We start from the raw sequence: 126,744 nt of genomic DNA on the forward strand, positions 1-126,744 counted from the left end.
TTTGGAAACCCGCCTCGGCCAACTGGTGGGCCCTGCTATTTGGCTGATCCTCCGATCCGGACCACCTCGCCCACACCGTCGGGCCATCAAGTAAGGAGCTAGTCATCTCGGACCCGGAGTCAGAAACGGGCAGACTGAGGTCCAGGTTCGCACTCGGATGCTTCACCGTAGGCGAGGCAGCTTCGAAGGAAGACCATGGAGAACTATACTTTTCACGATGTAGAGTGTGTTTAGATTTTGAATTGAATTGAGATAATAAAATATTATTAAAATATTATTTTTTAATATTATTATTATTTTAAAATTTAAAAAAATTAAATTATTTATTATATTTTATATTTTATATAAAAAATTTATAATAATAAATTGAGATGAATTGAGATAAGTTTAGAAATCAAACGAACCGTAATGTACTATTCGTCGATCGTGTCTCGGCTCGCCTCCAATATATCGGATTGGTCCGAGAAGTAGGTCTCGCTGGAGATCCAGTAAGTTCCCTCCCAGTGCTCCCACCTACGGTTCGGGTCAAGATCCAGGTTAAATGGGCTTGCAATGTGTCGAAATGAAAAGTTGAAAAAGAGAGAAAAAAAAGCTACCTTTTTTTTTTTTTCCATTAATTTTCCGTTTGATATTATTAACGTTTGTATCATGCGTGTTGTGAGGTCATGGACAATCCGAATCTATACGTAGTTTGCGAATTGCGTGTATTTTTTTCTATAAAAGTTTCGGACAACATTGGATCGTTAGTTGGTGGTTTTTTTTTTTTTGGTACGTTTGCTCTAGGGAAATTGTGGTTAAAGAAATTCAGGAGAAAAAATAATGTTTTGAATACTGTATTGGAAGTCGTACCGGTCAAGGTACTGGAACGAAATATTTCGATACTAATATCGTTTCGTGTACCGTTTTGGGATAGTCGATATATGAATAAATTATATATATAAATATATATATATAAATTAAATTTTAAAATAATAGTCTATATATGAATAAATTATATATAAATACATATATATATATAAATTATAAATAGTTTAATCTGAATTGTGGGTCAAAAAATAAGATTGTAGTTTGAAAAAATGAAAAAAAATAAATAAAAATTGAAGGCCGAAATATCGGCCAATACCGGTCGAAATATAGGCTGATACAGGCCGGAATTGAGGCCGAAACGACCGATATTTAGGCCGGTACAAAACATATAGGGTATCTGTACTGGTCCAGGGGCCGGTACGGAAAATTTCAGCCGTACCGGCCAGGACAATACGAAATTCAAAACACTGAGAAAAAGACTATAATTCTTTTCAAAGGTTAATTATGGAGACGAAACTGTCGAAACATATTTAAATGTGATATTTAGGCCTCGTTTGAATTCAAAATTTACCTCAACTCATCTCATCTTATTATTATAATTTTTTTAATTTTTCACATAAAATATAATAAACAATTCAATTTTTTCAAATATCAAAACAATTTTCTCAACTTTTCACATAAAATATAATAAATAACTAAATTTTTATTTTACTATTTACAAACCATCTCATCTCATTTCTGAATCTAAACCACTCCTTAATTGAAAGTGAATTTTTATTTGAAAGTTGGTTAGTTTAATTTCTGCTAATAAATATGGGCAGTTGAATAAAGAGATAAAAAAAACTGGCTATAAAGAGGGATATGCGAACCAGGAGAAAGAAGGTATCTCTTACCGGTTGGTTTGGATAATGATATAAGATGTGATGATTTTAAATGAATTAAATAAAATATTATTAAAATATTATTTTTTAATATTATTATTTTGATATTTGAAAAAGTTGAATTGTTTATTATATTTTATGTGAAAATTTGATAAAGTTGTAATGATAAAATGAAATGAGTTAAAAGTATTTTTATATCCCAATAAAGTTTAAATGTTTTATTATTATTATTTTTTTATTTTTACGAAATTCTATTTTTATGGCAAAGAGATATAAAGTCTTTACAAAGAGATAAGGTCTTTTATATGATTAATGTAGTACTAATTAGGAGTAATTGGATAAAAGGGATAGACTTGGTTTGTTAATTTCCTTGCTTGCGTTGAGATATATTTTTATGAGTAATGTTACGTGTAGTTGTGGAGTGCACAAGTGTCGTATAACTACTTTGAAAAAAAAAAAATAAATACGAAATTCACTTGAAAAAAATAATTTTTTAATAGTAAATCTCACTATTTTTTAAAATGATTGTACGGCGTTTATGCACTCCACAACTACATGTGACATTACTCATATTTCTAGTACCTATTGATCTTGGTGCTACCTTGACTTGCTCTAAAAATAATAAAATATGGTTCCTTTTTCAGATGGTTGTATGGCATGCTTAACCATTGCCAATCCGTTTTGTATTATGAATATACTTTCGGTTTTATTGTAAGACATTAAAAATCAGTGATTATAAAAATAATTTTAATGCCATAATATAAAAATAATCTTTCAATTGAAGTGTCCGGAATTTACACACCTGTCAATAAACATAAAAATATAGTAGAGGTTCATTATTTTACATGGAAAGAGACCTTATAACGTGACTATTCTATTTACTATTGATCTTATGTAATCCGCATTACTTGAGGGCCTTGTTTGGATAGAGAGATATATCTATTTTATCTCATTTTATCTAATCTTGATATCTAAATATTACAAACAAAAACACTTTTTAATTTTTAATTTTTAACTTTTTTATATAATCATTATCTAATTATTACAACTTTTTAAAAATTTCAAATAAAATACAAAAAGTAATTCAATTTAACGTTTTCTCTCACAATTTTTAAAACCCCATAAAACATTTAACTTAAATCATTTATAACTTATTTCATTTCAATTTAACTCAAATATTTACTAAAAAGTAACTCAACCCCTATCGTATCAACTCATCAAATCAGACGCAACTCTATATGCGCATTGACAGGTGGTGGGTCAATTCCGACCAATCGGGATCGGCTCCTCAGGACGCCGTCGTTTCTAAGACCAAATTACCTTTCGAGTTTCGGCCACACACAGCGAGCCTAACGTCTCCCACTTTTAAACTGACTACGTGGCGCGAGTCATACACACTACTTTCCTTGGCTTCCAAGCCAACTCTATCCTACGCCGTTTGCGCACAGTGCACTTTGGCCTTCCCTTCAATAAGTATCGCCGGACTATCCTCAATCCTCTCCCTCCCTATCTAACCCCACGGCGCACGTTAGACATTGTCTCCTTCAATTTCCAACTCGCCCATTCAAAGGCGCGAACCAATTAAACCGCTCAAGCTCACTCCATAAACTTGGGGTTTTGCCTCCCTCTCTCGCTCTGTCTGTCTGTCTGTCTGAGAATTGAACCTGTTAATGGCTTCAGGGTCGGGCTCACTCATGTGGTTTCGGAAGGGTCTTAGGATCCACGACAATCCGGCGCTCCAGTACGCCGCCGAGGGCACCAAATTTCTCTACCCTGTGTTCGTGATCGATCCGCATTACATGGAGCCCGATAAGAACGCTTTCTCTCTCGGGTCGGCGCGGGCAGGCCTTAACCGGATTAACTTCCTGCTCGAGAGCCTTGCGGATCTTGACTCGAGCCTGAAGAAGCTCGGGTCAAGGTTGTTGGTGTTGAAGGGCGAGCCGAGCGAGGTTTTGATTCGTTGCTTGAAGGAGGTATCTCTGTCTGTATCTCTGTCTGTCTGTCTGTCTCTCTTTCTAAAAAAAAAAAGAGAAAAAAGTATGTTTCATGAAGCAGTTCCGGTTAGTCGCTTAAGCTCATCTTAACGGTTACATAGTTTTTATTTAATTTTTTACCCACTTAAGAGGAACAAGTGGATGTTGCAAAAATCACAAAGATTTCGTACTCTCATATAATCTTTGCACATGGTTTGGTTAATTTATGTATCTTCTCGTTTTTGTTATTTGCAGTGGGAAGTAGAGAAGCTCTGCTTTGAATATGACACAGAGCCTTATTATCAAGCTTTAGATTTTAAAGTTAAGGTGAGTATTAATTCTTCTTTACTTGTTCAGAAAGGTTAAAGTAGGCATTTTTTTTATTTGCCAGTTTTGATTCCCAGATATAATGGTCGGTGGCATTTTCGGTGCAATTCTGCTTGATGTATTTCAGTTCCTTAGCTAGTATTATAGTTGTGTTCCCCGTTGCTTAATTATGGTAAAATGGAGAGTTAATTTGTATGCTCTGACAGAATTACGCATCAACTGCTGGAATTGAGGTTTTCTCTCCTGTGAGTCATACGCTCTTCAATCCCACTGATATCATACAAAAGGTATGTCCAAAATTTGTAATTCGTTTTCAATTGAGTTTGGGCTCTTCAGTACTTTAGATCGTTGTTATTTCTTTTTAGGAATATCATTTCCTCTCTATTAACTGCTGGCTAATCTGATGACTCATGTCTGGAAAAGAATGGGGGAAGGCCACCTTTGAGCTATCAATCATTTGTGAAGCTTGCTGGACAACCCTCATCCCCACTCTCACATACACTTTCTTCTCTTCCACTTGTTGGGGATGTTGGAAGTTGTGTGATCTCGGAAGTCCCGACAATCAAAGAACTTGGTTATGTGGATATTGGACAGGTTTGGAAAATATCATTTTACAAGAAAAAAAAAAAAAACTTTTCTTAGAATAATTTGAAAGAAGACGTTTTATGCAGGATGAATGTTCTCCTTTTAGAGGTGGTGAATCGGAAGCATTGAAGAGGTTGAATGAAATAAAAATTGACAAGGTGTGGTGTACCGCTTGGGCACTTCTGTGAATTTTGACTTTGTCCTTGTGCATGACAATAAAAGATTCTTGCTTTCCTTCTGAAATGTAAAATCCTCTGTCAAAAGGTCCTGCTTGTTTATCTTTATCCAAGATTTGAGCTAAAGATCATTGCTTACATATGTCAAAAATTACAGTATTGTTGTATGAGCTGTATTTATTTGCGAAATAATTATGTGTTGATGCATACCATTGTAAGATAAATTTAAAGCTCCTTGTAGTGGGGCTCAATGATAAGAATTTGCAGGGTAACAGTGATGAGGAACCTTTTACTGATACAATATATCTTGTCCCTCACATCACTACTGGCTACAATTCTCTAACTCCTATTCGCTTGGCCAAGCCTTTTACCTTAGTTTACCATATTTTTCAATCAGATCCTTTGTATATGCATCTGGATTAAAGAATTACCTTTACTACAGCTGGACCATGGCTTACTTTCTGCCTCAGCCATGGTTCAGCTGAAGGAATCTTGAAGTTTGTTTGTAAACAAGAAGGTTTAACTTAGCTTGTGTATGTCCACTGTGTTCTGTGGTGATGATTTATTTAGCTCGTATGCTACCCAAGAGAAAACATAACTTAGGGCTGTTACATAGTTTTCCTTAGATATGGTTCCCTCCAATGATTTAACTGAGAATCCATTATCTGTTGCTATTAGCATTTGTCACTTTTTCTTTCTATTTGTGTTGTAGGAGTGGGTTGCAACCTTTGAGAAGCCTAAGGGTAATCCCTCTGCATTTCTAAAGCCAGCAACAACTGTTCTATCACCTTATTTGAAAGTGAGTTATGAACAGGAAGAGCTATATTGTTTATCGTTTCAATTACTGTTGCTTGAGCTTAATTTACAAAACTTTAAGAATTTGAGAGAAACTTATACTTGTGTGAGTGTGCGTGTGTGTTTTTTTTTTTTTTTTGAATATTATCAATTTCATAAGCGTAAAAGATGCAGTTTATGTACACAGGATGTGTACAAACCACCTATCTTGAACTAGAAAAAGATACAAGAAAATCATGGATAACCCATTAAAGTTTATAACAGCTGTCCAAAGGAGGAGAGTACTGAAAAATAAACTCTTAGAGCTCCATTATTGTTGATTCATGCTTGTGCCTGTGTTTCTTCAAATATTTTCATCCCATTTATAATCTCCTTTGCAGTTTGGATGTCTTTCTTGCAGGTTTTTCTACCAATGCCTTCAAGATGTATATAAAAATGTCAAAAGGCATACATCACCTCCAGTTTCTCTTCTTGGACAGGTCATTCTGCATCTGGCTGTTGTATTTTTGTTATATTCAGCAAACTGAGATTTGCTTTTGACCTGTGTAGTTATTATGGCGAGACTTTTTCTACACTGTGGCTTTTGGCACTCCTAATTTTGATCAGATGAGGGGTAATAGAATATGCAAGCAGGTAACTTGCACTGATAGGCTACTGTTAGAGTTTTTCAGACGTATTTTATTTTGCTTTCAACTTCCTTTTTCCTTTGATTAATAATATCTTAGCATACTTAGTAGAATATGCTTTTCCGTATTTTTGTGGATTTAGTTCAACTGTTTAATGTAAGTTTATACTCAAAACTATTTTGTAAAAAAAAAGCGTGCTTTGCTGAAGCACAAGTTATTTTTTGGACCAGCCTTGTGCCTCTTCCCCACCTCCCTCTTCCCATCAACATTGTGTGTGTGTGTGTGTGTGTGTGTGTGTATTTGTCTCTTCTATGCCACCGCCACCATCTCCTTTCCTCTCCTCCAATCCTCTCATCACTATCACCATGCCATTACCTACTTTCTATGGGCTTGCTTTTATTGGTTTAATTTGTTCAATCAGTTTGATAAAAATTATTTTCAATGTCTCAAACAGAAACCAACAACTCCAAAAAGCATTTCGATGAAAATGTTTCAATTAATTATATACTCGCTTGGAAATGTTTATATTGGAATAAGTGGAGCCTAATCTATGATGGTAGGCACTTTTTAATTATAACTTATAAATAACACATGCCTCCCTAATTTCTAAAAAGAGGATAGAAGGTACACATAGAAGGGTTCAAAATCTGTTTCATAAATCAGTCTGAAGGAACTTTTTCTTGATAATTAGTAGTGGTAACCTGAAGCTTGCTAACATATCGAATCCAGTGGATGAGTAGCATGAGCCAAGATATCAGCTTTTGTTATTCTTCAGTTTATAGCCAACTTTATATGTGCACGCAAATACACGTGCATGGATGTAGTGCATATATGTCATCTTTCCCTTTTTGGCTTGTGAAGTCCAAATTTCAGTTTCTTGTGTGTTCTTTTAAATCCATTCCTCAAGCCGGTTTTTTATTCTTTTTCTTTTTTGTGGAAAAGAAAGGAAATTGGCATTTCCTAAGATTAATATAGTCGACATGATGGTGCAGATACCTTGGAATGATGATGATGAACTGCTGACGGCTTGGAGGGATGCTAGGACAGGATACCCTTGGATTGATGCTATTATGGTTCAGGTCAGATCTGTTGCATCCTTCTTCCGCATATGCATATTAATACCAATCCAAAATGCTGCATTGCTGCTCCAACCAAACCATATGCTTTCTCTATATTTCCATCATCACGTCGAGGCAGTATCTTTGAAATCCATACATATTTGCTATTGTAGCTCCGCAAGTGGGGTTGGATGCATCATCTAGCACGGCATTCTGTAGCATGTTTTTTGACTCGTGGAGATCTGGTACATGATTTTGATGTTCTTAGAAAATCAATTTCCTGCATTATTTTTCGTTTTCTTTTCCCTTCCCTGACAGTAATAATTTTTCCTGATAGTTTGTTCATTGGGAAAAGGGACGCGATGTCTTTGAAAGGCTTCTGATTGATTCGGATTGGGCAATCAACAATGGAAACTGGCTATGGCTTTCCTGTTCGTCATTTTTTTACCAGGTATGGAGCATATGTCACTTCCATGATTTGCAAGCTCTCATAATGGTATCGCCTATCAGGGGGAGTTGACTAGAATCTCAGCATCAATCCATGAATAGGACCTTTAAAATCATTACTGTATGAGTGATTCATGCTAACATTGCTGGTCAACTACAAAATTGACCTATTATTATGATCCTATGAATTCCGGAAAACATAGTGATTGCTTTGGATAACTGGATCATCTTATCTAGGTCTTTCTATTGCTTCATGTGGATATTTTCCGGTGAATTATGTTATCTTCTGGAATAAATTGGTTCAAATTATATTATTCCTCAATCATTTGTAAGGCCAGTATTGTTTATGGCTCAGCTTGGTATTGCACTGCTGGAATGAATGAGTCGGTTGGAGAGATCCTGAGTGCTTGAATTTAGGAATGAATGCTTTTAACTTGTTGCTTCATAAGGAGCCTTAATTGATTGACCGCTAGCCGAAGGTTCTTTCACATATTGATATTTTCAATGGTTGCCAGTATAACCGTATCTACTCCCCAATCTCATTTGGAAAGAAGTATGACCCAAATGGTGATTATATCAGGCATTTTCTTCCCATATTGAAAGGTATGTTCAGGTTCCTCTCACTTTCACCATATTCTTTTTGGTTGCTGTATTCTCTTTTTAAAGTTTTTCAATTAAATGAAAATGACTAGATATGCCAAGGGAATACATATATGAGCCATGGACAGCTCCTCTAAGTATTCAGACTAAAGCTAAGTGCATAATTGGAAGAGATTATCCAAAGCCAGGTCAGCCCTGTGTATTTTTTTGGTTGTGTGCACTGCATTCTGTTAGTTCTCGGACTGTAATTCACATTATCACATATGTTCATCCATAATGAACCATGGAATCACTGATGAGATGACAAACACTTAAGCCTTTTGCTTAAGGGACCGGCATATACAATTACTATTCTGTTGAGCTGTTGAAAGAGTTTATAAGTTTGTGCCTATCTATCTTTAATCCATCCGAAGGATGGGGTAGGGAGTGAAAAGTTTATAGTAATGGTGACTTCAGTTTTTTGGGGAGGTGCAATTGGGAGAAACTGTTAAATATAAAAATTTTGTATATTTTGTCAGATATGAGACTAGTGATTTGGAACTTGTTGCTGTCCCATTGGATCATTGTATCGACCCTAAGAATATAGTTGCATCTTTAAGTCTGTCTTGCTTGTTGCCTGTCTGAAGAAACAGATTTGAATGGCTTGAAATTGGCTTGTTCTGGGGGCTGATAAGGTTTTGATTTTCTTTTTGCCCCCTGTTAGTGACAAGCTTCTGACTAATTTATATGCATTGATTTCTTTCATTCTGGAATCTATTTGAATCAGTGGTTAAATGTGAGACCTTTTTTAAGTTTATTTTTTACAAAAGAGGATGAGATCCCAAATTTTATTGATAACCATCTCTTACGGGGGAGGAATACTGTGTTTACGTCTAAACATCCTGGTATTATAAAGTTATCTAGGAGGTTCGTGGAATTATACGATTTCCTAATTGGTTTTGAAGCCTTTGCTATGTCCCTTGCCGTTGGATACAATTTATACTGTGATGAAGTGTTTTCTTATTTTTTAGAAGATTTGTAGAGGCCCAGTACTAAGTGTGATTTCAAGCTTGCTATCAGAAAAATTAACTCACCTTAGTTTGGTGTATGACCAGTTCCACTTATTTGTCCTGGTTGATAGTATTCCGGGGCAGCTACTTAAGCTGCTTTGCAAATTCTTGGGAACTAGAGGGGTTTGGAAGCAAATGGCTTGAAAATTCACTTAATCCTTTCTGGTATAAATTTGGAGACATGGAGATTTCAGAGCTACTCTTCTTTTAGGTGTATAGGAGGAGCTGAATGTTATGGCTGCTGGCTAATGTGCAAGTGTTGCCCCGTTTTATTCGACAAAATAATGTCCTTGGTCCAGAGCTCCATGCCTTTTCTGGGAGAATAAAATATGGTTACTTAAAGTGGTTCCCTTGTCTGAGTAGAAATTTGTGAAGCCATAGCGAGCTTGAAAAGAAGCTGAAGGACTCTTGAGAATATTTGGAGGACGAAATGAATAGTTGTTTCGCTAATTGTCTTGTACTGCTGTTTATAATGCTGAGGAGGGTTGAGCTGGTTAGACAAAGGTTGCTGATTGCAGCCTGTTTTATGCTCAAGTATTCTTCCTTGAACATGTTTATTTTTTTTGGCATCGAGCATCTTATTTGCTTACTGTAACCTTATTCTCTTTCAGTGGTTCTTCATGATACTGCAAGCAAAGAGTGCAGGAGGAAGATGGCTGAAGCATATGCATTGAACAAAGACTTGAATGGCATGGTGAGTGAAGAAGATATTAGAAACTTAAGAAGAAAATTGAAGGAAGATCCAGAACAGGAAGCTAAAAATAAAAGGATAAGATAAAAGTTAGTTAGCCGAGAGCAAAATCGTCGCTGTTTTCTTTGGCTGGGCATTGCCGGATGATGGAACGAAAGGAGTTGCTGGATTTTGACTGTCAACAAGGTGCATGCAAAATCAAGTATGATTCTTCCGGTGATAGATGACATTTTCAAAGCTTGTGCGAACATTCCTAGACATTATAAGAAATGGAAAACTTCATGAAATGACCCAGACCTATGTTTTTGGTTTGTACCACATTTTGGTTTGTGTTATCGCTTGTACACTTGTACCGTTGTACTTAGATTGGTCATGTTGCATGTACTACTCTCTCTCTCTCTCTCTCTCTATATATATATATTGTACTTGCATGTACTGCCACTTGCTATTATCTTCTTTTTTTGGCCAGTAGCAACTATCATAATAAAGAGTTTAGAGCCTTGGAAGATGATGGCCTTCCATTCAAACTCTTCATTTCGTGCAGCGTGCTTCGCTTCTGGTCCACGCTGCCCAACTCTCTTCCTTTCTTCTTCTTCCAACAGGTTTTTCCCTTTTTTTTTTTTTTTTTCCTGTTGTTTTCAGCACAGAAATGAAGTTGCTATTACTTGACGCAAGAATTGATATCTTACAGATGTAGGATCTCGATACTCTGCTGTCATTTTTTCTTCAGTTTTGAGCATGAAATCCCTAGTTCATCCCAAATGGCGCAAAAGTCGAGTTAAAATCGGCCGGTGCTGGTTTTTACGACATCGGATTCACCATTTTTACCCGGTAAACCCTTGGATGATGAACTCAACAAGATGCAGAAAACACAGTAGGCATCTTGCATTGACATTTCGAAGGAAGAACTTGCGATCAGATTTCCTATCCTTAACGACGATCTAAGAATCAGGTTATTCTAAGTCATTTTTAAAAATAATAAAATTTAAGTCGAAAAATAATATTTTTTTATATATGAAAAAAAAAATTACTTATAGAACATATGTATTGTTGCCCAGGAATCACTTCCTTCTCGGCTCTGTTTGCCACTCGGGAAATGAGTTGGAAACCCAACGCAAAGGCCCATTCCGAGTCATAAAAAAGATTCAAATGTGGGCCCCTCGCCCTTTCGCACGTGCGACTTCGCTCCACACGTGTCAAGTTCGTGCCCACCACCATCCCCGCCTCCCTCTCACCCTTTTGCCATTTTTCGTCGCTTTTAGAGAGAGAGAGAAAGGTAGAAACTAGTCTTTCGCACTGCCGAGAAGAGAGGAAATTACAACTCTGAGAGTAGGGGCTGTGACCTGAGATCTCATTCTCCCAACACTGCCTAACACCGTCTCACCAGCATGTGGCGGAGACTTTTCTCTACCCAACTCAAAACCCTAGCTGCCGCCGCCGCCACCCCTCCTCGATCCGCTTCTTTACCGACCCGATCCCTCGTTTCTCCATCCGCCTCTCACTTCTATCTCCGCTACTACAGCGTCAGCTCCGGTGTTCACTCGACCCTAATCCCCCTCCCTTGGAACCCCTCACATCCCCATCTGTTTTCATTTGTGCATATTGTTGATTTATGTGATTTGTTTTTTTTTGGTTTTGTAGCGGAGGGTGCAGTGAAGAAGCAGGTTGAAGATGTAATGCCGATAGCGACCGGGCACGAGCGTGAGGAGCTTCAAGCTGAGCTTGAGGTTTTAATTTCTTTGGTTTTATCCAATTATTCGATTAATTATTTAGTATTGGTTATATTTCTCGACTTGTTTGGTTTCTGGGAAAATCGGAAGGAAATGAATAAAAAATTTAGCTAGAGCTAACGTGTTTTTATATCAAGCTCAAGGAAGGAGTAACCTAAATGTTATTTATTACACTTTTAATATTTATACAATTTTAATTTAGGTAACCAAATGATATGTTGTGTGTATTCTTGGGGTTTGAGGGAAGATTCTTATTTCGATTGGTTTTGCTTGTGCAGGGAAGAAAAGTAGTTGATATTGATCATCCAGATGGTCCCTTCGGTACAAAGGTTAGTTTCAGTTTTTTTAACAATTTTGTTTCCTTCTTTTCCTGTGTTATGCCCCCTCCCGCTTTTGGGTAAGAACATGTGGCTCAACCACCTCATATAAATAAATCAATAATTTAGAGCTTATGGGTCGTCAATATTAGCGGTTTAAAGTGTAGATTTAATTATTATTTGAAAATATATGATGGAGACAAAAGCCTTAAAAAATTAATACTATGGCAATTGATTATGTTGTTGTGGAGCATGCAGTCTTACAGGCTTACATGCGTGTGTCACTTCGTTGAAGACTTCTTGTTTGATAATTTTTGCCTCTTTGATTTGTTTTTTGTTTATTTTAAACTTATCCAAGAATTATACTCATCAAAGAAAAATTATCGAAGAATTATACTCATCAAAGAAAAATTATCGAAGAATTACGTTGCACTGATGTATTCAATTGTACTGACGCAAATTTCAGTGTTGATGCCTCTTTTTGAGCAAGTAGATGGCTTTATTTGAAAGCGATTTGTTGGTAAAGCTCGGTGTAAATAGGATATTTTATGAAAAAACCAGTGTAATAGGGCAATTGTAGGATCACTTGTTGCCTGCTTCACTATAAAAATCTAAGCATATATAAGAGAGAGAGAGAGGGGGGGGGGTCAGAAAGAAGTTTACAAGTAAAGAGATCCTTTTCTAGAAGAAAAGTTGCTTTAAAGGAATTCCATTTTTAACCATGTGACATGCTTTATCAGATGAATAAAGTTATAAACCTTTTAGGCCTGGTTTGGTTTCACAAACTTTTGAAATCATCTCATCCTATCTCAACATCCAAACACCAATTTCAAATTTTTAAATTCTCAAATTTTTCATCTAATCATTACCTAATTTTTACAACTTTTCTAAACTTCCAAACAAAAAAAAAAAAAAAAAACTTTTTCAAATCTTAAAACAATATAAAAAATTATATTCTAACCCTCTTTTAACTTTATAATTTTTTTATTCAACTTTTTCTCTCATTTCCCAAAACCATATAAAAAACTTAACTCAAACTATTTCACTACTATTCACAAATTTGTTTTTTGATAAGTACTAGGATTCACAAATTATCTCATTACTATTCACAGATTTTTATCTCATTTCATCTGTGTAATCAAACGAGGCCTTAATTTGTTGTCATATTTTAAATTGGGAGCTGAATGAAAGCTTTGGTGGTTTGGTACCATATTGCAAATACTTGGTTGTATTGGGGGTAAAGTGTGATTTCTCGTATAAAAAATAGGGTGTCATGCTTCTTCAAGCCAGCATTTCTTAATTCTTGAACACCCTTAAGCCTCGTTTGGTTACACAGATGAGATGAGATTAAAGTTGAAAGTTGAATAAAATATTATTAGAATATAATTTTTTAATATAACTTTTGTTTTGAGATTTGAAAAAATTGAATTGCTTATTATATTTTGTGTTGGAGTTTGGAAAAATTGTAATGATTAGATGAGATGAAATGGCTTGGTCTGTGTAACCAAACCAGGCCTTAGTGTAAGAAGTCAAGGGTAAGAATATGGATGATTGTTTTGATAGGGTGTGCCATCTTTAAGTCAAATTTGAAAGCCTTCCTTGTATATATTGTACTTGAAACTTTATTTGTGGACTTTTTTAAAATGTTAGGATAATGCTTTGACTTTATAGTGAGCATGGGTATATCCTGTAAATGACATGTCTCTATGTAAAGATATGCTGTTTACTAATACTTTCTTGAAGCTGTTATCATTAAATGACATCTCTCACTATTCATTCTTTTTCTCGCGGTGCCTTTGTATAGAAAGAAATGTAAGGACATTTGGTGGCATCGAGCATTCCTTCCCTAAGTTGAAGCCTTTCTTCTTGATGTAGCTTTAATATTTGTAGACATTGACACTTGTAAAATTTAATGACTTTATGAAGTTGTTATGCCTAGGCCTTTCTTGTGAGGCGTATTTTCATTTCCTGGTTGATGTCTTTTTCTTTAGTTTATATTTGGTTTTTGCCTAAAGGGTAAAATGGTTTTTGATGCAGGACTTGTTTTTTCTTTCTTTTTCTTTTTCTTTTTTAATTTGTTTCTCTCTGTTGTATGGCCTGTAGGATTCTCCTGCAGTTATCAAGTCCTACTATGACAAGAGAATAGTTGGATGCCCTGGAGGTGAAGGCGGTGGGTGCCTCTTTATTTTCTCTATTTCTCTGTTACATTTGTGTGTGCATATACTTGTCCTTATACATGAAAGAAATAATTCGTTTAATTGATTTCCCTTGTGTGCGACTTTCTTGCTTTTGAATTGCAGAGGATGAACATGATGTTCTCTGGTTTTGGCTGGAGAAAGGCAAGCCACATGAATGCCCGGTGTGCTCACAGTATTTTGAGGTAAGTAGATTGTCAAATTTGGATTGACCACCCCATGGACCCAATTTGACTATGGTGCTGTTAGCTTCACCCTGTACATACTGAACAGATTTAGGGAATGTTCAATATAAGCTATATGATTCTATGGCCCATGTCGCTTCATGATAAACATAGGATTCATGTTTGAGATGTGATTTACATTGCTACATGGTTATAACATGATCATCACCTAACCTGTTTATATTCCATACAGATTCTATCTTGGGGTTTGAAGAAAAAAAAAACATATATTATCCTGTATAGATCAGTTTTGGATGATTATACCCCCTTTTTTTGGGGCTTCAACTTCTATGCATATAAGCTGTGTGACTTGGATGAACTCGAGGAGAATCAAATGTACAGAAAACTAGTTACTAAATTTTGGTGTATCAGTTCTAGAATGGCCCTGGGTTGAATAAACCAATTAGTTTTTCTCATGTGCTGCCTTTGTCACACTGTACAGTAAAAATACCTAGCTGGTTTCAGCGGCATTGTGGAGTGTCCCTAATTATTTCATTTAACGTTTCACAGCTGGAAGTGGTTGGACCTGGAGGACCTCCAGATGGACACGGTGACGATGATCATCATCACTAGTTGCAGTCTTCAATTTTTCCTGCTGGAATAAAATATTGGCGGGGTGAGGAGGCAATTCCCAGCGTAGACAACTTTCAGAATTCAAAAGCCTTAAAAAGAGTTTTGGTTGTTTTGATTGGTTCTTAGTTCTCGTGGTTTTCGTTCTTGCAACGTTTGAGATAGACTGTTCACTGTGGGTAAAATAGACACAGGCTGGTCTTCTGTCATGAATTGCCAAATAATCGGTGGCTACTATTTTTTTTTAGTTTCAACTCATTGTGTTTTCCCTTTTGGTCTAGCCAGCAAAAGGCATGCGTCGTCAAATAAAACTGTTGTACGATCCTGTTCTCGCTCATCAACTCCATTTAATTTTTATATTTTATCATTTATGGTTTAAAGGTCTGTAGTATTTTTTTTTTATTTTTTGAGACCGAAGGTCTGTAGTATTTAAAACACTACAAAATGCTGGATTTTGGTTTCACCTCATTATTTTTGCTCTTTCTTTATTTTCAAAGCATTTAGGAGAGCCAGCCAGTAATTATCTTCAATCTTCATGCGGTTTTAGTTGTAGTATATAAATGTATTCTGCTGCGCTTGACTCACTTTCTGTAGGCCTATGGTTCAAGCCCGTGATCTACTAAAGATAGGACCTTCGTCCATATCAAGCCTGTAACCTACTTGGTTAGGACCGATGTATTATGAAGCTCATAGCCTGTTTTGGTTACAACTTATGGTCCATATCAAGCCGAGCCCAAGGCCCACTTCAAGCTTAAGGCTTATGACTAACCAACAGCCTCACCGAACTAGCCACACATTTAGCCATTTCCTTGTTTCGTTTTAGAGCATATTTGTTGAAGAAGGAATTAATGTTTTGGACGTTGTTTTTATTTAATGTTCCGGTTTAGTATGAGAGGGTGGTGAATGATTTTTTTTTCTTATTTATTTTTTGAAATGAGAAGTTTTTTTTTTTTTTTTTCCCTATTATAATGATTTTATGGAGTTTTAATTATGATATTGTCTAATCATTTTAGTTTATATGCACAAATATAACTTGGACCTTCTTCAATCGTTACATCATTTGGATTAAATTTGTCATATTTTTTGGTTAAATTTGTCTTTTTGTCTATTATTTTTCCTGGAAGCAGAATCTGGGTTCATCGGGTTGGTCCTTCTTCAGCAAATTGACACTTGGAAAGATACCAAAAAGCGCCCAACAGTTTTTTATATCTAGATTCTCAACCCACATTCACTAACTAATTTAATCCAAATTGATGATAGATCCTGAAACAAACAGCATAAAGATATCTAGTTTTCTTGGCATGGTTCTCAAATGCTAATTAGTCAATAGATGAGCAGCAGCCTCCTGTTTTGGGGGATATAGTATAATGCTTGCGCGTTGTACGTGCATGATCTTTTAAATTAGAAACCTTGACGTCTACTCCAGATGGTATTGTTTCCTGTGCTCGCCAGCTTTGCACATTAACAATAATGATTAAAAAAAACACATGAATTGGTAAAAAAAGTTTAGACTTTTTGCACAAGTACTCAATTATTCCATAGAACATATGGAAAAATCCAGCGTTGGAAGTATTTTAGTCCTCCAATAACACCAAGTGCCAACAGCATATGTTGTCCTCTTTCTAGCAAACCCACCAACTAATATCTAACCCTATTTTGGAAGTGACATTGATTCTTTTTTAGTAGTCTGTGGGGTAAGGAAGGAGTTGACTAACAAAAAGCCACTTTCATTTCCCCCAAGTGTTTAGTCAACGGGTAATATATTTAGCTTACTTTTGCTACTTTGTATCGACTTAATTATATACACTAGTTGGGGTGTAGAACACATTATCATCCATCACCGCATGTGAAATAATCACTTGTCTCAAAAGTTTAAATTGTTGAGAAGAAGTAAATTTTATTACTTATTTTATATCTTAACACTCATCTTCACGTGTGGATCAGACTCCTCCTCAATGAGTAATCCAATAAATAAAATATTTAATTAAATTGATAGAGTGTACAATCAGGATTTGAACTCAGGACCTCTGCTTTGATACAATGTGAAATTATTACTTGTCTCAAAAGTTTAAGCTGATAGAGAGATGCAGATTTTATTACTTATTTTATATTTAACGCGGCACACCTCATAGAGCACCCAAGCATCCCTGTCCAGCATGAATGAAGATATATATATATATATATATATATATATATGGCTCCATTCATGCCATCAAATAGCAAATAAACACAAGAAGAATATTATACGGTATGAGAGCTTCTTTCTTCACAACCTAAAAGAAAATCTGGAATTTATACTTAACTGGCGGAGATTTTTTTATTTTTCTCACTAATGCCTACATGCATGAAAACTCCATAGGTCAGACCAGATGCATAAAAAGCTTATTTTTTGCCTCGTCTATGGTCTATAGTGTTTCTTATTCTTGGGTCTGCGTATCAAAATTATGCAGTTGAGGACAGTATATATGCCAATGGCACTTTGATCTAGTTTACAACTTTACATATTTTAGTGAGCAGAGTATCTCAATTTGAAATGCAGGCAAGGCTCCGAACCAGAGTATCTCAATTTGAAATGCAGACAAGGCTCCGAGCCATATGCATTTGATATTATGTTCCCAGCTGGAAAGTATTAAAAAACTCAATGATTTATTAGCTGTGTAAGAAAATTGCAGGTGTAGTGGACTCTCTGTCTGTGTGTGTCTCTCTCTCTCTCTCTCTCTCTCTCTCTCTCTCTGGCCGTTTGGAAAACTTAGCCATTGGATGTTATATATTCTAGTGATGTAATCAAGGCACACGACAAAAACTTGAAAAATTCTGCTTTGCTTTTAAGTTGAGACTATAGAGAAGTAGAACTCGTTGCATCAAGACATCTGGGGGGGAAATCCACAGATAAATGATCATTTTTTTAGTGTCTCTTCCTCTTCCTTTAAGGCTCAATCATTAAAATCCAACTATTTCACCAACTTTTCCGGTCAGATTTTAGCGAGAAGGTAAATTGTAACTTATGTTTCAAATTTCGGGCAAAGTTAACAAATTTGATGGCTTAATGGTGATCGATATTGCAAAAGGAAGTATTAGCTTAGGATAAAGTGTGAATTTTAAAAAAAAAATTAATAAAATGAATATTATAAATAAAATTATAAATACACGTAATACTACTCAATTCGAGAAAAAACTCACATACTCGTATACCCCACTTATTCTTCTCGAGTACTCATTGATTGATTATTTCCATTTTGCAGATATTTTTAAGGCGGTGTTCCTCATTAGATAAATTGGGCTCTGGCAACTCTAGGTTACTGGTAGTGGGTATCCATCAATCATCAAAAACGTCTAAAAAATGATTGTGAAAAGACGGTTTCTTTTACAAACCCGAATTATTCTTTTCTTGTTTTCAGTAATATTCTTTCAGTTCTTGATGGGATTGCTTTCCCTTTTTTTTTTTTTTCCCCCTCTTCCTGCCCACTGCCTGCAAGCATAGATTCTCTCTATGTCGCAAAACCAGAACCCTCTCTCCTAGCTGGGTGGCTTCGGAATAGACGAATGTGCTCTGCCTCTGCATGGATTCTCTGCCCGCGAAAGATTTCCTACTTTTTTGTCCTTGCCTTTTTAGCCCTCCTTTTCGCAGATGCCTCTACCTTTCTGAGTTTCACGGCTATAGGTGCAAGTGTGGCTGGAGCACACAATAGACGTACATACCGATGCGTGATTGCACGTTTTATTCCACACATTTGGTTATAAATACACATTAGCATTCTGGGTTTTCTCCATAGCAGCACATATTCTCAGTCATTGCTACAGGTGGACTGATTCGTGCAGATTACAGAACCGTGAACATGAGCTACAATACACATTCCAATATAGGCTCCAGTTTGTTTCTTTTCCTCTTCCTCATTACCAGCTTTTTCATCTCAATTTGCACGTAGTTTGGACTGCTATTAGCTCTAGGAACTCTTTTTCTCTATAAATGGATGCAGAATTTCTTGGTCCACTTTCAGAGTCTATTGTTATATTCTTTGATTTTTAAACTTGTTTTGCTCTTTGAGTGGTGACATTCTGGTTACAAAAATTCAGGTAGTCGAAGTGCAAGGACATTGGAGTTTGGAAGGACACATGTAGTGCGGCCGAAAGGAAAACACCAGGCCACCATAGTTTGGCTTCATGGACTCGGAGATAATGGCTCAAGGTGATGTTACCTTTCGTTGTCTGCCATGCTTTCTTCATTGTTGTTGTTTTATGCATTTCCCTTATGCATTATAGTGATCATCTACAAAAAATATTATTTATCGCGGATTTTTAACTCGTTTAACATGTAAGGATCATAAGAAAACTGGTGCTTGAAAGTTTTATGTATGAGGGGGAGCTTGATAATTTTGAGGGAGATTCAATACTGGGATTTCAGTATTTATACTGTCAATTGTAAGTTCATGGATCATTGCAGTTTGTAACAGGAAAAAACCAAGAACTATTTTTACCTAATTTTTATTCTATCTTTCCATCAAGGGTCGATGCTATTTCTTTCCAATATATTTAAGTGCATACCCGACAGTGGAAAGATGGACTTTTTGGTTTCAGAGACACCAAAAAAGAAGAGTTCAAGGATGTCAGCATCCTGACGTGCCCTATCATGTCAAATTCTTTGATGTGGAGTTCTTTGAGATTCCCATGAATATGTCTGATGGGAGAGAGGAGAAACACCGTGAATGAGTATAATTTGTTTATTTGTCCTTTTCATAGCTTGTCTGATTTTGTTGTAAGCTTAACTTGAGAAGCCATATTTTAGAAAAGAGTATGTGCCATATTCTTGAATGGGACCAGTACTCCTCCCTTGGTTCTTCCCCCACCTAAACAACTAGAAATGAGCTTTGACAAAGTATATTCCATACGTATGTAAGGAAATACAATCGGACAGATCTTTCGATATTGGCACTTGTTTAAATACTAAATGTGCAGTGAAGAGTAAAACTTTTTCATTGTTGAGTACTTTGCACGTGCCTACACATACACACACATACACAGAGGGTGTCCATGTTGCATGTGTGGTTTTATCAGGATGAAATATCTGTTTGTTACCCTAATGCAAAATCAAAGAATTATAAGTTGAAGAAAGACACGTTTTCTCATTCCATGCTCTATTTGGTTGCAGCTCTTCCCAGCTCTTAGAATCACTTCCTCTTCCAAATGTAAGGACATATGTCGATTTAATTATTTATGAATTTACTAAGCTTGTAGTACATACTCCTCTTTTTCATGCATGAATTACATCCTCCAATATCATAATTTGATTTTCTTATCCACAACTATCTTGGGCTTCTGCTAAAATTTTTTGACACAGGTTAAATGGATCTGCCCAACTGCACCAACACGTCCTGTTACTTTACTTGGTGGTTTTCCTTGCACTGCATGTAAGGATCGATCAACTTTATCTCTCTTTTGGGATGACAAAATGGGCATTCAGTGAATATCTTCAAGTATGAATAATACTACATATCTTATCATCATCTTTTGACCATCTGACTTGTTTATGCCATTGATCTCAGGGTTTGACGCAGGAGAGCTTTCTGAAGATGGTTCAAATGATTGGGAGTCTTTAGATGCTTCTGCAGCACATATTGCAAACTTGTTATCAACAGAGCCAGCTGACGGTACTTGAGGCCAAAGAATTTTTAGAAATAGCCACCTAACCATGATGAATAATTTCTTTATCTATCTTTGTTATAAATCTCCACAATTTCTATGTCTGGTTTATTTTGCAGGTTTAACTTTCGAAATTATGTTTATCACTCGTATTTCAAAAGAAAATTCGTTTGCAGACCATGTGTAGAATCATGTCTTGCAATAACTGATTCAATTATTGACAATTTCTTGATCACACTACTTGTTTGGCAGTTAAAGTTGGTATTGGAGGCTTTAGTATGGGTGCTGCAATGGCCCTTTACTCTGCAACTTGTTGTACTCTGGGAAGATATGGAAACGGTAACCCATATCCTGTCAATCTAAGGGCAATCGTTGGACTAAGCGGATGGCTTCCAGGGGGAAGGTACACTTCATTTCTAGGCTTCTCTCTCTTGCAAATCCAGACAGTCAACCTCTTTGATCTCTTGATATTTGTTTCTTTTTTTAGCACCCTTTTTATCTATGTTCTGAATGACTAGCACGACACTTGTGTACTAAACCATGTTCCAATTAGGGAGATTGTCTGTATGAGAAAATTACAAGACTCCAAAAGCATCTTATATTAATGTCTTTCCAGCAGTTTCTATAATCTGAATTACCATCTGAACAACAAGTTTTAACAGCTGGATGGACCTTATCTAACTAATGAGTTATGCATGGCCTTAACATTTATGCATGCTCTGAATGCATCTTAGTATAGGCATCCATTTAGCCATACGTTCTAATGATATTTCAACCATGCAGGAGCTTAAAAAGCAAAATACAAAGTTCACATGAGGCTGCAAGGCGTGCTGCTGCCTTACCCATTTTGCTTTGTCATGGAACAAGTACGAATTAATCTATATAAATCTACAGGCCAATATTGCAGTTTATGCTCCTTGATATATCAGTTTTAGAAGTCTTCTTTCTTTTGGGCTGTCATTCCAGGCAATCTGTTGTGCACACAAACACACACAACAACAACAATCTGTCATTCCAGGCCAATATTGGATTCATTCTGACTATATATATATGTCTTACTGTAGGCGATGATGTTGTCCTCTACAAATACGGGGAAAAAGCAGCCCAGTCCTTCAGTTCAGCAGGATTTCGACACCTTACATTCAAATCCTATGAAGCGTACGTAAATGTTGAATCTGTTCATAGTACTAGCGAGAAATATCTAAAAAAAGAATACAAGAAATTGAAATGAAAGATGTGTGGGCTGTGGGTTCTTTTTTTTTTTGGCAGGCTTGGTCATTACACGGTACCTGCAGAGATGGAGGAAATGTGCCATTGGCTGACTCCAAAACTGGCGCTGTAGGGTTCTCGCCCCACTCGGAACTAGTTTCTAGTTTGAGATTTGAGATGGCAGCGATCGAGTATGAGGCATTATGGAACAAACAATAATACTAATAATAATAGTAATTTTGTAAGGCGAGCAGCTATAGCTAGTACATAGAATGGTGTATGTATGGGGTATATCTTTACCTTAATATTCATATATACCTACGACAATCTTCCCTCATTCCTTATGTCTTCTCCTGTCTTAAATAAAAGCTTCTCATCTTCTTTATACTTTTGTTGTACTTTCTTAGTGCTTTCCATTTCAAGCTGCGATCTTTCTCTTATGCTTATATAAACTAGTAATCATACTCGGATAATTTTTTTTACTCGTTTTAAAATTGGGATATTTATATAAAATAATTTTAATTAAAATATAATCATATAAAATGATAATTATAAAAAGGATTGTTGTATACTATATGCATTCGATCCTTGAATTATACTATATACTAAATTATATTTTATTTTCGTTCTATTATGTTGATATGATATTACTGAAATAAGTTCAGACACTAGAATAATTTACCATAACCAATTCCGTCGGAAAAACAAATGCCAATTTTGACGGTCCTAAAAAAATGTTAAAATTTATTATCATTCATGCAGGTGAATTATATTAAAAAATTATTAAATACTTTTAAAATATAAATGATGTGATTTTTATCCTATAATAAAATTCTATATAATTGAAATTGTTTATGAAATTTTTTAGTAAAAATATTGTAGTAGAAGTGCCACGCATCTCACCTAGGGCTGAGCACCGACAATGTCGGAGTCGGTGCTCAACCCTAACTTTGACTCTGACTTTGTTAGAAGTCGAATCTGACTTCTAACTCTGATTCCGTTCGCATAGCATCCGATCTTACTCCGTCTCCGATTTGTCGGAGCGGAGTCGGATTTGGGCCTTTTATTGGGCTTTTTTTCTTAACCTATTTGAAATTTCAATTTGACAATTTTGGACTTTCACTAATCGGATTTGGGCTTTCAGATTTCATTTTTTAAAAATATTTTTTCAATTTCAATTTTATTAAAATATAACCAAATTTGAAAAAATAAATCATTGTACAAATTATTGTTATTATACCTTAGTATTATATGTTATTATATGTTAATATTTATACATTAGTATTACATGTTATTATAAATTTATATATTTGTATTTATACACAATATATTAGCATTAAATGTTTATATACATTAGTTGTTATTATAAATTAGTGTTACATGGTAGTCATATATGGTGTTTACATATACTAAACTATTATTAGTGAATTTAGTCTATTTATATTATAGTATAAGCATATTATTTTATAATAATTTGTTCATATTAGTATATTATTGAATTAATTAACTATATAAGTTATAGTTATATAAAAAATATATGATTAATATATAAAACATATATATATATTTTTATAAAATATGTATAATATTGAAATGAAGTCAGACTCTGTACATTGCCACCTCCAACCACTGTTATTAATACCGTACCGTACCGTACCGGCCAGTACAACCGGTATTTGCCGTACTGGCCACTGGGCCGGTACAGGTACTATATATATTTCGTACTGGCCGTACCGGCCAATATTTCGGCTTATGTACCGGCCAATATTTCGGTCTTAATTTTTTTTTCATTTTTTTATACTATAAGCTCATTTTTGACACCTAATTCAGATTAGACTATTTATATATATGTATTTATATATAATTTATTCATATATAGACTATTATTTTGAAATATAATTTATATACATATATTTATATATATAATTTATTCATATATTGACTATCTCGAAACGGTACACGAAACGGTACTGGTATCGAAATATTTCGTTTCAGTGCCTTGACCGGTACAGCATCCGGTACGGTATTCAAAACATTGCCTCAAAATCCAACTCTGACTTTTTTAATTAAAAAAACTCCAATTTCAACTTCAAATTATTGGAGTCAGTTGGAAACAGAATTAGATTTTTGAATTTTTGATTAGCTCTAATCCCACCGCAGATTTTTTTTCTTTTATTATTTCTATTTTCTCGTGGGCCAAAGCAACTGGCCCGTGTGCCGAACTGAATCCGATTTTATTTCTAGGTCAATCGGCCCATGATCTTCCCTGGGCAAAACCCTAGATAAACCCCGACCTCCTAACTTAGCTCTTTAATTTTCTTGGCAATCAAACGAAAGCTTTTTTTTTTTAGCGATGCTAGAATCCTCTTGTAACTCTACTGTGATAATGAAGATGGTAGAAATTGAAGATTGCGGCTGTAGTATTAATTCTATGGGGATGCTGTTGTAATGAGGAATGTAATGGAAATGGAATGTTACGGACTGATGCAATAGTGAATGTGCACACCAGGTGTTTGGATAAATGGCTAGAAGAAATATATTGCTACGGGAGTAACTTCGAGGGCTCCCAACCTCATTCAGAATTCACTTCTTATAATATTCTCTGATACTCAATTCCACTACCTTCCATGCCTTAAGACGTTGCTCTAACAGAATTTTGAATAATCTAACTTGACCTCCCAGTATGCAGAAAATAAATGACAGACCAGTGTATGAAAACAGACAATTGATAGACGAACGCAACTTTTGGAATTACTACGTTTACAGACCCCATAATAAAGACAATTGAAACGGTGCGTAGCACCCATCTACAGGCTACAGCTAATAAAAACACCCAGCAATACGGTGCGTCTTGTTCTTCAAGTCCCTGACTCCCACGACGTCGTTCCAGCCTTCTTTGAACTGCTTCAAGTCTCCCTTCTTCACTTCAACAGATCCCGCAAAGCACTTGACTTCAGTAACGCAGTTCCTGTCTTCTTCCTTAGCGCCGACGGAGCCCTAACAAGCGAGCGATGAACTACCGGTTCCAAAACCTCCTGGGAGCCCCCTACCGAGGAGGCAACGTGGCGATCACAAGCAACAACCTGCTCATCTCACCGGTGGGCAACCGAGTCACTGTCACTGACCTCGTAAAGTCCCAAACGGTAACCCTCCCCGTCCAATCTTCCTCCGACATATGCCGCCTTGCCGTCTCCCCAGACGGCGTTTTCCTCCTCACCGTTGACGGCAACAACCGCTGCCTCCTCATCAACCTCCACCGGCACGTCGTCCTCCACCGCATCTCCTTCAAGCATCCAGTGAATGCCCTCGCCTTCAGTCCCTGCGGGTCCCGCATCGCAGTCGCTACCGGTAAACTCCTCCAGATCTGGCGCTCCCCGGGCTTCAAGAAGGAGTTCTTCCCCTTCGAGCTGATCCGAACATTTGCCGATTTTGACGACAAGGTCACGGCGTTGAATTGGAGCCCCGACTCGATGTACATACTCGCCGGGTCGAAAGACTTGACGGCGAGGCTGTTTTCGGTCAACAAAATCGGTGTTCTCAAAATGAAGCCGTTTTTGTTTCTGGGTCATAGAGACACGGTAGTCGGTACATTTTTGGGAATCGATAAGAAGACCAACAGAGTTAATATGGTTTATACGATTACGAGGGATTGTTACATGTTCAGCTGGGAGTGGAGTGGCGTTGAGGGTACATTACACGAATCGGCAGGTGGGAGTTGGGAGCCGGACTCTCCGGGGACGCCGGAGAGGGAAATGGAGTGTGGGAATGTGGTGAAGACGAAGAAGAGGAAGGGTTCTGACGATGCTAAGGATGGTAATTTGGAGGAGAATGGTGGGTATTTGAGTGGAGGGAAATGGGGTTTATTGAGGAAGGATTGTTTTAACCAGGCTCCAGCGAAGTTAACAGCCTGTGATTATCACCGGGGCCTCGATATGATGGTGGTGGGTTTCTCAAATGGGGTTTTCGGGTTGTATCGGTTGCCGGATTTCGTTTGTATTCACTTGCTGTCGATATCTAGGGAGAAGATCACCACGGCAGTGTTTAACGAGGCAGGGAATTGGTTGACGTTCGGGTGTGCGAAGCTAGGGCAGTTGCTGGTGTGGGAGTGGCGGTCGGAGAGTTATGTGTTGAAGCAGCAGGGGCATTACTATGATGTGACTTGCGTGGCTTATTCTCCTGATTCCCAGCTTTTGGCTACCGGAGCGGATGATAACAAAGTCAAGGTAAATCAATACGTGAAATGTTACTTTTTTATTTTTTCAAACAAACGGTTACGTGGTTGATGTAAGGTTTTTGCTCAAATGCAGTTTGTATTCTATGATTTTGCATATTTTCTTTTAAAAACCCCAAGAGAAGATTTTGTATACTAATGGCAATTGACCCCCAAACAAAATGATTATTTGCTGAGTGTTAGTTTTTTAGTTTCCTTTTATCCTATGAAGTTTGTAGTTGAACTCATGTAAAATATTTAGTGTTTGCTTTGTACAGGTGTGGACTGTTTCATCAGGCTTTTGCTTTGTAACATTCTCAGAGCACACTAATGCTGTGACTGCTCTCCATTTTATGGCCAGTAATCATTGCCTCTTAAGTGCATCTCTGGATGGGACTGTTCGTGCATGGGATCTGTTCCGTTATCGAAATTTTAGGACATTCACTACCCCTTCATCTCGGCAATTTGTTTCTCTTGCGGCTGATCAAAGTGGTGAAGTGATTTGTGCTGGAACTCTAGATTCATTTGAGGTATTTTTCTCCCATTTCTGATGGATTGTTAACAATCAACACTCTCTTGATTTTCCACCTCATTTTTCCTGAAATTGTTTCAATGCCATGTTAGATCTTTGTTTGGTCAATGAAGACGGGTCGTTTGTTGGATATTCTTAGTGGTCATGAAGGACCTGTTCATGGACTGATGTTTTCTCCTACAAATGTGAGTTGACCTGCCTCTTGATCATTTTTCTGCACTAATGACAGGTTCCTGCTTTTCCGTTTTATCAGAAATTGATTATTGTTATTTTAAAGTTGGTTTTTACGGGAATGTTATTTACCAACAAAATTCCCCTCTCTTCTGTTCATCTTGGAGAATTTATTTTTTGATAAATAAAAATAAATTTGAATAGTTTTTGAGAATATATTTAACCAAAGTGTAGTATAACACTTTGGTTTGTTAGTTGCAGATTTTGGTTTTCGTCTGAACTCAATAGGGCACTTTATGAGGTGTTTGGTTTTCACATATAGGAAATCTTAGCTTCTTCATCATGGGACAGAACTGTTCGGTTGTGGGATGTTTTCGAAGGGAAAGGTGCTGTTGAGACATTTCCTCATACACACGATGTACTTACGTTGGTTTATCGTCCAGATGGAAGGCAATTGGCTTGCAGCACATTAGATGGACAGATTCATTTCTGGGACCCAATCGATGGCTTGTTAATGTACACCATTGAAGGCCGTAGAGATATTTCTAGTGGTCGTCTTCAGAAGGATCGTAGATCTGCAGCTAATTCAACTTCAGGAAAGTACTTCACAACCTTATGTTACTCTGCTGATGGGAGTTATATCTTTGCTGCTGGGCGTAGCAAATTCATCTGTATGTATGACATTGCCGATCAGGTTAGTTTGTATATGTTTTTTTGTACACGCATGACGAATTCTCTTTATAGTGAATCTATTCTTTTGTTTCTTAGTTTTTTTATGCATTTTGTCTGGTAATTTTTCTGGACTGTTTTCATGATTTCATTGATTTTAGGATCTGAAAATTGCCTTCTGTGCATATGATAAAGAGTTTTCACCACCTCTTATCATTTGTGGTGTGAATAGAAAACTAGACACATAGCTGTGTGCAAGAGATTTCATTTTCTAATAACTGATCAAGTTTTCAAGGGTCAAGTATATTGAAAATGACAAAAAATGGTGTGAAAGAATTATACTATATGGTCCTGATCTCACTTCTTTATAACATTCAATTCTATTTTACACATACCTTTTCTCCCTTACAAGGGCTTTTGAAGACATGCTGTTTTCCCGCCAAGTGCTTTTGAAGGCCGTGCTTAATTGCTTATAAATCATGGACTATGTTCTTAAATCTTTATTTTAGAAAAAAAACTTAAAATACATGTTCTGATACCAGTTTTTTTGGATAAGAAAACGTTATATATAGTAGAATGATAATACCAATTTGGATATTGTGCATTATTCACAATAATTTATTTCTGTGCCTCCTTATTAGGTTCGTAATCTTTTTGTTAAGTGGGCTTGACTGTCACCTATAATGTCAAACTGGATCAACATTTATAATATATTTATGCTAATGATACATTTGAAATAATTTTGGCAAAATACAGTTTTCTTGAGAAGACAGTAAAGATGAGCATTCAACGTTTTATACATAATTATAAACCTATAGTTTACTACCAAAAATAGAAACGTACGGTGGAATATATATTATAAGATATGTATGACTTTGTAATAATGTCTTGGGTATGTCAGTGTCCAAGATCTAGGTATATTGAATTGAATATTCTTACATGCTTTTGCATCTAAACTGCACAGGTGTTGCTGCGACGATTTCAAACAACCTGTAATCTCTCTCTGGATGGAGTTCTCGACCTCTTAAACTCGAAGAATATGACAGCAGATGGCCCTCTGGAACTAATTGATGATGATGTGAGTGACACAGAAGAAGGTGTTGACAAACAAATCCGAGCGAAGTTAGATTATGATTTACCTGGAACTGGGGCCAACCGTGGAAGGCCTGTTGTTCGTACAAAATGCCTGAGAATTGCACCCACTGGGCGGAGCTTTGCTGCAGCAACGGCAGAGGGTGTGTTAGTTTATTCAATTGACGAATCCTTCATCTTTGATCCTGCAGACCTTGACATAGATGTTACACCGGAGGTATCACCTTTATAAACCTGTAACTTATGCTTCTAATAAAGATATGAAGATCAATAGAAAATGAGTTCTTGATGCCATAATTTTCTCTCTGTTTTCCAAATATTCATTGAAACAGAATTTAAATCACATTAAGGCACACTAGCTATTAACATGTCTATCTCATTTGGAAGTTGCAGTATTTTTCCATCTCCTTTTAATGGCAGGGTTTTCCTTTTCTGTTTGAAGGAACTATTGCCCCATCTCTGTTTAGTAACAGTACTTTTTGTCTGCTGAGTGCTGATTTATATGCTTCTTCTTCTTCTTCTGTTTCTTCCTTTTGTGTTGTTATGTTGTTATACAGGCAGTTGATGCAGCACTAAATGAAGATAATCCAAATACAGCTTTAATTCTTAGCCTTCGTCTAAATGAGGATGCGCTAATAAAAAAGTGCATTTTTGCTGTCAGTCCAGTAGATATACCAGCTGTTGCCTCATCAATCCCTTACAGATATGTGCAGAGGCTAATAGAAGCAATTGCGGATCTAGTAGAAAGCTGCCCGCATTTGGAGTTCATACTTCGATGGTGTCAGGTACATTCCTCTTAACTTCAATATTTCAAACTTTTTCTGTTCACAGTAGATGGGTTTCTAGATCTCATTTGATGATTGTGATTGATTTGTTTGGCAGGAGCTATGCAAAGCCAATGGCAACTCTATTCAACAGAATTCTAGAAATCTGCTTCCTGCTTTAAAGTCTTTGCAGAAAGCAATCACCAGAATACATCAGGATTTGGCAGATACATGTTCTTCCAATGAATATATGCTTCGATATTTATGCTCCACAAGCACCACGAAATGAATAGGCACGTTATCATTGTGGGCACTCTTCAGCACAAACCTTCCTTGCCAGGCATGGAATTTCACGCTGCAGCCCTCAAGAAGCCGGAGTCTGCAAGCAAATCCAGTGCGTTCATTGTAAAGTCATTCAGTCAGGTACCTAAGTCTACTGTTCTTTATGGATGAATGAGTGGCGTCATCAGTTCATGTTGTCTATCTGATTGTATGGGATAGGCAACACAATATGGCATCATAGAAAAGATTTTGTTGTGGAGTAGATGGGAACTTTGATGGAATCGATTAGTTCGGGTACTTCTCTTTTTAGTCTATTATTTTTTTTTAATATATGGATAATTGTTCTTAAACCTGAGTTGGCCGCTGAGACATTCAGAATGAATGGAATTCTTTTATGGCCATTGTAGCGAATGTCAACAGCAGGACTAAATAGATAGGGTTATTACATGAACTTGGCTTGGGTTTGATGAGGGACGTGTTTTTTGTGTCTTGTTATGGGATACATGTTCTTGCCTCTCTGTCCTTTGATTGACCTGTTATGGGATGAGCTTTGCCAACATTCTGATTACATGTCAGTACAACGTTTGCAAAGAGAACAAGATGGCAGTATTTTTCTCTATAAATGAACGGAGATCAAGGGCTGCTTGTGGCGCCCCCAATCCCCCTTATATAAATACATAGGGATTGAGACACCAGGATGGTGACAACAAGGTCACACATCCCAACGAAGTGCCAGTGTGTGTACATGCAACAGTGTACAAATAAAATAACGCAGCGGATAGTCATTTAAGTACCAGAATTTATTTACAATCAAACATCAGTAAAGATTTAAATAGCAGTTATACAGTAATTCATAGAATAATTTACAATAGTTTTGAAATAAACAAACGAGTGATCCCAGATCACTCAGGCGGAGCCGTCTCCTCAGGCTCGCCTTCCTCCTCCTTCTCATCAGCATCAAAATCTGCGTTACTACAACATGGTATCGCAGGTAAGTATAACCCAAAACAACAACGTAATATAAAATGCATTAAATGCAACTAACATGCATGCACATGAAAAATATGCATTTTTCACAAACATCATTTTTCCCGAAAATGATAATTTTCCAACACACACCAAAATCTCATTTTGGCCCAAAATATCCGTAAAACATTTTCCCAAGAAATGATTTACCCAAAAATCAACTCGCACTATTTTCCCAGAAAATAGTGCATTAACTCCAAATGCACTATGCATTATTTCCATATGCACCATGGCCTCCCCTATGGACCATCCGCACGTCCTGGCTTCGCAGCGGTGCTCAGTTCCGCGCCCAGTGCGTACATGGCCAAGCACCCACACTACGCAACGAGCGATGCCCAGTTCCGCGCCCAGCGCGTACGTGGCCAGACATCCTCTAGTCCCCGCCAGCAAAAGGACCACGAAGTCGGCACGAGACCATCTCGTCCGATCCCATTGTCGCCCGGCGACAATTCAGGGGACGTTACTCAGTATATTCCGCTCCCGAGTAACCAGAGGAGCTCCACCGAGTTAATACCCCATCTCGGCTTGGGGTCGTGATACACACGCACTAAAAATATTATCACATAAAATCATAGCTTTTCAAATCACATGAACATGAATGCAATACACGAAAACCCAGTTTTCTTTTACAAACATGATCATGCATGAAATAATGAAATGCACATGTACCAACACAATGTCCAAACCAACAATTACCAATCCAATCAAATCCAACCAAACAACTCCAATCACAAATCCATCCGACCCCCGAACTCCTTGGACTCAGTCCGGCATGCCAAAAATACAGTGAAATGGATTAGTGCAAAAATACATTTAAATTACGAAAGTTCTTTGGAGAAATACTTACAGTGCAATATAATAATTTTTCGAGGATCACGAAGTTGAAAAATGCGACGTTTGAGCAACACCACAGTGTAAAATACACTGTGGCCGTGGGTCACAAATACCAACTTTTCAACGAGGACAAACGAAAACCCAAGATTGATAGGGTAGGGCCTAGAGAGGTCGGTGAAGCTAGTGGTGGTGGTGGTTTGCCGTGGGTGGCGGCGCAATGGGTGGTTTTAGGCCAAAAATGCACAAATCGGAAATGGACTTGGTGGGGCTTCACCGGTGACGGATCGGAGTTGGGGTTGGGTCCAATGGGTTGCCAAGAGGCCTGGGATGAAGTGGTAGGAAGATGGTGGCCAATGGCGGTGCGACGGCGGCGCAACGGCGGAAAGTGTGCCGCGGTTTCGTGGGTTTCGTGGGGGCTACCGGCGGCACGAACGGAGGTGATATTGGTGGGGTAGGACGGCCGGCGGCTGGGGAATCTAGTGGGCTGGGCGGTGTCGACCACCGCCGACGGACGGCGGCGCTGGGAGGGGACGTTGGAAACGGGCGGAGGAGAGGAGAGAGAGAGATCGCGCGGGAGAGGAGAAAACCGAAGGAAAATAAGGAGAAAAAGAAAAAAGGGAGGAAAAGAAAAGGAGAGGAAAGAAAAAGAGGGAAAAAGAAATGAGGTCCAATCCTCATAACTTGGGTCACAAAAATGATCCAACGGAGATGATTTTAAAACCACAAGTTAAATAAAATAATTTAAACGTAATGGTAAATTCAAATTGAAATAATTAAAATCCCACGGTAATTAATTTAAATATTAAAAGCAATTTAAATGCATAACAATAAATAAATATTAAGAAAGCACATAAAAATAATTTTCACCAAATTAAAATCATAGAAATAAACTCACTAAAAATCCAACCAATTTTAAAATAAGAGAATAAATTTTGATCACATAAAAATAATTCCTTCAGTAAAAATACACTAAAATACGGGGTGTTACATCCTCCTCCCTTAAAAAAATTTCGTCCACGAAATTGGCAAGGTCAAATATTAAACCAAGACAAGATCAAGATTCAACCAAGAGAATACTTAGAACATACCGTCAAAATCAATCAAACAAGTATGGATATTGCTCCCTCATGTCGGCCTCTCTCTCCCAAGAGAAATCTTGAGCCAACGGATCACCCCATGCCACTTTCACCATAGGTATTACCTTGGACCTTAACTCTTGCTCTTTCCAATCCACGATCTGGGTTGGGGCAACTTCATAAGTAAGGTTGGGCCGCAGTTGGATGTGTCCGGGATCCACAAAACGTGGCTCTTGTTGTCCAAAACTCTTCTTCAATGAGGACACATGAAACACATCATGAACATCTCCAAAATAATCTGGCAAGGCAACTCTATAAGCAACAAGCCCAACCTTCTCTACGATCTGAAAATGGCCAATATATCTTGGACTAAGCTTTCCTTTCTTACCAAAGCGCTTAACGCCTTTCATAGGAGAGACTTTAAGATAAACCCAATCTCCTTCTTCAAAGGATAAGTCTCTTCTTCTTGTATCTGCGTAACTTTTCTTGCGACTTTGCGCTTCAGCCATCTTCTTCCTGATAAACTGAACTTGATCCTTCATTTCTTGAATTATCTCAGGCCCAAGCAATTTGTTCTCGCCAACTTCATCCCAACATAAAGGCGATCTGCACTTCCGTCCATATAAAGCTTCATACGGGGCCATCTGAATGGAGGAATGAAAACTGTTATTATAAGATAACTCAATAAGCGGTAAGTGATTCTCCCAACTTCCTTGGAATTCCATGACACAAGACCGCAACATATCCTCCAGAGTCTGAATAGTACGCTCTGATTGGCCGTCCGTTTGGGGGTGATACGCCGAACTAAACTTCAATTTAGTGCCTAATGCTGCCTGCAAACTCTTCCAGAAATGGGACGTGAATCGCGAGTCCCGATCTGACACTATACTCTTGGGTATTCCATGCAAACGCACTATCTCCTTGACATATAACCGAGTCAACTTACCCAACGAGTCAGTATTATTAACAGGCAAGAAATGGGCACTCTTGGTCAACCGATCCACAATCACCCAAATGGAGTTCTTCCCACTAGGAGTCCTCGGCAACCCTACCACAAAATCCATAGAAATATCATCCCACTTCCACTCCGGAATAGGGAGAGGTTGGAGTCTACCAGCAGGTCTCTGATGTTCAGCCTTCACCTGTCGGCATGTGTCACATTTCTCAATAAACAGAGTGATGTCTGACTTCATTCCTTCCCACCAGAAATTCTTCTTTAAATCCCTATACATCTTCGTGCTTCCTGGATGAACCGAATAAGGAGCCGCATGAGCTTCTGCTAAAATCCGCTCTTTAAATTCAGAATCTCGGGGAATCACTCTACGATCCCGAAACCGAAGAATGCCATCCTTATCCAAGCTGTAATGCAAGGGTCCTCTAGACTTTCTGACTCTTTTCCTGATAGCCAACAATTTAGGGTCCTTTCTTTGAAGAGCCTTTAATTCTTCAAAATCCACTACTCGGACATTCAAGACTGAAGATAATAATTCTTCTTGCTGTGAACTCTCGATAAGAAGTCTCCTCATTCCACAAAGGAGAGAGTCCACATCTGATGATTTCGCTTCATCCACTTGTTGTGACTTCCTACTCAAGGCATCAGCGACTAAATTTGCCTTTCCTGGATGATACTTGATTTCACACTGATAGTCGCTAATTAGCTCTAACCACCGTCTCTGCCTCATGTTTAGATTCTTCTGAGTAAACAGATGCTTCAAGCTCTTGTGATCAGTATAAACTTCACAGGTTTCGCCATACAGATAATGCCGCCAGATCTTAAGCGCAAAAACTATTGCCGCCAACTCCAAATCATGCGTGGGATAATTCCTTTCATGAATCTTCAGCTGACGAGATGCATAAGCAACAACCCGTCCCTCTTGCATAAGAACGCATCCCAATCCGAATTTGGATGCATCACTAAAAATCACAAATGGCTTGTGTGGCTCCGGAAGTGCCAAAATAGGTGCCGTTGTCAATCTTCTATTCAACTCTTGAAAACTTCTCTCACATTTGTCAGACCATACAAACTCAGTATTCTTCCTAGTCAAGGCAGTGAGAGGTCCTGATAGTCGAGAAAAACCTTCCACAAATTTTCGATAGTAACCGGCAAGTCCCAAGAAACTTCGTATCTCACGAACTGTCGAAGGGCGAGGCCACGACAAAACAGCTTCTACTTTACTAGGATCTACAGCCACCCCTTCTTGAGAAATCACATGTCCAAGAAACTTAACTTCTTCTAACCAGAATTCACACTTGCTCAACTTAGCGTACAATTGATGTTCTCTTAATTTCCCAAGTGCCAGACGAAGGTGACAAGCATGCTCTCCCAAATCTCGAGAATAAATCAAAATGTCGTCGAGAAACACCACCACAAAAGAATCCAAGAAAGGCCGAAACACCCTATTCATTAAATCCATAAAAGCAGCAGGGGCATTAGCTAACCCAAAAGACATCACCTTAAATTCATAATGCCCATACCTCGTCCTGAAAGCAGTCTTGGGCACGTCCTTATCTCTTATTCTCAACTGATAGTACCCTGACCTCAAGTCAATCTTCGAAAAGATAGCCGCTCCCTGAAGTTGGTCAAACAAATCATCAATTCTTGGTAGAGGATACTTGTTCTTAATAGTCACTTTGTTAAGCTCCCGATAATCTATACACATTCTGAGAGTACCATCTTTCTTCTTGACAAACAACACGGGCGCTCCCCACGGTGAAGTACTAGGCTGAATAAATCCCTTGTCGACCAGTTCTTGCAATTGAGTCTTCAACTCTTTTAATTCAGCCGGTGCCATGCGATAAGGTGCTTTATGCACAGGAGCCGCACCAGGTTCCAAATCAATAACAAATTCCATATCGCGAACGGGAGGCAATCCGGGCAAATCATCTACAAACACATCAGGAAACTCGCCCACAACTGGAATATCTACTAACGACTTCTTCTTAGATGGCGTAGACTCAACTTGGACCAAAAAAGCATCTGCTCCACGAGCTATATCTCTCCTAGCTTGAATTGCTGATATAATTGTTGGTTTTGCCTTCAACTTACTTCCCGCGAATTCCACATAATCATCATCCGAGAGTTGAAAACCAATTACCCGACTTCTACAATCAATATTTGCTGAATATCGATATAGCCAGTCCATTCCCAAAATTATATCAAATCCCAACAACTTGAATACAATCAAATCTGCATCCAGTGTCCTTCCTCCAAAATCCAAAGGACAGCCTAAAGCAACTTTAGAGCACCACACCATCTCACCATTTGGAAGTGCCACTACTAGAGATTGTGATAAAGGCTCCGTGACCAGATTACACATCCGTGCAAAAGTGGCAGACACAAAAGATCGAAACGCCCCGGAATCAAACAAAATACATGCATAGAAATCATATAGGCGAACTCTACCTGAAGCAAACACATCCACCAGACAATCCCAAATAATCCAACCATAACAAATATTAAATCAAATTAAAATAATTAAATGCATACCAGTAATAACCCCAGCATCGTGGGTCTCTGGAGCTCCATAATCCACATCACCAGGGGTCACTGCATAAACCCGAGCTTGTACCAACTGTCTCTGGTTGCCCCTTCCACCTCGTCGACCTCCTCGCGCTCCTCGTGCTTCTTGCCCTCCTTGAACTTGACCAGGACACTCCCGAGCAAAGTGACCCGGCTGGCCACATCTAAAACACTGAATTCCTCTCTGGCCGCACTCACCCTCATGGGCTCTATTGCACCTGTTACAAACTGGAGCTCGACCTCCAGCACGAACACCGGTGGTCGTCTGCGGACGGGCACTAGTCCTTTGCACGAACTTATGAGGCGACCCAGAACTACTCCCTTCGCCAACGTAACTCCGCCTTTTCTGACCCGGAGGGGAACCTGCTCCAAAACTATTTTCCCGTTCTGCAATGCTGGCTAAATCCACTAACTCTTGAAAGTCCTTAATCCGAAGGCAGGCCACTTGTTTACGTACCTCATGGTGCAAACCCTCCAGGAAGCGCTCGACCCGCAACTCCTCCGTAGTAATGAGGTGAGGAGCGAACCGTCCAAGCTCCATAAATTTTCTTGCATATTGCTCCACAGTCATGCCACCTTGGACCAAATTATTGAACTCCCTGGCCTTTTGCCTTCTCACTGAAGCAGGAAAGAACCGGTCATCAAATTCTTTCTTGAAACGCTGCCAAGACACAGCAGCCAAGGAACCCAACTCCATTTCTAATAATGTCCGCTTGGTCTCCCACCAATTTGCCGCTTCACCTTGCAGCATATAACTTCCATATAATACCATCTGAGCCTCCGTGCATCCACAAACTTTAAATGTTCTTTCCAAATCTTGAATCCACCTCCTAGCTCGCATTGGGTCCTCCTCCCCAGTGAAGGCAGGGGTCCTATGCGTTAAGAAGCGCTCATAGGGACACCCCACTTGGGCTCCTCTACTTGAATCTCCCTGCGGCGGTCGGAAATTCTGTTGAAGAAATTCTGTCATTCTATTTAATGCTCTTGCCATAGCATAATTTCCATCACCTCTAGGTAACTCATCTTCAGGCACCTCAGCTTGCCTTCTTGGTCTCACCATAATCCTGTCATAGAACATTCTCCAACCCCGCTTAAATCCAGATAATTTATACTCAACCAAAAATAAACAATAATTAAAGAGATAAATAAAATAATTCAAATAACATCAATTAACATAAAATGACATAGCAACAAACTCATAATATAAAATAAATAACTTAACTTACATCTCTTAAAAAAAAAAAAAATTTTTTTATTATTTTAAAATAATAATAAAAATAATTTTCTGGTACTATCCTAAGAGACATGTGGTTTTACCCAGAGCCGAACTGCTCTGATACCACCTGTGGCACCCCCAATCCCTCTTATATAAATACACAGGGATTGAGACACCAGGATGGTGACAACACGGTCACACATCCCAACGAAGTGTCAGTGTGTGTACATGCAACAGTGTACAAATAAAATAACGCAGCGGATAGTCAACTAAGTACCCGAATTTATTTACAATCAAACATCAGTAAAGATTTAAATAGCAGTTATACAGTAATTCATAGAATAATTTACAATAGTTTTGAAATAAACAAACGAGTGATCCCAGATCACTCCTCAGGCGGAGCCGTCTCCTCAGGCTCGCCCTCCTCCTCCTCATCAGCATCAAAATCTGCGTTACCACAAAATGGTATCGCAGGTAAGTATAACCCAAAACATCAACGTAATATAAAATGCATTAAATGCAACTAACATGCATGCACATGAAAAATATTCATTTTCCACAAACATCATTTTCCCCGAAAATGATAATTTTCCAACACACACCAAAATCCCATTTTGGCCCAAAATATCCGTAAAACATTTTCCCAGAAAATGATTTACCCAAAAATCAACTCGCACTATTTTCCCAGAAAATAGTGCATTAACTCCAAATGCACCATGCATTATTTCCATATGCACCATGGCCTCCCCTATGGACCATCCGCACGTCTTGGCTTCGCAGCGGTGCTCAGTTCCGCGCCCAGCGCGTACATGGCCAAGCACCCACACTACGCAACGAGCGATGCCCAGTTCCGCGCTCAGCGCGTACGTGGCCAGACATCCTCTAGTCCCCGCCAGCAGAAGGACCACGGAGTCGGCACGAGACCATCTCGTCCGATCCCATTGTCGCCCGGCGACAATCCAGGGGACGTTACTCAGTATATTCCGCTCCCGAGTAACCAGAGGAGCTCCACCGAGTTAATACCCCATCTCGGCTTGGGGTCGTGATACACACGCACCAAAAATATTATCACATAAAATCATAGCTTTTCAAATCACATGAACATGAATGCAATACACGAAAACCCAGTTTTCTTTTACAAACATGATTATGCACGAAATAATGAAATGCACATGTACCAACACAATGTCCAAACCAACAATTACCAATCCAATCAAATCCAACCAAACAACTCCAATCACAAATCCATCCGACCCCCGAACTCCTCGGACTCAGTCCGGCATGCCAAAAATACAGTGAAATGGGTTAGTGCAAAAATACATTTAAATTACGAAAATTCTTTGGAGAAATACTTACAGTGCAATATAATAATTTTCCGAGGATCACGAAGTTGAAAAATGCGACGTTTGAGCAACACCACAGTGTAAAATACACTGTGGCCGTGGGTCACAAATACCAACTTTTCAACGAGGACAAACGAAGACCCAAGATTGATAGGGTAGGGCCTAGGGAGGTCGGTGAAGCTAGTGGTGGTGGTGGTTTGCCGTGGGTGGCGGCGCAAGGGGTGGTTTTAGGCCAAAAATGCACAAATCGGAAATGGACTTGGTGGGGCTTCACCGGTGACGGATCGGAGCTGGGGTTGGGTCCAATGGGTTGCCAAGAGGCCGGGGATGAAGTGGTAGGAAGATGGTGGCCAATGGCGGTGCGACGGCGGCGCAACGGCGGAAAGTGTGCCGCGGCTTCGTGGGTTTCGTGGGCTTCGTGGGGGCTACCGGCGGCACGAACGGAGGTGATATTGGTGGGGTAGGACGGCCGGCGGCTGGGGAATCTAGTGGGCTGGGCGGTGTCGACCACCGCCGACGGACGGCGGCGCTGGGAGGGGACGTTGGAAACGGGCGGAGGAGAGGAGAGAGAGAGATCGCGCGGGAGAGGAGAAAACCGAAGGAAAATAAGGAGAAAAAGAAAAAAGGGAGGAAAAGAAAAGGAGAGGAAAGAAAAAGAGGGAAAAAGAAATGAGGTCCAATCTTCATAACTTGGGTCACAAAAATGATCCAACGGAGATGATTTTAAAACCACAAGTTAAATAAAATAATTTAAACGTAATGGTAAATTCAAATTGAAATAATTAAAATCCCATGGTAATTAATTTAAATATTAAAAGCAATTTAAATGCATAACAATAAATAAATATTAAGAAAGCACATAAAAATAATTTTCACCAAATTAAAATCATAGAAATAAACTCACTAAAAATCCAACCAATTTTAAAATAAGAGAATAAATTTTGATCACATAAAAATAATTCCTTCAGTAAAAATACACTAAAATACGGGGTGTTGCACTGCTGCAGCCTGCTCCTCATTTATATTTGTTTCACAATCTTCTCAATAATTCAAATATATTTCACTACCACAAAACTGAAAACCTCAGTATATGAACTGAGTTTATCCATCAAACAATAAAATACAAGACATTTTAAGCGAGTTTGTGCACTGTATTAATAACTGCGGATTCATGAAAATAATTTATGTTATGTGATCATTATGTGTGGAATATTACGAGTAACAAGACTCTTAAAACAATAAAGGGTACGCCAAACGCATATGGCCTGATGACATAACACTCAAACCTCCAAAATGGAGTTGGTCTTGGGTTCAAACTTCCCTTTCCGAATCATAAAAATAATAATAATAAATAAATAAAGGGTAAAAATGTTCTTTCAAATTTATCTCTAAAGAAAGTGGGAAAACGAATCCTATTCATGATATTTGAAATAATTAAATAAGGATACTTTCTTAATTATTATTATTTTCTATTGCATTGATTGATATAACACCTTTTAAACGAATTTATAAATTAATCATTTAAATAAACATAATTGAAGATAATCAAAATCAAAATAATAACTTCTTTTTTTATAGAGAACTTGGCGGAGAAGCCCAGTAGATCATGAACAGTGATTATGGATCGTTTGTTCAGGCCCACGATTTATGGCCTCTTCTATGGGCCACAGTATTATATATACACAAGTAAAAAAAATATAAAGTCCCTCCCGAAATCTAAAGAGTTTTGTTACACAACTTTTATGGCACTTTATATTTTATATTTTTTTAAAATTTAAAATTTTTAAATTTTTTAATATTTTTTTTTTCAATTTGTTTTGAGTTTTTTTTTTTAAAATTATTTATATAATAAATATTTGATAAAAAAAATAAAAATTAAAATTAAAAAAAATGTGGATTGTAGTGTGTGAGAAGTTCGTGAATATTTATTTAAATCTAAAACCCTTCGGAGCGTCCGAATTCAAAACCCTTACAAAAGGAACGATAAAAGAAGAAGAGTGATTCCCCCGTATACAAATCCCACGCCAGCAATGAAGAAGAATAAGAGCAGTAAGAACTCGCTTTATCTCTCCGCCAAATCTACTCCATAATATATATACCTTGTAATTCATTGAAAACAATCTTTTTTTTTTCATGCGTTAACCCCAAAACCTCGTAGTTTCATTGGGATTATCTGGTTCTATGCAGTTCGTGGAGAGGCGGTGGGTGGAGTGCTTGTTGACGAGGACCCTAATGAGCCCACCATGGGTGAGAAGCTCGCGAGTTTGAATCTGATAGAGAATGATCAATCCAAGAGTGATGGTTCAGAGACCGATGATCACAAGAGCGGAGAGAAACGGTCTGAGCCCTATTCTTCTCTGCTTGCGCAGCCTCCAAGTGCAGACTCGGTTCAAGTGCTGCTTAAGCAGGCATTACGCGCCGACGACCGTGCGCTTTTGTTGGGTTGCTTGTACGACCGAGACGAGAAGGTCGGTTTTGCTATTTCTCTGCAGCTTTGTGTTTGCTCAAGTAAGCAAGAGCTCGGATTTCAAATATGTTTGGTGTTTGTGTAGGTTATTGCGAAGTCAGTTTCGTCGCTGAATCCGGCGGATGTTCTCAAGCTTTTGCAGTCTCTTGTATCGATTATTCAGTCAAGGTAACTCTTTTTATTATTATTATTTTTTTGGCATAGTTCCGGGTTCATATGTCATATGTGTTTGGCCAATTTAAGTAGATGGAATTTATTAACGAAGTCTGCCATGGGTGACACTGAATTGAATTATGGTTACCTTTTTCTTTGGTTTCGAATCTTATTGCATTGTTGAGAATGTGAGTGGATGTAGAGAGGCTAAATCTCGTCAGAATAATGTTCTCAGTGCTTTTATTTTTCAAAAGGAAAAATCTAAAGGAAGTCGATTTCGCCCACTCCCCTTGCTCACCCCATTACAGCGGGGGTGATTGGAGTGTGCACCTGTCTTCCCAAATTCGTCAAGGTACCTGTTGCAATATATAAATTGCGTAACCTTTCTATAGAACTCTAAACCCTTAATATTAATTAGTTTAAGCTTTTGGGAAAAAACTAGTACTGCCGATTAATTTATGCTCTACCGGAGGAATTCAAGAACGTGGGCACCGCTGCATCTCGGGAGGGAAAGAGGAGGACGGTGGTTTTTCAGGTATTGGCCAAAGGTGTTCCAGTCCCCGCGCTTCTGGTTTTTGTAGTGGCTGCTAGGAGTTGAAGCTGTTGAAGAAGAGCTTGCGGCAGTTAAGCTGTTATTGATTGTAATAGAATCATTGATGCTAGTGTTGTCGGAGTTGGAACTCTCCATTAATTCTGGGATTGAGTCCATGGATCTCTTTTGGGTTTTTGTTTGGTTTTTCTTGGATCTTAGAGCAACAGTAGCTTTTTTCCTAGGAAATTGTGATGATGTTGTATTTCTTTGCTTCTGCGATCTTGTACTCAAGCTTCCTGCTTCTAGTTCTAGGATTTTGCTTCTTAAAGCTAGAATAATCTGAGGACAGTGAACTGAGAGAGGGAGAGAGTTTTATTTCAGAAAAGGATGCATATATACTGGTTTCTTATAGGGGAGCAGTGGATCATGAGTTGTCTATTTTATTCAAGGGCATGAAAAGAGAATGGAAAAAAAGAAATTAAAGAAAAGAAAAGAAAGATAGGATTTGGGGGAGGGGAGACGAAGGGGAGAAGAAAATGGATCTGGGAAGTCGATGGTGTTCTTCTTCTCATCTCTTCGCGTTTTTTTTTTTAAAACTAAAAAAAGCACTGACAGCAGCAGGCCACATCAGCTTCGTACGCGGATTCGTCCGCCAAATCGTCTGTACCTAGACGAACTGTTTTCGAGATTGGTGTTCTTCTCTCTCTCTCTCACTGTTTGTTTAAGGTGTTGATGTTGTGAATGAGGAAATAATGGAGAACGGACTATTTTGATTGGTAAGTTACAAGACCCGGTTGGTTTCAAACCCAGTCGTTGTTGTTGTAAATTTCCCTATCATTTCTTATATTGGGTTTTCTGGTTTTCTCTGTTGGCCAAATGCTACACAGTGACCAAGCATTACTAATTCAGCTTTAGGCATGTAAAACCATACCCTGATTGAATTATCAACTGTCTACTTCAATTTATTTTTTCCAACTTCTTGAGTTAAACAAAAGTTCAACTAGTTCCTGTATGGGTAGTGTCGACTATGTCAGTTCCTGATTTGGCTGGAAACCAACAAGCTGCAGTTTTAGATTTGTTGTATCGTGCCAATGGGACGGTAACTTGGAATGTCACTTTTACTAGAAATGCTCAGGATTGGGAACTTGACGAGATGGCAGATTTTTAAAGCTACTTGTATTCAGCGAAGTTGGGAGGAAATGGGGGTGACCGCATGTTGTGGATTCATACCGGTAGAAAAAAGTTTACTGTTAAATCCTTTTACAAGGCTTTGACAGCCCAGCAGTCCACATTCTTTCCGTGGAGGAGTATTTGGAAGGTCTTAGTGCCTTCTAAAGTTGCGTTTTTCACCTGGACTGCTGCACTTGGGAAGATCTTGATGGTTGATAATTTAAGGAAGCGGGATATGGTGGTCATTGAGTGGTGTTATATGTGTAAAAGGAATGGAGAATCGATAGATAATTTGCTTTTACATTGTGAGGTGGCTGGGGAGTTATGGGATGGTATCCTTAATAGAGTCGGGCTGAGTTGGGTCATGCCTAAGAGCGTGGTGGAACAATTAGCGTGCTGGAACAGGAGGCATAATAGCGCTCAACTGGCAGCAATGTGGCGAATGATACCTTTGTGCTTAATGTAGTGTCTATGGTCGGAAAGGAATTATAGGTGTTTTAACAACAAGGAGCGTGCAGTGGGGGAATTCTGGAATTTTTTTTATATTCTCTCTTTTACAGTGGTTTTCTACTATTGTATTGAAGGGTGAGAATGTCCATGAGTTTCTATCTTCTTTTCAGCTTACTAGAATGTAATTAGGTATCTCACTTTGTATACTTCCTGTGTACTTGGGCTTTGCCTAGTTTCATTCTCTTCAATAAAGATACTTATTTACTTATAAAAAAAACAAAACTATGTCAGTTCTTTTGTGAGAATATGAAAGTCTAAGGTCTTACCTACATCATGAATCTAATTGATTAAAACCGTGTAGATCTCTACTTGACGTGAATCCCATTTTTATGCTCGTTTCTGCTTTTTTTTGTTGCTGGTGCTTAGGAATTCCTGTCCATGCTTGTGTTTAAATCTCTATCAGTAAGTGCGCTTAATGAATTTTTATGTTGTATTTCCACTACAGGGGTGCAATTTTGGCATGTTCACTTCCATGGCTAAAAGGTGTACTACTTCAACATGCAAGTAGTATAATGTCCGAAGAATCTTCTTTACTCGCACTGAATTCTCTGTTTCAGGTAAAAGTAAATGCTTATTTCATTATGGAAACATTTTCAGTGAACATATTACAAAATGCATACAACACCTCGATTCCATGCATGTTGCATATCTTCACATAAATTATTTCCGATGCGAGATTTCAAAAGCATATCTGTAATTGAAAATCAACATTTTTCTTAAGACTTTGGAAATGTGGCCTGTATTTCCTTGACATTTGGGATATTGATCAAATACACCTTAAATAACCCTTTTCCAGTAGTTAGAATAGGAATCTACTCCAAATTCAAAAAAACTATAAAATGGATTGTATTGTTGAATATCATAAGAAATCACTTTATTGAACAAAACAAAAAAGAAAAAAGAATATCGTAAGAAATGCTAATAGTCCCATTTGAAGTCAATGCAATGTTCTGTAGTGTTTAATTTTGATACTCTTATGTTGGCTTGTATACGTGCAGCTCATTGAGTCAAGGGTCTCGACTTTTGAATCAGCTATTCAACTACACAGTTGCTTGGATATCCTTTATACGGGGGTGAGTATCTTCCTGGTAAAAATTTGTGATATGGAGTTCTGTGTGTTTCTTGTATACACGTTATGCAAACCTCTTGAGCAGGTTGTGGATGAGGAAGTAGAGGAGAATGGCACAACAGTGCCAGTAGTTTATGAGGATGAGGATGAAAGCGATGAAGAGGAATCTGAGGAAGCCATGGAAACCGATCAAGACAGCAAAGATGAGGAAGCATCAGATGAAGCATTTGATGGTGTTAGTGACATTGAAGTAATTGATAGCATGCCTGATTGATGCAGATTTAGGCTAATTTGTTGTATTCTTGAAGTTGGGTCCACTGTGCATTCGGATTGCAATATTGTTTTAGAAATGGAAGTGATATAATTTATTAACCTCAGTATGCAGCCTTCATGCATGTTAACAGTTTGGCGAGCAAACATCCCTCTGTTATGGAAGTTGGAAGGAGACACTACTCCCGTCTGAAACCAGCCCGCAGCCCGATTTATTGGATTTGGAACCAAGACTAATATCAGTGGAGCACATGCAAGACAAAGAAACCACACAATATGGGAATTTTGAGACTACCTCGACAAGAGATCAATCAAGCTTCGTCGCGGAAGAACAGAAAGAAACAGAAAGTTCCCTAAAAGAGTTATGCAATTTAGAAATTTTGTGGATAACACAATATTTACTGTTATCCATGATAATTATAAATAAAAAGAGATCTGTCACATACACAAAGTAAACTTACAAACTGATGTGGTTTTACGAGATCCATTAAATTTACAATAAAATTAATTTTATAAATTGACGTACTACATAAAGTCATATCAGTTTGTGAATTTACTGTTGTGTAATTTTTTTGTACCTAAAGTAATTCTTTTTTAATAATGAGTTCGAATTTTTTTAAAAGTGAATGTGGGGAGTTTGTATATTTAATATTTTAATTTTTTTTTATAAATACAAGGGATCTTATAACAATAGCGTGTCTTATAACATAAGTGATAAGTGATTGCACAGAAAATTTTTATATAATAAATAGTGTGGCAAACCATCAATTTTGTTTTATTTCTCGAACTAGGAGAGGGAAGTTGTCGGAAGTCCACTGACTTTGTGTGTTTACGTGTAAAAAGTTCACACGTGTGAGAACACTTTGCGCTTATGTAGATTAGAGCACTATAAATGGATTAGTTAAAGTCAAACCTTACTTTTAGTTAATATGAGATGAATTTGACTTATGCTATTCCATTCATATCAAATTCTCATTGAATTATTTATTTTTTTATTATATAAAAATAAAATAATATTAATTTAAAAAATATTTAATTTTATTAATTATTAATTTATTTAATTTTATCATATTTTACTATTCTACCTATTATGTGTTAATTAATATTCATGTTCTAATTTATTTAATTGGTTAGTGGACATGTAATGCATAGTTCATCAAAATATAGACACTTGATGCAGGATAGCGTGCTCTGTATAAATCGAGAAAATTTTGAAAGGCAAATTCAATTAGCAGATTTACTGATTTACAATAGGTTCATTTATTTACAATAGAGCAGATAACAAGCATACGTTGCATAGATATTCGCCATATCATATAGAAGAAAAACTACTCAAAATACAAAAGTAAAAAAGGAATAAAAGCATGCACAAAAACATCGGTAAATAGAGGTCTCCCGAAGATGGAGAGTTATAAAAGAAATAATAAAATAAAGATTTAGTAGTGCTACGTTATACATCAAATTTGATTTTAGTTTTGGAAAAAGCTATTTTACCTTTCAATTTGTACCACTCAAATGTATCGGTTGATAAATTATTTATTTATTTATTTAGTAATTAAGAAAATGATTTTAAATATATTTTTAAATATTTAAATATATTAAAAAAATATGAAAAAAAAAGAGTAACTAGCAGTTATTAGGGCAGTGCTACTCACCGCTCATAACTAAAAAGTATATTTATTTTACATTTAGCTAATCTATTGAGATACTTTTGTTTGGATTTAGAGATGAGTTAAAATAATTTTAGATAAGTTAAATAAAATATTATTTTTTAATATTAATATTATTTAAAAATTTAAAAAATTAAATTATCTATCACATAAAAATTTAAAAAAATTATAATAATAAAATGAAATAAGTTGAGTTGAAGTCGGTTATAATCCAAACCGGGCGGTATCTCGGCCGAATTTACGGAGTAGATTAAAGTAGGTAACACAATAATGGTAAAGTTACTAGCCGACTGCACCAAAAATTCACGCCTTAGTGATCCTTTTGCCCCAAAGCTCCCCCACAATGGTACCATAGTACAAGTAGTAGGCGTGCCTTAGGTCTCGAAGGAAGATCCTGCGAGTCCTTCCCATCTCTTTATCTTCCTCCAAGATTTAGAGAGAGAGAGAGGAAATCATGGCTTTAACATGTGTGAAAATGTCGGAAGATGTGTGGTTAACATGTATGACGCATGCATTGTCCACAGAGACCGAAGAGATCATGGGGCTTCTTCTCGGTGATATTGAGGTTCAGTCTTTGCTTCCCATTTCCCATTTCCGAATTTTTTTTTTTCTTTTTACGTTCTTGTTTTATCTTCAGCAAGACTTAAGATTGCTTAGTGGGTTTGGTGCTTGTACTTGGTGTGGAGCTTGAATAGTTGGAATATGTCGGATTTGGGTAGTTTCTATATGGTTTTTTGTAATTCTAGTCATTCGTTATCTTCTCTCTAGGCTATCGTTGCACTGGGATTTAGATGCTTAGTACATGCTGGTTTTATGTATCTGCATGAAAAATGTGGTTTTGGAACTTTGGCCGTAATTAGAAATGATGTTCAAGATTGAGAATTTAAAGTTGGGGCTTGCATAGAGTTGATTTTACTGTTCATAAATGATCAGTGTTCTTGACTGGCAATGTGAATGACTATTTTTGTTTAAAGTTTTTGGTTGGTTGCTTTTTTACTTTGGCCAAGTTTTTTTTATGGGTAAGATATAATTTTGATAGCTAAGAACCTATAAAAAAGAAATCTTGGCGAAAGCCTTTGAAGAACGTGGATCTTTGCTCCACAAACATCCATACATTGATGTTCCTATCTACGAGAACAAGCATCGCATATAATAGAAGGTGAATAAAGTTTGCTGTCAAATTTTATCTCATGAACTTACCAAGCTATATGGTAGCTAGATGAGAGGCATATAGTAGGTCTATATGAACATCATGAGCCATTCCCTAATTAAACCAATTGTTGCTGATACTTTCTTGCTAGGCGGCTGAGTGTTTGGGTCGCTCTTCTATACTCATGAAATATATATGCATAATGTGGCTGCTCCAATTTTGAAGCACTTTGGATCTGTGATTGAATATTAGATGGGATACTGTGATTCATGTTTGGGCTAGTCAAAATTTGAGATCCTGGATCTCAATCCCAACTCTCTATTTAGATGCCAAATTCCCAGGTCTCATTGATAAAGAATCTGTTTTTGTGTTAGGACCCTAAGATTTGTGTACACTTTGCAATCCATCGTGGGGCATTGATGGTGCCTCCCTGTGCTGCCAGACTCTGCTTGCCCTGCCAGCTCAATATCAAGATTATGGATATCAAGCTCTAGCAATAACCTGCCTCACATGTTAGGAGTTTTTTCTGGAAGACTTTGTTTTTGTGGGCCATTGCTTTAGATTTGAATGGTCTCATCTTCCATGATTTCCTTGTAACTGTTTCTAGTTCTTAAATAGGTGTATTCACATGTATACTTCCTGTGTACCTGGGCTATGCCTATCTTCATATCAATGAAATAATTTATCACTTATAAAAAAAAAAAAAAAGAAAACCTGCCTCACATGTTAGATTTGCTGTTGCATGGTTTGCCCCAAGTTTGGAGAAAACTTTAGTGGAACTTCTTCAATGCTTGGGCCCGTTGACTTGGATGGATCCCCAAATATTTCTAGATCTTGAAATATGCCACAGACTCTCATAAAACAGAAAAAAAAGAACTATGCCAGATACAGGATTTTGTCTTCATTACCATTAACCAAATCTTACTCTTGAATTTTGCATCTGGCACAATGTCTATGTTAAAATATGAGAAGTGTATCTTTTGGAGAAAGTCTGACACTTGGTTGATAAATCTGGTTGTTTGGAATTCTTACTTGGAGGGAGCTGAGACTGTTATTTGTTAGAGATGTATTTCTCATACTATGGGTTTGTTAAGCTTTTTTTTTCTTTCTTTATTTTTTATATTTGTTTAGTTTTTATAGTTGTGATGATTTGAATTCTGATGTTGGGGATTTCAGTACTCTAAGGATGGGGGTGTAACTGCACTGATTTGGGGAGCATCACCTCAAACACGATCCGACCGCCGAAAGGACCGTGTGGAGACTAATCCTGAGCAGTTGGCTGCTGCATCAGCTCAGGCTGAGATATCCTTGATTCTTCTTTATAGTATTTGTTGTTTTTACTGGGGATATCGTTATCAATGAAAGTAGCTATTGCTTTTACCATGATCACAAGATTATGACATTAAATTCATGATGTACCGGTTTGAATCTGGTAGGGCCCTAATTGTCTTTAATTGTTTTACTTATATAAAAAAAAGACATTAAATTCATGATGTGCAACTTTTGGATATATATATATATATATATATATATATATATATATATATAAAACTTTTAGAAATGCTTATTCTGAAATGGAAATAACATTGTATTTCACCAACTGAGCTCAGCTTCCATTTTTCAGTAATTCTTTTGCTAAATTAAATTTTCCTGGTTAATCAAACAAATATAATTTTCTAGAATGGATTTTTTTTAGAATATTGTTTCTGTTTATGCTAAGGGAATGACGTTCATCTTTCATGTGATGTTGTGAAATTAACTTGAGAAAACAGAATGACCACGTTTACTGGAAGAATAACAAGAGTAATTGGGTGGTATCATTCTCATCCTCATATTACAGTTCTTCCTTCCCACGTTGGTATGCATTGACCAACTACTATTTTTCTTGGGTTATTTTCTGTTGTATGTTCCAATCTTGTTGTATTCGATGTGAATTTTTTACCTTTGAATCTCACTTTACAAATCGATATAGTGCTTTAGGCTTATCTGTCCTTTTAATATGTACATAAAGATGATCTTTTGGTTCCATATGCAATTATCATGAAAAGTGAAAGCGATAAAGGATGATATATATTCAAGGTTTGACTAAAAAAATGCTTTGTACCTTTTTCAGATGTGCGAACTCAGGCAATGTATCAACTTTTAGACTCTGGGTTTATCGGGCTGATATTTTCCTGTTTTAGTGAAGATGTACACAAGGTATGTGTTAAATGCAAGGGTATTCGGGAAGTAGCCTTGTAAACTTGCTCTTTTGCCATTCTCACTTGGGGTGATTTTAGGTTGGAAGAATCCAAGTAATTGCTTTCCAATCCTCAGATAGGAAGCAGAATCATGTGTCAAGACCTATATCTCTATCTGTGGTAAATAAAAGTTCAATTATAGATGTTGAATCATCTTTAAGTTCCTCAGAAGATGCATCTACAAGATCTGGCTCTGCAGTGATAGAGAGCTCTGAACAAGACTGTGGCGATTCAATAACTGCTGGAGCTAATAAGGTATACACACCTTTTAATCAAAGTGATTACATATTTCTTGATCTGGCCAGTGAAGCTTTAAACATGGCAGAAAATATGGGAAAACAATAGGCGTTACTTCATGCTTACATTGTGCTGTGTGGATGAGTATTTGGAGAAAAAAGGGGTTCTTGGTCAGAGTTTTAACCTTTATTTGTTACAGTTATATATTGTGCGGAGAATATCTAGTTTCCTCAATTTCTAAAATGTTTTTGTCTGTTAGTTTGAAGTTTAAAACTGAGTTTTATGCCCTTGTGCAGACACCTGATGACCTACTTAAACAGTAAATTCCTAATGCTCAATCTATATGTTTAACTGTTTTTTTAATCGATAAACAATAATTTTATTGCTGAAAAAGGTAGGCATAGCCCAAGTACACGGGACATATACAAGAGCAACACCTAGGCATGATTAACAGCTGTTACAAGGAAGTCGTGAATATTCAACCCATCAAAATCTATTATAATTGACCTAAGCGTGCTTAATTGATGGATGGGAGAGCTGGGTTATATTTTATTTTTCCTAAGAAGGCAAAAATGGGTTCCTAAACAAACAGGGATGCGCATATCCACTTCAGGTAAGTTCTGAATAATGGTTGAGTTATGATTTCTTTGTGTGGTTTTTGGAGTATTGATATGAATCACAGTCTATTTTATATTTCTACATTATATTGATATGAATCACAGTCTAATTTGGAATATTGATATGAATCACAGTCCATAGAAGAAAAATTTCGTCTACACTGAAAGTTACTGTTGTCTCTTATGGTGATTTGAACCTGCTTTTAATGGATGACCATCCCTGTTCCCCTTCCCTTCTATCACCTATAAACAAAATTGGAACATAAATAATCTTTAAAAAATATGTTTTTGCAAGAGATTGCTTCTCATACCAACGTTGTCCACTTGTGTGCTAGTTGACTAGTGAACAAAAGGATCCCAGCACATATTTGAGAAGTTTTAACTGCTTACCATATGAATTATTATATGGAAATAGCAAAGTTTGGAAATGTTTCCATTCCTTTCATGATCTTTGCCACCTAATTCAGTTACTGTCCTATACCATGCAGTATTATTCTCTGTAAGAATGTTTTACTGTTCTGTACGATTTGGTTACTTTTAGCTCAAAAGTGATTTTACTCCATTGAGGAAAATGAAGGAAATATATTTTAAAATACATTTTCGATTAGACTAAATTCATTTACATTGGGACTGACCGGTCTTGGTTTGTTGTACTAGGGTGAAATTCGAGTGAGTGTGTGCAGAATGTATCTAGTTTTTGTGTTTTACGTGTAAGGATAATGGTTTTTGCAATTGTCACTATATGCAAGATGCAATATATAATCATGTATGATTGGATAGATTGGTGGGCTCTTGACGGTGGGGTGTTTGTTGTATCATTGGAAGATTATGTCTTCCATGAGTAGTTTAGCCATTGAATCGAAGGTGTTTGAGTTACGGGTGGAGGGGTGTGAAGTGCTTATCACGGAAAGGGGTTGGAAAGGATCGCATACTTTGAGGTTGGGTTGGGGTACAGCTCGCTGGGTCTTAAGAGCCTTGGAGGAATGTTCTGAGCATGGAAGTAAGGTGTACTACTCTGCTTATAGGGATGGTAACAGGGGGATACATTGCGCATAAGAGTTCCAACTCCCGTGGCAGCTTCTTGGCCTTGGTGGAGTATAGTGGAGGGGGGCGCCGGAGTTTCATCTATATTCCTGGGGAAAGAGATGGAACAGGGTGGAGGAAATTTGCAGTAGTCGTGAGGGAGGTGAGTAACAAGTGTGCTCAGGGGAGAGGTTTACCACATTCGTCGACAGTAGCACCCCCATTGGCTCGGTCGTACTTGGAGGCTGTGCAGACACCTCGTGTTTGGAGAAAGTTTGCTTCGGCAGACCTGAATAGAGTAGGTGAATTTCCTGGTTTGGTAGGTACACAGAGGCGGGTGGGTGATGGCAGAGGCATGGTTGTGCAAAATGATGTAAGTTTCTTGAAGGATTTGCAGGATATGCAGGCGGCTTTGGAAGAGATGGCTATTAAAGTCAAAGGGATGATACGGTGCGTTTTGGGTAAAGATGTTATGGGTTCGGAGGCTTTGGGTGTGGGTCTGGAAAAGGGACCTAAAGGTAAGGCCCAGTCCAAACAACATTTCGGAACCGAGCCCAACCAGATGAAAGGTTTGGCGTGGAGGATGAAGACGCAGGTCGGGGCGGACTCAGAGGTGGGTGGGTCAGTGCCACTGTCGCCGACGAAGTCTCAGAAGGTGACGTCAAAGGCTCTCGACGTCAATCGCGAAGCAGCCGGCAGTAGAGTCCGTGAAGCATGAAGGGATGAACTTAGGCAGTTTTGCCGTAAGACCAGAAACAAACGTCTCGACTCCTGTACAGACTTGGTCGACGGTAGTAGATAAGGAAATCCCGACGTCAATCGCGAGGAGTATAGGTGATTTTCCCGTGAGCAAAGGCAAGACAGTTTTGGCGCAGTGCCGAGACAATGTATCGGAGCTGATATTTACACAGAGCTTCCACCAATAGCACAGAAAGAGCCGATAGGCATAATGGAAGCTTCAGAAAGGGAGGCAGGGGAAATTGTTGAGGCTGCTGAGGGACATAATGAAGTGCTGACATCTATGATCACTCACACGAGGGAGGCAGGGGAAATTGTTGAGGTTGTTGAGGGTCAAGATGAAGCAGGGGGTTATTGTTTATTGTCTCAGTTCTTAAACTTAGAAGGAAGCAGGCAGGCTGAGTTGGCACGGTCTGAAATGGAAGAACAAGATATGATGGTCTCGGATCCAGAGCTTGAAGTAGCTGTTTATGAGGAGGAGATGGATAGTTCATCTCCGTTACAGATGACTCCTCTTCGATTGTGTCGGAGGAAACCTCAGATTGGGTTTTTAAACAAGTCGAGAAAATTCAAAGCTGTGTGGGGCTATTCTATGATGGTTATGAAGAACAATTGAGGGCACTTTTAGTGGCTATTGAAGCTGGTCGATCCACGGTCGAGCAGTCATCTGTGAAAAAGAAGCGGGAGTTGAGAAGATTGCATTGTTCTATTAATTATGACAATAAGGAGGGTACTTCGGGGAGGAACAGATCTAAGGGGAGGGAAGTTATATCTATTAATGAAGCCTAAAATTATGTCTTGGAATGTAAGGGGGATTAATAATGTCAATAAACGCCTTCGTATTAGGTCCATTATTCATAGTTGGAAGATTGATGTTGTATGCCTCCAAGAAACAAAATTGGAAAGTGTTGACAGGAATGTTATTAGTAGCTTGTGGAGAGTTTCGTTTGTAGGCTAGACATATTTAGCCTCTTCCGGTGCTTCTGGTGGAGTACTAGTCTTGTGGGATAGTAGAGTTGTCGAGATGGTAGAAGAGTGCATTGGAAATTACTTGGTGGCATGTGTATTGAGGAATGTGGAAGATGAGTGGTTGTGGGCATTAGCAAGTGTCTATGGTCCTAATAGGGATCGGGATAGGAACCTGCTGTGGGATGAAGTTTCAGGTTGTATTCTATGTGGGATCTTCCTTGGTGCATATGTGGGGACTTCAACATAGTTCGATTCCCAAGTGAGCGGGTGGGTTCTTCTTCAATAACTTCAGCAATGGAGGTTTTCTCACAGCTGATTTTCGACTTAGAACTGCTGGATTTGCCATTGGTGGGGGGTGAGTATACGTGGTCCAATTCTAGAGGCAGTTCTAGATTGGACAGATTTTTAGTGTCATCGTCGTGGGAAGCCCATTATCCGAAGCTGTGCCAAAAACGTTTTCCAAGGATAGGATCGGACCATTTCCCCATTATTCTTGAGTGTGGGGGTATTCATGAGGGTAAACGGTACTTTAAGTTCGAAAATATGTGGCTAGAAGTGGAGGGCTTCGTTGATCAGGTAAAAAGTTGGTGGCTGTCATACCAGTTTGAGGGGACTCCTAGTTTCGTTTTGGCTAGGAAACTCAAAGCTTTAAAAGCTAATTTGAAGATTTGGAATAAGGAAGTTTTTGGGAATGTTGAGCAGCAGAAAAAAGCCCTTTGGGAAGAACTTCAATCCTTGGAAGCTGATGGGGACAGCGAGGAGAGCTTGTCTAGGATAAATGAAGTAAAAATAGAACTTGAGAGGGTTCTTTTGAGGGAAGAAATTTCATGGAGGCAAAAGTCCAGAGTTCTTTGGCTTAAAGAGGGTGATAAGTGTACTAGCTTTTTCCACAAAATGGCCAATTCTCATAGACGTAACAACGCCATTGAGATGTTAAGAACTGAAAATAATCCACTTACCTTGCCTGCTGAAATCCAAGAGCATGCTGTGCAGTATTATAGTTCCCTCCTTAGTGAGATGGAAGATTGGAGACCTAAGTTAGATGGATTGAACTTTGCAGCGGTAGATGCTTCTTCAACAAGTTGGCTGGAAAGGCCGTTCGAAGAACTTGAGGTGCATCGGGTGGTGTGTGGAATGAGGAGAGACAAAGCTCCCAGGCCGGATGGCTTTTCTATGGCATTTTTTCAGGATTGCTTGGAGATTGTGCGGGAGGATGTGATGATGGTTTTTCATGAATTTTATGAGTTTCAAAAGTTTGAGAAGAGTTTGAATGCCACTTTTATTGCCTTGATTCCAAAGAGAGTGGGTGCTACGGTGTTGAAGGAGTTTCGCCCAATTAGTTTGGTAAGTAGTGTCTATAAGATTATTTCAAAGGTGTTAGCAAATAGAATGAGCAAAGTGATGGGGAATATCATTTCCAAATCTCAAAACGCATTTGTTAAAGGACAGCAAATTATAGATTCGGTGTTGATTGCAAATGAATGTGTAGATAGCCGTATGAGGGAAGGCGCTCCGGGGGTCCTTTGTAAGTTGGACATGGAAAAAGCGTATGATCATGTAAACTGGATGTAGATAGCCGTATGAGGGAAGGCGCTCCGGGGGTCCTTTGTAAGTTGGATATGGAAAAAGCGTATGATCATGTAAACTGTAATTTTCTCTTGTATATGCTTAGAAGATGCGGTTTTGGTGATAAGTGGTGTGGCTGGATAAGTCACTGCATTTCCACTGCCCGCTTCTCAATGCTTGTTAATGGACAGCCTTGTGGGTATTTTCCGAGTTCTAGAGGTTTGAGGCAGGGGGATCCCTTATCTCCTTTCTTATTTGATATTGTTATGGAAGCATTAAGTCGCATGGTGGAGGCAGTGGTAGGAGCAGGTTTTATTTCGGGTTTTGCAGCGGGTACTAATTCTAGTGGCCCTTCTACTATATCACACTTGCTTTTCGCTGATGATACCCTCATTCTTTGTGAGGCTGTTGAGGAACAAATTCAAATTTTGAGGGCTGTCCTGCTTTGTTTTCAAGCCGTCTCGGGATTAAAAGTGAACTTAAGTAAATCGGAGTTGGCACCGGTGGGAGAAGTCCATAATATTCATCACTTGGCTGAATTTCTGGGGAGCAAAGTTGCATTTCTGCCCATAAAATATTTGGGACTACCACTAGGGGCATCTTTTAAGGCCAAACACATTTGGGACGGGGTGATCAAGAAGATAGAGATGAAGTTGGCAGCAATGACTTATTTATCTAAAGGGGTAGGATTACTCTTATAAAGAGCACTCTCTCTAATATTCCTACCTACTTCCCGTCTTTATTCCCTTTACCAGTTGGTGTGGCCAACCGTATTGAAAAATTGTATAGAGGTTTTTTATGGGGTGGCCTGGGAGAGGTGTCTAAAACTCCCTTAGTGAGTTGGAAAAAAATTTGTTGCCCAATTGCTGATGGAGGACTGGGTATTCATAGGCTATGTAGTTTTAACAAGGCATTGTTGGGGAAGTGGCTATGGAGATACCAAGGGGAAGAGGAAGCGTTGTGGAGGGGGGTGATTGATTGTAAGTATGGTAGTGATTGGGGAGGATGGTGTACCAAGGAGAGCAGGAATTCGTATGGAGCGAGTCTATGGAAGTTTATTAGGAAAGGTTGGGGTCGTTTCCTAAAACAAGTTAACTTCTCGGTTGGTGATGGTTCAAAAATCAGATTTTGGTCTGATGTTTGGTGTGGGGATATTGAATTGTCTCGAGCATTCCCGGTTGTTTTCAGATTGGCGACTAATAAGCAAGCTGCGGTTTCCGAGGTGATGGGTTTTGCCAATGGAATGGTGCTTTGGGATGTAGGCTTCTCCAGATCTGTCCAAGATTGGGAAGTAGAGGAGGTCACTGATTTTTTTAGACAGTTGTATTCAGTGGAGATAAGAAGACAGGGCAGGGACCAACTATGTTGGAGACAAACAGCCTCTAAAAAATTTACAGTTCGGTCATTTTATAAGGTGATACTTAATCAGCACCATATTGGCTTTCCTTGGAAGCGGATTTGGAAGGCTCATGTTCCGTCAAGGGTGGCTTTTTTTGTTTGGACAGCAGCAATAGGGAATATTCAGACTATAGATAATTTGAGAAAGTGCGAAATGATTGTTTTGGATTGGTGCTTTATGTGCAAGAAAGAAGCGGAATCAATGAACCATCTACTACTTCATTGTGAAATGGCTAAAGTGCTGTGGGATGGTGTGTTTGGAAGGGTTGGGCTGTGCTGGGTTATGCCAGAAGCAGTGGTTGATTTCCTAAAAAGCTGGACCAACTTTCAAATGCATACTTGTTCCCAAGTGGCAGCTGCATGGAAAATGATACCCTTGTGTATTATGTGTTGTATTTGGTTGGAGAGAAATGAGAGGTGCTTTAATGATCGGGAACGCAATAGAGATGCATTATGGAAGTTTTTTATAAGCACTCTACTTTGCTGGTTCTCTGCTATTGTACTCAAGGGTGGGGCTGTAAATGAGTTCTTGTCGTCGTTTTTCTAAGTTTTAGAATGTAACTAGGTGTTTCTTGTGTATACTTCCTGTGTACTCGGGCTTCGCCTATTTCATTGTGCTTAATAAAGTTCTAACTTATCAAAAAATAAAAAAAAAACAGTTTCTACAATTGCCATTGTATGAAATGTGTAATTATTTTTTATTGGCTAGGGCGGTGGAAGGTCCGCAGAGTTGGGGGTTTCCTTTGCTGATTCAGATGCCAAGTATATAGGGAGGGAAAGGGTGGGAGGAAACTACCGTGCTGATAGTTCAGACAAAATCATTGTTGATATAGACCCCATGGATATGTCCGAAAGTATGCAAGAAGCAATGCACCGTTCAAATTTGGACATGAGGTATAAATGACTGTACTTGATCACTTGGTGTCTTTCTATTTTCTCATCAAGTACTGGTGTTTATATCTGCTATCATCACAAAAAAGATACTGGTCTTCTTAATTCAAATGGGAGAATTTTTTAACTTCATAAAGAATTACAATTTGTCTATTTGGAAACTCATCCGTGTGATGTACAATATTTACCCATGTTAGATGAGCAGTTTGTTTTTTCCCAATCATTATTATATTTTGCTGCTTCTCCTTACGTTGCTGGTGGTTTTCATATTTTTGAATCTGTTATAGCCACACTCTTTGCACCAAGTGAATAAACCAATGATGGCCCACATTAGCCTGGTTTGGAGGCCTGAATTTCCTTCTATGAAAAATAACTGGTTTGATGATGGGAATCAGGCATCCTAGTCCATTATCCTGTGGTTTAATGTATAGTTCAACTCCAGGTTTCTGCTGATTCATTCCCTTGAAATGCTCTTGGAAATTTAACTTAGAATTATTAGGATATAAAACCAATTGAAGTTACCAACAGCTGCAATGGCAAATGGCACAAGAATTGTCACTGTAAAAACAGTGTTTTGAATTTCCATAAAGTATTAAAGGGATAAGATACTAGCTGACTATATTAACTATAAATAGATACCATTAGGAATACATCAATAATAGTATTAAGGCTTTGGGTCCCGATGGATTTTCTATGGCATTTTTCCAAGCTTGCTGGGATATCGTCAAGGATGATATTATGAAAGTTTTTGATGAATTCCATTCCTTCAGAAAATTTGAAGAAAGTTTTAATACAACTTTTATAAAAGGTGGATGCTGTTGATATGAGGGATTTTTGCCCTATTAGCTTGGTTAATGGGGTTTACAAGACCATCTCTAAGGTGTTAGCTAACCGCCTTTGCGTGGTTTTGGATAAGATTATAACAAAGCCTCTAAATGCATTCGTGAAGGGAAGACAAATCCTTGACTCGGTATAAATTGCTCATGAGTGTTTGGAAAGTAGGAAAAGGATGGGACAATCTAGAATTTTAGTCAAATTGGACATGGAAAAGGCTTTTGATCATGTCAATTGGGATTGCCTTCTCTACTTGCTTGGGAGATTTGGTTTTGGGGAGAAATGGTGCTCGTGGATAAGACATTGTATTTCGATGGCAAAGTTCTCTATTTTGGGGAATGGCTCTCCGGCTGGTTTTTTTCAATAGCTCCCGTGGATTAAGGCAAGGAGACCCATCATCTCATTTTCTTTTTATCTTAATCATGGATGCCTTGAGTCGTATGATTGAAATGGCAGTTGTAAGAGGTTTTATGTCGGGCTTCAAGGTGGGAGACGTCTCTAGGGGATGCATCACGGTTTCTCACCTTCTCTTCGCAGACGATACTCTAATTTTCAGTGATGCTAACGGGGATCATTTTTGTGCTTTAAGAGCCTTATTGTTATGCTTTGAAGCTGTCTCTGGACTTAGAATCAATTTCAATAAGTCTGAAATTATTCCAGTGGGTTCAGTCAGCAATATTTATGATTTGGCTAGTATTCTGGATTGTAAAGATCTTCTCTTCCCTTGAAATATCTTGGGTTACCTTTGGGGGCTCCTCATAAATTTGTGGCTGTTTGGGATGGGGTGATTAAGAAGATCGAAAGGAGACTAGCTGGTTGGAAAAAGCTATGTTTGTCCAAAGGGGGAAGAGTTACATTAATTAAAAGCACCTTGTCTAATTTACCCACTTATTACCTCTCTCTCTTTCCCTATTCCAGCAGGGGTGGTTAAAAAAATTGAGAGGATTTTTAGAAATTTCTTATGGGATGGCATTTGGGAGGAATGAAAATTTCATTTGGTGAGTTGGAATAAGGTTTGTACTCCGGTGTCTTGTGGAGGTTTAGGTGTGCGGAATTTAAAGCTTTTTAATAAAGCTCTTCTTGGAAAGTGGCTTTGGAGATGCAACAATGAGAGAAATGCATTGTGGAGACAGATTGTAGATGTTAAATATGGAAGGATGCGGGGGAATTGGTGTTCTAATGATATAAAAGGGGTATTTGGGGTGGGTTTATGGAAGTCCATTCGGTTGGGATGGGGGGATTTTGTTAAAAATATTAATTTCAAAGTGTGAAGCGGGACCAATATTCTCTTTTGGCACGATGTTTGGTGTGGTGATTTACCTCTTAAATTAGCATTTCCTAGTCTTTTCAGGATTGCTAAAAACAAAGGGGCTGTTGTGGCTGATTCATATTTATTCTCTAATAACTTGCTGAATTGGAATGTGGAATTTACTAGAGATTTACAGGACTGGGAAGTGAGTGAAGCTGCTGATTTCTTTGTAAAACTTTATGATTCGAAGATTGATCTGATCAGGGAGGACAGGATGCAGTGGGTTCATGATAATAAGTCTAGATTCTCGGTGAACTCCTATTACAAGGTGTTAAATAGATATGATAATAATACATACACCTGGAAATGCATTTGGAAAGCTAGAGTGCCTGGTAAAGTTGCTGGTTGGTGTCACTGGAGAAAGTTTTAACAACTGATAATTTGAGGAAAAGGGGTTTATATGTGATGGATTGGTGCTTTTTGTGCAAAAAAGATGGTGAATCAGTTAATCACCTGTTTCTTCATTGTGAAATGGTGACTGCTTTATGGAATGAGTTATTTGCAAGGGTAGGCATTGCTTGGGTGATGCCTTTTCAAGTGGTGGATTTCTTGGCTAGTTGGCAAGGCGCTGCGGGATGTGGATGCAATGAAGCTGAATGGAGGGTGATTCCTTTGTGTTTGTTCTGCTGCCTCTGGCTGGAGAGAAATGGGAGGTGCTTCGAAGATTGTGAATGCACAATGGGGCAATTTAGGGATTTTTTTTTAGCACTTTAAAGTTTTGGGGTGAATAATCTAGTGAAGGACATGAATATCTTGTAATGCTTTTTTTTTTTTTTTTTTTTTTACTTTGCTTTAGTTTGTATCTAGGTGTATTCTCATGTATACTCCCGGTGTACTTGAGCTATGCCTATTTACTTGGAATAAAATCTCTTATTACCTATATAAAAAAAAATCAATAATGTTGGTGATTTTAACTTGCTGCATTACTGGAAAATGAAATAGCTGAAACACCAAAGATTTCAATGCTCAGGTAATGCTTTGACCAATGCTTTTTGCAATAACGATAAGTTCTAGCTTCCCATTCTTCTATCATGAAAGTGTTTGTCCTGCTTGGCACTGGTCTTTCTTTGTTTCTGATGCTTTATTAATACTTTTTCCTATCATGTACTCGTAAGGATTCTACAAGTATCTCCTTTTTAATGGATTATTCCTTGTAATCAGAAAAATTTGGATGCGCATCATCATCCATTGAGGGCAGTTGAGATGTAAAGTTGAACATGGGGTCTTAATATTTTTGTTGTTTTTATTTTTTTAAGCATACTTTTGTTCTATTTTTTCTTTTTTGGGAGGTGGAGGGTTGGGGTTAAAGTAAGTGTATGTTCTATTACAAATTGTGGATTGGTCTGTTCTGACACCCTTCTAACCTTCTTTCGCTTGTTTTATTGTACTCGAGTTTCATCATCTTTCTTACCTTGGAAAACATGTGTTTTATTTCATATTCATTTGCTTGTTAGTCTAGTGTATCAGTATAACTGGGGTTTGTAAAGGGCGCCTTAAATCCTGAATTGCTTTTTTTTTTCTTTTCTTTTGGCAGTGGTGCGGAGTATGCCAGGAAAGAAATTCCTCTTCATGTTTTGCCAACGTCATCCCTTATCAAGCTTGATTCACCTTTAATGTCATTTACGGACTTGCAACATGTGCTGTATGAAGAGGAGCGGGCTGCATATAACCAAGCCATATTGCAAAATATAAGGTGATCAAGTGATATGCTTCAACTTATTATCATGACCTGCAATTTCTTCATGTTTTTGCTAATCATTTGCCATGCTTTCAAATTTGCTTAATTTTTACATAGGAACGGGAAAGTTCATCCTCTTACTTTCATACATCACACCTCAACTTATCAGGCTTCCATGTGCAAATTAATGGAATATTGGTGAGAATTAAATTCCCACCTCATTTGCTATTGTTAGTGCTCGGCTTATGGTTGATACTCACTCTCTTTTGAGTCTGTTGCAGTTTAAGTCCTGCCGTAAATGCTCTCCAGGACCGCTTGAAAGAGAATGAAATTCGGGTACATAACAGAACTAAAATCGATGCTTTCTATAGACAGTAAGGATGCTTTGTTGATCTCATGAAGTTTTTTAATTTCAAAGGAATTAGGATTACTTATACCAAAACTAGTTCCCTTGCTTATCTGACCTATGGTCCGGGTGTTTGCAAGTTGCACATATTTGATGACACAAAGCATGGTGGTTCCCATCCTTTTGGTGCTTCAGGGCACGAGGAATCATGTTAATATATCCTTCTGTTTACTTATTACCCTAGTATTATAGTTCCTATTTCAAGTCTGTTTACCGAAATACATGGCTTGCTTAAACAGTTAGAAATGCTCATCAATGAAGCCAAGAGGTTAGCGGCCGAGTGTATCAGAGGAGGTGATTCAAGTTCGGGATCATCTCGCCAAGTTCCATACCATGGCCTTCGAGGAAATGCTGTGTTTGGTCACACCAACTCGTATAGTTCAGCCGAACCGATTAGCATGAGGACTGTTGCTAGTCCTGGTAGCCAGAGGCGGAAAGGGTCTCGGTGAAATTCCAAAAACACGGAGTCTTCTCAATGCTGCATGTTGTATTGGAGTGTTTAATTTTATATTATGAACTTCAAAGCAGATGTACGAGATTTGCAAAACTGAATAGTTTATGGAATGTGGCCCTTTTCTTTTCTTTTTTCCAGTTGAGCATTCAGGATTCAAAATGCATGTTGAAAAGTAGGATGCACCGATTGATGGGGGGAAGCATTCTGTTGTGATGATTGCACGTATAGTCTAGGGTGAAGTTGAAGCAGACACAGTTAAGTGAAATGATTTGTCTAGTATAGGTGTGTAAATCTAATTGTGTACTCATTTTTTTTTATTTTAAAAATAGTAAATTTAAGGGCTTGTTTGTTTTTAAAGATGAGATGAGATGAGATAAAATTAAAGTTAAAAAGTCGAAAAAAATATTGTTAGAATATATTTTTTAATATTATTTTTATTTTGGGATTTGAAAAAGTTGAATTGTTTATTTTATTTTGTGTGGAGATTTGAAAAAGTTATAATGATGAAGTGAAATGAGATAACATGAGATGAGATATTTTCTGAAAATAAATGAGGCCTAAAATTCACATAAAAAGAATTTATTTTTAAACAATGAATTTTACTTTTTTTCAAGACTTGTACCCTAAGAAAACATTTAGCATTGCTCTTCTTGTGGAATTTTAAAATCGTGGTATTTATCAACTCTTGAATTTATTATTTTGAGAAGGGTAAGGAGTCGTTTTGATTGAGAAATATTCTTAATCCATCTCACATTTAATCAGTATAATTTTTTTAAATTTGTACACAAAATATAATAAATAATTTAAATTTTTTTAATCTTAAAAAAATAATAATATTAAAAAATAATATTTTATTTAATTTTCATATAAAATCATTTCATTTCATCTTATTATCTAAATAACTCTTAAAACTACTCATCAACTACTGTTTACTTACGCCTCACACTTGACGTGGCACTTTATTTTTTCCTTGCATAAATCAAAAACGTTTTACGTTTCATTCAGCCCAGCACTCGTACAGATCTTTGCTCACGCTCCCTTCTTCTTCCTCCGTCTTGCATTTACTCACTCATTCCCCTGTGTCTCTTTCCGCGAGACAGTCTACACATACTCTCTGGATCTTTGAAAGTGCCCCCAACACAGAGTATCGTTTACACCCACTTCCTTGAGTAATTTCAGAGCTAACATGGCCGTCTTCGCAAACTTTAAAGGAGTACCAAACATGACAGTTTCACAAGTAGAATTTCAATTGTCCAGAGTAGCAAACATGAAAAATACATGAAAACTAGAATATAACCCACAAATTTAATAATTTACTTACCTATTTTGGCATTCATTCTCTGTGATTTTTCAGGTACTTATTCAGTTTCATGCTTCATAAAAAGAAAAACAAAGAGAAAAAGTTCATTAAAATCTTGATCAGTCCGAGTAGAAATATGAACAAAATGAGAAACGCAGATTACAACCAATATGGAGAACAATGCGGCATTACAGTCGTGAAGGAAACAAATACAATACATTCTATAATATATTGAAATAATCAACTCAGAATCTCTCATAAAATTATAACATATCATAGAAGTTGAAAAAGGAAAGAACTTGCAGATTAAAAAAAAAAAAATGTTATAGAGATGATAGACGAGGAACTCACAGAGAGAACCAGAGATTATGGAGCGATCGAGCTAGCAAGCAAAAGACTGTTTAGTCTTTATCAGTCCTAGTAAGTATCGTTTGTCTTAGGCATGCGGGGACAAAGTGTTACGATCCCACATCGATTAAGTATGTGATTGGGTGATGGTTTATAAGTTCTTAGGCATCCTTCTCTTATAAGTTAGTTTTCAAGAGTGAGTTCTACTTAATGGATTCATAACACAAAGGCACGAGAAGATTCACATAGAAGATGAGAGGAGATTCACAACTAAGAGGAAGACACTCGCGCAAGAGATTTATAGAGAAGATGAGTGTTCGGGCGAAAGAGAAGATGTTGGGGGCAAGAGAGAAGAGCCAATTCATTTGTTAGTGAACCCGGCTTGCCAAGTAGGAGGTGCGGGGTGTAAATTAGATAAACCAGCTAATGAGAAGAAATTTTTATATTGAAAACAAGATCTGTTATACTAATGATTGATTAATCATATCATATCAATAAAGTGTGATAGAAGTAAGAGAGGAGGATGCAGCATGTAGCATAATTTCAACAATATTTTGTATTTTAGAACATTTTCAAACTTCAACTATTCACTTTGACAGATCCTAATTTATTTATTTATTATTATTATTATTATTATTATTCAAATGCATGTATGTATGGAGAGAATATGTTGAAAAGGGGTTTGAATATATAGGTAAAATTTAAAAGATATATATGATGCTTTCAACTTTCAAGAGTTGGGGTGAAAAATGCTCCCATGATAGCTTTATGTTATAAGACCTTAGTGACAACCCATTATATATTGTAAATGCAGCCTACTTTTTTGACAAGGAAATTTTGTCTCTGATTGACAAAGCTATTATTTTATGCTTTAATCATGTTAATTACTTACTTTGCCCACCCCAATAGCTCCACCCATCTTATCCCACTGCAGGAAAACTAAATTAATAAAAATAATAATTAACCCTTTTGGCTCAAAGTACTATACTGTTTATCTTCGTAAAAAACAAAGTATTTTAAAATAAATGTTTAATTGCAATAAAAACAGAAAAAAAAATCAAATTAAATGAGAAAAAAGAGGTCAATATATAAGTTGGAATTAATACAAATACGGTTACCTAGTATAAATTAACTTTAATTAGTGATTTTAATGACAAGTAATATTTAAGACATTTCAACTCAACTTAATTGTAGATTTATTTCATTAAATTGTAATCGGGGGTGATTATTCATTAATTGTAGATTTTTTTTTTATAACATTATTGTAGATTTTTTTTTTTTTTTTTAAGAATATATAATTAGTGTCTTATTCAAAACAAAGAAGGAATGGTACATGACTGTTTACAGACAGCAATTTTTCTCTTTTCAAAAAACACGAAGCATCATTCTATACCTTGAGAAAGAAAACAAAAACAAATGCAACACACGCATGCATGCACGCACACAAAGTAGATTGGGAGCGACAAATTGAGTTGGTCGTGGTTCATGCATGGAATTAAACGATTCACAAGGCGAATCAGATCAGCCCAGTTCTCTTTTTTTCTTTCTTTACAGTTTGCCCCGGCCATCCTTTACCATTCTCCAAGAGAATGGAAGCCAGATCTTCCTCATTTCTTCCTTTGGACAAGGGGAGAGAGAGAGAGTGGAATAGCAGCCAGTAGTAGTAGTGGGAGAAGGAAATAAGAAAAGAAAAAGATGGTCAAATGAAACCTCGAAGACAGCTTGCTACTCCATCATAATCTTCAACTATCTTTATTGAAACTCCGCATTCGGCCTTCCTTCCTTTATTTATTTATTTATTTTTAACTTTTGGAATTCTTCTTCTAAGACAATTAAAAAGGAAATGCGAGCATTTGAATCATTTGATCGCAAATCAATTTTTTGTGTGATTGAGGAACATAAATGGCGATACGTACTAATCATGCAGCATGACTAAATCTAATCTAATGCCTTGTGTTTTAATTCCGACATAATTGCCGCTAGTTATTAGTACTAGTACTAGTACTGATCATGATTAGTTTTTGGTTTGTTGCAATATTAAAGCTCAGTTTGGGCCGAGAGTTGAGACGATATTATTTAAGATGATTTTATACGAGTTGGATAAGATATTATTAGAATATTATTTTTAAATATTATTATTATTTTAAAACTTGAAAAAGTTGAATTGTTAATTATTATATTTTGTATGAAAATTTGAAAAAATTATAATATTGAGATGAAATGAGATAAGATGAGTTGAGATAACTTTTCAATCCAAACAGGCCTAAGTACTCTCAATCTGAATATTATACGTACGTGCATGCATACGTAAAGAAGAGCAGTAGTACTAATGCGATTCATTTAAATTAACTAAATTGGAGGTATATATCTGCATGCATTACTTCTCACGTTTACATAACACTTCACTCTGCTGCCATGTTGTTCCATATATATCATGTACGTTTACCTGTTCATGCCATTAATTTATAGTACTTGCGCTCTTTAAGGAGATGATCATGACTTATTGCTTGTATAAGCTGTCACGTTCGTGCTCCTTAATTATTCGTGCTCCTTAATTATTTATACTTTCTGGAGTAAATTAAGCTTATTCATGTATTAATTCTCTCTCTCTCTCTCACACACACACACACACACAGAGTTAAAGCACTCGATTAGCTAGCTAGCTAGTCAACGTCGTTATTCGGCTGTGAGCCTCGTATATTGGGTTAATATGGGCTCGTCATACATGGGTACTCTTGACTAATTAGATTAATTATGAGGTTAATTTACTTGAACTTGTCGCGAAATAGTAATCAAATCAACCAGCTTAGAGAAACTCATGTAGCCAATTAAATTACTTAATTCAAAATTCAAATATCCTTTGGCATATATGGTAGCTTGAATTTTCTTTATAATGATCTATTTGAATTAATTATATATAGATTTTCCTGAATACATATTAATTCCATATAATATCAAGGTTGTCGTGGTTGAGAGAGCGAAAGAAATTAAAAGCACGTACGCGGCCCTAGCTCCACTCATTCCCTTTACTGCATGTCACTGGCCTAAGGTCCTGAGCTCGAATATAAATACCCACCCATCTCACACATTCCTTCATCACCAATCCCTGCAACCCCTTCTTCACCTTCTGATCATAGTCTTTACGTTTTCTTCAGGTTCGTTCTTTAATTAAAATCTTTAGCAGCTTCCACTTTGTTTTCCCTGTCACTGTTTTTTTTTTTTTTTTTTTTTTTTTTTTTTAAAGCTCTCATTCGATCTTCAGTGTGATCTCTCCAGTACCATAATGCTATATATATATATATATATATTTACGTCTTTCAATATATTTGCGTAGTTAGTACGTAGAGCTGCTAGTGTCAATGCTATAGGAGAGTAGAAATTAGTAGTACGTACTGGCATTTCACGATTATTTTTTTAAATTGCAGAGCATAATTCTCATTTATTTTTTATTTTTTTATTAATTGCAGAGCAACATTATGATTAAAAAGTTATGTTAATGTGCATTTGAATAATTCAAAACCTCTGAATTAATGCAAGAGTACTTATGACGCAGAAAACATGAGCCGGCCAGGAGATTGGAACTGCAGGGCATGCCAGCACCTCAACTTCCAGAGGCGTGGCTCGTGCCAACGCTGCGGGGATCCTAGGTCCAGTGCTGACTTTGGGATCTTTGGTGGGAGATCGGGTACTGGGTCTTCCTTTGTGGGGTTCAGCACAGGGTCGGATGTCCGGCCAGGTGACTGGTACTGTACCGCAGGCAACTGTGGGGCCCACAACTTCGCTAGCCGGTCGAGCTGCTTCAAGTGTGGTGCATTTAAGGATCATGATCATCAGTATCATGACTCAGCTGGGGCCGCCAGCTTCGACGTCTCATGCGACATTTCACAGTATTCTAGATCAGGTTTTGGTATCGCCGGCGGCAGACCTGGATGGAAATCTGGTGATTGGATTTGCAGCAGGTGATTCTACTGAGTACTGATCTATATATACACACAAATATATATATATATATATATATATATATATATATATATATGTATCTACTAATACATATATTGCTTAGGATTTTTTTATTTATGTAGTGGAGCAGAAATACTAATAATTGATGCAAGATCCGTTCACATGATTGGCAAGCAGTACTATATATATTAATTTGGCATAACATGTTAACTCATATATATATATATATATTTGCTTTTTATGTATCAATAACATATAATTAATATATATCAGTCATCACAGACACATGATTACTTTAATTTACGTACTGAATTCCACTATCTTTTCAGGCTGCTTTTCCAATTTATATAATACGTACGTATAACTCAGTGATTGAGGGCCAAAAGTAATCATGCATGCTTAAACCAGCGGGTTTATATATATAAATGAAAAAAAAATACTATTATTGGGGGACAAGTCAGGATGCAATGAACACAACTTTAAAAAATACTATTATTGGAGGACAGGTCAGGATGCAATGAACACAACTTTGCTAGCAGAATGGAATGCTTCAGATGCAATACCCCGAGGGACACATACTAGACATGATCATGTTTCCAATATTTTTTGGGTGAGTACGCGCGCCGGTACATATAATAATGTATGAGTAATATTATTCATCATCCTAATTTTTATCATATTCTTATTATTTCATGATGTGAACTTATTATCTAATGTCACATCATGAAATGATGAGAGGATGTTGAAAAAATAGATGATGAATAGATTTTTTTATAATATATATTCTGTATTAATATTAATTGGTGAGACATATTCATGCATGCCTGGGTAAGTCGATCTTGATCAACTTTATCGCTGTATATCAATCTCCTTTAATTAACTAATTATTTGCTAATAGTACTACACATCAATATTCATTGGTTTTATTTGCAGGCAACGCAGCATGAAAACAAGCTAAGATCATCGAGATCCTTATGCATGGCCATGAACATGGACGTACTAGCTAGACCTATATCAATTATATATATATATATATATATATATATATATGTTCTGCAGTCTATATATATATATATATAGCTTGCATTGCATTTGATGAGCTTCGATAAAAAAGTATTAAAAAGTAGTTCGAGTGCTAATTTGAGCTATCTAGCTAGCTAGCTACCATATATGCATGTGATAATAATTTTACTTAGTACGTGAGGTTTTATTTTATTTATTGTATTGATCATACATGGTTCGTGGTTTTCTTTATAATTAATATTGGAATTGATTTCAATCTCTGATCTTTTTCAGATCCCGGAAATTAATTTAGAATGAAGTACTACTTCATGCACTTCGTAAATGTAATTAATCTCTGCCTCTCCCAAAAAAATGTGATGGGACCAATCTAAGAATATCTTTTAATCATGAAGTGGTCCAAGATTTTTGACAGTCCTAGTTAATTTAAGCATTCTTAATTAATTTGATCATGAGCATGAACAAAGTTAATTAAATAGCTAGATCGATCCACTGTGCAATTGACTTGCCATCTGAGCACGGCCTGATCGATCCACCAACGTACAACTAATTTATATTAATTATATTTAAGTACACATGCAAAACTATAGAATAATAATTAACAAAAAAATTAAGAAGCATTCCATCATGAATATATATATTTATAATCATATATAATTAAAGAACGGAACACATGATCGAGCGTCTTCCCATTAAAGGGACTCTTTTTTTTTTTTTTTTTTTTCCCTGATATGCATGGCTTGCCAAAACCGACAACAAAACTACTGCATGGGAAATAATAATGTTTCATTGTCTGGAATTTAAGGGTAAATGCCGCCCATGTTGAAATTAAGGCGTTTTAATGGGAAACATTGGGTTCTTCCTTTTTGACTAGTCCTTTTGGGCAACTGAGCATTGGGGTCGATCTAATTAATTCGTATAAGTTACTAATTATTTAACTTATCAACCATTTATATATAGTATATTATATGGTACTGTACTAAAGTATTCTTTAAGAATGAAAAAAAAAAAATATCATTCAGAGATGACTTATTTATTCGAAAATAGATTTCTACTTCGTAATAGATCACAAAGGATCAATCCCTACCGCTGGCATTTTATGGGTCAATGGGTTAATAATAAAATTAATACTTTGAGTTTTTATCATTTTGAAAAAAGTTCCGCGGACGATTAATTAGCTTTCGATTATAAAAACATGAAATTATTTTATTAACTGAACAGATGAACCTATCGTGCCATTAAAAGATTAACTGTACAGATGTTGAACGAAAATATTTAATTGTAAATATTTTTATGAATTATTTATTGTGCCAATAGCAGTGATTTTCATTTTCAGTTTATGCTAGAGAGGTAATTACCTCACATTTCTTTACATTTGAAGAAACGGAAAATGTCAAAACATGTCATTATGTACACATAAACGCACTCACTTTGATGTGTGCTAGCTTATACATGCTTGCACGTACATCTATCCCTTTTGAAAAGTTTGAAGCCTTTATTCCCTCAAATTATCTCATTTTCAGGTGGAATCTCTGCTCGCAGCACTATATATGGAATACAACTTCAATAGCGGAGTTTAAATTAAAGGTAAGCATGCATTCTGATCAGTTTTTCTTCAACACAAGCATTGTTTCTCTTTCAATAGTAAAAATTAGGGGATGGGGATGTTCTCTTCATTCTGAATATATTGCTTTCTAATATGTCCTAGCATTCTCCTTCATAGGTTGGTGCATTTTGGTTATATGTGATGACTGATGAGGGACTTAAATGGGAAAACTAAACCTCCACCTCCCCCAGGTCCTACTCGATCCTCTCAATGTAATTGCAATGACTGAAGCTCCTGCAAATGGATCTTTTTTTATCGACACCAGCTTTGGCTATCTCCAAGCCAGTACCTTCTAATTCGGAGGGGATTCGGACATTCCTCGAAAAAGCTGCAGATGAAGGCTTGGTCCTACTTCAGTCTCCAAAGGTAACAATAATGTTACACCCCCTTCTCGTTGGATTGGTAATGCTACATTATAAAATTACATAGCACCATGTATAAGAGATCCATAAACGTTAAAACCTTAAAACCATAACTTAACTTTAATATATTAAATTTTTAACGAGGGATGTTAAAAAGTCCAATAAACTGAAGTTAAACAATATCTTTGATGTCAACACATCATCATCATCACCATCACCCAAAAGCCTAACACTATGCGATCAACACTTATTAAGACAACTTATAAGCTTTGGTCTCTACCATTGGTTCTGGCCTACTAGCTCATCCTCATCTTCTTCGCATTGGACATTTATAAAAATAAATTATTTGAATACCCAATAAATAGTACATGATACAGTAAAAAGGTTCTGAATCAGGACATAAAAATCTCAATCCTTTCTGATATGTAAGTTACGGGTACTAAAAGGTTGAATGGTGCAGGAAGATTTTTTTTGGAGATCTAGAACCATAAGGGGAAAGCTTGCTCGATCCACCTTCATGTAAAGAGGTAACACGATCCCTTTGATGACGATAAAGTTCTTTGATGCAATCTTTGAACACTACTTTAGGCATGATGCATTGATCATTCTCCACTATTAATAGAATTCACATTATTGTGCTGCAGAAACAAAGAGTGAAAAGAGAGCCAAGTGCTTTGCTATATTGAAGTTTGAACAGCTAGTTGGTGGCGAGCTTCCAATTGAGGTTTGATTCTTGACTTGAGAGTGCTTGTTTGTGTCTGTATGTGTTGAACGAGAAGAGTAGGGTGTTTTTCTATTCCATTCCCAGCCACCTGTTCATATTCTTTGCATTTAATTTATATTGGATGTTTAATTTATTTGTTTTTACATCTTTTTCTCCAGTCTGATGTATCTGGGGAAGTCATCAAGATACTCCGAGAGGATGGTGGTAAGTTGTCCATCCTTGGATGTCTTTTATTCATTAAAAAAAAAAAAAAATGGATGTCTTTTCGTGCTGTATGTTCCCATTCATCATTTGCTTTGCTTAAGAGATCCTGTTGGGTATGGCGATGCTCTAATTGCGATCCTTCCATCGTTTCCTGGGATAAATTAAGAACTCCAATAGAGGATTTGTTCAATTTTTTTTGCCTTATGAGTAATAATATACACATGACAACATACTATATAACACATTACACAATAATGTTATAAAATAAAGATATTTTTATAAAATTATGTTACTTTTATAAAATATTTTACAAAAATACATTTCATTTAAAATATAATTATATAAAATATTATAAAAAATGTTGTGCGTAAATTATTTTTTTTTCGTTGAAGACATAATTTCCTTTCTGATTTCTTTTTGGTGATGGCTCTGTACTTTAAAGTTGACTATTTAGATTAATTTTGAACAGTTTTAGGACCCCCAAAAACACTCGGGTCGTTATCTGCTTTGAACAGCTGATCATTAATGGGTGCAACGTGGTCATTCCTTCCGGCCCCCTTCTCAATTATCAACAAGATCAAGGGACTGTATATATAGATAAACAATGTGATAAAATAACAAATCATTAATTTACTAATAAAAGTTTTAGCTAAAAAGGAAATTAGTCCATATTCTATTTGAGTTTTTTTTTTTTTTTTTGCCCCTTACACCAAGAAGTTCTGTTTGAATTACAGGAAGTGCCAAGACGGGAAATTTAACAGTATAGACAGAAAGAACGTAATAAATCTGCAGCATGCATGAACCGGGGGTGGGGGACAGGCTAGAAAAATTGCAGACAAAAACCTACTCCAATTAGCTTTATCATAGTTAAATAACACCAAACGTTCTAGCCTTTTCATTTCCTCCATATAACAATGATACACAGTAAGAAAACAGAAAGAAAACGACGATGAAGACGAAGAGGATATCATACTATAAACGAAGGAAAGAAACCCTTTTGCAACCACCTCACGTAGAGATGGATAAGACATGCTTATAATAACACACACACATGCATACATATATGTATGAACCAAAACCAAAATAGAAGGAAAAAAGGAGGAAATCTTGCAAGCCCTGATTATTCAACAATCCCATGCATGTTCTGTCAATAACATATAGTAATCAATCATCATATTATATCTTGATCAACTTTTTCTCTCTCTCTTCCGCGCATGCAGTTAAAGTTCTTCAGTCAGTGATCCTGCCACAGTGGGTAATGATGCTGCAACCACGTCTGTAAGGATTGGCCTTTTGCCTCATTTGACAGTTGTAGTAGGATTGGCCGCGGCGGCCACAGGGAACGCCGTTGGCCCTGAGAGCTCCATAGCTAATGTACTTTTGCTGGGCAAGATGTCGGGCATGAAGAGAAGCCATCAACATTTCATTGCCCTCTCCAATGCAGACCCCCACTTCACTATTGCAGGAGCCTGCAGTACTGCCATATTTTGTGAGACCCCAGTTGGTGGCATCATGGAGTGAAGATGACTCGGCCACCACGGCCAAGGAAAGGACGAGGAATATCAGCCAAGGCTTATATTCCATTCTCAGATACTTACGTTGTAGCAAAAGATATGGTCAAGCTCTTGAGCTTTTAGCTATCGGGGAGAAATCAGAAAGAAAGAGAGAGATGTGGGAATAGGTTATAGCTAGGCAATTTATGCCCTGTCACTGCCCTTCCTGTAAGAGGAGAGAGGGAGGGACGGGGATATCGATGCAAACAAATTAAAGGTGGTAGGGTTGTAAGGTTAACAGAATAAAAGAGGAAGAGTTGTCGGAATGGGAAGGGTGAGTTTTGCATTTGTGGCTGTGTTTTCTGTAATTTAACATGCTACCCGTTTCTTGCTCCTTGTTTTTCTGTTTTGTGGTTTTGGTGATTATAAATAGAGATGGGTCTTGTTAATTTGGTTGCATTGCATGCTTGGAGGCCAACTATTCTTACAACTATCAATACCTATACTTAGAATTTAGAAACTAAATTTCAAGGGTCACGGCACAAAGAGGATGATCATCATGGTAGCTAATTTGTTCACCCTAATTTGACAACTTAATTAGGATTTACTACATTATATATATATATATATATATATATATATATATATCTGGATCATTATAACTATTTTCCTTATTTTGGTGTCTAGCTAGCTATCGTTACTTGGTCAAAATCAAGATTAGGGAACATGTAGATCAAAGGTTGTCATCATGGGCAAAGAAATAATAGATTAGTGAACAAAATATTACCAATTAATTACGTACCAACTCGATCATGATATTTAAAAAACTTTCTTATAATGAATTAATAATACTCTTTAGATCATGTTCATTTATATGGATACTAATAAATATTGTATAGCTATCTCACTTGATGCATTTATCTCACTTCCATTTGATCAGACCCTCAAATTGGAACAATAATTTGAAGGAATCTTGACCCCTCTTTCTCCCAATTCTAACCCAAAAGATCCGGCTTGTTTGACTCAAATCACAATCCAAATATTTTCAGCCTTTAAGAAGGAAGAGAAATCAACTTTGGATGATAAACACAATCTGAGGCCCCGTTAATCCATGTTTGGGGAACACGAATTTCGTACTTGAGACATTAATCTATCCACCCGGCCCGGCCTTCTCTTGATGTCTATCTTGATTCTCAGACCAGATGAATCTATCTATTTTTAGAAAGAGAAATATTCTAACCATAAAGTGATTGCACAAAAGTAATTTTACAAATTGATATAGGTTGATGTGGTTTGTCATATTGTAAAATTATTTTTATTGTAAAGCAGACCCGACGAATCATATAAAGCTACGTCAGTTTGTGAGATTATTTTTGTGTAATCACTTTATGGTTGTAGTACTACTATTTTTAAATGAACAAAATTATCCAAAATATTAAAAAAAAAAAAAAAAAGCAGCTCATTCAAGCACCTCAAGCAAGTGAAGAGTGATTAAATGATAATTTAGTACTTTCTAATTATGAGTAGTGATACATGTACTTACACTTTTGACTCATTTTGTTAGTTTTATTGTGAAATTCAAATTTTAAATTTTAAATTTCTTGATTTTCAATATATCAATGACGGACACGTGGACTAGTAAGTTTTTTATAATTTTTTTAAAGTATATTTAACATTTTTCATTTCTAATTAGTTGTTTTCTAAATTATTTTTCGTTAAAAAAAACGTGTAATAATTTACTTGGTGGGCATGCCCATGCGAAACCACAGACCATACGTACTTGCCATGCTCACAGCCAAACCCTCAACAATTGGAATTATGAAAAGTTTTATTTTTACGTTTGTTATCAGTACTCAAAATGTCGCATAAACTTAATAAAATATTGTATCGAATATCGATCTTTCTTATAATTGTAATAAATCCGGTTAGAACCCTAATTCACAAATTATATGTTCCTCCAATTATCTCTTTATAACAAATTTTTTAGGCAATTTGGGATCCTCTTAAGAAAGATGCTTGACTCTGCTTCTCACGCGCGAATGTTCGGATGGTTTATGATCACTTCGGCTGCGTAGCGAGATGTCCTTTCTGTTTCAAAGTTTCTGCCTTTGGATATTTCTTTCATTTTCAACCTTAATTCTGTATTTACATATATACACACACAGAATTATAAAGTACCGACTTTACTTTTCTTAATTGTTGTTTTCCATTTACAGAGCTTTATGGGTTTCCCCTCTAGGCCTTCTGGGTAAGACAATCTTTCTGACCTTTGACTGTGAATTTAAATGCATATGTAGTTCTCAAACCTTCTTTAACATTGAAAGTTCTTCACTTTCCTGCTATGGTTACTGGATTCGGGAAGTTTTTTAAATTCTGATATAAACGAACTGTTCTAAAGAACTGGGTTTCGATTAAAAGACTGGGTTGTTTTTTATGAGTTCGACGAACTCCCTTCAAGGAAACTGGGTCTTTAGAGACTTGGGCTCTGATTGTTACGGATTCTGATCTGAAATGTTATCTTTGCTAATGGTGGTGATCTTTGCAGAATGGGCATAATTTGTTGGAGATTTCAAGTTTTTATTGTTAGGTTGAAATGAATTCTGATTGAAATTTGGTGGAACTTGCTGGATCGTGGTGACAGGCTTAGTCAGTGGGAAATATTTTCTATGGTTTTCTTGATAATCCAGATTTAAGTTGCCAAGTCAGCCGCACACCTTTTTTCTATGGTTGATTTTTTCTTGTTGGGTGGATTCGTAGTTAACTCCGCAAGAGACAGTAATGGAGAAAATGGAGTTTCCGAGAAGAGGTGATTCGAATGCTACGGAGAACTTAGAGAATAATTTTCTATTCATCATCCGATTTAGACAAATCATTGTGTTACTGTTACTGGTTCAACTCCAGATCTGGGTGAGCACCGTGTGTTTTCAATTTTGTTAGAACGTTAGAACTCATGATTACTCGTCATGAGTGATGTTAAGGACATCTGTGTCATTCGTTTCACGTTGGATCATTATTAGGGTGTCATCAAGGTTTTTGGGATTACTTCGATCCTTATTTTGAGGGCATTTGTTTGATAGGGGAAAATATGGAAACATGGGTGCCATTCTAGCTCATACAGCAATGGATGCTTTACAAGTTGTTTCATCAGCTACACAATTAGTGTCGAGTATGGTGGGGGCTGTTGCTGCATTGGAGCAAGCCTCTAGGGATCTTGAAGAAGCTCCGAAGAAAATCAAAAGACTAGAGGAGTTTGTGTATGATCTCGAGAATTTGACTCGCAGAATCAAGCAAAAGCATGTCTCCAAGCTTCATAACCATCGATTAGATAACCAAATTCAAAGCTTAAATGCCCTGGTGGAAAGGCTTCATCCAAACATCGTGAAGGCAAGAAGGATTGTGTCAAGAAGTAAGTTCAAGAACTTGGCAAAGATAGTGTGGAGTTCTATGGCTGGGGACCCACTTGGGAAAGTAGTCCATACAATCAAGGGTGACTTAAACTGGTGGCTTGACTCTCAAATATTGGTGCAAAATGTTGAGAAGGTGATAGAATCCACTGCACAAGACATCCCAGTTCGGTTAAAGATAAATTGTGAACAAGGTTACCCGATATCTAGTAAGTGTAACTTCATAAGGAATTTACTAGAGCAGGAGGGTTCTCATCGGGTCATTCTTATTGTTGGGTTATCTGGTATTGGGAAGTCATGTATGGCTCGTCAAGTGGTTTGTGATCCGCCAGCTAAATTTGTGGGCGGTGCAGTTGAGCTTTGCTTTGGGCAATGGTGCAGCAGAGCTGCCTGTAACGGAAACAAGGCCGAATATCAGAGCCGATTAGCTCGAAAATTTTGTAAATTTCTTGTGCAGATTGGATTTTGGAAGAAGATTAAGGATAACGCTGGAGATCTTGAATACATATGTTGCTTGCTTCAAGAAGCCTTGTACGGGAAGAGCATTTTGATCCTTCTCGATGATGTGTGGGAGCAGGACATAATTGAACGATTTACAAAACTGTATGATAATGATTGCAAATACTTAGTAACAACGAGAAATGAAGCTGTCTATGAAATTACAGAAGCTGAGAAAGTTGAGTTAGGCAAAGATGACATAAGGGAAATAAGCAAGAAAATCCTTGTGTACCATAGCCTCCTTAGCGAGGAAGAGTTGCCGGTACGAACTGAATCTCTCCCTTTAGTTTTTTTTTTCATTAGCACATGGAAAGATGTGACTATGCCCATCATTTCATTCTGTTGATGATAAAGATACGTGCATAACAAAAACGTGTTGATTAAATGCCTTTGGTCTTCAGGCATGTAGCATTGCTCTATTGCCAATCTACTGGTGAGGTTTGGATAGTGAGTTAAAATGAGATGAATTGAGATAAAATTTAAAAGTTGAATAAAATATTGTTAGAATATTATCTTTTAATATTATTATTGTTTTGAAATTTTAAAAAGTTGAATTGTTTATTATATTTTGCATGGGAATTTGAGAAAATTGTAATTATTAGATGAGATGAGTTGAAACCATCTTTGTATCCAAACTCAGCAACCACTCGACAAGCATGACCTATAAAAGCCACATTTTGTTATGGCTCACTTTCTGGGATGCTATCTGGCATTCTATGAACTATCTGAAACACTTTATGATCGAAAAAAATATAAAATAAGAACCACCCTCAAACGAAATGGATCAGAAGGATGAACATGATAATTTGACAACGGCTTCAAACTTGGTTGTCATTGTAGATTCTGCAAGTCAAATGGTAAAGTGACCACCCTGTTAAAGTTTGTTATCTGAAAACTTAAGCTTCTAGTGAATGTTCTTACATTCATTTTGTTTTGTACTGCTCCCATCAGATTCAATATAACCCCCCCGGCCTTCCAGTCTTCATATCTTGTGTTTATTTTTTCACAATTGGTTTGCTTTATGATAGATTTTGTTGTTTCATAGATTATCGCAGAAACCTTGCTTGAGCGTTGTGGCCACCACCCTCTTACAGTGGCTGTCATGGGTAAGGCTCTCAGGAAAGAAACAAGATCTGAAAAATGGGAGAAAGCCATCACAAATTTATCCACCTTTGCCACATGTGCACCCGGTCCTGTCTCTTACGTAAATGAGAAAGAAGCTGAAAACACGCTAACCATTTTTGGGTCATTTGAGTTCAGTCTAGAAGCAATGCCTGGAGACTCTAGGAAGCTCTTCGCAGCTCTTGCTGCTCTTTCATGGGTTGAACATGTACCTGAAGCTGGTTTGGAGGCTATTTGGTCAGTTATTGGGCAGGAGAGCCTATTCCCTCTCATAGTTGGCAAGCTTGTTGAGGGCTCCTTGCTGACGAAAACTGATACAGATCCCTTATATCAAGTACATGACATGGTTTCGCTGTACCTTGATAGCAAGAAAAATGATGCAATTGTGCTTTTAGTAGATGAAGCTAGAGTCGAAGAAACAGCATTTATTTGCCCTTGGCTTTTTGTTTTTGGGAAAGAAAGCATCAAAAGAATTGTTGGACAAAAGATAGAGATATTCCTCAGCGTTTTAGAAGAAAAGCAAGCAGTTATCACCTTAGAAGCAATTGTCCAGGCTCTAATGGCTAGCAAATCCATATCTGAATATGAAGTCAGCAGAGCAAGCTTTGTTTGCATGTTGGGACCTAGAATTGAAGCCCTTATATCATCTGGTTTACAGAGTCTGGTTGTAGTGTCTGCAGAAGCCATCACAAATATATTCAATAGAAATGACTATTGCAATTACGTTCCATCACTTGAAAGTACTGGTGCAATTGATAAGCTGGCAGTTATACTAGAAAACTGTGAGGACCCCATGGTCCAAACAAACGTTTCAGCGTTCCTTGCAAAGCTCGCAGAATTTGGAAGCACAGATACAGTCGATAAGGTGCTTCAGAGTATCCCCTTCAACCAACTGGCTGATTTGCTCTCTCCTGAAGCTGAGGAATGGCATGAGAGCATGTTTACAATATTGATGTCATTGGCCAAAGCAGGAAAGTCAAAAGCTGTTGAGAGAATGATTGCTTCTGAAATCGAGAAAAATCTAATCAAACTTCTTGAGAATGGAACTGAAGTGGCACAACATGGTGCCATTGTCATATTGAAAGCATTTTATGAGTTAGGGGGCCATCCTACAAATGGGCATCTTCAACATGCTAATCTAAAACTTTTGCCATGGCAAGTGAGGCTTCGTTTGGAAAGATTTGTGTTGTCAGACCAGAATGTTTCCTCTTCACCAAGGCCGCAAACTTTTGAAGATCTACTCCACAAGGTACTTGATAGCAATTACAAGCAGGTATTGGAAGCAATGCAAGACCTCATACCAATTATTGAGAAAGCAGGGGACCCAAAAATCAGAGACATGATTTTAAAAAGCCCCCTCATCAAAAGACTCTTTGAACTTTTACAAACACAGCAGAAGTCAATGAAATCCGAGTCTGTCTTTCTATTAATGAAGCTAGCTCTCTCTGGTGGAGAATCCTGCATTAAGAAATATCTGGAGTATGATATTATTCCCGAGCTAGTCAAGATGATGCAGTGCACCATTCCAGAGTTGCAGGATGCAGCCTATACAGCACTACACCAGATGCTGTTTGGCACTGGTGGGGCCCTGGTTTTGAAGCATATATTTCAGTTGGGTCTCATAGAGAAGTTGGTTCACTCAATTGACAGCAGATCAGCGAAAGCAAGGGAAGTGAACGTCCACTGTCTTCTGGATGCTGTCGAGTTGGGAACCAAACAATTCTTGGAGCGGATGTTTTCTTTGCAAGTGGTGGAGAAGCTTACAAAGTTAGAAAGTGTCAGTGGGGGCTCAGGGGAAACTGTGGTTGGATTTCTCAAGGGAATGGATAAATGTAAACGTCTTTCTACTGCTGAGCGCAAGGTTATGAAGCAACAAGTGCTTAGGAAAGTAAGGGCTACCTTGAAAGGCCATAAATTTGAAGCGCGGATTTTGGCAGCTGTAGATGCCTGTTTATGTGAAGGATCAATGAGGGGAGCCACTAGCAGTAGTAGTGGTAGAAACAGAAAGTCGTAGCTTGGGCTCTCTAGTATACCATGGAGGAGAGATGTACTTTCGACCAGATCTTTGACTTCTGGCCCTGCTTGTTATGGTATATTTCAACCAACTGCTAATTCAATTCTCAATAATTTTTGTTTGCAAATGGTGTCATACATATGGCTTTACCAATGTCTCATTGGGCCATACGAAAGCCAGAGCTTAAACAAGTCAGGTTAGATCATATACCATCTTTATGGACCAAAGATACCATCTTTATCTCCATATAATTACGCTTGTTTTTATTATGTTGATTTGCTCTTTCCTTTTAGACAGTATTTTGAAGTATCTGCTCATCCTCCCCCCCACCTATCAACTTTTTTTTTCTACTCAAAAGGCAACACCCAATTCAAATTTCTTAATTCATAATTGATACCATACGTGTGATTTTTTTTTTTATGCCAAATTTTATTTAATTTGTTGAAGGCCCACGACGTTAGTTCTTTCTATTATTAGATCAATCGTCACAAATGGAGTTGTTGATGGATCTTACTTTTCAGGAATTAATTTTTTTTTTTGCGTTTGTGTTGATGATGATTTTAAACTTGTGTCGTCTAAATTAAAAATATTATCGTCTGGCTTTTGCTTTGGGTGGAGTGACCCAATCATATTTAGATATAAAAATTTCAGGTCTTTTTACTTCCATTAGTAAACAATTGGAGGATGGAGTTGCCATGTTTGAAGGAATAGTTGATTAGTTAAAATAATTCGATTGAAATTTCTCTACAAATGAGAAAGGAAAGACTTCTTATTTCTTCATCTAAGCCCATTTTTTTTTTTTATTAAGGAAAATTGACTTCGTTAATTCATGAGAGAAAAGTTATATTGATAACCAGAGGCTTATATATAGGAAAATTCCCATATCACAAGTCAACTATTGCATTTGGAGCTCCACCAGTACGCAAATTCATTTGTGACTGGTATGATCTTAACTAGTGATGTAGCTCTGTACAGATAAACCGTCTAAGAGACAGTGCGCTGCCTAAAATAGAGACTCATACCCCACCCTTCATAGGAGGAGAAGACTTAACCTCTACAGACAAAATGTCCAAGAGAAAATCTTTTTTTTTTTAAACTAAACAAAAGGAAACAACAATGAAAGTAGAAAGATAAATACGAAAATGATAAATTTCAATTTAGATCTACTTCAGTCTCTAGTAGACTTTGAAATTAGCCATAAAAGTTAGATCTGAACGATTTGATGCGGTGATTTGCCATTAGCTTCCCAACAATCGATTTAGGAAGTATTTTGTGCTGCTCATGCCTCAAAAGAGGTGTCGGAGAACTATAGATTCATCTTTTCAGCCTTGAAGAAAATAAGAGAAATGAGGGAAGGATAGGGAGAAGAGGAGGAAGGAGGGATAGAGATAAGAGGGAAAGAGAGGGGAAAGGAAGAAAAATGAGGGACGGAGAAAGGAGGGAATGAGAGGGCGAAGGAGAAAGGAAAATGAGGAGGATCTCCTCTTCTAGCGAGTTGGAGGATTTCTGAGAGAGAGTTTGAAAGAGAGTGTTGACACTAAGGTTTGAGAGAGGAAATGATCTCTAACTAAGCCGATTTATTGAACGTGGAAGTTTTGTGCATTCTGAAAAATTTGATATTTATGTAAAAAAATTAATTTTTTATGGTGAATTTTAGTTTTTTCAAAGAGAATGCGCGAGACTTTTATATATTGTGACTATACTAACATTAGTCTAAAATTTATCATATATTAAATATTGAGAAGTACATTTTAAAAAAACATATTAGAATTATACGATTTTTAATAATAGTAAAAAGTTATGTAATAATTGACTACATTAAATTATGCATTTGTAAATATTTTCATAACTATGGACCAAACAATGCCAATACTTCTTTGTAGATGTACTATTCACTCTACAAATATTATTTTATTAATTTTGTCTCTCTCCTCCCACTCTAGCTTCAATTTCTTTGTCCGTAATAGGTGTTAATTGTAAAATATATAAACAAATAATTTTAGGAAAAAATTCAAAATATTAAAAAATAATATTTTATTATTATTTTAGCTTAAAGATACATAATCTAACGTGAAAGTTTTTCTTAAGAGCCTTGCTAGGTACAAGATCGACGTTGATATGATTTTTTTTATTGAAAAGAAAAATAAAATAAAGAAAATTTTGAGAGAAAGAAAAAGATCCTCTATCTCACAAAAATCATTTCGGTCTCAATTCGCATCGTTTCATTAAATAGATTCTTACATGTCAGCATCAGTGCAAAATTTAGTATGCGAACTCTCTTATAAGAAGATTTTTTCTTTTATTAAATGACAGGCAACCTCTAAAATATGTGATTTTATATTTTATAAACCAATGTCAATTCTTTCAAAGCTTCATTATTTTAAAGATGAGATTAGAGATCATTAATGAAATAAGGCCGGCTGCCAGATCAGCTACGGTGGATCCCAAAAAACAAAAAACAAAAACCTCATTATCAGTACACCTGTGCTACGCAATAAAACCTTATCAACAAGACGGTGAATTTTAGCCACTGCCACAATATTCCAACATATCTATACATTGATATTTGTCAGCATATATTTAATTTTAGGCACTTAAAAAGAGACAAAACAAAATGACTTGTTGTATTCCACAACAAACAAATTAATTATTGCACCTTATTATAATAATAATAATAATATTCTTTATACCACACACTACTAACTTAAAATAATTTGAAATTCAAATAATAAAGTTTGATTTATAAAATTTAAAATTTAAATTAAATTATATCATGTTAGCAGTGTAGTGTGTAATATATATACTATAAATACTTGAGAAAAGAATAATAATAATAATTAAGAAAATTAAGAAATAATTAAAAACAAAAAATATTGAGTTATTGATGCAGTTGATGATATCAATTACTCTTGTTTTTAATGCGTACAAAAAGAAAAATTTTAAACATAAATCTCACACTCTTGTATACCTATTTAAAATATATCATTTTACTTTTTTATCCACGTAATGAAAATGATTCTAGATATGTTTGTAAATAAAATATGATAAAAAGATAAAATGATATATTTTTAAATAGATATATAGGATATGAAACTTATGGGTATCACTTCTCGTAAAAAAAATTCATTTATCTATTTTTTAGCTATTATCTTTTTTATCATTTTTGTCATATTAAATGATTAAAAATTATAAGAATAAATAATTTTATGATAGAAATAATAAAAAATAAGAATTGAAAAGGATGAAGCCGGATATTCCACTTGCAGTATAAACTGAGTGATGAAGCCAAATCATGACGTGTGAATCCTCCAAACTTTCCTTCTCTCTGTATTTGAACCTTGCTTGTACACACCAAATAGGAGAAAAAGTCGTCTTTTAGAGCAACCTAGAAGCTGTTTCGTATTGCTTAAAGAAAGATCCCAGAGCGAAGAAATTTAAGGTTATGGCTGGTTTACAACGATCTGATGTTTCGTTTAGGAGACAAGGCTCGTCGGGGTTTGTATTTGATGACAGATTCTTGTCAGGGCAGCTCAACAAAGTTAACCAGAAGGAAGACCCTCATGATCAACAAGAGCTACAGAAACTAGATATCAAAGAGCTAGGCAAGACATCAAGAACCGAAGTTGGACCAACCATTACCATCGAGCGCAGCCGATCCAACGGTGGAGCACGCGGCTACCGTACAGGGAAGGTAGCTCCGGCGATCGAGCCACCTTCGCCGAAGCTCTCGGCGTGCGGGTTTTGCGCCGCTTTCGGACAGGCAGGGAAAAAGGAAAGGAGAACGCGGAAGCCAGCTGGTAAGCATAGACCACGGTAATTTGATGTTTTAGGGTGATCAGATGTGGGATTTTCCGATGGTTCGTTCTTGGTATTCGCATGTTATAAGCCTTAATTTATGTCTTTAGCTTGGTAGGAGCTAGTAAAGCTCGTCACAATATAAAGAGTTTTGGAAAAACTTCTTTATGATCTGTTGTTGTGGTTTTGATGGATGTAATTATATGTATACTGTTGCTTATGTTTCTTTTATCTTTAATATTCTTGTACAAATTAATTCTCGATTGGGACCTCCTCCTCCTTTATGATGCTCATCTATCTATCTATCTATCTATATCTCTTTTTGATTTACGATTACTCAAAAGCGGATTAGATCTATCTGGGATTTCAATTCTGCAACTTAAATTGGCGGTTTCAACGCCTACTGATTCTTTAATTTGTTCTTCTTATCCGGCCTTCTCATATGTCGAATCTTTTAATTATAAGGTACAGGATGATCATCAGAGAGCTAGTCATGTTATGAATTGGTATCTCTCGGTATCAGAGATGGTGAAAAGTGAGAACACAGGAGATCGAAGCTACTTCGATCCTTTGGCAGTAAAGTCGGTGTTGTTGTTGGGATCACAGGCCAAAAGAGTCATGGTGGGGTACGACTGTCTCCATACAACTCTGGAGGTCGGGATCTTAATTGCTGCATGTATATATCCACCTTCCTTCCCCCCCTCCAGTGTTGTCTTTCTTCTGTTCCCACGTTGGCTTTTTGTGTTGGAATGATTCAAAGCCACCAATGCGCGCATGCACCAATTCTCATCCCAACTATACTGATTTCTTCCATTTTCTTTTATTTCTTTTTAGGTGCCGTTTGTTCAGAAAGTGTTTTATCTTATCTTATTTTGTTATTATAATTTTTTTAAATTCTCACATAAAATATAATAAATAATTCAAATTTTTTAAATCTTAATTTAATTTTTTCAAATAATAAAGTAATAATAATTTTTTTTTCAACTTTCATTTTTTAACTAAAATCATATCATCTCATCTCTTAATCCAAATCCACCCTTACTTCTGTCTACATATATGAAAGCAATCTAGCTAAGATCTAATACATTCAACATTAATCGATTCATTCGAAATCCGTGGACCATCCATTGATCATGCGCCGCATGGAAATTATTATGAATGTTGGTCAAACTTTTTAACCATATTAATATTATATATCAACCGGTTGGTTGGAAAAAAGCGTGGGGGGACCCCATTCGGTGGGTGGACCCCCACGACCTTTAAACTAGTTGAAAAGGTGTTGCGTCTTCAATGATGGAGGTCCCGGCAAGACGTGATGATCACCGCCAAGTTTTCAACAGCGTAATCAATCACGTAGACAAATCATGTCAAGTTGGGAATTAGATCCCAACTTTCTTGGTTGACCGAACCGCGGGGAAAAAAAAAAGACAAACAAAAAAGAAAAAGTTATACACTCCACCAAAATGGTTAGTTGTAATGAATTTGGTTCTTGTGTTTGTAAATGGCTAGGTGAGATTGTAATGAAGTGCAAATGCGCAGAAACTGTTTGTGAAAATGACAGAGCCAATTTGATTGAAATGAAAAGATAAAAGGGTTCTTTCGAGGAATCCATTGACCTCCAACGTTTCAGGACAATTTCAGTGTCAATGTTCAGATGATTTCCTTTCCTTTCGTTCCACTACATATCCATGCAGGGATGAAAACTAAACAAATAAAAGGATGACACATGTTCCTTAAAATAACAAACTCAGACAGAAAGTAACAAACTTAGAAATGAAATGTTCTAGAATTAAAGTAGTTGCTCGAAACGGTGTGTTGCGGTTTAACTCCAGTTGATGAAACAGTGTGCTTCATCCTCAGCAAAACAGTGCGTCTTCAATCGGTCTTCCAGCTTCTTCAAACGGTGCGTTCCCAGTTTGAGTTAAAGTAACACACTTCAATTGCTTCTTGCTGACTTCGACTTCATCCCTTCCACTCTCAGCCACGAACCCTAGTCTCCATGCCATGTTATCTCCTTCTCCTACAGTGAGGCCATGACAATCTCCACCCCTTAAAGGACCTTGCCCACAAGGTGTGGGTACTTTTCCTTCAACCTCCATAGTAGTTCCCAACTGTTATTTTCTTCCGAAGCCCCAACCCATTTGATTAAAACCTCGGTCACTACCCGCTCTCCTTGCCTCTTAAGACTTCGATCCACCACGGCTTCGGGTTCAGGTTGGACTTCTCCCTCTGAGTTCACTGGTGGCAGCGCTGGAAGTGGACATATCTGAGCCCCTAATTTCTTTTTCAAGCAAGCGACATGAAATACGGGGTGAATACGGAAAGTGGGTGGTAGATCTAACTTATAAACAACCTTAGCCACACGCAGAAGGATGCGAAATGGGCCATAAAACCTCGGTGACAACTTGAGGTTGTGACGAGCAGAGATAGAACTCTGCCTGTAGGGCTGCAATCTGAGGTATACATAGTCGTTCACTTCAAATTCCCTTTCCGATCTTTTTTTATCTGCATAGAATTTCATCCTTTGTTGTGATGCCTCAAGATTCTATTTGAGTATAGCCTTGATCTGATCTCTTTGGCACAATAACTGATTAACTGCCTCATTAGCTGCTGTGCTTGGTATGTAACTGATAAGTTTAGGAGGAGAGTATCCATAGAGGGCCTCGAAAGGGATTGTTTTGGTCGATGTGTGGTAAGAAGTATTATACCACCATTTGGCCATAGGTAGCCACTGTCCCCACCCTTTACGTTCAGCCCTTGCATAGCATCTCAAATAACCCTCTAGTGTCTTGTTAAGGGCTTCCATTTGACCATCAGTCTCAGGATGGCAAGCGGAGCTGTAATTGAGAGTAGAACCCTGTAATTCGAACAAGGCCTTCCAAAACGAGCTTAAAAATACTGGGTCATGATTAGAAACAATTACCTTCGGCAACCCATGTAATTTAAAAATCTCCTTTAGGAAAAGTTGTGCCACTTTTGCAGCTGTATAAGGGTGTGTTAGGGCCACAAAATGACCATACTTGGTCAGCCTGTCAATAACTACTAGAATCACATTGGCTCCTTACGACGAAGGAAGCCCTTCCACAAAATCTAGAGAAATGGCCTCCCATGCTTGCGCTGGAATTGGAAGTGGTTGGAGGAGGCCTGGGGACAAAACATTCTCAGTTTTGTTCACCTGACAGATGTCACATTCCCGAACCAATTGTTTTATGTCCTTCTTCATGCCCTTCCAATAAAAATCTCTTTTAGCTCTTTGATAAGTCCGTAGGTACCCTGAATGGCCTGTTTGAGGATCCAAGTGTATGAAACTTAACACTTTAGCTTTAAACTGTAATTGGGGGTCAATTACTATTCTTCCCTTTTTTAGATTTAACCCTTGTTGCAACACATACCCTTTAGGACCTTGTTGGTTGTTCTGCAGTTTCTATAATGTGTCTTAAAGCTCATGTGAAGAGGCGTAGGTAGCCTTCAATTCCTCTATCCAGACGGGAGTAGGAAAAGTAATCAAGCCCAAAAGTCCCTCATGAACCAAATCTGTTTCATGCTTCCTAGAGAGTGCATCCGCCACTCTATTCTCCTTCCCTTCTTATATTCAATCCGGAAATCATAGCCCATCAACCTTGTGACCCATTTCTGTTGTAAGGCAGTTCCTACCTTTTGTTCAAGTAAGAACTTCAACGCTTGCTAATCCGTTTTAACAATAAATGCGTGACCCAACAAGTAAGGTCTCCATTTTTGGACAGCTGTTACAAGTGCCAGCAACTCTTTTTCATATGTAGAAAGGGAAAGACCTCGTCCTTTCAAAACCTTGCTGAGATACGCAATAGGTTGTCCCCTTTGCATTAACAATGCACCCACACCCCGCCCACTTGCGTCACATTCAATAGTGAAAACTTGGGAAAAATCTGGAAGGATGAGTACGGGAGGACTAGTTATAGCCACCTTAAGTGCTTGGAATGCCTCCGTGGCTGTGGCATCCCAAGTGAAGGCATTCATTTTTAGTTAATTTGTTAATGGGGCTGCTATCAGACCATAACCTTTGATAAATTTGCAATAATATCTTGTCAACCCAAGAAACCCCCTCAAGGATTTAGTAGTAGTGGGAATAGGCCATTCAACCATAGCTGCCACCTTTTTAGGATCTGCCTTAACTCCTTGGCCCGACACAATATGACCCAAATAATCCACTTCCTTAACCCCAAACTGACGTTTTGATAGCTTTGCATACAATGTGTGATGTGATAAGGTTGTTAAAACTTGTTGTAAATGTCCCACATGTCGCTCCATATTCTCACTATACACAAGGATATCATAAAAAAAAAAACCAAGACAAACCTTCGTAGGAATGGTCTGAAAATGATGTTCATTAGCCCTTGAAAAGTGGCAGGGGCTTTAGTAAGCCCGAAGGGCATTACTAAAAATTCATATTGGCCTTCATGGGTCCGAAAGGCCATTTTAGGAACATCCTCGGTTACCACCCTTATTTGGTGATATCCAGATCGAAGGTCTAATTTGGAAAACACTGCTATCTCGTGTAACTCATCTAGCAATTCATCAATCACAGGTATAGGAAATTTACAATTGTTTGCTGGTTAAGAGCACGATAATCAACACATAACCGCCAACTTCCATCCGCCTTTCTCACTAAAAGGACAGGTGAAGAAAAATGGCTTGAACTAGGCCTAACAACCCCTGTCTAAAGCAATTCCGCCACTATTTTCTCAATTTCTGTTTTTTGATAATACGGGTATCTATAGGGTCGGGTAGAAATTGGGCTTGTCCCTTCTTTGAGTATGATTCTGTGATCATGAGATCTCACTAGTGGCAGTCCAGTTGGCTCATTAAAAACATGCTGAAATTTGTTTAAAATCTGTTTAATCTCAGGGCACTGCACCTCACCATTTACTGGTGCGTTTAAGGTTGTTACTTGTAATAGTAATCCCTTCCCTTTAACTCAAGAACTGAAAAACAGTTTATTTGAATCCCCAAAAGTAGTCTCATCAAGTTTCAGGCCCTTTAAACTCACTGATTTTCCTTGAAATTGAAACTTCATAGAAGAATTAGAGAAATCCCACACAATAGGCCCTAAGGTTTCCAACCATTGTACCATTAACACCACATCACAGCCCGCTAAGGGTAACACAAAAAAATAGGGCTTAAAACCAATCCCTTGGATCTAAATGAGCACTTCACAACAAGATCCTAAGGTAGTCACCACATCCCCATTTGCTACTTGCACCTTAAGGTGCATATCCCCATTAACTTTCATTTGGGTTTCTTTGATAATAGATGGGTCCAGGAAGTTATGAGTACTTCCTGAATCTACTAAAATAATCACAGATGTAACACCAATGTGACCATGTAATCTCATAGTTTTTGGACAAGGAGTACCTGTTAATGCATTGAGTGAAATGACTGGCTCGTCGGCTGGTGTTTTGGGTGCCGCTGGCTCGCCCAAATCTGATGAGTCATAAAACACTTATTCTCCATGATCTTCCCCAACCTGGTTAGTGGCCTTTAAGAAGTATATTTTTGGGGACTTGCACACATGATTTGGATTCCATTTTTCTTCACAATGATAGCCTAACCCGTATTTACGCTTCTCATCCATTTGGTTAGAATAAACCTTCCGTATGGAAGTGGAGGGATTTGTATTCTGTGATGCACTGCTGTTAGGAGCTGACCACTGACTTCCAGTGGTTTGTTGTGAGCTGTTTCTTTCTCCCCACGATCTAACATTTCTTTTGGTACTAACACAATATTCCTCTTGTATTTTTGCAAGGCCATAAGCTGTGTTGAGGCTCACTGGATTCAACAATCAAATGGGAAGACGGATCTCGTCTTTGAGTCCGCTAAGGAAGCAGCTCAATTTGTGGCTTTCAGACAGCCCTTTGAGTCGGTTGGAGAGCACCTCAAACTATGCTTTATAACTAGCGACAGTCGATGTTTGTTTTAGCCGGGTGAGAGCCTCCATCGGATCATCATACACTGTGGAACCAAAGCGTAGTTGGAGTGCTTCAATGAAGGTTTGCCAGTTTGTGAGAGCCTCCCCCTCCATGTGGTATGAGGCCATTAATAATTTTTGTGGAACTGGTGTTTGATGAAATGCAACATAGTGGTTCATCTTAAAAATCCACCCTGCTGGGTCATCCCCACGAAAATAAGGAAAGTCTAGCTTGACTCCTCTGGGTCCCTGTCTACGTTGCTCCCCATTTGGTTCCTCCCAGTTTACTTCTTGTCGCTGTTGATGTTCATGGTTGGGATTTTGAGTCTAATTTGCTAAAATTGTTCTTAGCATATCAGACATTTGATGCATTTGCTCTCTGATGTCATGAATGGCTTGATCATGTTGAAGTAGCATATCTTGTTGTTGCTGTTTGGTGCGGATATTTTCAGCCATTAGGACGTTAGGCTCTTGATACCAATTGTAATGAATCTGCTTCTTGTGTTTGTAAATGGTTGGGGGAGATTGTAAATGGATGCAGGTTTGTAATGAAGTGCAAATGCGCAGAAATTGTTGGTGAAAATGGCAGAGCCAATTTGATTGAAATGAAAAGATAAAAGGGTTCTTTCGAGGGATCCCTTGACCTCCAACGTTCCAGGACAATTTCAGTGTCAATGTTCAGATGATTTCCTTTCCTTCCGTTTCACTACATATCCGCGTAGGGATGAAAACTAAACAAATAAAAGGATGACACATGTTCCTTAAAATAACAGACTTAGACAGAAAGTAACAAACTTAGAAATGAATTGTTCTAGAATTAAAGTAGTTGCTCGAAACGGTGTGTTGCGGTTTAGCTCCAGTTGATGAAACGGTGTGCTTCATCCTCAGCAAAACAGTGTGTCTTCAATCGGTCTTCCCTCTTCTTCAAACGGTGTGTTCCCAGTTTGAGTTAAAGTAACACACTTCAGTTGCTTCTTGTTGACTTCGACTTCATCCCTTCCACTTTCAGCCACGAACCCTAGCCTCCATGCCGTGTTATCTCCTTCCCCTACAGTGAGGCCATGACATTAGTTTTTGAGAGTTTAATTAATATATTTATATGAAGAGAATTTATAATTTCAAAATGATCGATGGACAACATTCAATTCGTTTAATTGAATGAAATGGTTGATCTCAAACTTGGAACAACTTGATCAATGCATGCATGCAATGGCACCCTATTCGATCGACCTCAACGTTGTACAATGGGATCATCAGGAGCATTCTTTAGTACTATTTGTGATACAAAATTAATGTGCAGCTTAGAGAAAATACCTTTTAGGGTGCATGGCAGTACGTGCGAACATCAAGAGGCCAGAAAAGATCAGATTAATGATCCATTTTTTTCCTCCAAAGTAGCAGCTAGACATGAGTACCACCCCACTGCCAGTACTCACGGAAATAACAATAAATAATGACATTTATCATAAGGAGACTTTGATATATAAGAGGCCAGGAAACCCCATAAAAATCAAATTGAAACAATATATATATATATATATATTTATATATATGAATCATATGCTCCATTGCAATTTAGGCAAGCCCATTCAAATTATATGCGTTTCTATATATTTTCCTTTTAAGTACTTGACACATACTCGATCCTAGGGGTGCTACCCGCACCATACGGTACTGGGTAGCCTCCTCCCCGCCCCTGCCCCCGCATCTAGGACCCCACCCCAGTGTCGAGGGCCAGGGGCAGACTGGCAATCCGCCTCGCTCCCCACCCACTTCAATAATAGACTATAGGCGATTAGGTTCAAAAAAAATTTCTGGGTCTAAAATTGATCAAAAATACATTTTTTGACTCAAATTATAAATTTAAATTTGTAAATATGACTATAATTTAAAATTTATGTGATTTTTAAATTTATTAGTGCATATTTTGTAGGGGTGCTACCCGTATGGTGTGGGGCGAAGGCATCCCTCCCCACCCCCTGCCCCGCACCATGAGGGGGGCAAGGGTTTTCAACCCCGCTCAGCCTCCCGCTCAACCCAATGATTCATTGAGTCTATAATTTTTTTTTTTTTTTTGTCTAAAACCTCTTTTAGACCAATATTATAATATAATATAATTATAAATTTTATTAAAAAAATATAAACTCATTAGAGTTGTATTTTAGATTGCATTGGCCTCCTAGACCAACCTTTATATAGGAGGTCAATGCAATATAATAGTCATTTTTAAGCAATGTGGGACTTACTTCATTAACTTGAATTCAAGTTTTTAATAAATTATATATATATATCTATATACAATATATTTATATAAATATAAAAAATAATATTTTTTATTATAAATATAGGAGGGTGCGGAGCGGGGTGTGGGGCGGGGGCCCCCGCTCCATCATGGGTGGTGCAAGATAGCCCGCCTGGCCATGCGGGAGCAGACGAGGGTGGAGTAGCGAGGGGCGGGCCTCCATTGCCAACCCCTAATATTTTGTATAAGTTGTAGTGTAGTAATCATGTCAAAACAATACAAGAGTCTCACATTACTTAAGTATGCGGTTTATATTGTGAAGTCAATATATAAAAGGATCACCTTATTACACTACAACTTACACAGAGTATTATATTACTATATTTATATATAGTAAAAATAATAAATATTTATAAATATGTATAGTATAAATATATAATATATTTATATATGTAAAAAAAATTTTGGGCGCAGGGTGGGGGACAGGGTGGGGTCTCGCAATGGGGCCATATTGCCCCCACCCCGTAGGGCAAGAACCCCTTATCCCGCTGGTGTCTTGCCCTACGGGGCAGGGGCCCCTGCCCCTGCATGGGCGGGGCGAAGTTGCCCGGCCCACCATGCGGGGGTGGGGCAACAGAGTGCGAGTCTTGCTTCCCACCCCCTACTCGATCCTACTTATGACATATATGATTTTAAGGCAAGCATGATGGTGGCCATTTGGAATACTGTTCATCAAGGCCACACATGGCATATGCAATGTACCCTTTTATTATGTTTCTGGGAAATTAAGAACAATTAATTAAGCTGCGAATGCAATTGATCTGCAATATATGCAATTAGGCAGTTGGGTATGAACTATGAAGGCCGTGCTATTTATTACTCTTTCTTAAATTTCTTCAATCCAATAATAATTCAACGTAATTACATGTGACGTGTTAAGATGGGTTTGCCCCCAGTTCTGCATTTATTTTAATCCTTAACACGAGATAAAATTTACTTTAAGTTATAGATGTGAAAGTCTGTCACATCAATTGATATGAAAAATACTTATATGCATTTTAAATGTTATAAGTATTATAATTCCTCTCACAACAAACAATATATTTAGATAGAAAAATATCCATTCAAATTTTTATCGAAATTTGAGAGCTTTAATTGAAAGATAAATAAATATATAAAATCATCATGTTATATGATTTATTTTATATATTTATGGAAAATACTACTTTTACTGTTAGTTTTTACTGCTGTAAATTTTTTTTTATTATTATTTTTACTTAATGATTAAGTAAGTATTTTTTAATAATATTATGAATTTTTTATTTTTTAAAATATATTTAAATTTGTTAAAAAAATACATATAAAAAACATAAAAAGAAAAAACTCATCCAAAACCATTAGCGGGGAGCCCCAGCACTCCCACCGCTCTTTCAAATTATGAGACTTTGGAGAAATTGCATATGTATCTATCATTACTCTTCAAAAAATGCTGCCTATCAGTGTCCTATAATGCAAACTTGAAAGGCATGGGGACGAGATTCTTTTGCCTTTCTGCTGGGGAGTCACCCGAATTGACTATGACCTGTTATCAAAATGGGAAATAGCGAAAATAGAAAATAAATATTTCAGACTCACAGGATTTATTACAAACATATTTTATTAACACCTAATTTGAATGTGCTAGCTAGCAGCCTTAAATTAGATCGATATATATATATATATATATATATATATATATATGGTAACTCAAATTAATGGCGATCATCAAGTGCAAACTATATATATATATATATATATATATATGGTCAAGTCTCATTTAGTACTGGTGTCACCACTAATGTGTATCATAATCTCTAGTTTTGAATTTCTTTTATTTAATTTCAGTTTAAACCAGTGGTGTTGCTGCCACAGTTTTAAATTTCGTACCGTACCGGCTGGTACGGTCGAAATTTTTCGTTTCGACCGTCCGACCGGTACAGGTCTATATCTGTTCCGTACCGGCCAAAATACCGGCCGCACCGACCGATACCGGTCATACCGGCCTAAATTTCGGCCTATACCGGCCTATATTTCGGCCGGTACCGGCCGATATTTCGGCCTATGTTTTTTTTTTTTTCGTTTTTTCAAACTACAAACTTATTTTTTAACCCTCAATTTAGACTAGACTATTTATAATTTATATATATATATATGTATTTGTATATAATTTATTTATATATAGACTATTATTTTAGAATATAATTTTTATATATATTTATATATATAATTTATTTATAGATCGACTATCCCAAAACGTTATCCCGAAACGCTATCCCGAAACGATACCGGTATCGAAATATTTCGTTCCAGTACTTTGACCGGTACGGTATTCAAAATATTAACTTGCTGCTGTTAGACAGCTTATAAAGTTTTTCCCTTCTTCCCTTTAAGACAATATTATAGTGACGATGATTTTATATAAAGAGTTTTTTTTATGCTTTAAGATAATATTATAACGATGAAGATTTTATATAAAGAGTCTTGTTTACATTATAAACAATTAGAGAACATAATTGTTCTCGGATATTTTTATATTACTTTACAACTATTCACAATTAGTTTACTAATATTTATAAACTATCACTACTATTTATAAATGATCTGAGATATTCTTAACATCCAAATAGAGCCGTATCAGTGTGAGATTAACTTTCTCTTCTTGTACTTCAAAATCTTGAATGTACTTTAAATGAGTTGATTTTTATTCATCAATGCACAAAATGTAATATATATATATATATATATATATATATATATATAAAGAAAAGTAATGGCTTATGTCCAAGGTCCCAATACTTGTTTTGCATAAACGGCATAATCAACCTTGATCTGTAGCTTTTTTACGATTAATTCATATATATATATATATATATATATATATACATTTTTACAATAAAAGCATTTTTTGTTTTTTAAAAAAAAAGTATTACTATACCGTCTAGTTCTTACTGCCAGGCGTGACCGCTACTTAGATCTACAATTTTTTATATATTTAAAAAGTACACAAATTCATTAATGGTAGTAACTTTTTCAAATATTTTAAAAAAATATAAATAAAATACACTAACGGTCAAACATAAAGACACACTAGCCTTTTTCAAAAAGAAGTCCTCACACTTGATGTAAAAACAGGGGAGTGAGAGGTGTCTAGAAGCTTCATTTGAGTTAAAAAAAATAGAGTTTTGGAGTACACACTTTTCAATTTTCGTGGATCTAACATATATAATTTGAGTTATAAAGAAAGTTTTCAGATCAAATCTCCCGTAATTAAAACTTGTGATATAAGTTAAAAAAAAAAAAAAACTAAAGAGGTCAACGTTTTCTTCGACCTGATTTTGACGCGAGATTAAGGCCCACATAAAATTTTCAATTTGTGTTGCATTCTTTCTCTTATTATGCATGCTTGTTCGAAGCAGATCAATTGAAGTTACACAAAACTTCAATTTCTCTAACAATGGATTGGGCAACGCAAGCCCACAAATTGGTCCATTCATCAAATCCGCTCGACCAGTATGGATAATCAACCACCGTAACTTTCCATCCTTCGCCTTAAAGAAAATAGAAAACTTGTTTAAAAATATAATAATAAAATGAATGGTGCCTCATATATTCCCCATCGCCCACCTACAAACCTCTCAATGCATTGATGAAGCCTATAATTTTAGATGATTTGTGAATAATAATAATAAAATAATAATAAATAATAAATAATAATAAAAAAATAATAAATAGTAGTGAAATAATTTGAGATAATCTCATAATACCTCACTAACCAAACATAGTCTAATTTGTAAGTTTTGAGCTGATTCGAGACAGCTACCTTATCCTTGAATTGAAGGACTTACGACCTCTTCACCTTCACCATCACCTAAGTTCACTGTACAGATAGCTTAGGTAGTTCTAACAATTTTGTAACAAAAAATTATACTCATCATCATCTACACTGCATATCAACATGTGTGTTTAAATAGAATGATAAAAATGACAAATCATATGTTGGTGTGTGGTGTAACATTTCTCTTTTGTAACAAACACAACTAAGAGGCTTGATTCCTGCATATTACTGGGCGGTGTAGGCTGCGTATTCCATAAGTAATTATATTAATTTAATTTAAAAGAAATGATTTGTGTAAGTTTCAAACAGACAAGCTCCATGCAAGTCCTTATAAAAAAGTAGATATTACCTTAAAAGTGTAAAAGATATTAGTTTTTATTAGTAAAACTCACTTTTTTATAAATAATTTACATGTAATTTATCTATTTAAAACTTGTAACTGGCATTACTTTTAATTTAATTGGAGCTAAAAAGGCGCTTCCACTAGGAGTAAGAGATTCAAGGCATATATAGCAAATAATGTGTGTATTAATATTTAGGCTGTGGGAAGGAATTTGGCAGTCATGATAATTGATATGATGATATAATAACCAAGGACAAAGTGGCAAATATGAGAGCAAAAGCAAAAGAATTGGATTCAAATTTCAACTTTCTTTTATAGCTATTTTTAAGATCCTATGTCATAAGTTACTTTATAAAAATGTTATATATATATATATATATATATATATATATAAGAAAAGAAAAGAAGAAGATAGTGCCTCTATAATTACTACAATTACATGGATTATGCATGATGGGATTTATAAATGTGTTATTGAAGGCGCACAACTTTCGTACATTTCTTTCGTAAAATGTAGATAAATTAAGGCCTCGTTTGTTTTCAGGAAACATCTCATCTCATCATTACAATTTTTTCAAATCCCAACACAAAATAAAATAAACAATTCAACTTTTTCAAATCTCAAATAAAAAAAATATAAAAATATATATTCTAACAATATTTTATTCAACTTTTTAACTTTAATCTCAACTCATCTCATCTCATCTTTGAAAATAAACAAGCCCTAAGAATTCTATTTTATTTTTAATGATAAACTCTATTTTCTTTAAAAAAAAAAATACTTAGAATTTGCACATTAATTACTCGACAAGTATAATATCTTGAAATAATTAACTTAAAAAGGTTAATAAATTCTTCAACACGATAAGAATTAAAAAATAATACATTTTTTTTTCTTTTTCTTTAATATTTCGCGTTAAGATTTCACTCACATCAGTATCAGACAGTATGAATCTATTTTCTGTGCACAAAAAACTGTGTCAATGGCCACAAGGTCCGTCTCCTGTAAACCAAAAACCCTGTATTCTGTCCTCCACTTTCTTCACAAACCCCAACACCAACGTCTCCGGCCTTTCTCTTCGCACAATCCACCACTCTCAGACCAACCATTACCACACCTTGTCAACGAGATCTCTCGAATACTCAGTGACCATCGGAACCCTCATGACGACTTAGAACTCTCCCTCGACACATTCTCAACTCAAATGTCTACAAACTTGGTGGAGCAGGTCTTGAAGAGGTGCAAGAATCTTGGGTTCTCTGCTCACAGGTTCTTTCTTTGGGCTAAAACAATTCCGGGCTTTGAGCATAATTTTGAGAACTATCAGATCTTGGTTGATATCCTGGGAAGTAGTAAGCAGTTTGCTATATTATGGGATTTTCTTATAGAAATGAGAGAGGCTCGTTGTTGTGAGATTAATCCAAAAATTTTCTGGGTTATTTTTAAAGTTTATAGTAGAGCTAATCTTCCGGAAGATGCGATTCGAGCTTTCAATAGAATGGTTGATTTTGATATCAAGCCGGGAGTTGATGATCTTGACCAGCTTTTGTATGTGTTATGCAAAAGGAAGCACGTGAGGCAGGCCCAACAATTTTTTGATAAAGTAAAGAGTGGGTTCGTGCTGAATGCGAAAGCTTATACCATTTTGATGAGAGGATGGGGAGATATCTGCGAGCCAAATGAGGCGCGCAAGCTGTTCGATGAAATGCTCGAACGAGGATGTAAGGTGGATGTTTCAGCATATAATAGTTTGTTGGAGGCTCTATGCAAAGGTGGGGATGTGGATGAAGCGTACAAGATGTTTCGGGAGATGGGGTCTCAAGGAGTTGACCCTGATGCTTGTACTTACTCGGTTTTCATCCGAGCGTATTGTGTAGCTAATGATATACATTCGGCTTTTAGGGTTCTTGATAGAATGAAGAGATATAATATTTCACCTAATGTTTATACTTACAATTGCATTATCAAGAAACTTTGTAAGAATGAAAGGGTAGATGAGGCTTACCAACTTTTAGATGAAATGATTGAGAGGGGAGTTAGACCGGATGGTTGGAGTTACAATACCATTCTGGCTTACCATTGTGATCACTGTGAAGTGAATATGGCTCTTAGGTTGATTTCTAAGATGGAGAAATACAATTGCATGCCAGACCGGCATACCTATAACATGACGCTCAAATTACTAATCAGGGTAGGAAGATTTGACAGGGCAACTGCAGTTTGGGAAAGTATGGGGGAGAGAGGGTTTTATCCTTCAGTTTCAACATATGCTGTCATGGTTCATGGCTTATGCCAGAAGAAAGGTAAACTAGAGGAGGCATGTAAGTATATTGAGAGGATGATTGATGAAGGAATACCACCGTATACTTCTACCGTCGATTTGTTAAGGAACCGTCTGTTGGGATTAGGTTTCTTGGACCGTATTGAGATACTTGCAGATAAAATGGACCGAAGCACTTCCTGTTCAATACAGGAACAGGCAGGCATGATGAGAGGTAATAAGGCTTGTAAGACCTCAAGAATTGAGGAGACAGATCTTGAAAGCGAGTAAAGATTTAAGGGCCATGAGCATCTTGGATTGTTTACATGAAGTGGTGATATTTTTTCTAGGAGTACTCTGTGCGTGAAGTCTCAGCGGTAGTTCCCTTTTCTTATTTGTATCTCTTTCCAATTTTTTTTTTTTTTTTTTCCAAGTACGTTTTACATGTTTAGTATATTTACACATATCTTGTGGTCTGCTTGTCTATGTTAGGTCAATGATTTGTTCTAGGATATCTAATTGGAACTTTCAAGCATGCAAAATAAGTAGATAAAGCCCTTGTTACTTAACCTAGGATTGCATTTTGGTCGGTAAAAAACAAAGGTGAACAATTAGCAATAGTACCTCGCGTCTATAAGCTTCTTGATGACAAGAAACGGTTGTTAAAATATTTGAGTTTCCAATAGTGGTTGTTACTTGATGCATTGAAAACTTTTCCAGTCATGGTAGTGCTAAGAAGCAATGAGATTTCACATCTGAAAAGAAAATGATACCAATGATACAATGATATTGACTAAATCTAACCATGATATGGTCCATCCCTTGCAAAACATACACTGAATAGGAGTCACGTGTGCTGGATACATCCGGTAATTCTTCTTTTATTCTTTCTACGTTTTCCCATATAATATATATATATATATATATATGTAAGTACATAGAAATGAGAAACAGCCAAGGATTATTGATACAGTTGTTGTAACTAGTGCTCACATGCATTTCCAGTTCATCTGAAAATGACAAAAATCTTTTAGTTAAGACCCTAATATATCTTCGTCTGTGAAGAAGAAGGTAAATACCATTAAGATTAAGATCAAGATAATAGTACAACTTTGTCCATAACTACACATTCTATTGAAATTACCCGTTTCTCAAATAATTTTCTCACCCGAGCCAAATAAAGTAAGGAATTGCATATTCCGTCCTTCATTTTTTCTACTATTCTTAATTAATACATGGAGGAAAAGTTGCATATGTGAAGTTTTCTATATTTTTGTAAAAGAAAAAGAGTTCATCTCTGAAATATTAAATTGATTAGGTGGCCAAATAAAAAATATATAAAATTGGTTTAATTTCTAACTACTCGACTTGAATCTAGCCATCGAGATCATTCCATCATGACCCAAATAATTCCAATATTTTTTACTGTACAAAGTCTCCAATGCATGCATGATCTAACAAAACATGATGTTCTTTCTAATTGGAATTTGGAACTCTCTCTCTCTCTCTCTCTCTCTCTCTCTCTCTCTCTCTCTCTCCTCTTCTCTATTCTCCCCCATCCAATTTACTCCATGCATTCAGGGTGACCCGGAAAGAACCACCTTGATGTCTTATTCTTCTATTTTCTTAAATTAAAAAAAAAAAAAAAAAAACAAAAGTCGTCTCTACAAATTACAATCAGACTGGAATGAACCGGTTTAAAATCGTCCAGCAAACTGGCAAAGGACGGAAACCCCGGTCCAATGTCTTTATAAACCGAGCGAGCTACTAAACTTTCTCGCCGGTCCAAACAGTTGTCTCTACAATCCGAACAAACAACTATACAAATAATTCGCCTCCTTCAGATCCAATCTCGCCTGTAACTGCACAAACTCTGTATCTGTATGTAGGTTTCATTTCCAACGCCAAAAATGGTGGCTTTGTCAGTGAAATCCTTGTTTACCATTCTAGTGGTCTCTCTTGCTCTCCTTCTCGCTATCATTTTGCTTGCCCCTTCTTCTCCGTTCTCCCAGATCTCACTTCCTTTCAATTCACCTCTGTAAGCGTTCAATTCCTTTTCTTTTCCTTCTTTTTTTTTTTTTTGTATTGTATTCTAGTTCCTGCTGTTTATGGCCCGACTGGAAAGTGTAGGAAAATGGAAGAAAACGAGATTTTTCAGGGTAGATTTAACTTATCTTTGGACCGTATTAAGAAGTGACTATAATTCCCAGACATTTTTGTACCCAAGTCAATTAATTGGATGTATTTTTCTATTGTTTCTCAGAGACAAAATATTGATAGCTTTTTCTTTCCTTGGAATTTTGTGTTTGTTTTTAAGAAAGTTTGAGAGAAGAAAAGAGAAGAGATTGGAGCAGTAAGTTATTCCCTGTTAGTAGAGGTTGGTTGTCAATGGATAGAAAGCTAAACTAGGGTAGGGCATTAGAGTCAAATTTCCGTTCTCTTATTATTATTTTTGTTGGAGGTTGAAATTTGGTTTCTTTGGGTCTTGTTTCGATATATGAGCTTTTTTTTTTCATGCAGAAAATCAGATATATGGACTGTCCGGAGAATCGTTGAATGGAGACCTTGCAAGTGGTGGCTACAAGGAGATCTAACTGGTAAGTGGAGCTTTAACTTCACTTTTATTTATTGTTACAATGTATCCTGGATCTTTGTCACCTATATTGGATTTGTTGGGTAGCCTGCAAATAGATTTTGTGGAATATTAGATTCTTTTGCTAAGTATGGAGTATTATTTGTTAAGATCCAAGAGGAATCAAAGAACTTATATAAAGAATTTAATGAGGGCGCTTTGACAGTCTATAATTGTTCTGTTTAAGTTTTGAGAATTACCGAGCAATGATTATACATATTTGATTTCTGAAAATTTTTGGAATTTTCAAGAGTTCTAAAACCTTGTACTATATTTGGGTTGGAGCTAGAAATTTGGTTGGGTAGGGTTTTCATTTTTTCAATAATTCTGAGGAAATGTTAATTGGCGTTCATTGCAGATTATTGCATTGGTTTTTTGTTGAAATGCTGCAGCTCTGCCAGTAGAGACTAATGGATATATCCGAGTGGATTGCTATGGTGGCCTCAATCAGATGCGAAGAGATGTGAGTGCTCAGATGAGCTTTGTAATTACAACTTTCAGATCTGAGGAAAAATGTCACTTTTACTTGCTGCTTTGTAACAATGGAATGATACTTATTGTTGAGTGCAGTTGTGCGATGGTGTTAGTATTGCACGTCTGTTAAATGCAACCCTGGTTTTGCCAAAGTTTGAAGTGGCTGCATATTGGAATGAATCAAGGTAATAGTAATATGCCTTTATCTTTGACATTGGGTTTGTTCTGGGCATTGAGCCACTGAGCTCTATAAGATTGTGTTGTTATGCTTGCAAGAATTTGTTTGCAGTTTAGAAGCAACTAGCAGTATATGAGTGTTGCGACCCATCTTAGACAATGGTGAAGTAATGAATGGAGGTTATTCGTAGTTTTTCTGTGGTTTTACATTTGTGCAGATCTTGTATAGTTATTTATGTTTTAATTTTTGGCACCGGGTGTCTGAAAACAAAATACCGAATAATTCCACGAGTGCACAGGCCCTCAGCACCTTGGTAAGGAATTTCCTGCAAGTACACTTCGAGTAATTCAAGGGGAAATTCCCCTAATCTGAAGGTCCCTATTAATATTTTGCACCCAAGAAGACTTGAACTTTAGACCTAAAGGGGGGGAGTATACCACCAAAATCAAGGCTTTTACCACTTGAGTCAACCCCAAGGGGTTTAATTAATTTATCATTTGTTCATTAATTAATAATGAGAATACCCTCTTTGTGTCACACTCGTAATCTGTAAGTGTGGTTTTTGTACGATCCCTATCTGGCAGAGGTGAAAAGAATTCCAGAGCATTTTATGTTTTTTTTTTTTGGGGGGGGGTGTTTTTTAGGCACTATCCTCGTATAACCAATTATCTTGATCTCAGCGGCTTTGCAGATGTATTTGATGTCGAATACTTTATTCGCCAGATGAATGGCTTTGTTAAGGTTGTGAAAGAGTTGCCATCAGAGATTGCATCGAAAGAGCCTTTTCGAGTAGACTGTAGCAAACGCCGAGGCCAATTTGATTACGTTGAAAGTGTTCTTCCATCATTGTTGGAACATAATTATATTTCAATTACACCGGCAATGAGCCAAAGAAGAGACAGGTATTTCCTTATGGTGCCGTCTTTTTTTTCTCAGTGATGCTAGAAGCCTACTGCCAAGAATGAGAAATACATTTCACTTTTATTCCTAAAACTCTACTTTTTACATCTTGTAGGTATCCTCTATATGCTAAAGCTGCCCTTTGTCAAGCTTGTTACAGTGCATTGCGCCTCACAAGATCCTTGAAGAAGAAAGCCTCTGAGCTTCTAGAAGCCATACCCAAACCCTTTCTCTCACTTCATCTTCGTTTCGAACCTGACATGGTAGCATACAGCCGATGCGAATACTCGGGCCTTTCTTCTGCCTCCATCAACACCATTGAGGCTGCACGAGGAGATAGAAAACCATGGACTGGAGAGTTGGCTCGCATTTGGAGAAAACGAGGGAGGTGTCCTCTTACCCCTAATGAAACGGCCTTCATACTTCAAGCACTTTCCATTCCCACAAACACAAATATATATCTCGCAGCTGGGGATGGTCTGATGGAACTTGAAGGTTTAACATCTGTTTACACCAATGTAGTTACCAAGTCTAGCCTCCTTACTGGAGAGGATTTCACGAGTATGCATGGGAACACAAAAGCCGCATTGGATTATCACGTGTCTATTAACAGTGATTCTTATGTGGCAACATATTTTGGAAATATGGATAAGATGGTTGCGGCAATGAGAGCTTTGAAGGGGTTGTACAAAACTCTTTTTTTAAGCAGACGAGCTTTTGCAGAGTTCACTTCACAGGGTTTTAGAGGGAAAGATTTGATGCAAGCCCTATGGAAGGCTCACAGAGATGATTATGTCATGGGAAGAGGGTCTGCTTTGCCCGACTGTTTTTGTGAATTTACCTTGTGATTTTCGCCTAAGGATTCATCTTAGATTTTATTAAGAGTGTTTGTGGCTTCCAGTTGTTTAGAGTCCTCTTGTCCAATTTCTAGCAAGTCGGGTACTGCTTTGGGTGCTCCCATCTTTTTGCCCAGAAAAAAAAAAACAAACATGAAAGTTGAAACCAAATGAAAATGTCGTCCATAGATGAAGAACGGCATCTGAGTACATCGCCGTTTCCAACGACGTCACGTTTTAAAGTATCAAGTGATATCATTTTCTAGAGGAAAAATTTAATTGTAAGCGATTTTGCGTACTAATACGCGCATCCATTCAATCTGATTGATCAAAAAGTAGATTTTATTGAAAACAATGCTAATTTAAATTTAGAATATGAAGGCAACAATATTAGTACACAGATTAGTACGCAAACTTGCTTGTATATAGCAAAACTCTTTTCAAGAACACTATCTACTTATCAAAAAAAAAAAAAAAAATCAAGAACACCATCTATTTAAATGCATTTTTTTTTTTCAAAAGCACCAACTGCTTCACCTTTTATTTCATCTCAAAAAAGAAACATTTTGAAGAAGATATAAACATACTGACGACCATTAAAGAACTTTCTCTTTGTCAATCTGCATTGTATGTCACACATAATTATGATTTAATAATCGAGTACATGAAATCAATTCATCTATTCAATAATCCTATTCCTTGAATTTCTAGACATTCAATTTATTTGGCATACAATTGAGATGAAATTAAAAAAAAAAAAAAAAGGTGCATACCTCAAAATTTGAAAGTCGAAGTCTGCTTCACTATCATGTTAATATAAAGATTTGCTCCGATATCGTGAAGTTGCCTTTGTATAACAAGACAGTTAACGTACAGTAAAACAGAACGGAAATGGAGTATGAGCAGCTATTTGATTTCACTTCTTGAATGGCAGCAAACTGCCTGCACAAGAACCATAAACTGAGATTAATTCAATATCAAAAGAAGCTATATCTAAACTTCAAAATAAATTAATCAACATATAAATGCAACGGTCCAATAAGAAATTCCCTACCAAGATTTTACCATGTAGTCGTGGAACCCCAAGAGCCTCTTCATACTACATGTTTATCCATCACATTACAGCAGATTGTGTTTGAAACTCACACTGATGAATGAGAGAGTAAAGATTTCGAGACTATCATATAAGTGGCTCATTAATATCTAAATGTAGTTCCAGACAATTGTGAGGCAAGATCCCCAGATTTTGACAGACCAAGATGAGGTCTTTCGGTTTTTACCACCGCACTGAGGCTTTGGATCTTCCACTCGTGGATCATTAGACTTCTTGTCTTCAATCAATGTCTGTACAGTAAGTGGAGCCTCAGACGTCCTTCCATGACTTTGCGTATTGGTTTAAATTTAAGGGAGTATTTGGCAGCGGTTTGGAGCTCCTTTTCGTTCAAATTGCAAGGCGATAATCTCCTTTCATTCCTCTGATCTTCCTTCCAAGCAAATACCATGCAGCAGGGCAGTAAAAGAAACAGAATCCACAAGGAAGCCCTTACTGATCATCTTATCTCGTAACTATAAAGCAGTTTTAACCATTCCATGTTGGCGAAGGCTAACAATAATAGAATTATATGCCGCAGTCATTTGCATCCATCCATCAGACATCATCATTCCGAAAAAGTCTAGAAACATAGACTTACTACTCTCCTGAAGCTCATTGGGAACGCACTTGTTCATCAGCATTTACAAGATAATGAAACGTAATGTCATTGGGAACGCACTTGTTCATCAGCATCAGTTCAAAAAAGGAGGCTGCGTTTGCAAGTTTACACTCCTTGCAAAACCTCCCAAATAAGTATGCTGTATGTGACAACGTTAGGTTCCAAACCACAAGATTGCATCTCTCTAAAAGTTTTTTCAGCTCTATTGGAATCTCCGGTACTGCAAAACCCCTTAATGAGGAAGGTGTATGTGACCACATTTGGCTTCCATCTTTGTTTCAGCATCAGCCCAAACATCCTCAGTGCACCATCCAAGTCATTCTGCTTTATGTATCTGTCAATAAGTGTGGTATAAGTAAAGACATCTGGAGCATGATGCCCTTTCCTCGTTCTACTGATGCATGAGAATGCATCCTTTATCATTCCAAATATGCAGAAGCCTTTTATCATGGCATTGTACCCCACAACACCAGGGTCTATTCCTTTTTCAATGGCGAGCTCAAATAGTTGCTTTGCTTCCTCAATGTCACCATTTCGGATTAATCCATCCACCAAAGTGGTATAAACGAATTCATCAGGTTGTATGTTTTGGTCAAGCATCTCAGCAAGTAGCCGCTTTGCAGCAGGAAGCCTCCCTTCGCTGCAGAGTCCACTCATCAAAACATTGTAAATACCAGCATCAGGCAATACTCCCCTTTCCATCATATTGTCTCGCATTGTCAATGCAGCATCAACTTGCCCTGTAACAAGAAGTCCATGCATAAGAGTTCCATAAGACACCAACTTGGGTTTGTCCCCTTCTTCCATCATCTTAATAAGCAAATCTGAGGCCCTTAAGTATTCCCTTGTCTGCAATAGCCATGTATAAGAGGAGTATAAGTAAACTTGTTCGGCTTTAATCCCCTTTTCAATGCCTGCTCCAGAAGTTTTTCAGCTTCCTTAACCTTCCCCTCCTTACATGAACCATTTATCCCTTCCCCTCCTTACATGAACCATTTATCAACGTATTGTAGGTTATAATATCCGGCTGACAACCACTCTCAATCATTCTCCCCATCATTGTCACCGCTTTAACTATATGGAGATGCTTATTTTGAGCATCGATTATATTATTATAAACTTGAACATTAACATCCAAACCCGTCTTTCATTTCCACCAAAAGTCGATCAATCACCTGAAAGTTCCCTTCTTTGCAAAATCCATATATCATAGCCCCACAAGTCTCCGATGCAGGCAAAAATCCCTTCAATTTCAACTCCTTGAAAAGCCTGCTAGCACTCTCAATATTACCTCTCTTGCAACAAAAAATATTGGCATCAGCCTTTGGGATTATCCAAAACACACCATGAAAAAATGACTAAAAACACCCCCAACAAAACCCACTTCCCTCTTATCCAAACTCACTTCTCTTGTGACACATAGGGTGTGCTACGGATCAGCCGTGAACAGGGACTGATCCGTAGCATTACTCGCCATAAAATAAAACTCAAGAGCCTTATCTACCAATCCAGAATCCGCATACGCGCGAATTACAGCACTTAATGCTTCAGGGGTCAGCTTTAGTTCATTAAGGTTCATAATCTTCAACACCAATTCAATTTCCGAAAACACTTTAAACCTCGCTAAAAGCCTCAAAAGCGAAGAATATGCATATCCATCGAGCGAACAACTATACGGTCGCTTCGAGGCCCAATCGAAGAACTTCAAACCCAGTTCTACATCGTGTTTTCTGTCTAAAACGTGATGGGCAATGTCCGAAACAAGGACTTGGGATTCGGCGAAGTGGATTTCGAGGGACTTCTCCCATTGTTCATGGTTTTTGAGGATTTGGACACAGTCTTGAACTAGTTTGACGTAGGGCCTGAAGGGAAATGGAGAAGAAGAAGAAGAAGAAATGGGTTTGGGTTTGGGTTGGGGTCTGTGAAGGGGTTTAATGCGAGAAAGAAGGGTTTTAGACATGAGAGAGTTGGGGGCTGTTTCTGCGATGCTGTTCTGTTGTCGAGAGAATGCTCACGCAGACACCCAAAGCTTATTTGACCTTTAGTAATAGTCTCTTTAACATTTGGTGGGATGGAAAGAGGTTGGAACCGCTAGCGACGAAGTCTGGATGCCCCTTTTCTCTCACCTATCAACCTCATTTCCTCGTGTAAACTCAACCCAATTTGATTTTTCATTCTCATCCTTGCTCTTTCTCCACCTAAATTGTTGAGTAATTAAGTAGTTCCAGAGATTTCAGATTATGTCGTGTGTCGATAAAAAGTAGTGTTTATAGACGCAAGTTTAATGGCATAACACTTTTTGATAGAATGAATAAAAGTACTATGGTTCGAGATTTACAAATAATTTTCCTAAATTGTCATTTCCATAAGGCTTTCTTCAGTACCTATCCCTTCAAAGTAGCAAAGGTATTGTATCCTTATCCTGCCTCCATAAACAGATTATCCCGAGTGCAACGTTTTGGGTAAAGATTTGAGAGAAAGGGCAAAACACTCGCTCTTAACAACTATTCTGGTTTACTTTATCATTAATTACAACTCATCCAACATACAAGGGACATTCATGAAGAGGATAGCAGCCGCTAAACAGTTTTGATTGGAGATCAACCACGACTTGAAATTGCTTCATTCTTCAATCTTTGGATGTTGTAATGAGCAACCCCACTGCACCAATAAGAATATACTGCAAGAGAGAAATGGCACATATGACTTCCCATACAAAACTCAATAGCTTCACGGTTTTGGGATTCTAAAGATTTAACCAATTACGACATTTCATGCGAAGAATAAAAATCAAAATTTTTGGACTCACAGTTTTGGGATTCTAAGGTTGAACTCTACTATTTTATCGATACTAAGGACAAACAGTTGCCAACCAAAGTTGCTCAGATGCTATTTTCAACCAATATATATATATATATATATATTGATTGATCAGATACTGACCAAAAAGAGGAAAAGAGTCTAAATCCACAGTTACAGATAAATGGAAATTACCAAAACTAAGCAAAAAGGGTTTAAATCAAACCTTGATAATTGGCTTTTCAGTCATGATAATCGTCGCCCAGCCAACATAAGGTAGGAACCTGCCAGCAACATAAATGTAATCTAAGTAGTATGTATGAAGATCTGTTTTTCAAATTTGAGGGGAAAAAAAGGTGCATGCTCTTTTTTTTTTTTTGGGGATTCACCCTTTCAGCATGCTATTTTATCAGGATATTTTATTGAGTTTTGGAAAAGGAGAGAGAGAAAGTTGAATAAAGATATTATAAAGTTGAAATATTGTTAGAATATTATTTTTTAATATTATTTTTGCTTTGGAATTTGAAAATGTTGTATTGTTTTTTGTATTTTATTTGGAAGTTCGGGAAAATTGTAATGGTTAGGTAATGATTAGATGAAAAAGTTGAAGATTTGAAATTAAAAAGTGTTTGTGTTGAGTGATGTTTGGGAAGGATATGAGATGAGATGAAATAGGTTGAGATGGGTTCCCAAACGAGGCCTAAATTATAATTTCAGAACCATGATACATCCAAATTGCCCTAGAAATATACCCCGTCTGGGGAGGATGGTGGTGTGTATATGCGTGGTGCATTACAATGACTTCATGCATCACATGGTGTACATGGCAACACTGCATAGTTCTCCACGCTAACATGGTGCAAGTATAAGCCAAAAACATTCAAAAGATGAAGAGTATTGCCAGAGTTTTTACCCTACAGCTCTGCCCATTATATGGTGCTGTTGAAGCCAGAGCTGGCGATGAGCATACAAAACCCTGTCGTCATCATCATTATTATCTCCTGTGATGGACAATAATTCATAACAATGGAAGAACATTAGCATTATGGCAGATGATTCACAAAAAATACACCAGGCAATGTTATAATATAATTAACGTGTTCAAGTACACAGAGAGAGAGAGAGAGAGAGTATGAATTATGTGCTATGAAAAACCCATGAACAATGACACGACCACCTCCACATGTAACCCCCATTCTAAGACCCTGGGAGATTATATGGACCAGCTCACTAAATTCCAAACAAAATTGTTTAATTTTCCAAAATCTAGCACCTTTTGTAAGGACATCAACCTCGCCAGTATCTTGCCTTTCATGGACCTGTAAGAACAATCAACGATTTAGACACACTAAACAACACTGATCATAACTAATTGATCTCACTAAAGAAAAGGCAAAAGCTCAGTAACAATGGAATGTGCAAAATGTCACTCTCAGTTAACTTTCTAGAGATCCCCAAGCCATTTATAGATAATGGGTATCAGAAGACTGGGTCTTCAGAACAAACAGCACTGTACTTAAGTGACTGTGCTATACAAGGACAGAGTTAACTTACCAAAAACTGACTCCACATACCAACCCCAGTCAATTTGGCTTTCTTCCAAGTATCTCCCAAACCCAATTATTTAAAAAAATTAGGTTCAGTTAGGAAAATATAGTTACTTACCAAAAAAAAATTTTTTTTTTTATAAGTAATCGATAATATTATAAATAGAGATAGGCAAAAACCCAAGTACACAAGAAGGATACAGGGGATAGAACCTATCTAGGTTAACGAAAGGGAAGCTAAAAAGTCATGTAGATTCAGGCCATTAAAATCTAAAGCAATGGCCCATAGCAATAAAGTACGGAAAAGTAAATCTCTAAGTTCCTCCGGCGACTGCTCCTTGTTATCAAAAGTCCGATCATTGCGCTCTTGCCAAATGCACCACATGATACAGATCGGGATCATTTTCCACACCTCCTTAATTTGTTGAACTTCTATTGGAAGTGTCCAACTGGCCAACAGATCAACCACAGTTGCTGGCATCACGAAGGATAACTCTACTCGACTGAAAACTTCCACCCACAAGGCTCTAGTTATCTCGCAATGTAACAATAAATGTTCCACTGTCTCACCGGATCTCTTACACAAGCAACACCAATCTAGTATAACTAACCGTCGCTTCCTCAGGTTATCAGTGGTCAGAATCTTCCCCCATGCTGCTGTCCATGTAAAGAAGACCGCTTTCGGAGGCGCCTTATTTCTCCAAAGTCTCTTCCATGGGAACTGAATGGTTGCGGCATAGGAAAGGGACTTATAGAAGGATCTAACTGAGAAAATGCCCTTACCCGCAGGGTTCCACCATAAGCTGTCAGCTTGCTGTCTATTCGGCTTCACAGAATATAATTGAACCCATATACCAACCCAAGTAAATTGGAATTAAGGCTTAGTTAAGTTGAATTGAGCATCTGCTAAACAAGAAAAGAAGGGGTTGGGATGAGGGGAGTTTTCAATAACCGAGAGAAGTTACCAAGTCAGTCAAAATTAATAGGAGCAAAAAAATGGGGTTGTCTTCATTTGAACTAAGGGCTAGTGGTGGTAACAAAAAAACATTTTACAGGGAACAAGAACTACAGAGTCAACCCTATGAGCAACAACAAACATTCTATGGGTTACTCTATACCAAGAATGCAGATAAAAAAATCTCATGTTTTCATACATTGATCTAGCCCAATATTTTTGCCTAATTAAGCAAAACATTACATGCCGCTAAGCACCATCATCTATATGGGTCGGGTGTCGACAGATGAATTAAAGCATCCAATTGCGCACTTCTGTTGGCTAATTTCGAATACACAGGATCTAATATACTTACAAGTCAATAGTTGAACACGGTAGAGACCAACTTTAAGTCTACTTATACTCAATAAGAGTACACTAAGATGGAGATCTCATTGAGCATTACAATAACATTTAATCACAGTATTTCATCAAAATCAATCATATAAGGTCTGCATAAAGTGTTTACCTTAATTACACGATGGACAATTGGAATGTTGCGACCCTGAAAAATTATATAAATGAAACAGGAAAATTATATATTATCACAGAGACGAAAGAGGGAGAGAAGGAGAGAGAAAGCATCACATCTCAAGAACAAAAAAAAAGTTACATAGACATCCATGCATGCTAAAACACTGCAAAATAGGAGAGCAATAATATCTTCATATAAATAAAGATTTAATTGGCTTGCAAACCTGAAATTTTGCAGGTCGAAGTTGGTACTTACATAATGAACCAACTATAATGCATGAAAACTAAATAGTGCTTTTATCTGGCCAAGAAAGAGTATAAAAGCAAATGCCACTCGCCGTCAAAGGGAATCTCCCAGCTCCTGTGCAAAAATATATAATTTATTCTTTGAGCAGAGCATATGGCTCAACAAGAAGCAGTTCTTCTTTAATATATACTCAAAAGATGTCCATAACTCAGGTAAGACATGCCCGATAAAAAGCAATACGAGTAAAAATTGATCAAAACTTAAGAAGTTCTTCTGCTAGCACCCAGTCCCAACCATATAACACCATATCTTACAAAAATTGCCCAAGGGATGCTTTAAAGTTAGCTTCATTTTATAGTAATATCATTAGTTACATGATTTCTTCTCAGTTGGAGAAAAGGCATACCCCTTCAGCTGCTCTATCTGATTCCTTTTATGTATTGGATGCCTATACTGTGATCAACATGACTATGCAGACACCAAATGATAACCCAACAGCACCGTAACTATTCACTTCCTAAATGAAGCAATTATGCTAGTCCTCCATGTTCTATGGATTAAAAATGGAGACGGGGTGTTGGTTTAAAATTGGGTGCCTCCTTTTAGTCACAGTTTATTTGGGATGGGGTGTTGGAAAAAATGGAGCGCAAACTAGCAAGTTGGAAGAGGCTTTATCTGTCCAAAGGTGGTAGAGTTACATTGATCAAAAGTACTCTCTCCAACCTACCTACTTACTTCTTATCCTTATTTCCAATACCATGCAAGGTGGCTCACCGGTTAGAGAAATTGCAAAGAGATTCCCTATGGGGGGGAATAGACGAAGAGTTCAAGTTTCATTTGCTGAAATTTGAATTGGGCTATGGTTTGTAACCTTATACGCGAAGGCGGGTTGGGAATTCGGAATTTGTTGGTTTTCAACAAGGTTTTATTGGGTAAATGGTTATGGAGATATCACAAAGAAATTGGAGTTTTATGGAGGGTGATCATAAATTTCAAATATGGTGGATTGTGGGGAGGATGGTGCTCGAATGAGGTGAATGGACCACATGGGGTGGGGCTTTGGAAACATATAAGAAGAGGCTGGACCAATCTCCATCGATCAACACGTTTTGTAGTTGGGGATGTTCTAGAATTAAATTCTGGAATGACATATGGTGTGGAGATCAAATCCTCAAAGAAGCCTACCCAATACTATACAGCGTTGCACAAAGAAAGGCAGCCTCGCAGAGCTTATGGATCTCTCTAGTGGCTCACCCCAATGGAACATCATTTTCCTTAGAGTTGCCCAAGATTGGGAAATTGACACATTACAGATTTCTTCAATCTTTTACACACTTGTAGAATGTTTGGAGGAGCGGATAAGATGATATGGTCACCTTCCAAGAAGGGGAGATTTACTGTACAGTTGTACCATAAGTCTTTTATGACACACTCTACAAGAACATTCTCATGGAAGAACATATGGAAAACTAAGGCCCCCTTAAAAGCTTCATTAGGGAAGATTCTCATCTTAGATAATCTAAGGAAAAGCTGCCTCATTTTTTTTTTTTTTTTTATAAGTTATCGCTGCTTCATTGTATTGGGTTAGTGCTACATGTGTGAGAAAAGTGGCGAATCTATGGATCATTTATTATTGCATTGCGATGTAGCCATGAGTTTATGGAACGATATATTTGGGAGAGTGGGACTCAATTCTAAGAAGGGTTGTTGAATTTTTGGCCAGTTGGCAAGGAATCCGGGATAATTCTCAAATTGCAGCTATGTGGAAGATGATACCGACCTGCCCATGGTGGTGCATGTGGATGGAGAGGGACGGTCGGAGCTTTGAGGATCTTGAACAGATAATGGATGAGGTTTAAACTTTTTTTTCTACACACTTTATTCCATTGCTCGATTGTAATAGACTTTAATGGCATAAACGTACAAGATTTTCTTGTATTTTTAGACAGTCATGCCTAGGTGTGGCTCTTGTATATATCCCATGTACTTGGCTTCGCCTATTATCAATAAAACCCTTATTTACTGATAAAAAAATGGAGACGGTTAACCCAGTGTGCTCACTACTAGAAACCTATCAACACTGTACAAACAAAGCAAAAATCATAATGCACTGAAGTATGCAAAATAAAGGCAAAAATTATAAAACAAACTTACATCAACATTGAAAACAACAATCTCCCCTGCACGAATAGGATCTTTGCTCATGTGTAAGAACAAGATGTCTCCCTGCATGAGGTTATAGTTTGTTAAGCAACGCAAGAAGCCAAGAACAGGATTGAACATGTTAATAGATACGTTTAATCTGGTACATTGCATGCATATATGCAATGGCTTTCTCCCCCATTGCCTTCTCATCATAGAAAACAATTTTATGAGAATATACTTTGCTAAAGAAAGAACCAATCACTACCCCTTGTAAATTTTGAAAAAAGAAATGAGAAATGAGAATAGAAGAGATTTTTCTTCTCTTCCTTCTTTAATAATAGTATAGGGTCTTACGCAATTCTTGCCGAAGTAGTTTTACGAAAAAAAAAAAAAGTAAAGTTCTAGATTCCAAGACACACCAAAACTACTCGATAAACACCATACTTCGATAAAAATAATTGAAACCTCCACACATTCGATTCACTTACCCTCTTGAAGCCAGGTTCCATGCTTTTAGAAATTACAACAACAACAGGGGACTCACTGCCAGTGATACACATCAATGCCTTCCAAATTATTAAAGCAGAAGTAACCATCATGCCTGGTGCAAAAGCATAACAATTATGTCAAGGAATTTTATGCAGAGAGGTTAGGAAACAACATCGACGCCATGACGCTGTATTTCGTTCTGGGAAAGCAATGAAATAATGGGGAAAATGCTTAGAACTATCAAAAATTGAACGAGGTAATCATTTTATATTGCCTTTGCACATAGTTCAAAAACTAAATATTGCCTTTGCACATAGTTCAAAAACTAACTCGATCGGCACCCATTAAGTTACTGCCAAGCTTTAATATAAAAGCTTAACATTACTGATAAAAAAAAATAATCTAAAAGCTACATATATCATGCAAAATATAAAACCAGTACGCTGTCTCTCTTCCTATTCTTCTGCTTTTCCTTATTTTATTTAGCGTTTTTTGAGTTAGCATTCAAAAAGCGGACCAAGCCCGTGACTTTATTTTCCAAGTATGAATTATCAGACGTAATACACCTAGACGTGCTTCAAACGGCTAAAGAAAAGAAACTCAATAAATTAATGTATAGACACAGTAAACATCATTCAAAGCTTTAATTTTTAATTTATTCCCACATTTCTTAGCACCTGAACAGAGCATAGTCAAATAAGTTCCTCATGCAACACGATTTGAAGCACATATTTTTTTAAATAAAGGTATAGAAGGACGTATAGCTACAGAAATACGTATAGATATGGGTGTAGAGGGGGAGAAAAAGAGAGAAGGGAGAGAACCAAGACTGATCGCCTGGGTAAGGACCTGGCGGATCTGAAGGGATTTGATAGAGTCCATCGTCTCACCTATCCACCCCATTTCCCTTCTCTCTCTCTCTCTCTGATCACTTACACCACAACGACTCTCTCACGTCTTCACTCTTTTCTTCTTTTCTTTAGCCCGGAGAGTTACTTGACCGCTGCTTCTTCGAATGGCTGCTTCTTGCTACTTCGTTCTCTTTTATTTTCGAAGATTGCTGATTTTGACACCGTCAATCCGATGATGCGGCAGCGGGCAGACATATGAGCAGCTGCCACGTCAGGAAGCTGCCGAGTCAGCCAATTTATTTATAAAAATATAATAAAATATAAAAAAAAAATGACAATTACAATCGTATATACGCAAATACCGTACAATCACTTGAAAAAAAATAAATAAATATAGATTCACATGAAAAAAATTAATTTTTTAATAATAGACTATACTTTTTTTTAAAATAACTACACAATATTTATAGATTCAACAACTGTACGTAACAATACACAATATAAAATATAAGAAATAAAACGACTCCAAATCCATGCATCAACAGTCAACCTGTCCCCATACCCCCACCCCTACTCCCAAATTCCCAACTGATTCAGCCAACTTTTAGATTGTGTTTGGTTCTTATCCAAAGTCAGATGATCTCAAATCAATTATTAATAACATCAATTACTTTTTAAAATAAAATTAAATTCATCTCAATTTATTTCATATATTTTAATATAAAAAATTAAACTCATCTCAATCTAAAAAGTCAAATATATTTCAATAAAATCCACAAAATATTACAATTCAGAATTCAACTCAAATCGTCTCTAATAAGCCAGAAACAATTTTCGACGACTTTACGATTAGAAAATAAAGTTGTCACTTCTCTTCAATAAATATGCTCAAAAGGAAAAACCATAAACAGAAAGAACGGTTTAATTACTTGCATGCATCTGGAATAGAAACGAAGATCAAATGATGATGTACATACGAGTTGACATGATTAGTTTACATACTAGCAAGTGATAATCTTCATCATTCTTTGAGATACTTCATAGTCTTGTATTAACAAACATATATGACTGACTGACACAATAAAAATAGGATAACACCACAAATAATAGTACTATTGAACAATATTACAATTTTGTTACATTCAACAAAAAAGTGACTACAATTATACAATCACTGTATATACTCAAACACGAGGTATAGAAGTTAAAGGAACAAAAACAAAAAGAAGTTGAACATCTAATAAATCAGTACTGAGAGCACAAAATAGAATTACAAGTTCCAGATCAAGGGGGTAGAAAATATAATCCGAATAATCCTTCGTCGAATATCAATGGTCTACATTATAAATCACTAAAACACAACTGGCCGCTAAAAGCCATCGCCACAGTCATCGTCTTAATTATTGCATAAAGGTTTGTTCTCGACCCAAAAGCCAATCCTTCACGATGGCACTGCAGACAAAAGAAGAGGTTGAAAATTCAGAAACCAAAACGTAAGGTATCAAAATAACAGCTGCAGATGGTCTTGCGACATGCATCCAATCTAACTAGCCTATTCACATAAATTTTTCTTTTAAAGCCAATCTTAACAGTATTTTTGGTTGTGCGCTAAAGATTATCTTACTATAAGATGAAGTATCAATTTGCTCTGGAAGCTCCTTTATGTCCACCTCAAACCTTGATTGAACCTGAAAAATAAAATGGTAAACTCTGAAATCAACATGCAAGCGTAACTGAAAGGAAAACAAAAAGATAATAATTTGAAATGACTAAATTGCCTGATTAAGGACATCTGAGTCGCCAGCAGATGAGACAAATGTAATTGCAAGCCCCTTGGTCCCAAACCTACCAGCCCTTCCCACCTGTGGAGATGAAGTTATGGCAACCCAGGTGACAGAAGGGAGCAAATTCAGTTACAAACTAGCGACAATACCGACAAAAAAACACAGATCATTGGAAGTATGAAAGTACCCTGTGTAGGTATGTATCAGCAGAATCTGGCATGTCATAGTTGATAACAATGTTAACACGCTCAATATCAATCCCCCTTCCAACTAAGTCTGTTGCAACGAGAATTCTTGATTGCCCCTCCTTGAAATTCTTGTAACGTTTCAACCTGAAGAAAATCAATACAGAATCAACCACCAACTAAACCACTCACTCCACCGAGCTAAAAAGATAAATAAGATTTCAATATCCCTTACGGTCATTTCTATCAACCACCAAGAAAACTACTCTGCCAAGTAAAAAGATAAGAGTCTCTTTCATTATCTCAAATTTTGATGCTAGCAATCTGATCATTAAAAAATGCTAGATAAAATTATGATCTAAAAGGAGTATAATAAACAAGGAAATAAAACATTTATGGAGGAATACATTGGATGGGACCGAGAATACTGACAACATAGGGTTGGGGATCAATGGTGGGTGTAAAAAATCCAACCAAATACAGTTTCGACCAACACCGTCCCAATAAGTACCGTTTCTTTCCCTCCTCAACTCCTACACTAGCGCCAATTCTAACCTGAACCAAAACAAAACCCAAAACACCCTCTCTCTTCACTGCTCCCATTTGGAAACCTCTCCCACGTGTCCACCAGATTAGCCACTTCTCATAAGTTACATCAACCAGCCAACAGATCAGGCATCTCTCTCCCACAAGTCCCTAACCCACACGTTGTCCAGCCACCAGATTAGCTACTTCTCACAAGTTAGCACTAGTGATCTACTGGCTTTCATAAAAGTAATCACATTGGCAAAACCCAATGTGCCCATTCGCCTCCCTCCCACCCCCTTTCTTTTCCCCCCAATATGGTGGGGCCAAAGGAAGGTTTTACAAACCTTTCCTCCTGAGCCATTCCTGAATGAATGCAGATAGAGGGGAAGTTGCACTCCTCAAGCAACTTGTTCAGCTCAGCTGCTCTGTGGACACTTTTGACAAAAATGACAACTTGATTGAAGTCCAATGCATCAAGAAGATCATTCAATTTGCGGTTTTTCTCAGCTTCTTTCAATAAAATGTAGTGCTGCGCAGAGGGAGAGAGAGAGAGAGAGAGAGGACAGGCATTAGTTGATGAGCAACACACAGTCAACTGATGAAAGAAATATTGCAACAATGTGTTGAAGATACCTGTACAAGACCATGAAGAGTCAACTTGGTCTCATCATCAACATATATCTCCATTGGCTGTAACATTAGAATGAACCAATATCCTCACTTAGGTCCACAAACACTATCACTAAATTAAATAGCCAAAAGCGTCAAGGATAGGATTGCACCCACAGAAAGAAGTGAAAACAAGGAGAAATGAAGTACCAAAATCATTGCACGTACTGCAAGTTCTGGGTATGATTACCTTGCCAATGGCAAGGGAAAATAAGAACCAAGCCACAACAGTACAAGTAATACATGACCAGCAAAGCAAACACATTACAGGGAAAAGATATCAAAACTTCATATTTTTATTACCACCAAAGAAAAGATGATGGTACTACCTCTTGCATAAATTTTTTGCACACAGGACGAATCTCCTTACTTAGAGTTGCTGAAAACATCATTACTTGCTTGTCATGAGGAGTCATCTTGAAGATTTCCTGCACATCTCTCCTCATGTCTGTAAAAGATACAAGCATGCGGAGAACAAAAAAAAGAAAACCATTTACAGTTAACTAAATAATAGATAGAGTAACTGAAACAAGATAATTGCAAAAAGATTCAGATTTCAGAATACATAAACAATTGGCTAAGAGATGAAGAAGAATAAGAAGATGATCATACCAAGTGATTCTAGCATCTTATCACACTCATCAAGAATGAAATGCCTCACATTCTTTAACCCAAGATCTTTATCCCTGGCTAGAGCCAAGATTCTTCCAGGTGTTCCAACAACAACGTGAGGGCATTCATTTTTCAACATATCCTTGTGAATCTTAATATTGACACCACCATAGAAGACAGCAACCCTGAGGTCAGGCAAATAGGTACTGAACCTCTCAAATTCATGACAAATCTGTAGAAGTTATAAGAAAAAGAAAAGATATTATTACTATGTAACACTACATCACTGAAAATCTCTCTAAAAATTCCAACATTGAGATACATGCACATGCAAAAATCATTTTAGGATTCCATAGCATCACCAGGGGGCACTTATCAACTATAAGAATCAGTTGACCTACCTGGTAAGCTAGTTCTCTTGTGTGGCAAAGAACAAGAGCTGCAACTTGACCAGCAACAGGTTCGATCTGCTGAAGGGTGGATAGAACAAAGACAGCAGTTTTCCCCATCCCAGATTTTGCTTGACAGATGACATCCATTCCTAGGATAGCTTGGGGGATGCACTCATGTTGCACTATTGAAGAACCAAATAAAATTGCACCAGACGAATCCTCAGTAAGTATTAATGACCGTCCAGGTCCTTTTAATGGAAAGCTTTAGCAAACCAGTTTTCTGGCCCAAATCATGAATATGGTAGTAGTAATTACCTGCAAGACATCAAGTACATAGAAAAAAACCATGTCAGCACACGTAATATGCAAGATAGGACAAGATGCAGCAAGCATGTTAAGTAAACAGAACATCTCAATTCTTCAGTCAGATAACCAGTACAAACATAGTCACCACTATCAACGAAATAATAAGCCTGGATGCCATCAGACATCATATATCACAGATAAATTAAGAGCAATAGTAAGGATTGTTGGGAAAAAAAAAAACCCAAAGAACAAGCAGGCAAAATGCGCCCAAGAAGATAAATTAACAGCAATTAGATGTTCGCCCAAATTTCAGCAATTTGGCATGATATTAAGGTTCCCTGGTGAGATATTATGAAAAGATGGATTAGAACTTTGCCTTCTGATGGATGTTCAAATCCCGAATCCACAATGGCTCGAAGAAGCTCTGGTTTCAACAGGAAGTCTCTGAATCCCGAACTGTGAATCCCAACATAGCCCCTATACCAGAAAAGAAAATATATTTAGCAGATTAGAAAACTAAGTTGACACATTAGTTCGATATATTTTTAAAAAAAATGACGAGATGCAGAAAGTAAAAAATTGTCTTGAAGTAATAGGAGGTTTCACACCAAAATTGGACCATCAAGCACCTACAATCACAAAAGCAACGTGTAACCACAAAACACACATGCAAACCCTCCAAAAAAGTTTCCTGGACAAAATGCCGCTGTAGCCAGACGGACCTTGTTAAACAATTCACTGAACCGATGCCAAATGAATGATTAAGGTAATACCACGAGCATTGGCATTGGATTAGCCAAATACCTTTTCATCTTTATATTTGACTAATTTTAACAATAACTGGCCCACATTGAATTAACCAAAGGCTTTTCATCTCAAATATGAGCTACAGTAATTTCATTTTTTTTTTCAAATATGAAAAGTCCTGTAGCAAGTCTAAACCCATTGTTTATTATATTTCGGCTCCTTCTCTCTCCTGCAACTCTTTTCCTTGATATCGCGTGATGAAATTTTGTTTATTGGATTGTGAAAATGAAAATGAATATAATTATTGGAGATTATAAGAAGTTATGAAAATAGAATTAATTAATTATAAAAATAAAAAATAATAATATTTTATTATTATAGAGAGTGTGATGACTAATCCAATGTAGATTTTAAGTTTTGAATGATTAGCTAAAAATGAAAAAGTTACATATTAGTCAAAATTTAAAGAATAAAATAACCAATCCAATGCCAATACAGCTAAAACTTCTTAAAGCATTTTTAGGCCAATTATGTCAGCATACCTCACCAAATTATTTCAAACATACCCAAATCTTGAAAATCCTACCTTTTAATTACAACACTTGAAAACCGAACACAACAGATACAATGCTTTTACTGTTCTCCTACTGGTACAGTCGTACTTTTCTTGGTTTTCTCATTAGCCAAGCAGGGAACAAGCAAGCACTAAGCACCAAACACATAAAGCCAGTTATAATAATAACCACTACAACACAAATCAGGATACGAGCCTCGTATTTTATTTTATTTTATTTTTCTCTTAATTTCACTTTTTCTCTTCTATACGAGGATTTTCTCAGCAGTCAAACACATCACAAATCGGAAATCGAATATCAAAAAGACGAGGGAGAGAGACTAACTTCTTGGCGGAATCAGCTTCGGGTCTGGCTGAGGCGGAGTCGAGGGCCTTAGGGTCATCGTCTTCAAAGTCGACGAGCTCTTCCTCGTAGTCGTTGTCCTTCACTTCACCCATCTTACACTGCAAAGAAAAGGGAAAAGACACTAACTGAATTATTATAGAGTTAGGGTTATGGTTTTCCTGAGCAATATCGGAAAAAAAAAAAAATTTGAAGAAGTCCTGATAGTTTGTCTTTGCCAACCTTTTCGCTCTATCGGCGAGATGGTGTGTGTTTTAGGGTTTTGGAGAGTAACCGAGCTGTCTGTAAAATTAAACCAAGAAATAGATTGAAATTTTGAGAGAGAGAGAGAGAGAGAGAGATTAGGGTTGTCAATTGGTGGAGACCGGAGAGCGGGAGAGAATTGAGATAAAATGAGTCAGAAATAAAATTAAAAATTAAATAAAATATTTTTTTAATATTATTATTATTTTAAAATTTTGAAAAATTTAAATTTTTTATTTTATTTTATATAATAATTTAAAAAAATTATAATAATTAAATAAAATAAAATGTGTTGTAAGATAAACTAAACTTAAAATCTCAGTTGAATATCTTAATTGGATCGTTAACTCGGTTCGTGCCATATAGGATTTCCGACTCTGATCAAATCTCAAAACTTAAAAATTGAATTCCTTAATTTTGCTAATGAGCCCACAATTGATAATAAAAGTTATTAATTTTAAATATTAACATCTATTCCATTCGAATCAGATTCAGATAATCATCAAGGAAAGTGCTGTAACTCTGTTAAGACATCCACTTACATCACCTGGTACTATGTTCATGAGTAAAAAAGATACTCCTCGTCTTTATATTATACATTATATATAATTTTTTAAAATTTTTATTTTAAGCTATGTTTGGTGAAATCACCTTAAACTACATTATTCCTAATTTATTATTATTTACAAGTTATTCAATTTTATTATTATTATTATTATTATTATTATTTACTGATCATCTAAAATTATCTTAATATCTAAACATAATCTTAATAATTAAGTAAACATAATTTTAGATGAATTAAATAAAATATTGTTATAATATTATTTTTTAATATTATTATTATTTTAAGATTTTAAAAAATAAATTATTTATTATATTTTATATAAAAATTTAAAAAAATTATAATTATGAAATAAAATAAAATAGTTTGAGAGTCTTACTGATGTGGACCTAAACCTTTACTACTTTCTTTCCAATTTCTTTCCGCGAAACGTCGAACGATGACATGTCAAGTTTATTTCGTGGGATCGGGAAGTTTTTCATTCAAAGAAGACCAGTTGGACTGTCACGCGGTTTTAATAAAATGTGATTCGTTGGAAGGGGTGGTGTACGTCCGACTTGGTACGAATAATAGGTATAAGTTTTAAATTGATTAGTTTATTTATTTATTGTAAAAAATGAGATTTTATCAATAAAAAATAGTTTATTTTACATTTTTTTATATGAGATTTATTTTTTTATAAAAGTTTACATGCATCATATCTATTTGAAGCTAGTACAAATTATTTCTCGTATTATCACATTTTGACATTTTATAATTTGAGCAAAGAATTAATGTTCAGTAATCTACATATATATTGTACGAAAATAAAATTATAAACTTATATGATTTGGTAAAGTGTATTAAATTGTAATGTAATTTTTATTATAAAATATATTTTTTTTATTAATATTATAAAAAAAATATGACGTATCACATTAAATCATATCAATTTATTATATATTTACTTATAAGGAGTAGACCTATCACGTTCCTTTTGAGTATGACGTATAAACATAATTACGTTTGGTCAATTGGTTTTTGAAGTTAACTATATTGGTTCTCAACATAGAGTTAGGTATTGTTTATTTTCATATGTGAGATAAGTTGAGATAAAAATTAGAAATTAAATAAAATTTAATTAAAATATATATTTTAATATTATTATTATTTTAAAATTTGAAAATTTTGAAAATTTAAAAAAATTAAATTGATTTGATAAAATAAAATAAAATGAGATGTGTTATGAAAATAAAGGAGATGTTAATTGATCTATTTAAGTTTAAAATACAAGAAGGTACGTATGACATGATAAGACAATAAACTGTTTATGAATAATTGATCTAGAGTTTGTTGTACACATGATACCACACTCGTAACTCATGAGCACAGTCATCACCCATGTAGTTGTACTAGCTCGCAACCAACCCTGATGGGACATATTATAGCTAAGTTGTCGCGCGGACCACCCGCGCGCATATGCATATGGTCGCGCTTATAGGGGTGGTCGTGACTCGTGACCACCCCGGCCCATAGGAGATAGGCCATTTGGCCACCACACATACATTTTCGCAAGGCAAATCTAACCATGGTTACAGATGTCATATTAATTAGATGGCCATCTCGCGAGGATCGTTGACAAACCATCACACAAATGGCGTAATCCACCTTTGAGTTGTTTGATCTACGTACTACGAGCATTTTTATTCATTTGGTTAAAATTTAGCAATTTTGGCTAATATGTGCCAAAAAATTATAATATTAGATTGGACATCTCTATAAAATTTTAAACTTCTGCTACAGTGATTCTCTAAATTTGTAAGTGAACAATAGGTTAACCAAAAATTAAAATATTCAATTCTCACACCTATCACAAAATATGTAGGTATTTTTTATAATTAAGAAATTTGGTTGGATTTATTATTATTAAATATAAAATGTGATAAAAATAAATTAATTAGTTAATATTAATTAGAATATTAATAATTAAGTTAATTATAATGATAAGTTAATTATAATATAATAATTATTAATATTAATTTAATTAGAATATAATTATTATTAATATTAATATTTAATAAATGTAATAAATATTAATTTAATTGAATTAGAATATAATTATTATTAATATTAAATTGGTAGAATTATAAAATGTGATACAAATAAATTAAATAAATAAATTATTAAATTAATAATATTTTATTATTATATAGAGAATAAATAACTAATCCAATGTGGAGATTGAATTTAAATGGAATAGATAAATGTAAAAAAGTGTGATATTGGCAAAATTTTGAAGATGAATTTAACCAAGCCAATAAGGATACTCTAATTAATTAGCTAACTAACCACCCTATTTTTTTTGTTTTTAATTGTCATTTTGTTATTTTCTTATAAATTTCTTTTAATATAATGTGACACCTAGTCAATTAGATAACCAGCCTAGCTAACAAAGACAATGTCATGTTTAGCATTACTCGTTAGACATAATTAATGAATATAAATATAATTAACACGTGATTCAGTAGTTTGTAAATTTATTTTTATAAGATGTGTTTGTAATTTTAATACGTCTCATGATCCAAACATGCAGGCCACATGATAAAGTATTTTAGTTTTTCAAACAAGATTTGTATTAGCTAACTAGCTTGGTTCCTCTCTCCACTCAATCAAAATCGCAAGGTTTTTTTGTTTGTTATCACTAGCATAAAAGCACAAGGAGAAGTACATGCAAAGGAAAGATGAGATTAAGGTGTCGTTTGGATAGTAAATTGAGATGAGATGAATTAAGATAAAAATTAAAAATAAAATAAAATACTGTAAGTTAGAATATTATTTTTTAATATTATTATTATTTTATTATTTAAAAAAATTGAATTATTTATTATATTTTGTGTAAAAATTTAAAAAAATCGTAATATTGAGATGGAATGAGAAGAGAATAAATACTTTGATAATTAAAATGTTCATCTGATTTAATTCTGGACATGATGAATAAGCTAATTAACACGAGGAGAAGTACTGCATGGTACTGCTGATCTTATATACAATTTTTTATTTAATAATCTTAATTATATAATATTCGTATTCATCGGGTGGCTTTGCGACTAATTACCTAAAAAGTACTTAATTAGGTTGCACCCACATGCAGCTATTAATATATCATGTGTGTGTGTAGGCCGGACTAGATTGCAGAACCTAATTAATTATAAACTGCGAGCATGCATGGATCGGTCTTAAGAGTTCAGATTGATCATTCGGTTTGAGTATGCATGTCTAAATCCATGCGCGCAGTACGTACTAACTAGATAGGATCTACTGCATGCATCGCAAGTACTATGCATGAATATCCAGCTAGGACCAATTCCTTAACATAATCCAAAACCCATGCACTTGCAGTACGATAACTAAATAATTAATAATAATATACAGGCATAATTATAGTACTTAGCGCCCCTTAATATATAGAATCATACAATAATGAGCTAGTGCTGTTACAGCAATTAACCACTGTTCTGTTCATTACAGATAATAATTCTACTGATCTTAATAGTTAATTAATACTGCTGTATATATATAAACAACCTGATCTAATAATTAAACATCACTATATATCTACCTAGCTAGCTAATACGCTCTAATTAATAATACGTACGTACAAATTAAGAATTGTCAATATTGGCTTATATATATATATATATATAAATAAATCTCATGATCTTGAATTAACAAACCAGCCCCAAGCTGGCTCCTAGCTACTTATCATAAAGCCAATAATAAGTCATTATCTAGCAAACCTAGATAGCTAGGACAACATAAATGTGACTAATTTTGGGACACCATCGGTCGAGCCAACCTAGTACCTGATCGAAGCTACCTAGCTAGGCGAAATATTATGTACTTGTTCTGCAGTGCACCCAGTACTAATCCTGCATGCGAATTGAAGAACCAGATTCATCATCATGCAAAGTTCCATTTTTCTCACTAATATGTTATATATATATATATATGTGTGTTGCGGAACTGCATAAATTTAAGCCATACTGCGCGCGCGAGCGCGCTGGCCTGTGCGCGCAACCAAATTACGGCGTGAAGTCGTTTTATATATATAGGAAGTACTAGTTGGTCTACATGAAATCCTCAGATTTTACACTATTTATATAGTACTTCTACGGCCATTTCCATCTCATGAAAATTAAAATGCAGCACTAATTTGCATGGTATCATGACTTGGGGTGAGAATATCGATCGAGGCAGATTTTGAGTTTGTTGAAGTGGTACTGTTAGAGGAGGGATAAACACGACTGAGATTAATTAAGTAACTCGATCCAGCAGCCAGTAGGCATGCATGCATCCTCGGCTGAGCGCGCTATCTAAAATATAATTTAGACATTTTTTTTTTCTAAAATTGACTATAAATTGCTGTACTACGTACGTACTCTGTAAATCTGCAAATGAAAGAGCTGATCATGCACTGGAAATGAAGGATCGTTGATTCGGTGAACAACCAACCAACTATCTGAACCACTTCAAGTGATCCATGGAACTTCCATGATCATCTTTTTATAAGAGACACAAATGTCACGTACGTACGTAGGGGTTCTGATACTCCAAAATCTGTGATTTCCATTAACGAAGGCCAGCTTGAAAGCTCCAATTCATACCTGTATATAATAATGATGGGGGCCGGGCGGGCGTATGATAACGATCGAACACATGATCATGATCAGGATATACAGTACTATTTGTCACAGTGCATGGCTTAATTATTAGGGTAACGTACTATACGTTCAAATAAACTATATATATATTTGCTTGATCGATTGCGCAAGCTGCTGCTGCTGCTGCTAGCATACTGCACCATCATGCAGAATTCGAGTGCTCTTCAAATATCATTGGTTGTGGCATCAATGAAATCAATAACCATTAATTCTAACTATTATTTCAATAAAAACATGGGTTACATTTTTTTTTTTATTATTTTTACCTTTTATTAAGACCAGCAAATCATGCATGTGTCAGGAGGAAATAATTACTCAAAC

General features: G+C 36.7%; 15 protein-coding genes, 1 long non-coding RNA gene and 1 pseudogene across 23 annotated transcripts; 12 read left to right on the forward strand and 5 right to left on the reverse strand.

The window, feature by feature from the left end:
• Positions 1 to 3,115: 3,115 nt before the first annotated feature.
• On the forward strand, positions 3,116 to 10,147 carry LOC121246486 ((6-4)DNA photolyase). 2 transcript variants are annotated; one of them, XM_041144662.1, is made up of 14 exons: positions 3,117 to 3,661; positions 3,917 to 3,988; positions 4,195 to 4,275; positions 4,412 to 4,582; positions 4,660 to 4,731; positions 5,462 to 5,548; positions 5,925 to 6,023; positions 6,094 to 6,177; positions 7,163 to 7,249; positions 7,402 to 7,473; positions 7,566 to 7,679; positions 8,191 to 8,278; positions 8,368 to 8,463; positions 9,936 to 10,147. In XM_041144662.1, the coding sequence occupies exons 1-14, from the start codon at positions 3,359 to 3,361 to the stop codon at positions 10,100 to 10,102; spliced, it is 1,593 nt and encodes a 530-aa protein (XP_041000596.1). In that variant the 5' UTR covers positions 3,117 to 3,358; the 3' UTR covers positions 10,103 to 10,147. The 2 variants fall into 2 exon arrangements, with proteins under 2 accessions (XP_041000597.1, XP_041000596.1); XM_041144663.1 differs by lacking the exon at positions 8,368 to 8,463 and having other exon boundaries at positions 3,116 to 3,661.
• A 953-nt stretch (positions 10,148 to 11,100) lies between these two features.
• LOC121246487 (cytochrome c oxidase subunit 5b-1, mitochondrial-like) lies at positions 11,101 to 15,388 on the forward strand. The gene is made up of 6 exons (XM_041144664.1): positions 11,101 to 11,548; positions 11,657 to 11,742; positions 12,024 to 12,074; positions 14,166 to 14,232; positions 14,363 to 14,442; positions 14,992 to 15,388. Exons 1-6 carry the CDS (start codon positions 11,404 to 11,406, stop codon positions 15,052 to 15,054), a joined length of 492 nt encoding a protein of 163 aa, XP_041000598.1. The 5' UTR covers positions 11,101 to 11,403; the 3' UTR covers positions 15,055 to 15,388.
• A 3,075-nt stretch (positions 15,389 to 18,463) lies between these two features.
• Positions 18,464 to 22,282, forward strand: LOC121245496 (acyl-protein thioesterase 2-like). Its single transcript, XM_041143553.1, has 9 exons — positions 18,464 to 18,921; positions 19,126 to 19,237; positions 20,198 to 20,234; positions 20,387 to 20,456; positions 20,592 to 20,696; positions 20,941 to 21,091; positions 21,472 to 21,554; positions 21,753 to 21,846; positions 21,958 to 22,282. The coding sequence occupies exons 1-9, from the start codon at positions 18,888 to 18,890 to the stop codon at positions 22,028 to 22,030; spliced, it is 759 nt and encodes a 252-aa protein (XP_040999487.1). The 5' UTR covers positions 18,464 to 18,887; the 3' UTR covers positions 22,031 to 22,282.
• Positions 22,283 to 24,811: 2,529 nt separating this feature from the next.
• LOC121246268 (periodic tryptophan protein 2) lies at positions 24,812 to 30,087 on the forward strand. The gene is made up of 7 exons (XM_041144375.1): positions 24,812 to 26,120; positions 26,386 to 26,637; positions 26,732 to 26,824; positions 27,133 to 27,504; positions 28,444 to 28,788; positions 29,129 to 29,356; positions 29,454 to 30,087. The coding sequence occupies exons 1-7, from the start codon at positions 24,909 to 24,911 to the stop codon at positions 29,622 to 29,624; spliced, it is 2,673 nt and encodes an 890-aa protein (XP_041000309.1). The 5' UTR covers positions 24,812 to 24,908; the 3' UTR covers positions 29,625 to 30,087.
• Positions 30,088 to 40,569: 10,482 nt separating this feature from the next.
• LOC121247823 (WD repeat-containing protein 43-like) lies at positions 40,570 to 44,910 on the forward strand. The gene is made up of 6 exons (XM_041146273.1): positions 40,570 to 40,681; positions 40,820 to 41,100; positions 41,185 to 41,267; positions 43,910 to 44,021; positions 44,463 to 44,537; positions 44,619 to 44,910. The coding sequence occupies exons 1-6, from the start codon at positions 40,663 to 40,665 to the stop codon at positions 44,805 to 44,807; spliced, it is 759 nt and encodes a 252-aa protein (XP_041002207.1). The 5' UTR covers positions 40,570 to 40,662; the 3' UTR covers positions 44,808 to 44,910.
• Positions 44,911 to 46,755: 1,845 nt separating this feature from the next.
• Positions 46,756 to 62,111, forward strand: LOC121246842 (lys-63-specific deubiquitinase BRCC36-like). Of its 3 annotated transcripts, none has more exons than XM_041145139.1 (10): positions 46,756 to 47,038; positions 48,800 to 48,925; positions 49,394 to 49,481; positions 49,737 to 49,822; positions 49,903 to 50,118; positions 57,121 to 57,305; positions 60,980 to 61,138; positions 61,241 to 61,321; positions 61,405 to 61,497; positions 61,610 to 61,779. In XM_041145139.1, exons 1-10 carry the CDS (start codon positions 46,928 to 46,930, stop codon positions 61,719 to 61,721), a joined length of 1,257 nt encoding a protein of 418 aa, XP_041001073.1. In that variant the 5' UTR covers positions 46,756 to 46,927; the 3' UTR covers positions 61,722 to 61,779. The 3 variants fall into 3 exon arrangements, with proteins under 3 accessions (XP_041001073.1, XP_041001072.1, XP_041001074.1); XM_041145138.1 differs by having other exon boundaries at positions 46,760 to 47,038; positions 61,405 to 61,459; positions 61,769 to 62,111; XM_041145140.1 differs by having other exon boundaries at positions 46,760 to 47,038; positions 61,769 to 61,908.
• A 5,078-nt stretch (positions 62,112 to 67,189) lies between these two features.
• Positions 67,190 to 68,173, forward strand: LOC121247466 (zinc finger Ran-binding domain-containing protein 2-like). The gene is made up of 2 exons (XM_041145808.1): positions 67,190 to 67,590; positions 68,098 to 68,173. The coding sequence occupies exons 1-2, from the start codon at positions 67,190 to 67,192 to the stop codon at positions 68,171 to 68,173; spliced, it is 477 nt and encodes a 158-aa protein (XP_041001742.1).
• Positions 68,174 to 70,457: 2,284 nt separating this feature from the next.
• On the forward strand, positions 70,458 to 71,672 carry LOC121247467. The gene is made up of 4 exons (XM_041145809.1): positions 70,458 to 70,583; positions 71,202 to 71,303; positions 71,462 to 71,507; positions 71,611 to 71,672. Exons 1-4 carry the CDS (start codon positions 70,458 to 70,460, stop codon positions 71,670 to 71,672), a joined length of 336 nt encoding a protein of 111 aa, XP_041001743.1.
• Positions 71,673 to 72,737: 1,065 nt separating this feature from the next.
• On the reverse strand, positions 72,738 to 73,091 carry LOC121247468 (protein RALF-like 19). Its single transcript, XM_041145810.1, has one exon. It carries the CDS (start codon positions 73,089 to 73,091, stop codon positions 72,738 to 72,740), a length of 354 nt encoding a protein of 117 aa, XP_041001744.1.
• Positions 73,092 to 75,005: 1,914 nt separating this feature from the next.
• On the forward strand, positions 75,006 to 80,148 carry LOC121246959. Of its 2 annotated transcripts, XM_041145286.1 has the most exons (4): positions 75,006 to 75,071; positions 75,217 to 75,248; positions 75,546 to 77,164; positions 77,948 to 80,148. In XM_041145286.1, exons 3-4 carry the CDS (start codon positions 76,094 to 76,096, stop codon positions 80,036 to 80,038), a joined length of 3,162 nt encoding a protein of 1,053 aa, XP_041001220.1. In that variant the 5' UTR covers positions 75,006 to 75,071; positions 75,217 to 75,248; positions 75,546 to 76,093; the 3' UTR covers positions 80,039 to 80,148. The 2 variants fall into 2 exon arrangements, with proteins under 2 accessions (XP_041001220.1, XP_041001219.1); XM_041145285.1 differs by having other exon boundaries at positions 75,012 to 75,248.
• A 3,163-nt stretch (positions 80,149 to 83,311) lies between these two features.
• On the forward strand, positions 83,312 to 84,622 carry LOC121246963 (uncharacterized protein At1g15400-like). Its single transcript, XM_041145292.1, has 2 exons — positions 83,312 to 83,835; positions 84,299 to 84,622. The coding sequence occupies exons 1-2, from the start codon at positions 83,481 to 83,483 to the stop codon at positions 84,307 to 84,309; spliced, it is 366 nt and encodes a 121-aa protein (XP_041001226.1). The 5' UTR covers positions 83,312 to 83,480; the 3' UTR covers positions 84,310 to 84,622.
• LOC121246964 lies at positions 84,469 to 85,252 on the reverse strand. Its single transcript, XR_005937199.1, has 2 exons — positions 84,876 to 85,252; positions 84,469 to 84,659 (listed from the first exon to the last, which is right to left on the reverse strand). It is a non-coding gene; the product is annotated as an uncharacterized LOC121246964 (long non-coding RNA).
• Positions 85,253 to 97,168: 11,916 nt separating this feature from the next.
• LOC121246960 (pentatricopeptide repeat-containing protein At1g52640, mitochondrial) lies at positions 97,169 to 98,963 on the forward strand. The gene has a single exon (XM_041145287.1). It carries the CDS (start codon positions 97,220 to 97,222, stop codon positions 98,786 to 98,788), a length of 1,569 nt encoding a protein of 522 aa, XP_041001221.1. The 5' UTR covers positions 97,169 to 97,219; the 3' UTR covers positions 98,789 to 98,963.
• Positions 98,964 to 100,318: 1,355 nt separating this feature from the next.
• On the forward strand, positions 100,319 to 103,555 carry LOC121246961 (O-fucosyltransferase 13-like). Of its 2 annotated transcripts, none has more exons than XM_041145288.1 (6): positions 100,319 to 100,535; positions 101,018 to 101,094; positions 101,522 to 101,592; positions 101,700 to 101,788; positions 102,462 to 102,683; positions 102,797 to 103,555. In XM_041145288.1, exons 1-6 carry the CDS (start codon positions 100,408 to 100,410, stop codon positions 103,527 to 103,529), a joined length of 1,320 nt encoding a protein of 439 aa, XP_041001222.1. In that variant the 5' UTR covers positions 100,319 to 100,407; the 3' UTR covers positions 103,530 to 103,555. The 2 variants fall into 2 exon arrangements, with proteins under 2 accessions (XP_041001222.1, XP_041001223.1); XM_041145289.1 differs by having other exon boundaries at positions 100,471 to 100,535; positions 101,488 to 101,592.
• Positions 103,556 to 103,985: 430 nt separating this feature from the next.
• LOC121247470 lies at positions 103,986 to 107,189 on the reverse strand (annotated as a pseudogene).
• On the reverse strand, positions 107,187 to 115,099 carry LOC121246962 (signal peptidase complex catalytic subunit SEC11C-like). 2 transcript variants are annotated; one of them, XM_041145290.1, is made up of 8 exons: positions 114,749 to 115,099; positions 113,924 to 114,036; positions 113,445 to 113,516; positions 111,039 to 111,074; positions 109,302 to 109,347; positions 108,942 to 109,029; positions 108,255 to 108,312; positions 107,187 to 107,909 (listed from the first exon to the last, which is right to left on the reverse strand). In XM_041145290.1, exons 1-8 carry the CDS (start codon positions 114,825 to 114,827, stop codon positions 107,859 to 107,861), a joined length of 543 nt encoding a protein of 180 aa, XP_041001224.1. In that variant the 5' UTR covers positions 114,828 to 115,099; the 3' UTR covers positions 107,187 to 107,858. The 2 variants fall into 2 exon arrangements, with proteins under 2 accessions (XP_041001224.1, XP_041001225.1); XM_041145291.1 differs by having other exon boundaries at positions 114,774 to 115,096.
• A 768-nt stretch (positions 115,100 to 115,867) lies between these two features.
• LOC121247197 (DEAD-box ATP-dependent RNA helicase 15-like) lies at positions 115,868 to 121,303 on the reverse strand. Of its 2 annotated transcripts, XM_041145558.1 has the most exons (12): positions 121,138 to 121,303; positions 120,898 to 121,016; positions 119,628 to 119,728; positions 118,955 to 119,127; positions 118,554 to 118,785; positions 118,271 to 118,389; positions 117,906 to 117,962; positions 117,617 to 117,801; positions 116,747 to 116,891; positions 116,554 to 116,637; positions 116,400 to 116,463; positions 115,868 to 116,227 (listed from the first exon to the last, which is right to left on the reverse strand). In XM_041145558.1, exons 2-12 carry the CDS (start codon positions 121,008 to 121,010, stop codon positions 116,217 to 116,219), a joined length of 1,284 nt encoding a protein of 427 aa, XP_041001492.1. In that variant the 5' UTR covers positions 121,011 to 121,016; positions 121,138 to 121,303; the 3' UTR covers positions 115,868 to 116,216. The 2 variants fall into 2 exon arrangements, with proteins under 2 accessions (XP_041001492.1, XP_041001493.1); XM_041145559.1 differs by lacking the exon at positions 116,554 to 116,637.
• Positions 121,304 to 126,744: the final 5,441 nt, after the last annotated feature.

The sequence above is a fragment of the Juglans microcarpa x Juglans regia genome, chromosome 1S, assembly GCF_004785595.1.
Source record: "Juglans microcarpa x Juglans regia isolate MS1-56 chromosome 1S, Jm3101_v1.0, whole genome shotgun sequence".
NCBI classification, from domain to species: Eukaryota; Viridiplantae; Streptophyta; class Magnoliopsida; order Fagales; family Juglandaceae; genus Juglans; species Juglans microcarpa x Juglans regia.

Coding starts and splice junctions, on each gene's coding strand:
- LOC121246960 (XM_041145287.1), top strand. CDS start 97,220: ATGGCCACAAGGTCCGTCTCCTGTAAACCAAAAACCCTGTATTCTGTC.
- LOC121246961 (XM_041145288.1), top strand. CDS start 100,408: ATGGTGGCTTTGTCAGTGAAATCCTTGTTTACCATTCTAGTGGTCTCT. Junction 101,789..102,461: donor GCATATTGGAATGAATCAAG/GTAATAGTAATA, acceptor TCTTGATCTCAG/CGGCTTTGCAGATGTATTTG. Junction 102,684..102,796: donor ATGAGCCAAAGAAGAGACAG/GTATTTCCTTAT, acceptor TACATCTTGTAG/GTATCCTCTATATGCTAAAG.
- LOC121246963 (XM_041145292.1), top strand. CDS start 83,481: ATGGCTGGTTTACAACGATCTGATGTTTCGTTTAGGAGACAAGGCTCG.
- LOC121246486 (XM_041144662.1), top strand. CDS start 3,359: ATGGCTTCAGGGTCGGGCTCACTCATGTGGTTTCGGAAGGGTCTTAGG. Junction 5,549..5,924: donor TTCTATCACCTTATTTGAAA/GTGAGTTATGAA, acceptor TCTCCTTTGCAG/TTTGGATGTCTTTCTTGCAG. Junction 8,464..9,935: donor AAGAGATTATCCAAAGCCAG/GTCAGCCCTGTG, acceptor ATTCTCTTTCAG/TGGTTCTTCATGATACTGCA.
- LOC121247197 (XM_041145558.1), bottom strand. CDS start 121,010: ATGGGTGAAGTGAAGGACAACGACTACGAGGAAGAGCTCGTCGACTTT. Junction 119,128..119,627: donor ATTTGAACATCCATCAGAAG/GCAAAGTTCTAA, acceptor GTTCTTCAATAG/TGCAACATGAGTGCATCCCC. Junction 116,638..116,746: donor CTGATACATACCTACACAGG/GTACTTTCATAC, acceptor TCATCTCCACAG/GTGGGAAGGGCTGGTAGGTT.
- LOC121246959 (XM_041145286.1), top strand. CDS start 76,094: ATGGGTGCCATTCTAGCTCATACAGCAATGGATGCTTTACAAGTTGTT. Junction 77,165..77,947: donor TTAGCGAGGAAGAGTTGCCG/GTACGAACTGAA, acceptor GTTGTTTCATAG/ATTATCGCAGAAACCTTGCT.
- LOC121246842 (XM_041145138.1), top strand. CDS start 46,928: ATGGCTTTAACATGTGTGAAAATGTCGGAAGATGTGTGGTTAACATGT. Junction 47,039..48,799: donor TTCTTCTCGGTGATATTGAG/GTTCAGTCTTTG, acceptor TGGGGATTTCAG/TACTCTAAGGATGGGGGTGT. Junction 61,460..61,768: donor TGAAAGAGAATGAAATTCGG/GTACATAACAGA, acceptor TTGCTTAAACAG/TTAGAAATGCTCATCAATGA.
- LOC121246487 (XM_041144664.1), top strand. CDS start 11,404: ATGTGGCGGAGACTTTTCTCTACCCAACTCAAAACCCTAGCTGCCGCC. Junction 11,743..12,023: donor AGCTTCAAGCTGAGCTTGAG/GTTTTAATTTCT, acceptor TTGCTTGTGCAG/GGAAGAAAAGTAGTTGATAT. Junction 14,233..14,362: donor ATGCCCTGGAGGTGAAGGCG/GTGGGTGCCTCT, acceptor TTTGAATTGCAG/AGGATGAACATGATGTTCTC.
- LOC121247823 (XM_041146273.1), top strand. Junction 41,268..43,909: donor GTATCGATTATTCAGTCAAG/GTAACTCTTTTT, acceptor TTTCCACTACAG/GGGTGCAATTTTGGCATGTT. Junction 44,022..44,462: donor CACTGAATTCTCTGTTTCAG/GTAAAAGTAAAT, acceptor GTATACGTGCAG/CTCATTGAGTCAAGGGTCTC.
- LOC121246962 (XM_041145290.1), bottom strand. CDS start 114,827: ATGGGGTGGATAGGTGAGACGATGGACTCTATCAAATCCCTTCAGATC. Junction 113,517..113,923: donor TGGAACCTGGCTTCAAGAGG/GTAAGTGAATCG, acceptor AACCTCATGCAG/GGAGACATCTTGTTCTTACA. Junction 107,910..108,254: donor CTGAAAAGCCAATTATCAAG/GTTTGATTTAAA, acceptor TCTCTCTTGCAG/TATATTCTTATTGGTGCAGT.
- LOC121246268 (XM_041144375.1), top strand. CDS start 24,909: ATGAACTACCGGTTCCAAAACCTCCTGGGAGCCCCCTACCGAGGAGGC. Junction 26,121..26,385: donor CGGATGATAACAAAGTCAAG/GTAAATCAATAC, acceptor TGCTTTGTACAG/GTGTGGACTGTTTCATCAGG. Junction 29,357..29,453: donor TCATACTTCGATGGTGTCAG/GTACATTCCTCT, acceptor TTTGTTTGGCAG/GAGCTATGCAAAGCCAATGG.
- LOC121247468 (XM_041145810.1), bottom strand. CDS start 73,091: ATGGAATATAAGCCTTGGCTGATATTCCTCGTCCTTTCCTTGGCCGTG.
- LOC121247467 (XM_041145809.1), top strand. CDS start 70,458: ATGGATCTTTTTTTATCGACACCAGCTTTGGCTATCTCCAAGCCAGTA. Junction 70,584..71,201: donor TCCTACTTCAGTCTCCAAAG/GTAACAATAATG, acceptor CACTATTAATAG/AATTCACATTATTGTGCTGC. Junction 71,304..71,461: donor GTGGCGAGCTTCCAATTGAG/GTTTGATTCTTG, acceptor CTTTTTCTCCAG/TCTGATGTATCTGGGGAAGT.
- LOC121247466 (XM_041145808.1), top strand. CDS start 67,190: ATGAGCCGGCCAGGAGATTGGAACTGCAGGGCATGCCAGCACCTCAAC. Junction 67,591..68,097: donor GGTGATTGGATTTGCAGCAG/GTGATTCTACTG, acceptor ATTGGAGGACAG/GTCAGGATGCAATGAACACA.
- LOC121245496 (XM_041143553.1), top strand. CDS start 18,888: ATGAGCTACAATACACATTCCAATATAGGCTCCA. Junction 20,457..20,591: donor TGGTTTTCCTTGCACTGCAT/GTAAGGATCGAT, acceptor CATTGATCTCAG/GGTTTGACGCAGGAGAGCTT. Junction 20,697..20,940: donor ATCAACAGAGCCAGCTGACG/GTACTTGAGGCC, acceptor CTTGTTTGGCAG/TTAAAGTTGGTATTGGAGGC.